Here is a 144,179-nt window from a genome sequence, read left to right as displayed (position 1 = left end):
GCAAAGTATGCACCTGGTGAGGAATAACTCCATGTACCAGCACAGACCAGCTGGAAAGCAGCTTTCCAAAGGAAGCCCAGGGGGTCATGGTGGACACCAAGTTGACCATGAGCCAGCAATGTGCCCTTCCCACAAAGAAGTCCAACAGTGTCTGGGACTCCATTAGGAGTGTTGCCAGCAGATTGAGGGGTGTGACCCTTTCCCTCTACTCAGCACTGGTGAGGCCACATCTGGAACGCTGGGTCCAGTGCTGGGTTGCCCAGGACAAGAGAGCCATGGACATACCGGAGTGGGTCCAGTGAAGGGTCAAAATAAGGTGAAGGGACTGAAGCATCTGCCATACAAGGACAGGCTGAGACTGCTGGGACTGTTTAGCCTGGAGAAGACTCAGGGGGATCTTATGTATATGTATAATACCTGTTGGGGCAACTGAAGAAGATGAGACAGACTTCTCAGTTGTGCTCAGTGGCAGGATGAGAAGCAATGGGTACAAAATGAAATGCAGTAAATACTGTTTAAACATAAGAAAAAAACTTTTTTTTTTTTTAATTGCAATGGCAGTCAAACACTGGAACAGAACCCAGAGAGGCTGTGGAGCCTCCATCCTTGGAGATAATCAAACTCAACTGGAAATGTCCATGGGCAACCTGCTGTAGCTGACATTGGTCTAGGCAGATGTTGGGCAGGGCAATCTCAAGAGGTGCTGGCCAGCCTCAGCCACACTGGGCTTCTGTGATTGAGACAATTAAATCCAATGAAAAATAAGCTTTCTTTATGTTTCTAATAAATAAAAGAAAATGGAGCTGAAGAGGTGGGGTACCTGTGTGAAAAAAAATAAGTTATGCCAGAGATGGCATTATTTTTCCATTTTGGAAGTTGTTCCTGTACAGGTTAATTTCAGTGAGATGGGGCAGTGAGTAAATTGTAAGATAAAGTCCAAATGTTGATAGCTCCTTATTGCATTTGTGAAAAATGTTTCATTCCATGGACAGTACTTCTTAAGGCTTTGAAGTTCTTCATTTGAGACCAAAAGATAAGATACTGCATGCAAAAGAGAAGAGATATTGTATGTCTTTTTAGTGACTCTTCCCAAAACGTTCATTGCACATGTTTAAAAACTAGGTTACATGATTCTGGTAGATTACACCTGGGTTAATGCCAGCAAGTTACACACTCCAAGAAAGGTGAAAATCTCCCCAAACTACAGTGAAATTAATGCTGCCAAAACTGGGTTGAATACTTTCCAAAAGTATTTCCAAATAAAACTCCTCCATTACTCACTTGGGTGCCAATAAACAGGTCAACTTTAAACCTCGGAACTTTAAATGCAGTGAAAGCCAAAAGCTCATTTGCTACATTTTCATGACAAGCAGGATTATTTTTTTTTTCTTGAGCTATAAGAGGACACTTTCTATACTAAGAAGCAAGTTGCTTATCCTGGCTTTACTTAAGTTATCAACCTTTCTGTGATCTTACATAGAACAAAAGAGCTGCAAAAAAAGTTCTAGGATTAATTCCCTTCTCAGTTATATTGGTGAAAATAAAGGATCACAGTTTTGATCTGTACCATTGCAACCTAGGAAATAATACATTTTTCATTTGGAAATTTATTGTGAGTGCTTAGCAGTCTAGCTATCCTTCCACGCATTTTGGTCTAATGATTAAATGTTAGTAAAGTAACTCATGATACTGCCTGTATTGAATCCAGCTTGCCAGACTCTTGCGTGCATAGCTATGTAATTGGAACATCCTACTGAGTAAGTGCAAAAATAAAAATATGATAGTATAAATACAAATTAAATAATTAGAAAAAAGTATCCAGTTATGCATGTAACTATTTGTCATTTTTAACATTCATTATACTTTATAAATTTAGATTTTAATCTGTCTTTGATCTCTACCAGAACACTCTGTGCCAGACCTTGCTTTTCTATTACTGCAGTGACTGTTGTACAGCTACATCAGTGATATATTTGGTCCCCTATCGGACCCCTTTAGGGGTGGGGAAGGCAGTTGACTTTATACAATCATGCACATTTAGCTGTGAAATTTCCAGGTATGCAACATTATGTCACATTATACAATGTGAGTTACATATGTATATGGTACCTATGGGTGTTTATGATATCTGCTGCAGACCAACAGGCTTCTTATTAAGAGTTTTGTACACTGGGATTGAATTTAACTTTCCATTTCAGTCTGTGTATACATACTGTTTTCAATAAATAATCTCTAGAAAGGCATTTTAATGTTAAAAACTGTGAGATTTTGAAGACAAAAAAGTGGAAGGCAGAAGTGGAGACACTGAAATAATTTGGTTTCAAAAATTAAATTGAAATGGGGAAAAGGCCTTCACAGAAAAAGCCAATTCTGTAAAATCTCAAAACTCTTTGGAGAAAAGGCTGATGAAAGACTGAGAAGAAAAATGATTCACCACTAGTTAGGAGGGGAAAAAGAATAGGATCAGAAAAACAGATATTTGGAACAGAAAAGTAGGATGAAGGCAAATGTCCTTAATAAAACTAATTGTAAACACAAATTGAATAAAAATTTCAGAGAAATAGCTACAGGAGAGACAAGAAAAAAAATTCAAGGATTAAGCTTGTTACAACAAACATACATAGTCTGCTATTGATTTACAAAATTACCACAGAGAAAAAACTCTGTTCTTTGGGTTCTACCAGTGCAGTGAACCTGCTAGAGAGATCTGAGGTCTACATCTGATGTATGATCTTAAATACAGTAAGCTTTCATAAAATGTTCCTTCTACCTATTGTATTCTTATTAGGTGTTATAGATGAACTGGGATTTAAAATATACCAGTACAAAGGGGAAAAAAAATCCCAGAGGGTCCCTGCTCTTTCTTGCCCCTTACCCCTAGAAAGTGCTGGTATAGCTTTCTGGAAGGCTGAGACGATATCTTGCAAGGAAGTTTACTGACTCACTTTTTTGCCACAAAAGAAAACTCTGTTTTAAAGAAGGAGGGGAAAAAGGGTAAGGAGGCAAGACTGTGAAGAAACCTACTTCCTGCAGTGCCGTGCTGAAGTATCTTTCAGAGTCTCAGGCAGCATCAGCAGAGGGTATTCCCCAACCACAGCAACACCCCTACATGGAGACACTGATGCACTCTGCTGCTGCCCGTCTCTGCGCCCATGCCTGGTCTCCTTTCACCCATGACTGCTCTCTTTTCTGCTACTCAGGCTCTGACCCAGAAATCCTGATCCTGATAGAAGAAAAGGATCAATCCTTTCAGCTCCTGGCCTAGCTCCCACTGCTTGCCCTCTCCAAAACTCATGTGAAAGCCTGCTCCTTGCAGCCCAACTAGGCATTATCAAAAGGACATCAAGGTCCCACTCTGCGGTAAGAAATCTGATGCCGGCAACACTCTAAAGTATTCATGAAAGCATCTGGAGGGCAAAGGAGCATGGGTGTAAGAGGAAGTAACGGGAGTGGGGTCAGGAGGAGAGTGCACGTGGGGCACACAGGCAGGCAGGGTGTGGGAGATGTGGTCAGCCATGGGAGGAGGGCCAGGGAGAGGAATTTTGTATGCTCACAGTACCTTACTTTTGTAAGTGCAGCGCTGCCATTTGGCACAAATATCTTCATATCTGTTTTGTTTTGTTTCAGGATTCTTTTTTTGCAAGGTCTTAAAAGTCTTCTCCAAATAATTGAGCCTGGTATTTCATAATATACCAGTGGACTGATTCACTCTTCACACAAATATTTTTCTGATTTTCCTTCCAATGGTATTGTCCCTGTTGGCTATGTCCAAATGGTTGCCTCTGTCAATGTTGTGTTGTATACAGTGTTGTGCTTATGGAAGTCTTTGGGATGTGGAAGTTACTTCTCAGCTCTTTCTTTATCACCCACTCTGTCTTTTGAATTTTTCTTTCCAGTCCCAGGCGAAGAGAGAAAAAAAAAAAGTGTTTGCTCCCTGCATTGCTCACAGAAAAAACTGAAGTGAAGCAATTAATCAAAAATGAAATTATTTTTATTATTAATGCTCTCACAGACAAGTTCTAACTATAGTTTACTATGCTGTAAATTTCCACATACAGACAAGCACTGAAAACAGAAAACCAAGATATAAAAAGAAGAGCTATCCTTGCAAACCCTTTGTGTTGCTCTAGCATCTGTCCTAGGCATACCAGCCAGCAGAGACCTCTAGAGGCTGCTCATGGCTTCATCCTCCTGCGCATTGGCATCCATCATACAGGAGATGCATCTAAATACTCCACCATCTGTGGGACAGCCATTTGCTCCCATGGTGCATACATGAAAGTCCCACAGCTTTCCCATTTCTGGACCATATGCTGCTCTCATTTATATCCCATGGTTTTGGAACTGAGGCATAATGTAAATGGGAAAGCCTAGTTATCGGGATCTGCTGTTTAATTTATGCAAAACTGTGCCACTGTCATTCTGCAAATCATATGGTACACATTTTAGGAATCCATCATTTACATAAAGATGGGGGTGTCCTGAAAGTAGTATGTGTATGAAGGCACACATCTGAATCACAGAATTCACACCCAGATTTCTATTACTACCTCACCTCCAGACTCTGTGATATTCATTTCTCACTTTTAGGTTAGATCATTGCAGACACAAAGACAAAATTTGCATCTGGCCTAGGTTTCCAAATGCCTTCAATATTTAGTTGCGTCTGTGGTTTTCAGTCAGCCACTCTCTATTTAACAAAACTCCTTTTCCTCAAAATTCTAGGAAGACTCTTCTGTCTTTTAAAAAAATACATTTTTGACCAGTTTAATCTGTGAATAATTTGGTCTCCTGTAAATGATATACTTTTTTTATTCTTTTGTGAATTAGAATATTGAGCTGGCTTTACTGTGGACATGAACTCTGTGTTTCAAGTCAGATGATGTGGATTTTTTAATTTTTTATTTTAATTTGCCTTATGGGTCTTTAAGCATCAGTAGTCAAACTCACCTTATTGCTTCCATCAATGCACACTCATAGGTGATTCTATTACTTTCATGACCCATACTTTTAGTATGTTGGATACCAAGTATTTAGAAGTGAGCTTTTTGTTGATGCCAAGCTGTTGGGGCAATGGCAGTGCCATCCTGAGGGCACCACTAAGTTATGTGACAGCAAATTGAACTTTGACTAAGCTAACCTCGCCCACTCTTCTGTGTGCCAATCTTGATTAGCTGGGCACCTGGTACTGTCTAGAGAAAAGAGTTGGGGAGGCTGCAACTGTGCAGACTCCTCATTGCATTTGCTACTAATTTGCACGCCCTTGTGCTTTTCTCAGATGACATGTTTTGTTCTGTTGCCCTGACTGAAGGCAAGGTGTATAATTCTCTAAACAGTTGTGGACTAGGAGTTGGGTGCCTAAATCCTTTGTGGATTTGAACTTCAGTGCCTTCCTCCTGGCACCGTAAGGGCATTGCCTCTGCCATAAGCCACTGTACCACAGAGGCAAACCATAGAAAAACCACTGGTTTTATTTTTCTCTGTTGCTATGAAGTGTTTTATTAGGGCAGGCTGCTTTTCATGTCCCATTTGTGGGTCTCTCTCATAACTCTCACTATTGAAGATCCCCTTCTGTAAAAGGAGTGGTCTAGCAGTCTTCCAAAGGGAGAAAAAAAAGGAGTGAAGAACTGTTGCCTTCCTTATGCTAGTCATTTCGCCCTTCCTTTACTTTTTTCAACACTACCATGCAATATGGAGGGTAGGGAAACACATGGCTGCCCATTCCAACAGCCTTTCAGTAGTTCTTCATATCCCATCAAGTTATATCAAGTATTCCTTGCAAATTTATAGAAATTGTAGCATCTTTCTATCTCATGGCAGCACAGAACTAGTATGTTGGGGCACAACTGGTACTTGCTAAGTTCCTGGAAAGAAGTAAGTAGGATGAGGCAGGGTTTGGCCAAGTTTCATATGTTGTTAAGTGATGCCACCATCTGGTGAGGTATCATCTTTCACAGCCCATTGCCATGACACCCTCCACCAGCTGAGCAGTCACTTCAAAGGCTATGGTTTTTTCTCAGCTCACCTGTGTCTGGACAGATGTCACTCTAGGGACCAGGGTCAGGACAGCTGTCTTAGGGTCAGCCAGGAGGTGTGAAGGAAAGCAGGCACTTCAGCAGTGAGCAGAGGAGATGTGTGACACTGAGATCCTATCCGGGTATGCTCCGCACTTCTCCTGGACTTTATGATTTCCTTACTGGGGTGGATTTTGTGACCTAGTGGTGAGGCCAAAGCCACCTAAAGGTTATTAAAGCACTTGCACATGCAATAGCATGAAGATCTTACTCGTATGCTGAAGGCATGACAAAATGAACACTCAGCCAGGAAATACTAGCAAGGTCTGAACGATTATGCAGCCTGGCAATATAAGACAGGCAATCTCCTATCACGTTTTAAAGTTATTTTTAAGTAAAATGCAATAGCGCTTAATTAAATACACCCCTCTCTCCCAGAAAGTCCTTACTTGCTATGTTATATTGTGTGAAATTTATCTTCTGATGGTTATAAAATTTCATCTCTCTTTTCAACTTTAGTTACTGAGGGGTCCAACTTTTCCCTTGCTTTTTGTCAAAATATCAATGACTAATTTTAGATGTTTGGCTCTTCACAAAGCAACAAGTGGCAAGTTTTTTTCTCTTTCACAGAGACAAGCCCTTCTCATGTAGTACGTATTGCTGTGTGATTGATAGAAGTACTGCAGAAATGGGTGAAAAGCTCTGTGGTGTTACATGTTACTTTCCATTTGCTTTCAGGGGTGTGTTGATTTTAAGAGGCTAGTCCATCCCTTAACACAGAATGTCTATTCTTCTCTGTCTTTGATCCTAACCACATTTCCCAGGCTGTATATTAACTACAGTCTCCTGAGTGCCTGATTTCATCTTTCTTTCTTGTTCACATATCTGGTCAGAGAACTTAGTGTCACTGAGGCATATTCATCCCAAGCTCTGTAACCATCCTCCTGTACTGGATATTATGTTCTGTATACATCTTAATGCCAGCTGTCTGGTACTGATCAGCAATGTGGGACTGATTACTGACTTTCAGGAGAACTGTGGAGATTGTAAATAATACAGTCTGTTAGGTTTGACGAAGAGATGTTAAACTTTCCGTGATTCATGAAGCCAAGAAGGATATTAGTCAAGAACAGACCTGTTGCTGATTACCCTGGCGTCTTTGGAGAACAATGTGCATTTCTCAAATCATTCATTAAATTTTCCACCTCATTGTAGAAAACTGATGTTTGTGTGCAGTCAAGACACAGATAACAGGAGTCAGAGGGAGGAGACAGGAGCGTGTGCCTTGGTGAAATTCCTCCATTTCAATGCACTCTGATCTGCATTCCACCTTGAGGGTTCCCATATGAGTTCCTAAAACCCAGAGGAAGTACAGCAATTTGCCCATAATGACTTTGTTTAACTTGATAGTAGTATGTCCGAGTTACTTTAAAAAAGGTCTTATAATAGACATTTTTTTCTTCTCTCGGCTTCTCCTTCCTTGGTTTCAGGTAAACTTCTCAACAGATTTCATTCTGCATGATGGCCACGGACTTTGGCTTTTGGAGTGAGTTTTGTGTTTCTCTGTCAATAGTTAATGGCATTACAAACACCTAAATCATCTTGGAGAATCTTGTATTCTGCTTTAGGTGTCTGGACTATAATCAGCTATTACAGGAAAAAATAAAGAAGCACAGTCTTGGCATACAGAAACCTAAAATAAGGAAGAACAGCACTACCAGCTATTTTACTTTTTATTGTAATAATTCAATGTATATTCTATATGTATATATGTATATTGTATAATGTATATTCAATGTATATTCTAATAATTCAATGTATCTGGTCCCACCAACTTAACTGCCTATATAAGCCACCATACACATGGCATATCTGTGAGGAAAAGAAAAAAAAAAGGTATGTATAGGAGTATAAAAAGAATGTGAAATATGTGCATGGGGTTCAAACTAAAGGAAATTCTTTCTGTTTAGCTTGGATATCATCATTTGCATGAACAAAACTTCTTTGCAAATTCCTCTGTGAGACAAAACAAGGCTTAACCATGCCTCTTGTAGCATGTGTTGTTTTTACCTCCAGTTTGTAAAACATTTTGCTATCCCCAGGTGACAAAGTAGCAGGAGGGCAGATAGCTGTCAGAGCAATTCAAATCCAGTGACAGAAGCCAGGCCTTTGTATTTCCAGTCTTATGTCCTGTGGATCAGTTTGTCATCTATGCAAGGATAGCTGAAGAGTCAGGAAAGGTGTATCCACTGCACATGGAGGAACAGAGCAAGAGACTGGTCACAAGTTTTCTTTTCAACAATTGACCCAAGGTGTCCCAAAGGAAACAGTCATGTAAATGATACAGAAGTCCCACAGCAGGACAGTTAAAAGCATATACATTAAAAATAGCCAAACTGGCACAAGAATGAGAAGTCCATTACAACACTGCTCAATTAACATTCATAGTAGGGACGAAAGCACTAGCATGGAAATGAGATCCCACGCTACCTCCCTGTTTCTCTTGTCTTTCAGGGTTCATGCCCTGATTCTGCCCCAGGTATTGCAGAGACCCAGGCATCTACCATGCTCTCCCCCACCTCCCCACATCTTTCCTCCCCTATCTCCAGCGCACGGGAATGTCAGCATGCTCACACGAAAGTAACCACAGCAAGGAACATGCAGGTGCCTGGAAGTCAGCTTAGCCATGACTTTCATTTCCTTGGACTTTCTTCATCACATCTGTGGAGGGGAGTGAGGATAAGCATGTCAAATGTAATAGGAAAATGTAAGAGGCAGGAAAGTAAGACAGAATTTAACATTGTGTGAATTAACATCTACTGTTTCTGACCACGAATCAGTTTGTCTAGGTGGTATTTGAAGGCCTTGGAAAAGGATCATCTGTTTGTAGCCGCTAAAGCAGGTGACTGAGAAGGTACATCTAATTTTTGGTTATTTATGTTGATTAATACTACTGGCCTGTTTTGGTCCGAGGTAAGCAAAACCAAGTTGTGTTAAGGATCCAGTGATCAGCATATTGGGACTTGATAATGTTTGTATCCAGGATCCAATGTGTTTTAAAGAGCAGGGTCATGTACCATTGAATGTGTGTGCATTGTAGACCTAAGAAAAGACGCTTCTGTGTGCAGTATGCTGTTGAAGTATTAGACTCTCAGAATTGGTGGGGTGAGTATGGTATATTGCCTCAAATAACAGATTTTTTGTTATTCTGGTACTACTGATGGTGTTAATTCTGTAGCTTTTTGGGACTCCTCGAGGATAGTGATTAGTCAGGATTTCAATCCAAGGAACAAGGCATTAAAAAAGGAATGAGAGGAGGTGAAACAGTATGACAATACTGTGGGAAAACAATCTTTCCAGACCAGAGCTGATAAATGGGAGCTTGCCATGGCCCTGTGCACAGACATTATATAGAAACAGTCTAGTTCTGCACTTGTTAAGGCTACTATCATGCCATTCCTACCTCCTCTTTACTTCAAGGGTTAACCAATTCCAGGGTCTCTTCCTACTGGCTACCTCAAACTTTATTCAGACTTCCCCATCCCCTTAAATGGTAGAGGAAAATTTTGTAATATAGGCTTAACGGAACATGAGCTGTAGTCCTCTCAGCTCTGGACTTGTCCTGGAAATGTCACAGAAAACAACAGTTATCTTTGATAAGTTGTAGCCATGCCTTTGGATGGATTTCTAATCCCACATTCTGGTTAGAAAAAGCCAAGTCCCTAGACCCATTTCTGTAAATACTATGAATTCATTAACGTACAAATGAATTGTTTTGGAAATAAAATGGAAAACTAGAGTTGCTGTTCAGCAAGTAAAGAAGCTGGCTAGAAAATATGTTTGCAACCTTTAGCACTGAAAATCTCTTCAAGCTCTTGTTGCTATAAATTAATCCATTTAAAAAGTACAGACTCAATCTTTTCCATAACTGGCAGACTAACAGTTTCAGAGATATGGTGTGAATTTTGGGGTTGTCCTGTGCAGGGACAGGAGTTGGACTCAATGATTCTTGTGGGTCCCTTCCAACACAGGACATTCTATGATTCTGTGATATACTAACTTTCACCAGTATACTTTCATTTGTCTGCAGCAGTGAATACGAAGAACATACTCTGCTATATTGTAGTTGAGTTCAATGACTGTACTGACATCTACTGGTATAATAATATCTTTAACTACTATGTGTGATATTTGAGATAAAAAATTACAAGCTTGTTAGCTGTGGTTTAAGAAAACATCACTTCTGGCAAGTACTTATTTTACTCTTCCTTTTTTGCATTAAAACAACAAACTGTTGTATTGTGCTCACATCTTGCTAATAAGAGAACACATTTTCAGGAACTGTACTTTCACTGTAATGAAATATAACATCACTAGGGTTGCAATTTGAGCATTTTGGTTGGTATTTTTGTTGGTTGGTATCATCAATCAATTTGGTTGATTTTTTAGCACTCCCTAGTCATGCATTGCAAGAGACTGGAGATGCTACGGTTAATTCCATACTAAACAAGAGTCGTTGCAATGACATAAAAGGAATAGTACACAAATTTAATGGCAGGTACAGGTTTTCTGAGAGTTTAAATAGCCCTGCTATTACATCAGAACTGCTGTATTATCACTCTGACAGTACAGATGTCCTGCCACACAGCTTCTGCATAAGGACAGAGAGAGACCCGACTGTCTCCTTGAATCACCTCTGACTGAAGTTATTTTGACACTTCTTGGAGGACTTTTTAATTTATTGCTGGCCAAGCACATCAGGAAATGGAATGGAATCCCATTAGAAATGAACATGCTACAAAGCTGACGGGCAGGGAGCAGTATACATGAATTATTGCTCTTCACAGATCATGTCTTTAAAACAAAAAAAAAGACAAACAAACAAGAACTTTTAAACGTAATAAAATCTCCAATGGAATGCGTCCTCAGACGTTTAACACATGAAGGAAGTTAAGTCAGTCTTTTTCCAAACATCAGTCTGTAACATCCTAATAGATAAATTTTGCTATATTTTAGATGTTTTTCCTCAAAATTTGAGGGAGAAAAAGGTATGCTAAGGCACCACCTTTTAGCTGGTTTCATAGTAATAATATTTCATGACTAGATTTCAAGTCACATATCACAAAAAGTCCAATGTTGGGAATGTTTTCTCTAATTCTGGTTGATTCCCCTGATCGCAGAGCAACATTTTTATCTTGACCAGAGGAGGTAGACACAATGGGTACTGTGCCAGTTCAGGAATGGTAAAAAAAGACTAGGAAATGAGGTCCTCTGAGATTTAACAAGGAATTTGTATGCTTTGCCTTTCAAAGGATCTTTTAAATGGTCTGTGGAATAGCCCATTTCATAATGAAAGTTCCAGGGAATGTATAGCAGCTGTTGCTAGATTTCTGTCTATGTTCATCATTAAATCTACTTCATCAACAACATGCACAAAACACCAACATAACACATCATAGGACTATGCTAGGTTGAACAGAGCAATCCTTGAAATGGTTGATTTATGTTTTACACACTTCTTAAATGTCATTGTATTTTTTTTTTGTCTCAGGCAGTGGACTTTATCAAAACAGTAAAAAATTACGAAGTTTGAGATAGAACAGTAGTCTTCATTTGGGATGTGAAAATACTGACAGATGTCTTGATTACCAGTAGCTTTGGACATGAGGTTATTTTGTACTTGTGAGGATCTTGTATTCTTTGTAAATGAAACATCACAATTACATTAGATAAATCCTTTTATACTTCAGTCATTATAACGATACATGACACTATAGCTTGCTCAGAGAAACTGCTGACCAAAAACCATGTTAAATGTTTTCCCTTTATTGATGCGCAGCTTTCTATAACTACAACAAATCACAAGCAATCTAGCCCAGTCTAACCATCCTGACACAACGTGTTCTCAGTGTGACACTGGAGCAAGACATTAGGAATATAAACTAATTATAATAAGTGGTTATTTTTAAAATATTTAAAAGAGAATTTGAAAAGGTATTTAAAAGACTAATTTATTATTACTATGAAAAGCAGCTTTTAGGTGGAGCCCTCCAACTGAGTATTACACAAGTATTTATTAAAAAACAGCTCTTTTGCACTGTTAATTTGTGAGAATTACATTCTTTTTATATTTTTTGATACAAAATAATCCTTGCATATCATTCAATAATCCCTAAGGCTGTAGTAATGGAAAATCTAAACGGATATTCAGTGCGTCAAATAGTGATTTTATTTAAGGTATTATGGAAATACTGCTGTAACTAGAAAACCTGAATATTTGAAAATGAGACTTTAATACTCCTAAACAGGCTTAGCACTTACCTTTTTTTTTTTCTTCCCCCAACTGTGAGATACTGTGATAGAGCTTGCTCTTCGCAAAAGTAGACAAAAGTGAGGATACCAATCAGTTGTTCAGCCCGGAGAAGAGAGGGCTTTTATTGCGGCCTTCCAGTACTAAAAGTGGGGTTTATAAGAAAGATGGAGAGAGACTTTTTACCAGGGCCTGTGTTGACAGGAAAAGGGGCAACAGTTTTAAACTGAAGGAAGCCAAGTTTAGCTTGAACATAAGGAAGAAATTATTTACAATAGGATGATGAGACATTGGAACAGAGAAGTTGTGAATGCCTCATCATTGGAAATGTTTAGAGTCAGGCTGTATGGGGCTTCGAGCAACCTGACCTAGTGAAAAACATCCCTGCCCAAGGCAGGGGGGTTGGACTAGATGATCCTCAAAGGTTCCTTCCAAACCAAACCATTCTGAGATTCTATGATTTTACATAGTGTCTTCTTTTGCAAAGATTATTGCTATCTATTTTAATAGAATATACTTTCTAGTTAGCTGCTGCCCTTCTTCCAGTAAGGCATCCAGGCACTATCTGAGTGTTTCTAATGTTGACTATGAGAAAATTATGATCACAAATGTAAGGAACATTTTCTCTCTGTCTCATTGTTTTCCGTGTCTTTGTATTTAAGTCTCTAATCGGTTTCCTTTCATATTTTTTTTCTAAACTTATAATGATCCCATGTAAACTTCTGTCCTGTGGCAAGGAGCTCCACATGTTGCACAAAGAATTATTGCCTTCCATTTTAATTAGGAACTTTTAGTTTAACTTGAGGTCTTCTAGTACTTGCAGTGGAACATATTGTGAAGTTTTTTTTCCCTTTTTCCCTCTTTGTCCCACTTTCTGCTTTACAGTGTCCCTCAACCAGTGTTGTCTTCCTGTAAGCAAAAACTGCAGCAGCTATTACAGCACCTGTTGGAGGAAAATGTTTGATGTTGCACCAGTCAACTAATTTGTACCTCTTCAATTTCAATCATTTTCACCTAAAACATTGCCTGTATTTTATTGTATTTTGAAACAGTGATGGTATGTTAATAATTTGCATGCATTGTGGATTGTTCATTCCCTGTAGTGTATATTTGATAATTACATGTGTCTATGTGATGCAACCACATGGGTACCAGGAGCAGGATGATTATATTAGCAGTGTCCACCTGGGCTAAAATGCCCTGTTGCCCAGAACAAATTAGCTGCGTCAAGGTATTGCACTAATGTGGATCCAGTGTTCCTAAGCCACCTCTGAACTCCTGAAGCAAGGATGCCTATCTCTGCACAGCAGTGCATCATGCCAAGTAGGCATATCTGAAATGCTAGGTAGCAACAACAAGTCAGGACTAGTCCCAGTGGCAGCTTGAACCACCCTGGGGACCAGCTCTGCAGAGAAACTACAAGGGACTTGACACCTTTCCTGCTTTATGAGCTTGTAATAGGTTCAGCAAGTTGCAGTGATGGATACTCAATTACACTATATGCCTCCCTTCATCTGACACTTGGTAAATGTAGTCCTTAAATTTCTCTTACTTACTCTTGGGTGTTCAACTGATATATTTACGATTTTGAAGAGAAATTAAGAAACCCTTTTTCGAGCCATCTCCCAAATTAATTTGAAGTATAAATCTCTTCTGTTGATTCTCTCCAAGCTTCTATGCTGAAAGTCTATCAGATTTATTATTTCACTCATTGGAGAAATGGTTATTGGTATTTAACAGATGTTCAAATTCCCTAATTTCTAGAGTTTGCAATTCACCCCTGGTCTTAACGACTGTCTTCAGTACCTCTGGGTTACAAGGCTTTTATGTTCCCACAGAAAATTTGATTTCTCAAATCTCCCATCAAGGTTTAAAAATCACTTATCCCCTGCCACACTTGTGAGGAAAACACCCTTGGAAGCAATACATGACTGTCACTGCCATACCAGGTACACACTCCCCTATCAGACTGCTGATCTGTATGGCTTAATGAAAGCTTGAGGCAGCTGAAAGTCAGAAGGCAAAACTGGTATACCTATTCTTTTATTTCAAAACTGTTTATAATTGGGTATAAACATACTGTTCCTGAATAAAATTGCAGAGGCAAAGTAAGTCTTATTAGAGTATTCAGAAATTTGCCTATTCAAAGTATTTCAAGCATTTCCTTTACAATTCATACAAAAGGATTCAAATGAAGATGCTCCCAAAGTAGAGAGCATTATATGAAGTAAGAGACCTCTTTGGATGTTTTCCTGAGACACAAAGTAGAAAGTATCGAATCTGGACATGTATCAAAAGAAAATGTGATTAGTCCACCTTGGTATATGTTTGCAAATACATTAGATTCCTCCTCCTTGCTATGGCTTTCAGGGCCTTGATGGAAGTACGGAGAATCAGACAGACAGCATTTGTTGTCTTATGAAATGATGCTGGGCCAAAAGCTGCCTTACCAAGGAAGAACATTGACAAGGGTATTCAAATCTTTCTCCCTCCTTGGACCAAGGCATTGTCTATCATGTGAGGTTTATGGATCATGGCCTTCTCTGGCTAGTTGATATCTGAAACAAAAGCTTGCTCCTTTTCATGCAGAGTAGAGATGCCCACATATACACAGAATAGTTCAGTGGGTAGACTCTCCACCCTGAGTGTAGCAGACCCTGATTCAATTTTCCTTCCTCCCTTTGTTTGGACTGAGGGGTGTCTTAATCAAGGACACTACTATGACACTCCTGGAGTGAGCTACGTTAAAAAATTCTGGTTTTGAATGTCCATAATACCATGTATGAGGACTGCAAGATGGAACAGTCTCCATGTCAAATGCAGGGACCGTGCCCAACTCAGCATACCATTAGCTAGGATAGTCTAGGTTATTTTTGCCAGAAATGTGAGTTTAAATCCCCTCCAAGAGGGATCTCAATTAATTTGTCTGAGTACCATATTCTTCCTTAAAAACAGCGAAGAAGCAAGACACCCTTTGGTCATTGTAGTACCTGGGCAGGAAGGCATCTTCTAACAGAGAAGTCTGGATATAGTCCTTAAAATTAGATAGAAAAATGGCTGGTTTATGAATTCTACCAGGGCTTACCTGAGGGTAGACCAAAAGTATATCAGGAAACATAGAGTCATCTAGGTAAATTCAATGTCACAAATGTAATGCTTATGGATCTCAAGGTGTGAAGAGCTGGGCAGCAGACTTGGATGGGGCTGAGTGTTGGGTGTAACAATGCTGGTAGCCTTCTCTAGGTACTTAGATCTGGAGGAAGGCTTTTTGATCTCTCCAGCTTGAGTAAATTCTGTAAGAACTGCCTCTAACTTTTCTGAGGATAGTTTCAATACCCAGGTCCAACACTACAGAGGAATGTAAGTGGCATTATTAGAAAAAGCTTCTGCAGAAGACATCTGCAGTGAGGGTAACCTTGCAGGCACAGATGCCTGAAGACACCAGCAATGTTCCTGCAGTGAAGTTCATGCGAGCTGTCATGCATTACGTCCCAGAAAAGGAGAACACACACAGTAACCTGGAAGAGGGAAGGAGAAAGGTTGTTTGTAGCCACATGAGCAGGATGATGGGCTCTGCGCTGCGGGACGTGGGGGTCATGCAAACTAATGGTCTAAGTTTGCATACAGCTACTTCCAGCTAGTTTATGCAAAGAGCAGTCCTAAAAGCTACAAGTTTTTTTTTTCTCTTGCTGCCGGCTTCCCTCTTGTCTTTCTGGTCAAGTCCTTCCTATTGAAAAACACTCAAGGAGGAGGAGGAGGTGTAGAAACATCTCTCTTGCTGTCTGCAGCAGCTCCTTTCTGCTGTTAGAGTAGCATTTTAGAAACCAGATATGTATTTTTGACCTTCTTCGTGTTCGAGAATGTCTGTGTATGATAAGGTAATACAGGGTTATGAGACACAATAGACTCAATATTTTTGTGCCCTTTACCTTCCCATGTTTCTGTAGTTGCCTGGGCGTTTGGAGTTCTGTTTTTCAAAGCTCAAGTTCTCAGGTGATACGGACATGAGAGAGAAGAGCACAGGAGGGAAAGGTGATTTTTATTTAGTTGTGTTTTGTTTATTTTCTGAAATGACATTACTATTCTTCATTCCTCCTGCATACAAATTAGATTCAGAGTTCAAATGCTATTAACAGCAGCTTTAAAATTCATCACTTTGCAGTTGTTAAATCCATTTCCTCTTGGTTTGTCCCCTTGGCAACAAAAATTAAAAGGCAACCATATGATGAACAAAAAATTGCAGCTCATCTGAGCCTGTCTTTGCATAACACATTTTGAGATTCTGACTGTCTGCAGACTTGATATTGGCTCAAGCCAGAAAACTGGAAGGAGTTTATGACCGCCTTGAGATCTTGTCGTATGCTCTGCACACTGTATGAATACTTAAAAGGTTGGAGAAAAAAATTGAGACTTAGCTAATGACAGTAGCAACACCATCCAGCTAGAATCTGAACTGTTTTCTGCAAAGTTGTGAGTACAAATGGGCAACCATTTTACTGCTGAATGTGAGGGGTTCAGCTTAGTACAGTTATGTGTTTTTATATGGAATATTAATTCTTATTTTTACTTGTGATGGAAGTTTCTGGCACTTACTGAACACCTAAGAGCAAATTTTCACATTTCTTATCAACTCATGGCAATACCACTGTGAGAAGAGCATAAGAAAAGCAGCTGACCTAAACCAAAGTGAACTTTAACAGAAAAAAAGGGATGTACTGAATCAGCTTCCTACTCTAATACAGCTTTTTAAATGTTGGTGAGAGTACAGTTGAACTATATTTATATAATTTCATTTGCTAAAGCGATTTTCACTTAGTACTAAATTCCTATTTAAGGATATGTCAGTTGTAAGAAACTTGTATAAATGGTCTTATTCCAGAAACACCAACCTTTTTAAGTCTTTTAGTCAGTTCAAACCTCTTTCCTCACTGTGTTTTTTCAGTTTTTCTTAGTACTTTCTTGGTGACATGTAGGAATGGTGAACTCCTTTGCAGGATGTGCAGAGGAAGGCAAGTCCGGCACCAATCAAAGCAAATGATAAGGATTTTTACATCAGTGAACCTGCCCGAGACCTTAAAAACTCGGCCAGTTACAGACGTGCTTATTCACACCTGGGCCAACAGCCTGTAGCACAAAGCACCAGAAGTTTCCTCCTTTCATCCAGCTCACTGAACAGGAGATATTGTCAATACAGGAAAGGTTCCCCCTACTCTTCTGTTTTTACAGGTGCTGATCCTGCTAGACCAAATAGCACGGGTATAGGATGACAGGCATAATGGCTAATAAAGCCATTTTTCTGGGCAGCCTCTTCAAGAGATCAGAGCTATTTCCTTCAGAGATGTCACCTGCCTTCCGCAAATGACTGGGCTGATGCGAAAAAGCAGTATATAGTTTTCAAGTTCCTAGGCAGAGGGATATGTACTTGGCATGTTTAGATTTTAGACTCAAAATCTCCATACCAACACCAATATTGTGTTGGTAATTCCTAGTCTGTAATAATCAGGTATTAACTCAAGTACGTATTAATGGTATTAACTGCAGTTAATAATTCTAGTAATACTAATTGTTTTAGTCCTAAACCAAAGTGCAGCTACATCATAAATAAGGTGAAAAAAAGGACACAGATGTATATTTCAGCCTCTTCTTTACATATAACTTAAAATTGAGAGAGATCACGCAGAGCCATGTAGAAACAGCCCCTTTGGAAAAGCACCTGTGGAAGGTCATGGAGCAGGCTTGTTTGGAAGGTCTCTCTGTACACAGAATGACTTGGCAAAGTGATCTGTAAATCTTCATCACCTCTCAGACCACAGCTCTGATTCTGGTCCTTGTCTGGGACTAGGAGATACCACTTTGATGGTCCAACAGGTAGGGAACTGTTTATCCAAAATAGGTAATACCATGACTATTTCTGGGAACAAAAGGCTTGAGACTGCAAATGAAGAGTTGTATTTTTCCTGAGCTTTTAACTCTGAAAACCTTTGAAACAGAAACACCTCTCCAATTTCACAGTTTGAATCAGAAGCAAAGAATTGATGATGACGTGTTCTCTTAAAGCTAATCTGTTGTACACTTTATGGGGCAGGATCTCAGACATGCTGATTAGCTAAACAGTGCATACAGAAGAAAACACAAGCTATTTGGACAGTGATAAACTGCAGAGCCATATGATAAATCGATCCATACATACTGCTCTGCTTTACTTTAGTTTTACCAATTCATCTTCAAGAGGATTTATTGTGAAAATAAATCAACCTGCTAGAGAAATATTTCCTTTTCTTCCTATGAAAATGGCTTCCTCCCATCTAATGTACTGTAGTTTACCCGGCTGTAAAACTGGTTAATTACATGGCATTTTTTCAGATAAATTTATATCACTGTTCTGATGTCCCAACAGTTAGGGAAGAGGTGCTATAATTTTTAGTACATAACATCAAGACGATCAGCTGCATATAAACTCCTGAATTAGACAGGTCAGTTCCTCCTGCTCTGAATTTCTTAAAACTCAAGGAAATCTCATGTAGGACCTACCAGTTTTCCTAACACAAAATTTATTCATGAGATATTGTCTTGTCTTTTCACATACTGGAACAACTGTTGCATTGATAAGTACTCCAGATCACATGTTGCTCTGGACTGTGTCCCTTGAGACACTGCTGAAAAAAGTCTTTTAAATTAGATTTTCTGAGAGTGGGGTCTTTCAAATATGTGGCCACCTTTGGCAAAACACATTTGGAAAAAAATGAAAAAAAGCTTTAATCTGACAAAAACAGACTCTCCTTGTAGGTATTCTGTGTCTGAGAAATCTATGATAAGGTTAGTATACTTTGTCACTTATTTGGCTTCACTTCTCTGCTATGGGCAAGGCCTGTGGTTTTAAACAATCCGGTTTGTGTGTAAATAAATGCCTTTTTAATTTGCCATAATTTCAAGTATTTTGTTTTGTAGTTATAAATAATTAACATACCTTTTATGATTTTTTTCGTCTGTTTTACCTTATGGGGCATACTTTCTCCTCTATGCATATGTGTAACCTCCAATAGCAATAATAATAGGTATGAAGTATGTCCCCGGGGAGACAATTTCCCTAAAAACCTTTAAAATGTAAATCTATGCACCATTCCTGCCAACATGTATGCTCCAGTAAGTGAAACTAATATTCTGCACTTGCCAGCATAATAATCCAAAACTTGACTAAATTCCAAGCACGAAAGTTAAAAGAAAGTTCCTGATTTTAACTCTGAATAACAACATGCATGGTGTTACCCCCAACTGCATAGTTCCTTCTTGCTATCTGCCTTTTGAAGCATAACTTTTATGTTGAGGTGATGGAGGAGAAGAGTGCTATATTTAATTTGACTGTATGTTTCTGCTAGTATAACTTCTGGAAAATGTAGTACGAAAGTATTGTATTCTAAAGAACTCCATGAAAAAGAAGAAGAAAGCTGGTGACCCAGCCTTTTTTTGATAGATAAGGATATAATGCATAACCACATACTTAATATATTTAGATTAGCAGCTATACCAATTAGGATCATAGTTACCTTTGATCTCAGATTGGTTTTCTACAGTTTAATTGCACTTAATGCAATGGATTATTCTTGGTTTACACATATGGGAATAAAATTTGATCTATAGTATTTATTATAATTTTCTAACAAGGAAGATTATTAGTTGAGTTTAACTTAAAATTTGAGTAAATGCTCTGCTGAAAAATGTAATACTGTGTCTACGTATGCATAAATACACAAGTATACATTACCAAAATGATGCTGTAGTACTGAAGAGTAAGGTTATAAAAGCAGAAACGTATTCAATTTTTAATTAAGGCCGTACTTATCAAAAGGGTTTATTGGTCTCTTTTTATGTTTTATTCTAAGTTCAGAGGTGGAAATTTTCAAGCATAAATATAAAATATATCAATATTTTGGAGTAATTTCTCTCAGAATTCTTTTAGGTCCCTAAAATACATATTCTACCCATTCCGCAGTGGGGCACCTAACACCAATGCTCATACCAAAATATAATACCCAGAGTGATGAAACTAAACAATTACTCTTGTGAATGCATCATTTTTGTTAGGTAATAAATTGTCTTGTGCCATAAATTTTGACAAATTTGTTTCGTAGGCAATATCCTTCTCACAGTGAAGTCTATGTTTGTGACTCACAGCAGGACCAGACTCTCATTTCATTTGCTAGATGCTGTTCCCACTACTATTTTAAAAGACTGCATCCCTTACAGTGGTCTGATAAATCATTTAATGGACACATAGCCTTGTTTTTGGTGCCTGTTATTTTAGTAAAGCGGGGTGCTTTTTTTAGTTTACTTCTCTGCCGTGTTTTCTAAGAAATCTAAGCAGTACAACATTAATACTATTTGCTGCTATTTTACCAGTAAATCAGGAAGGGAGAGATCTCATCCAATATTGATACTTCCACCAAATTATAAATTGGACTGAGAAGTGAAATATTACTGGAGATTAATACTTAATAAGGTAAATTTTTTTTCCCTTCATCTTCTCCTTAAGAGTCCTTTCTGACAGAATATTACGTTATGGGTTTTGTGGTCATAATGATAATTTGAAAATAAAGCTTATGTTCTAAAAAGCTGCTCACAGTTTTTATTTAAAATCACATGGGTATGTGTATCTAGATATATAAATTATTTTTTTAGCTTCTAAGCAGATTTAAACTTGAAATACAAAGTAGGTTCTTTTTGCTCACATTTTAAGGACATTTTAAGGACAGTTTAAGGGCAGTATCTCTCAAAATTACATGTTAATGGCCACAGTACTTACACTAATGACACCATGACATAATTTAAACATTTTGTGTCACTGTACATCACCTAACACAGCCTGGGGAATCATTAACACTTCGAGATCCTCCCTCTTTTTCTGGGAAGGGGCTGCAGAGATAACAGGGTTTCCTTATTGCAGAATCAGTGAAATTAGTATCTTTTTGACCTACTTTATCACACTTCTGGCAAAAAGAAGAAATGAATAAATACTAATTGCTGATGTATTTCTAGTTATCTTTTCAAACCTTTAGCAGGTATATCCACAGGACCACTAGTGTACTCCAACCCTTAATAGTTTGTTTTGCTATTTGCTAGAACTGTGTCTGCATGACTCTTGATTAGAGTCACCATCTATGCACACGGGAGCTCATTATGATACTGTGATGCAAATTCATGTTACAGATTTGTTGTATGTTTACTGAGATGGCTAGGTTTGTGGGTACAGCTATGCTAGCATAATTACACCCATGTAAATATTTTTAATACAGGCAAGGCCTAAGGTAGCACAATGTTTTGAACTTCAGTAGGTATAATCTACTTAATACATACTTCAAGGGACTTGACAAAATCTGAATATAATTGAAAATGCAATTCTACTTGAGACTAGCAGTTTGCATGTTAAAAAATTACCTGAAAGGTATATCCCATACAAACACAGACTGCACTAGGAAGAACAGCTGATGTTGTTATACATCTGGAGTGAAGTACCATTGCACCTAATTTTGACCTGGTTTTAGCTCCAAATAAGCTTACTGGAATCACTATATTTTACTTCAGTGGGATGCCATGGTTAAAGCCTGAGCGACAGAAAAAAATAACAGCTGATTTTGCACCTATCTAATCTCCTGTGGCTTATTTATTGAACAATGATATATGCAAACGAATTGTACCTTGTTTTTAAGATTTCATTCTGGGTTCAGTAAAGGCTCATGTAACACAGAAAGCCAGGGGGACAGTTTATAGCACATCCAATGTCCTAGTATAGCAAACAGAGCCTCTGCATTTTATTTAAAAAAGCAATATACTCACCAGCACACGCTGGACAATATAACCTGTGAATAAAATCCTGAAAATATTTTTTTCTTAGTTAAGAAGTGGAAGAATGATTGTTAAACTGGTGTAATTATGTGCGTATTTTAATACACAGCAGAGGAAAAGGCAGCTAATCGTTGAAGTTCTTCAATCTGCCAACTGTAATAAGCAAGAGAAATATTGTTTGGAGGGTCAGTTTTTTTCAGAAGTTAATCTTCCAAATTAAGAAAAAAAAATTCATGCAATGTACAAAGAGCTGTGTTTCTTGAAGTTTACATGATAAATGTTCTGCTTGTGGAGACGTTTGCACAGGGATTGCATTTATTGATCCTCTCTCAAATAAACAGGGCAGCATTCCATTTTATCTCCAAAACAATAACTTGCTTTAAATTGTTTGTGGGACAAAAAACACCACCCCAAACAACTATCACTTTACTATGATGATGCTTACAGCTAAAATCCATTTGGAAAAAGCACCAAACCGGAAGGCAAGCGGATGAAGACCTTACCCCGGTCCGGCGTAGCCAGCCGAACAGCTCGGCTTCCCGTCCCTGTGCAGAATGTTACCTCAACGCAGCTGCCTCAGCGCATCTACAACGAAGATTTTTCTCCTGGCAAGGAAAAGGGGAGACCGCGATCCCGATAACATTTGTTAGGTGAAGCAAAGTTAACAAACAGCACAGTACTTCCACTTTCTGCAGAACGTCTGGGCAATTGCAAACACTGCTGCATTGTGTGCTTTATTCTTACAATGTATGTACGTGCGTGGGAGGTACACAGCGCCTTTCCTTTTAGTTAAGATACCAACCAGCTGTTGCTTGGAGGAAAAATCATCCTTTCATTAGCGCTATGACCTTATTCAACATTTTGTCTAACTCATGGGTTATGGGTTTGGTTTTTTTTTGTTAGTTTTTTTTTTTTTTTAACGTTTCCTAACGTTTCCCATTTTTCCCAGCTCTAGCCCAGGCTTATCTTGTTGAAGGGGCAGGGGTAAAGCCGATGGCTGGCGGGGCGGCAGGGGGCAGCCTCCCCGGCCCACCGCGGGGCCAGGCCTGGCTAGAGGTGGCTCGGCACCCCGACAGCAAGCGGCGCCAGCGGCTCGGTCAGCCGGGGAGGCAAAACCAGGGCAGCCCAGCTCCGGGCGTCAGCGCCGGCGAGGCGAACGCTCCGCCGCTCGGCCCCCTCCGCCGCCTCGCCCGCGGCCGGCGGAAAGCAGCGGTGCCGGAGGGGCTGCGGCGCCAGAGGCCGGGGCGGGAGCGGGCCGGCGAGCCCTCAGACGCGCCCCCCTGCCCCCGCCGCCCCCCGCTGCCGGGACGCGCCGCAGTCCCGCTCCGCGCTGCGATCTGGCGGCCGAGCCAGCCCCGAGGGGCGCCGCGCCCGGAGACCCGCCGGTGGAGGTGCGGGGGACACGGGACCCCGGGGCCAGGGGGCGGCGGGGCAGGATTAGGTTTCAGGCCGCCGGGGCGTGCCCGAGCGCGCTGCCCCCGCGGCTCGGCTGGGCTTGGCTGGGCTCGGTGCGGCGCCGTTACTTGGGGGCGGGAAGGCCGAAGGCGGGGAGCGGGACCGGGCCGCGGGGCGCGCCGAGCCGCCAGGGTAAGCGGGGCGCCGGGGAGCGGGGCGAGCCCACCCGGGTCGACCTGCGGGGCGGCGGGGAGGGGCTCCACGCGTCGCCGGAGTTTTGAGCAGCTTTTTGAAACGCGAACTTGTATTTATTATTGTTGTGTTGATCCGCCGGGCTTTGCCGGGGAGGGGGGGAAGCGGCTGGAGGAGGAGAGAGGCCGTGGAGCCGCGGCGGGGCCGAGCCTGTTGCTCCCCACACCCCCCATCCCGCCCGGGGCCGGGCCGCGTTGTCCGGGGAGACGGGGAGCGGTGGTGGGGTGGGGGCGGGCCGCTGCTCCGGCCTGCGGCGGGCGGGCGGTCCGCGGACTCGGGCGGCCTGGCGGGGAGTCGGTCGCCCGCACGTAAACAAAAGCCGAGCTCGCCGCGGCCGAGAGTCGTGCTCGCCCCCTCTTTTAACCCCGGCGGCACCGTGCCATGCTGTCTCCTCTCCTCACTGCTCCCGCTGCTGCAGACCCCTGAGGGCGGCTGCGGCCCGGGCTGGGCTTCCTGGCCGGGTGGTTCCGGGCGCAACGGCCCTCGTGCAGCCGGCGGCGCCGGGGCTCGCTGGGAGCCGCAGCCGGCCCTGGTTGTCCCTGCGGCGGCCGCCGGTGCCCCGGCCCGGTACCTGTTGCTGTGCTGGTGTCGGTTCCTGCATCCCCCGGCTCCGCGCTCAAACGCGACCGTTCTGGCAGCGTAGAAGCGGAATGGCGGGGCGCGAGCCTCGTGCTCTTCGGAGGGTCTGGTTGTGCGAGGGGAAGGGTCGGCTTTTGGGGATGCTTTGTTCCTCGTGCAGTGACCACCACCCCCGGCCCCCCCCCCCCCCCCCCCCCCCTTACCGCCAGTACCTCCCTATGCTACTGGAAAGAGTAACAGAGAGAAAGAGAGAAAGAAAGAAGTCAAACTCTCACTAAGACGACCGTTTAAATTCCGTATACCACACTGAATAGATTTGTCTTGCCATTTGGCTGAACAGTGTTGTATTTTTTTTTCGTTTTCCTTTTCTTTGGCTTTTATAAACACTGCCTCATCCCTTTATATTTTTGCTTCTTAGCACATGCAGAAGATTTTGTCAGTACAAGCTGTTGAAGAGAAAGATGTCCTTACTGGCTTCGGTGCCACAAAGGGTAGCAACAGTCTCTTGCAGGAGCAGAACAGTGGTTTACCATAACCAAGCTGAAGGGACTGAAATCTGCTGCTGCGGAAGTCTATTGTGTAATGCCTTGTGGTTTACATATCACTACTGCGGTTTTCCAAGATACAGCAACTCGCTGGGAGGGAGCAGTCTGAGCTGGAAAAGGGGAAAGTGGTAAAATATTTTTGGGAAACGTTGTTTTATGCTCCCGTGGAATTGGAAAGTAATATAACATTAGAAGGAAAGAATGCAGAATGAAGATATCTCAGGACATACCCACCTTAACTAGAAACATTTTTTATGCCAGAGGACATAACTTTAGTTTTTTTATTTTCAAAATTGTTATCCATTTTTAGTATACATACTTTTTACTCTATACTTTTTACTCTCCTTATCTTGTTAACAGTAACATGTACGTAACATTTACTGATCAGTACTGGTGTTTCTAATGGCTTCCTTTGTGCTTTCAAGAAGCTTTGTCATAAGGCACTGGTTACATTCTCCCCTCTCTCAGCACAAAAGTACGCTAGGAAAGTTAATATCAGCACCAGGCAGAAGAGAACTGCACTACTTACTAATGGATGATATTTGTATTCCATCTGGCTCTGTGTCTGTGAATTGTTCAGAGAGGAATGCCATACAACTTCTCTGTCACGCAGATTGCTGTAAATTCATTTGTTTTAATAGATAATACTTTAATCAGTGTACTGAGAATGATTATGAAGACCTTTTAATTATCTGCTCCATGTTTCGTGTAAGAAAATTTAAGATTTTTTGGAGCGTATCCCGTGAATTTTCTAATTGGCTTTATATTTGAGCACCCTGCTGAAGCAGTTTAAGCCGATGCAGTGCCATGGTGGCAGTATACTGTATCATCATTGGTAAGGACAGTTTTGTTTCACTGTTGGCATTACCAACAAAGTCAGTATATAAATACGCCATTTTTACCTAGACAGTATTGGAGTATTTCTTTCATAGGCTTTTCAGACCCTGTCCTTGCATCTGAGACACCTTGCATGGTAGTCTTCTTACACGCTGTAATGGTTTTCTGCATTATTCGCCCATTGTTGTCACAGTATACAATGAGAAGTTTGTGTTTTGAGTTTGTAAGGAAAATGGCAATGCTTTGTTGAAGCTTACTGGCAATGGTTCAGTGGGCTTCTTATGTATTCATTTGTGTATGCTGTTGTCACCTCAGTGAAGAATCCAGTATACCTTACGAGGTGCAACTGCTGTAGAAACTATGTTTCATCAAGTTTAACTGAGTTTAATGAATATGGTAATCAATTGCCTATGCTTAAAACATAAAGAGGCAATACCAACCACACCTAGGTTTCATATATAAATTGGGTATATGTAGTGCTGCATATATTCTGCATATACTAAAAAGTTGCTTTTCAGTTTCTGAAGCTAATCCTGTAAAAGTGATAAGTGATTCCAGTTAATCTCAATTCAAAATATTTCTGAAAGGTATTTTTTTTTGTAAACAGATGATCTGTTAGTTTCCTTAACCAAAGAAAACCCCACCAGAAGAATTTCCCCTACTATGTTGTTTCTGCAATACCCTTTACAAATTACTTTTGAATACACTGTATCACACATTTATCAGTAGGTGAAAGCATTAAGTATACTTTAGGCCCATTTCCCAGTTGCAGTTGTAACTTGCACATCAGCTAACATGGATATTATGCTTATGTAGTGCTCGTTACAGTGTTACAGAACATTGTTAATTAAACACAGAAAATAGACTGCTTGTTCATACAAAAGCATTGTAAATTTCCTTAATACATTACTGTGATGAGTACAGAAGGGTAAAAACAGTTGGATGTTCAAAATTCTATTTTCATAGTTGCTTCAAAATACGTAATGCTGCTCAGCTCTATCACAATAACATACAGAGCCACTACTGTCGTCTCTTTGCATCTTTTTCATGTGTTGTGCTAAATTTCAAGAGGCTAGTAACCTCACTTTTCAAGCAAAATTGGTTATAGTTTTAATACAGGCTGTGCATTAGTTTCTGAACTGCCTTTTTACTTTCTTTTTACTGCCTTTATTTTTTACTTTCTGCTTTGAATGTTTCCCAACAGTTTTCATTAGCATAGCTTTTCAATGTAAATTTCAGGCTTCTTGTGCTTGCCTGTTACAGTCCAGGTAGTCAGTGGAAATCTACTTTGTTCCCTGTGGAGCACTGCACATTAATTTTGATTGTATTAAATCCTTAATTTGAATCAATTCCCTCTTCTGTCATCCTGAAGGGTGCAGTCAAGGGCCTCTTGGCTGATGAAACCAAGCGGTTGATGTTAATTTGGCGAGCTTGTGTCCTGTCAGTAAACAGTAGGCTAGCCTTTTTCCCCCTTCTTTTGTCCTTTCCACTTCTTGTTTTTGCTTATCTTCCTTTCCCTGTTGGTCACTGCTGTCCCATGTTTACTTCCACACCCTTTTGCTTTGTGCTCAAAGATGTCATTACGAGTAGCGAAGGCTGTACCAGTTGGGCTACAGTTGTGAAGTCCTTGTAATATTGCTCGTAATCCTAGAAAGTGCTGTATGCAACAGCAAAATTGCCTTTGTGACAGTGGAAGAGTACATAGAAAGGTGTGAGATCTTTCAATTTACTGTGAATGGTTTCCCTTGCCTGTCTATTGACAAGACCCCCCTCAAGGAGTCTGGGGATCACCTTAACCTGGGGATGGTAGCCAGTGTGCCAGTGGTAACTGGGTGAAACAGAAGAGCTCCTGGACATTGCAGGCAAAGCAGAAGATTTAGCAGTAATTATCTTCCACTTCCTGTGTGGTTTGATTTCCATTCCTGTGCCAGGCAGTGCTAACACAATATGCCTGTTTGAGTGATAGCCAGAAAGCAGGGGAGGGAAATGACACAGGATAAAAATCAAGTATAAAAGGATATTGCTAGCCCAGCCAAATCCAGGCCCAGGCATTGAAATTTAGAGTAGAAGTTTTGAAATATTCTTTTTAGCAGCTATAAAATGCATGTTGTGATTACGATGCTGCTTAATTGATACAGATTTAATTTTCATCTCAAAGCAACTCCTAGCCAAAGTTTGGGCCTAGGGATCACTCTTAAGATAGGCATTTCCTCTGTATCCTCAGAGCACTTGAAATAATGCAGAAGCTACAGGGCAAAGCCTATTACTGTGTTTTCTATCTTTGGCACTGCGTGTTTGCTAGTACAGTGGTGTAAGCATTAGTCTCCAGGGTATTATCTGAAATAGCTTTGTGAAATAGTAGATGGAGTATCTGTCAACGAAACAGAGTAAGTTTCCTTCTAGGAAACTCTAGGATCCCTGTAGGATCAGGTGTGAAAGAGTAATCACTGAAAGTGGGTTATCTTTCCCTTTTCATTGGTCTTTTGGCTGTTTAGCTAAGTGGCTTGTGTGGTTGCAGTGGAAAGGAGGTGATCAACATAAATTTCATGTCTCTTTTTTAAAATTCTGACACCTGTAGTTTTTAGTGTTTTAGGAGTGGGCACAAAGAAGTCAGAGCTGCAGCATGCCAACGGTTTTCTGGCAATTGACCTTGAAGAAGAAAGGCAGCATAAAGAGTGCAGAAGTGTGTATAAAACACGTTTTTATTTTTTAGCATGGGAAGAATCAGATTTCAGAAGTGCAAGTTTGAAAGGGACCATCTTTAACTTTTGTGTATATTTAGTAGAAGGTGGCATGTTTCCCACCATGTATCTGTCTAAAGTTACTTGTGTTTTCTAGTTTCCTGTTATAAAACAGGAGGAAAAAGAGAAGGTGCCTTTTTTTTTTTTAAAGCCATATCTTTCAGGTATCTATGGTTTTAATACTCAAAAGTTAATTTAACTTGCTGTTCATTTAACAGTATTTCTTCAAGTTGCCGATAAGTCTAACTCAGTCTGTGTTCTTATTACAGTGAAGAGTTTAATGAACTTTAGCACTGAAATACAAAAATAGTTAAATCTACTTTGAGCTAAGCTAGTAAGCTCTTTGAGGCGTGAACAGTATTTGTATCATGTATAGAAGGGCTGGTTTTGGCTCAGACTCCTGTGATACAGACTGCCAGGAGTAAGCAAAATGGGAGAATCAGAATTAAACTTCCCATTTGTGTATCTAGAAGTCTGTGATGGCATCATAGAAATATTCACTATAGCAAACGATAGACTTAAGCCTTTCGAGAAATAATCATGGATGCTTCCGTACGTCTCCCCCAGTATGTTACTGTGAAAATACCTAGAAGCAAACTGTTTTAGAGGCCAGGAGTTGCAGCTGTGTGGTGTTATGGGAATGTCTCTGTGGTGCGTTTTGGAAAGATGCATGCTTGCTTCCGTTGTACTTCGGCTATGTTAATGTGCCACTAAGCTGATGCTGACAGATCCCACTTATTAGCATGGTTGTGGCACAGCAAGAGCACAGTCACGTGGCTTTTCGCCATTTCGGAGTGTGGGCAGAATGAACAGGAGTTATCTTGGACTGCGACTTGTAGAAATGCTGGTGTGCCTTTTGCATTCCTTCTGCATCAGAGGAAGCGTCCTGAAGGAAAACTTCCTGATAGTTTCAGTCTTGCTCTCACTTAGTGCTGCAATTGACAAAAGCATTAAGCTTGTCATCTGGGGAGGGATTCCCTGCTAACATAAAGACAAAATAAGGACAGTTAAACTGAGAGTTAAGAATGGATTTGCTGAAGGTAAGATAGCTCTGGAGCAGTGTTCCTACCTCTAAAGCATGCGGTAAATAGAAAGTATATAATGAGTCCCTTTGCAGAGCTAAGGACTTCTTTTCATTGCAAATTAGATAGGATCATCTCCCTCTGTAGGGTATGTTTGGGACTTGTGTCTGCTTTTAGAAAGCTTCCATTATAAATCATCAGAGTTTGTACCTCTGGGATTGCATGAACACAGTGCTTACCTTGTCTGTTCTGTTACTTGTAAAACATGCCTTTCACAGCACACTTAAGAATGAGGTTTTAGGCAGGTTGAATTATTATATAAAGCAATATCCAGCTGCTCCAAAAGACATGGACTTTTTACAGCTGCATCTCTTGTTGAGGTTCTCAGGGAACTAAAACAGGACAGTAACCCTGTATTTTTCCTGATTAGATTCCTCAGAAATTGAGAGTTGAACGTATGATGCTATGTGCTTGTGTGTATAGTACTGTGATAGACAGGATCGTGGCACTTAAATGACTGAGAAATACTTGACATCTTCTATTTTGCACAGTTCTCTGGTTGCATCCACAGCACATCCCCAAGAGCAACACTAGAGAAAGAACTGGAACGGTGAAAGAGGAGAGAACTGCTTTGGTGTGCATTGCCACTGAGAACACCTGTGAACATGACATAAACGCCTCTGTTTGTAAATAGGGGCTCTGAATTGAAGATGTGATAGTAGTTTGTTAATCTAAAAGGAAAAGCTATGAGTGGTTAAGGTTTGGGAAGCCAGCTTCCTTCATAATATTTAAAGAATCTCATCTAGCCCTTCCCATGTAAAACAGATTTTTTTGTTGTCTTGTTTTTGTAGAGTGACAAGGTGAAAACACAAGGTACTTGGTCTGGTTTTCAGGTCTAGTAATCGTGTGCTGGGATTTGCCTTGCCAAGTGAGGAAATAACGAAGTCTTGGTTTTATTTATTACTGATATGCATAATTTGGATCATGGAGTAACATTACTTTGACAAAGTCAGATTTAAAGGATTTGATGTCTGTCCCTAGGTGGTACATTGTGCTAAAAAGGATGATCAGTGATTCTATACCAATGTATTGGCAAATTCAAATGCAATAAAATGAACTGATATGAAGCCTCAGGCGTATCGAAGCTATGGAAGTCTTGGCGATGGAACTTGAAAACATTTTAAACCCACTTAATTTGGGTTTTCTGCACAAACTGCACATAATATAGGCTTGTCAAAATGTTCATCGTGGCTTGTGTTCCTTCTAAGTGAATCTATGTTAACAGCTGTTTTCTTGGTTTTATTGTGAAGATTGATTCATGCTTGTCTTGCTCAGGTTCTATAGCTAATGGTCCTGTTGGATTTTAGTTAGGCTGTCTTACCCAGAGACCTGTCAACACCATTCTTTTCCCTGTTTTTCTTCAAAGTTTCAAGAAAACCTCATTATTCCTGAGTGCTTAGAGATCACAACCCCCTGCATATTGTTGAGGTCACCAGATTCAAGCTGGGGAGCTCTGCTGAAGTGCGTTCCTGGTATCAAGAAAGCCAAGGCACCATTGTGAAAGATAAGATGATAAAATACATAGCTTGGTTCATATACCTGCAATGATATTTGAACTCCTCAGCTATCCATCTCCATTAAAACTGTTCCGTCACTATGAATTTCTGAGCAATTGCGGGGACACTGTTGAAAAAAAAAAACCCAAATCCCCAAAAGCAACAAAAAAGAATATAGAAAGCAATTTCAGAGTTTCTTCCTTGCAGTGTAGAATTTCCTGCCTGAAAACCCAGCTGTCGTCTAGGTCTGAGTCTCAATTCCAATAGGCATTAATAGTGGAGGTTGTACTGTGAGAGTCCTGCAAGCCTGTGTAGCATGAAGACTTTGTGACTTACGTGACTTTTCTTTTTAAAAAATGACTTTAAAAAGTGTGCTATGGCTTATGCACCTGAAATTGTCAACATAGAGCTTGAAAACTGATCCCTTAGGGAATATTTTTTCTGAATCACTGAAAGGGAAAGCAATGAAACTGTGTAAAGTATCAGTGACAGCTATGATTCATAGCTTCTGATTAAAGCAATGCAGGACATGTTGTGTAACAGTATGCAGAAAGCAGCTTTGATATGGAAATGCAAAAACATTACAAAGTATATTCCTAAAAGCTATTTTTAGGCAGGTTTTAAGCTCCAAAGTGACTTGGAATATGGTCACCTCTGAGGTTAGTTTAATTATCCAGGAGAATATGGTTTTTGGGGATTGTTATTTTGTGGGGCTGTTTCTTGTTTCCAGAAGTCAAATTTTTTTCTTCTCCTTCAGAGCTTCGTGCTTCTATAAATGTGACCCTTTTCCCTTTCTGTTATTTTTCAGGGAAATACTGTACCATTATTGGAATAGAAGCTGAGAAACAGAAAACATGTTGGAAACAATTGGTAATCTTTTTTATTATTATTTGTATGACGATGTTTTTGTGGCCAAGTGAGGTGTGCATAATAGACTTAGGAAATTTTTATACGCTGCTGAGGTTCTGTAAAAAATATCTACTGTGCTTAAAAATATGTGATGTATTTGGGTTTTTGTATTTTGTATTTGAAAACAAAAGGTGTACCGTCTTTCGTTTAGTGTATTTAATTTTTAGCCTGTTGTCTTGATTTCATTTTAATCTTTATTAGAATTAAAAAAGTTCTTATGAAAAAGGCAAATGTTTTCTATTATGGCAATTTTTGTCACTACTTATTTACAGTGGTCTGTAGCCACAGTTCCTGTAACTGAATTTTAATGAAGGCTCTTTTAATTTTGTAACCTAGTTCTTGATGGACAAAAATGTAATTTTCCTTGGTTTCTGTCGTGTGCTCTGCCATTGACTTCCTGATTCATTAGACATGTTTGGGCTGGGATTTTAGTTTAGAACTGAACCATTCAAGTCATCTGTAGTTTGAATAGTAGAGAGGATACATTTAAACCTGCTACCTGCTTGTATGTGGCTGTTTCTAAACCACTGCTGACTAGGAATGATTATCGCTACAGATACACATCGGGCCCTCCAGGCCATGGAGCGCTTACAGGCAAAACTTCGGGATCGAGGTGACATTGCAAACGAGGAGAAACTGAGCTTATTAAAATCAGTGCTGCAGAGTCCTCTCTTTAACCAAATTCTCAGCCTTCAGACTTCTGTTCAACAACTGAGAGATCAGGTAGGAAAAGCACCCTCCCAGGTGCAAGAGAAAAATTGCTAAGAAGCTGCAAAAACGTTTGTGTCTCTGTATGTTGAATAATGAAATCAAATAGCCTAAATTAAACATCTGGTCCAAAGCTTCCGGGAACAGAGGGGGACATACCATTCGACTTTCCTGGGCTTTGTTGAGGCCCATAAGTTTGTGCTTGTGTTTTTTATGTATATGCTTGTTACTTACCGTGAGCATGGTAGGGAAATGGTGGTACTGGGTGGGGAGTTAACATGAGCCTTTCTGTTGCTGTCCTTCAATAGGAACATGTTTTGTGTGAGGTGTTAGAATTTTTTTCCTAGGAGCCTTTTATTGCTCTCTTGTGTCTTATCCTGCTAAAATGAGGATATATAAGGGAAGCTGTGGAATGTTGACTTCAGAAGGACGCGAAGATCTATTTTTTTTGTATAGGAAAAAAAAGATCAAAGAAGCAAGAGCTCCTACTACCTTTTTTCTTGCTCAGGGTTTTAAGTAAAAGCATTAGTCTTCTGCATGTCTTCCGTGAGGATGAGAAAAGGGGCAGCAACTTGCTGTATTGACTTGATTATTTAATACTATACTTTAATTTCCTTGTCAGCAGAGTAAGAACTTGAAGAATATAAAGACTAGTTCAGTAACTGAATTAGGACTAAACCATGTATCTAGCTTTGCAAATAGTTGTTCCTGTTGACTTCTGCAAGATGGGCAGCTTGGTGGCAGGTATGCAGAAATGCCAAAGCGGGAGGATGCAGCTCTGGCACACTGAGCTCATGGTCATCGTGGACCTACATCTGGTCTCTGATCGGGCCACGGCTGGTGAGGAGGTCTCAGCATCTTGACGGTACTTCCACTGTGTGGCAGAAGAGCACAATCTGGCTCTTTATTGCTTCTTGTGGATCATCTTGATGCTCTTTTGCACAGACAAGAAATAAGTTAGAATGTTGTCTACAGTATTATACGTGACCTCGTTTTTCAGAGTTTGCATGTTTGTTATGTAGAGACTTGATGACATTGGAGTAATTAAAAAAAATCTAGGTAAATGGCTTTTCTGAGGGTTTATTTGCTCTGCTATTTGAAAGGGAGAATTTAACAGTGACAGTTAGAAATTATGTGACTTATGTGGTGATGACTCTGGGAACTTGTAGTGAGAAATGAAAGTATTCCTGAAACATTAATGGGAATTTGATGAAGAGGCAAATTAAACTTTTACTTCCAGACATGAGCTGTGAAGCTAAAGGATCCTTCTCTTTTTAAATAGTCACCTAAATGAGTAAAATGATGCAGCTGATACTACAGATGGGTAATTTCAGATATGTATTTTTTTAAAAAGCAAATAATTTTACCTTCTACCCTAACCCTGCGAGTCTATCTGTGCAGTAACTTCAGTGGCCTCTACATGTTGCATGGTACATACCCAGCCTAGCTGACACAGGATCTAACTGGATGTGAATTCCTGTCTGGATATGTGTTGATATGAACATTTGCACATGCAAATGTGTGTTTCTGGCCATTCTTAGATTTGGGTCAGCTCTTTAGAAAATATCCTGTATTTTCACTATAGAATCACTGGTTCCCTGCAATATAACCTGAGATTGTCTCTGCTTTACTTAAATGTTTATGAAGCTTATTGGAACAGGACAAAGAATGAAATAATGAAATAGGCAGTTATGTTAAAATTATATTTCTTGGTATTTTCAAAGGCTCAGTTTTGTCCAAGGACACCTTTTAGTTTTCTTTTTATGGCTGGGAAGGTGCTGTTCTCTTGGAACTCATAAACTACAGGTTGGTGAAACTGCAAGGCATGTGAACAGTGACCAGGCTTTTTGGCCAAGCATTGCCAGGCTGACGAAGGAGACAAGTTGTTTCCCAGGCACTTGCAGTCAGAACTGTGTTTGAGACAGGATGACAAGTGGTGCTGAGCTGTATAGTGGCTAGGTGTTGCAGTTTCTATCCTCTCGAGACTAAGATAACTTAATTTTTCTGATGTTTCATAATGAGCTGCACTGGAAGTTGAATGGGGGTCTGTTCTCAAGGTGAAGTGTAAGTGACTGTTAAACTCTTACTGTATTTTTCATTAGCTTAGGAGTTTTTAAAAAGCTGCAAGACTATTGAAAAATTACCAGAAGGACATCTTTTAGGAAAGTATAGGTTGAAAGAGAGGATGGGAGCAGAGAAGCAATAATGGCAGTTTATATTCTAGGTCAAACTGATTCCTTACAAGCACCCCAGCAGAAATAGGTGACTAAGTGAGGCCTACTTGTGGGGCTGTAGTGGCCTCAATAAATTCGAGGGTAGAACATATTCCTGTCCTGAGGCACTGTATCCGGAAGGCATGGAGATGATAACGAGAGCCCCATCTTCTGTTTGTGCAGTGAGTCTGGAAAATGAGCTGGCAAGTCTTGTAAACATATGTCATGTTTTCCTAGCAAAAAATAGGATGCAAATACACAATTTTAGCTGACAAATATCCCTTGCATTCCAGTGAGAGTTGCTACCATTTTTATTGCCTAAAATAGTAGACTTCCTTTTCTTTTTTTTTTTTTTTTTCTTACAGATAAGTGATCTTTTAAGCACCAAAACAGGACCTGGAAAACTCTGTATTTCTGCATGCATGGAGGTGTTTCAGATTTGCTGTCCTGTTTCCTTCAGGCTTGTGTGTGTTAATTGGAAATAGACCCCCTTCATTGTTGGTGTGTGCTTAAAAAGAGCCGTTTGAGTTTGCATTTGTGTTGTATGCAGTGGTGTGGACTGAGTGATGTTTTGCTTCATCTGTTGGTAATGCATGATGCTCAAGTCAGCAGATCTGGTGCTTGGTGCTTATCGGTTGGTGCTTTAAAGTATTTTTTTTTTACTTAAACGAGGAAGCAGGATTTTTTTGCACTGCAAATCTGTCATTGTGAAGTTAAGAACCTGAGGTGGAAAAGTCTAGGGACAGGAAAGGGGTGTTTTTCTGAGAATTACTGTCCTGACTTCACTAGTCACTTGAGTTGAGAAGCACTTTTTCTGCCTTTCCGTATTCTTATTCTTTGGTGAATGCTTGTTTTCTCATGCTGAACAGCAGTCTTGTTTGAAAGATAATGGAGTGACAGAAAAGAAAATTAGATTGTGATGTTTTGAACTTTTCAGTACTACTTTCTTTTCTTTATAAAATATTCAAAGAAAATACTCAGACCGTACTGGCAGTCCTCTGCCACTTCCCTTGTTTTCTTTTTTGTCTCTCCCTTGTCCACCCCCTTGTCTCCTCCCCTCCTCCTCCTGCCTCCACTCAGGGCTCTGCTGGAACAAAACAACCCTTCCCTTGGCTGGGCTGCATTCCTCAGATTTTTTTGCTTGTGCATTTGACCATAGTTTTTCCTTCACAGTTCAGTACTGGGGAAGAGTCCCCCCACAGCATAGCACATACTGGGTTGCATGGGATAGCTAGGTGTCAGCGCTAGAGCAGATTTAGGGAAGAAGTGGAGAAACTGTGTCTTTTCATATTGCCTGTGAACACTTGCTTAACTCTGGATTGTACGACTACAAGAGACCTTTAGTTCCCATCCTGAACCCCTTTCTGCAACAAAGCTGTTTGCTCTGTGCTCTGTGTTTTGAAGCGAATAAGAAGCTTATAAGAAATGCGAATTTGGGATCTGCTTCACCTGCCCCAAGGACTGGGAGGAGAAGGAGCGCCAGCAGGGTGGTGCTGGGGCCGGTGCCAGTGCAAGTCCCCGGGGAGTGTGGGGGCTCTCGCTGTGGTGCGTGACTGCAGGGCTGCCATGGCGGCTGGCTTGCCCTTTGTTGCTTCCAGTCCGTTTGCTGCTACTCAGCAGACTTGCAGTGAGCTGAAGTTCTGCCCTGTGCTTCTTGGGGTCTCCAAGGTCTGGGGCTCAATGGCTAGAGTGCAGGAACACTGAAAATTTTTTCTTGTCCAAGTTGAGACCTAGCGATGCTGATTACATTGCGTTAAATGGTACGCTGCAGACATAGCTTAGGTAGCTCCTATTTTGTTAAAAAAAAATTTCAGCAAGTGCATGTAACCATTATTTGATTGCATCTAGTGTCTTATCTGTGCGACTGAAATATAAGTTTTATGATACTTGGTGGTATTTGTGAATTTTTCTTTTTGTCTTATGCCAAATTATGTCCACATTGCAGATATTAAATACAGTAAGGAGAAAGCCAATCAAGGAAAATTAACATAAGCCAAATTATAAAACAAAGCAATACATTTTCATACAGTACTTACACAATCACAGTGCTATAAAGCTATATCTTGATGGAATTATGGTGATTTTATTACTGCAAAGTAGTGCAAAAATATTTCATGCAACCACCAGAGCATCATCTTACTAAGATTTCCACTTGTGGCTTATTGCTCCCCCTGGAATGACCTATACTTCTGTGGCTACTAGTTCTTCTCAAATTTTACATGCTAAAAGCCTGTATTTTGGGGGGAAGAGGGAAGAGAGTGGTTGTCACATTTCTGCTTGTAATTTGTCTGGGGATTCTGAACTCCTATCTTTAGGGTCATTGTAAGTGTCGTTAAAAACATTTCTGTTTTATAAAGTGTAAGTGTATGTGTTTATTTCAGGAGAGGAGGCATTCTGAAATCTTATTTTTTTTGCATGCGCACACTTCCACAAAACTATTCTGTTCACAGTTTGACATTTTTTCTTAGTGTTTTGCTTTTTTTATGGAGTTCCACAAGTTAGGAGCCATTTCATGTGAGGTAGGCTTCTTGTGTTAAGCACATCCTCCACTGAATGTATAGCTGTGTTTGTTTAAAAAAGGTGTGTTGAAAATTAGGTGTTGCTTTCAGTTGCTATTGAAGAGGTGGTGTTTGGTACTGCATTGTAGCTGTTCTGTAGTCGCAGTTGTACTGAAGATTTGAGGTGAAGCTTTTTAAAGTTCTAATTAAACTGGTGTGGATAGGAGGGTTATTTTTGCCTTTGCCTGCTGTATATAGTATGCAGCACTTTTTGGGGGTGTTTCAACCATCGTGCTGATGTGCGAAAGCAGACTCCACAATCTGTAAGATTGTAGAGTAGGTATGTTTATTCAGCGTTGGGCAGTATGGGGGGTAGTCCCACCAAAGTCGTGCGTGCCTGTGTGATAGTTTGTCTTGGATTTATACAGTAAAGCATTACATATGCATAAGATGCCTATACATATGCATGACCTTTCCACTCTTCGTATTAAAATTAGCCAAAAAAGTTGTTCCCATAAATCTTTCCCACCTGAGCTTGCCCAATGCCTCCTCGTGGTGGTCATCAGGGGTCATAAAGATGAAGGCTGCTGGCTCCTCTTCGTCACCGCTAGTAACCTTTTGGTTTTGTGCAGACTCAGTTATCTCTTGATACTTGTCCAAACTGCAAAGTTGGTTTTAGCTGGTTCTTGAGACAATTTTCTATCCTTATCAGGAATTTGTCCTTCGCAGGTGGATTCCAGGCCTCCTTGCTAATTATTTTACACAGCGGCTAGATAAGTGTTCTGCAACAATTAACTTTCAGCTGGATAAGCATTCAGCAATAGAACAGTTAACTTTTGTTTTTGCATCTTAAAAGCCCCTTCCCCCTTTCAGTCCCCCCTTTTCTACAGAGTTAGTAAATTCTTTTACTACACCCCATTCTAATACAGTGTTTCTTTATCTAATGCTCTTATTCTAATATTCTAATACAATGTTTCTTTATCTAACATTCTCAAAGTATTTGCCAGATTCCAGTCTTCATCGCAGTTGGTTCTTTTTCCATTCATTGTAGGAATCTCCTGTACCCCGGAAACACAACAAGGCACCTCCTACTGCTATGCAGAGGACCATGGATAAGACTATAATGATATTACAGTAACAAGTAACTGTTTTAGCCCTGTTAAATTTGGGAACCAAGAAGTTAGTTTTTCCCATAGCTCAAAAAACCCCCAGGACGTGTCATCTTGAGTTACTCTATGTAGGAATTTTGATTGTTCTCTGATGCACTGTATGTCAGCAGCGATTCACTCACTTTGGTCTACATACGTGCAACAGCTGGCATTGACTACTGTGCATACCCCTCCCTGTAAGGCTAATAATAAGTTTAGGGCCATACAATTTTGTAATACTACTTTAGATAAACCAGTAGTTTCTTCTTGGAGTGCCCTAATGACATCTACAATTTTATTCTTGATTATCTCTATTACAGCCAAGATGTTTACTATGGCCTTCTCCAACTCGCTATCCCCCAAGGATGGAATTAGCCACCACACAAAGCTATGGTAGCCCGTTGGCCTTTCTATTAAGGGGTTATTTGTTCTTTGGTTTCTGATTAAAGTGGCTTTCTGTCCTCTTCTTGAGGGATTCTGTGTTGTTTTATCAATAATAGTGATGTTGGGGATCACGGCTCCTGAAGTACATGCTCCCCGCCACCCCAGAGGCAAAGTCTTCCAAGCTGCTGTACCACAGAACCAATACCACCCTGTCCCTAGAGGAACTGGGAGGCCAGTATAATTAAGTGACTGGAATGCTGGGTCAATATTTGTCATGTTCAATGAGATGGATTCATTGCAATTTGAATATTCTCCAGCAAACATGCCATTTCTTGAGCTTACCAGGCAGCGGTCTCCTGAGGTATTGGCTCTTATTGTTTTCATTCCCAACCCCTGGCCCCGCTTGGTTTGGGGATCTTTCCTGAGAGTGGTATTTTGCCAGAAAGTATAATCTGTCAAAGAGATATTTAGTGGCAATGGGAATGCCCTATAAGGCCATTCCATGACCAGAGTGCCTTGGCATTTTAGTATAAACCCAACAATCGACCTTGTTTATAATGTGAGTAATATTCTGTGTCAATTGTACATACGAATTTTCTTGCCAGGTAGCTACGCTAATTGCCTGTAGATCTATAAGGATTAAGCAAATCTTAATCTGCATTCTACCTCTGCAGTTTGAGCTTCAAGAGTCCCTGGACTTCAGAAGTCCAAACCTTTTGTGGCGCTTTCTTCACCCTAGTGTGATGTATCCAGGCACTCTGCTCTTTGATCTTGATTGCTGTAAAGGAGGTGAGAAGTACCTGGAATGGTCCTTTCCACTGTGGTTCCAGAGTTTTTTCTGCAAGATACTTTATATACACATAATCTCCAGGCTGGATATTATGCACAGGTCCATCTAAACCCCTACCTCGAGCCCCAACTACATGCTTTCTGATTTTATTGAGCTGTTTGCCCAATGCCACCATATAGGAAGTTATGATTTCATCCCCAGCTTGTATGGATATTCCTCCCTGTATCCCATAGGGTCTTCCATAGAAGATTTCAAAGGGGCTCAGTCCTTCTTTCGCCCTTGATCTTGTTCGTATGCGCAAAAGGGCTAAAGGGAGAGACTGAGGCCAGGTCAAATTTGCCTCTTGTCCCAGTTTCACAATTTGCTGTTTGATTAAGTGGTTCATTTTTTCCACTTGGCCACTTGATTGAGGGCAACATGGGGTAAGAAGCTGCCAATCTATACCCAAATGGTGGCTAATTTGTTGTACCACTTTTGAGGTAAAATGTGGTCCTCTGTCAGAGGATATGGTAGCTGGAATCCCAAAGCATGGGATTATCTCTTGCACTAATATTTTAGTTACCTCCTGAGCATTGGCTGTTCTGGTCGGAAACGCTTCTGGCCAACCTGAAAAGGTATCAGTTAATACCAGTAAATATCGATACCCCCGCTTTTCTTGGGAGTTCTGTAAAATCAGTCTGCCATTGTTGTCCAGGCCCATTGCCTTTCCCAATTTGGCCCATTTCTGGCCTGGGGTTATTCTTAGGATTAGTCTGGAGGCAAAGATCGCACTGCTGAGTCACCTGTCTTACTGTACTGTATAAATTTCTGGCCACAGTTTCTCTAATTAAATATTTATATAGAGCTTCTGTCCCCCAATGCCTTTTACTATGTTCCTCTCTTACTAAATGCCATATTAAACAGGAGGGAATGATAAATTTTCCCTGCGGGATGTGGGCCCACCCTTCTTTGTTATATGACCCTTCCAAATCTGTGATAAGCTTCTGATCCTCCTTGGTATATTTTGGTTTACCTTCTAGAGAAATTTGTCCATCAGGGACCAGAGCTCCTTCCATTGTTACCTCTGTTTTGGCTATTTGTTTTGCATCTCTATCCGCTAGCTCATTTCCTTTTTCCAATTCTGAGCTCACGTTCTGGTGTGCCTTAATGTGCATGATTGCCACTTTCTCAGGAAGTTGGACTGCCTCCAACAGCCTCAAGATTTCTTCTGCATGCTTGATATTTTTTCCTTGAGAGTTTAATAGTCCCCTTTCCTTCCAAATTGCTCCATGTGCATGCACAACCCTGAAGGCGTATTTCGCGTCTGTATATATGTTCACAGCTTTGCCTTGGGCCAATTCCAAGGCACGAGTCAGAGCAATTATTTCTGCCTTCTGTGCAGAGGTATTCATGGGCAAAGGCTCTGACTCTATTACTTCTTGGCTGGTGGTAATAGCATACCCCGCATGTGTCTTACCGCTCAGGACATAGTTGCTTCCATCTGTGAACGAGTTTTCCCTGTTTTCCATAGGGCTGTCTCTCAAATCTGGACGGTTTGCATATGTTCAGTGGTCTCCAAGCAGTCATGATGTACTGGTTCTCCTGTGTTTCTACTGAGGAAAGAAGCTGGGTTGATAATGTTAGTAACTACGATCTCTACATCATTCTGTTCTACCAGTATAGCCTGATATCTCAGGAATCTTTGCGGCGAAAGCCGGTGTCCACCTTTTGCTTCCAACACTGTGGATACTGTATGGGACACTAGAACAGTCATTTTCTGACTCAGGGTAAATTTTCAGGCTTCTTGTATGTTCAATATTACAGGTGCAACTGCTCATAGGCATCCAGGCCAGCCCTTTGCAGTTGCGTCTAGTTGTTTGGAGACGTAGGCAACTGCTCGTCGATATGGACCCAGATCCTGTGCCAGTATTCCCAGGGCAATTCCTTGCTTCTCGTGGGAGAAAAGGAAAAACGGTTTACTTACATCTGGGAGTTCTTAAGGCTGGGGCTGACATTAAGGCCTTTTTAGCAGTTCAAAGGCCTGTATGGTTTCTCTATCCCATTTGAGGTGTTCCTGTTCAGTGGCTGTTAAGGCATATGGTGGTTTAACGAGCAGTCCATAATTATAAATCCACAGTCGGCACCACCCCGTCATCCCCAGAAAGGTCCGTAGTTCTTTCACTGTTTGTGGTCTCTGGGTTTGGCATATTGCCTCTTTGCGGGCCTGTCCCAAAGTCCTTTGTCCAGCACTAATTTTACAGCCTAAATAAGTCACTTTGCGCTGCATTACTTGGGCTTTTTTCTTAGATACCCAATACCCTTGGAGCCCAAGAAATTCAATAGAGTCACCGTCCAGGTCATACAATCGTCTTCTGTTCTGGTGGCGATCAGGATGTCATCTATGTATTGTAACAGTTTCCCTTCTTCAGAGGAGATTTCCCAAGATTCCAGGTCTTTTGTGAGCTGATTGCCAAAGATGGTAGGGCTGTTCTTAAATCCTTGTGGCAACACCATCCAAGTGACCTGAGTCTTACGACCGCTTTTGGGGTTCTCCCATTCGAATGCAAATAATTTTTGGCTGGCTTCATGGAGAGGGAGGCAAAAGAAAGCATCTTCCAAGTCTAGAACAGTGAACCAAGTTAGTTCAGGTGTTAATACAGTCAACAGAGTGTATGGATTTGCTACTACAGGGTGCAAGTCTTTGGTTACCTTATTTACAGCCCGTAGATCCTGGACCACACTGTACGACCCGTCAGGATTACGAACAGGTAAGATAGGAATGTTAAAGTCAGACTCACACTCTTTCAACAATCCTAATTGCAAAAATTTTTCAATCACTGGCCAAATTCACTGTCTTCTTTCTTTAGGGGGTATTGCCTAATTCTTACCAGTTGCTGACCTTCTTTGAGCCTGACTTCAACAGGTGGTGCATTCTTTGCCCTCCTGGGTATATCGGTGGCCCATACCCTGGGATATACCTGGTTTAGAATCTTTCACTATTTTTTTTCTTCTGTGAGAGGACTAATTAAGGATAGACTCAGGAGTTGGGTGTACTGTTGGTCTTTTACTTCCAGAGTAATTTCTCCTTTTTCAAATGTAATTTTCGCACCCAATTGTTCTAAAAAATCTCTCCCAAAAGTGCTTTTGGGGAATTGGGCATATACAAAAATTGGTGGATGTCCCATTGTTTACCTAATTTATACTCCAGTGGCTTACAAAAATATGCCTTTTCACTTTGGCCAGTTGGCCCTTTTACCAAGGTATATTCATCCTCTAGGGGCATCAAGGCTTGATTTAAGACTGAATATGTGTGCTGGTTCTGGCTGAGAAGAGGTTAATTCTCCTCATTGTGGGGGTCGGCTATCTTTCCAGCTTCCCGGGCTCTGCTGGGGGCTGGGAGGGGTGGGGCCATGGTGGGGGTGGCTGACCCCGACTGGCCAGTGGCATGTTCATTCCATACCATGTGACACCATGACCAGTATATTGAGGGGGGCAGGTTGTGGCTTGGGAGCGGCGCGGCGTCGGGTCGGCGGGCAGCGAGCGGCTGCGGTGCATGCAGTTTGTTTCGGTGGTTCGTTCCCCTTCTCCCCTCCCTTCCCCCTCCCCTGGGGCTTTGCGCCTCTTGTTGTTCTCCTTTACATTGCATTTCTGTTGTTGTTTCTTTTAATTTTAATTATTAAACTGTTCTTATCCCAACCCACGAGCGTTACCCTTCTGATTCTCTCCCCCATCTACCGGTGGGGGAGTGAGCGAGCGACTGTGTGGGGCTGAGCTGCCGGCTAAACCACGACAATATGTTGCCGCTGTATCAACAAAAAATTCTACTTCTTGTTGCCTTTTCCCTAGCTTCATTATAACCAGTGGATTTGCTAGGGTAGATTCCCCAGGTCCCTGTCAATCTCCTTTCACATGAGCTACCATTCTTCCTGTCTGGTGACTTTGTCCCTTTTCTTTATTTCTTGGAAATTTCTTTTTCCAATGACCAAATCTCTTATACAAAGCACATTGATCCTTCCCCAATTGGGACTGTTCTCGTCTAGGCCTTTCTTCCCCTTCTCTAATAACTGCCACTACTCTCCCATGCCCTTGTCTATACATTTCCTCTTTATTACTAAATACTCTCCATGCTTCGTCCAGTAAGACTTCCAGATTTCTACTTTCTGTAGTGTGCAGCTTCTGGAGGTTGCGCCTGATATCCCCATGGACTGACCCAAGAACAGGGAGACTAGTTGTACTCCTACCTCTGACCCAGGATCCATCGGTGTGCTGCGGTGCATTACATCCCTCAAGGAATCCAGGAATTCAGATGGGGATTCGGAAGGACCCTGTTTAACTGCATTATTCCCCCATCTGGCCCTACTGCCTCCCAAAGAGGGGCTTGTAATGCTGTAGAGGCAGTCTCAGAGCAGTTTTCTTCCTTGTGCGGGAAGATATGGGACTGTCTGGGGGAGTGGTTCCGTCCGAGTCTGCATCCTTTTCCTGTGGTTGAGGGGGAGGCTTAAACAAATCAGTTAGATCTTGTTCTGGTGCCTGATGAATTTTATCTACTTTAGTGCACCTTTGTCCAGTGCTACATGCCGAACACCACCGCCTTAATTTACCTTTAAGTCCCTTGTTATTTTCAGCAAAAACCCCAAATACCAGATAAACCTGAAAATGAGTGTTTGCATAACAAATCTTATAGGCAAAACGTTACTAATTACAACAGAACACAGCAGACTAAACAAACCAACACCAATCTTTAACACCAACTGCAAAAAGGACAAGATGGTGCTGTGACCAGCAGCTGTTATATTATCTCCTACCCTTGAGCCCCACGTTGGGCGCCAAAAAGACTGTCGTGGTTTAGCGGCAGCTCAGCCCCACACAGTCGCTCGCTCACGCCCGCACCGGTGGGATGGGGGAGAGAATCAGAAGGGTAATGCTTGTGGGTTGAAATAAGAACAGTTTAATAATTAAAATTTTCTATCTATTTTCTATCCTTATCAGGAATTTGTCTTTCACAGGTGGATTCCATGCCTCCTTGCTAATTATTTTACACAGCGGCTAGATAAACGTTCCACAACAATTAACTTTCAGCTGGATAAGCATTCAGCAATAGAACAGTTAACTTTTGTTTTTGCATCTTAAAAGCCCCTTCCCCCTTTCAGTGCAAATAAAAACCATCCAGTGTCTTCAGAATAATGGAGTTAATAATTAGTTATGGAGAATGTCTTAGAAAACATGAACAACTTCCATCTTCTCGTTTGGAAGGCAGAAGGAATGAGAGAGGTCAGTCAACTCCTGCCAGTTTGCAGGGATGTCCCAGTTGATACCAGTATGCAGAAGGGAAGAAATGTCAGACTGAGAAGGTGGGCACTTAGGACAGGATTTGATCTATGAAAACATACAATGTAAAACTAAAATATGAATTGGCCTTGTGCTACTTCTATTTTAGCATGGCAATGTGTGAGTTTTCTACCAGACAGAAAAACATAAATCCCTAAGGAGGCTGTCATATCTTAATTGAAGAACTCCTTCAAACTTACCTAGAGAAGAGAATGGTGATACTGGGCACATATTCAGGTGGAAGTTAATGTGCCTGCCATGGCTAGCCTGCTCTTCGAACATTACAAACTGTTAAATGAGCTGCCTAAAGAAATTCTCTGTTAAGTGATACTAACAAAACATACGTAGAACATAGTACAGGATGGGCATGGAGCTCTTCTGCATACTGAAGGTTATGCTATATGGGATATTGAGTGCTACAAGAAGTAAAAAGTATTTTAGATTCAGGGAAGACGTACAATATTATTCATCGTAAGGGCGATGTGTCTAACTCAATAACCTTCCATTTTTTTTCTTTGCTGTTTGTGCATGCAGGAAAGTTTATTTTATATTAGAGAAAAACAGTATGATGATGTAAACACCATTTGTATCATTCATACTATTCTAAAAATGTCATATCTTAGTATTACTGTGGCTTGCTTGATGTACTTCTTGTGCATTGCATGATTTTTCCAATGTTGCAAATTGCACCCTACATATTTGTCTGTAAAGGAGTGCTCTGAATAGAGGAAAGACATTGACTTTTTATCCAGAGAGAGGTTTCACAGGATGCGATTGTCTCTATCTAGGCAGCCTGCCTACCGTGTGGTAACAATGAAAAAACTTAAAGTCAAATTCCTGAAGGAAGATGGAAGGGAAATAGACAGTGGGGTGGGTATAGCAGCGGTTCCTCAGCAACAATCAGTTTCCGTGTCTTAAAATTCTGTTTCTGCCCTTTTTTGCTTGCATGGTTCTGTCTTTGTAAAGCAGAAGGGATTCTAGCTTTCTGTATATAATCTCCAATTTTGTCCTTAGCATTATTATAGGATTTTCCTTCTTTTACCTTTTTTGGCCTTAGAACATGACTGCACACTCCATTAAAAGCAGGGAATTCACACACAGTTGGGTTTTATAGGTCTGTCAGTAATATCAGTGATGCTTCCCCTTCTGCCATACTGAAGGATGAAACCTCAGGAAGTTCCTATGACGTTAATAGGATCAGAAGACACAGCAACGCTGTGCTTAGAACAGTGCGAAGTAAGATTGAAGGCATGTAATGTATTTTTCTCTACGTTTAATTGTATTGACTGGAATCATTACCATTCTCAGCTGCTGAGCCTTGCCTACTGAGTTTCAGGCTACCACTCCAAAGGCTGCACTGAAGAGGTGTGAGGTCTCACTAACCTACATTGGGCAAAATCAGTAGGTTTTGCTCATACTATGCTGTTTCTTGTTCAGGCTAACCTTGCTGGCTTTACCTGAGCAGATGATGAGTTCTCTAGTGACAACTTTGACCAAGCAAGCTCTGAGTATGGTAACCTTAAGCCGGATGGGCAGTTCAGTGCTATTTTCTACACGCACTGCAATTTAGAAAATCATCGTATATCCGTGACTTACTAACGTTTGTGATATGACACCCGTATATTATGGCGTTTGAGCACACATGAGAAGTAGTTTGGGTTTGCACAGCATATACTTTCAGGCTTCTTTATCCTTCTGCAGAAATGTAAAAATGTTTTTAAATAAAAGCAGTGCAAGACTGGCTAATTACAGTGGAGTTAGATACTCTTACCAATAATAATTTGACCCATGACAAGTTTTTTATGGGAAGGAACATGACAGCAGGATGTATAAGAAGATTTGAAGGTGGAATAGAACAAGAAATAAAGCACAATTAATCGACCAAGTTCAGTGATACACTTTTACACATTGAAATGGATGACATTGGGAAGGTGGAAGTGAATTATGATATATATATCATGCAGATAAGAAACGCATTATGGCATACACTTTATTAGTTTCAAATCCATGCATATAATGTGAGGGGAAATCTTGCATTCATGGAAGAGCAGAATTTGATTATGTCTCTGTGTGTTGTTACATGTAATGAACTGTGAAACAAGGCTTATCTACCTGTGCCTTACAGGCTTGCTAAAATGACTGCATGTGATTAAAGAAAGTGCTTGTGTGCACATTTTGGGCATTATGATTTGTTTGAAACATAACCCAAGTGATTCCTCACAAATATGGACAGAAAGTAATCACTGTGTGATGGAAATCAGTGAGTTCCAAACATCGTGATGTTCCTCTTTCCAGTTTTTTATGGCAGAGCACATTAAGTGCTGTTGAGTACTTTTCTTTCCAGTGCTGTCTTATATTTTTTCTGTAACTGGAGGGTCTTCCCAGGCACATAAGGTGTTCAACAAATGATGTTTGTTCTATTATTTTTTCCTGAAGCACCGAGACGAAAAGGGATTGTGTGATGGAGAACAACACAGGCCTTTTAATGACCAGACAGTTGGGAGAATGATATGATAAACCAAATGGAAGTAGCATGCTTAAACAGTTGAGACTGGTGCAGTGGACATTTTAGAATACACTTATAGTTTTGAAGTTTTGTGTTGATATTTGATGTTTGAAAATAAGGCTTCAAAGGAAGAAGAATCCCAGTCTTTTGTATTGTGGTGCAGAATGCTAGAAAATCTGTATTGTAAAACTATGAAAAGAATTTGAGGCTGTAATATTGTGGTTCTCAGTGATGGATAGTGTGTGAGGCAAGTATGAAACAAATCAATGTGGAGTGAAGCAGTGCCTGTTGACAGTCAACAGGCAAGTGGGACAGCAGTCAAATGAGGGCTTCTGCTTCACCTGAGCTTTATACCACCACCAGCCATTCATTAGATCGGTTGGCAGAGACCTGCTTGAAAATTGTTCCTTAATATGGCTTGGCAAAGTGGAGAATTTTCTTTTCTGCTCTAAGAGAAGTTTATTGTCAAGACTGACTGTGTAAGGGCACAACTGTGGTTTTCAGATCAGCATGGTGATTTTAGACTTTTTCAGTAATTCTGTATTTAATTCTGGCTGATGTAGAGGATCACGTTGGCAGCTGTAGCGCATAGTGATGCAGAAACCCTGACCAGTGAAATCTATTCCTTATGTAACTGGTGAAGTTTCTTTCTTCATCAAAACACGCATACTTTTTTCTTTTCAAAAATGCTGCTACTGTAGAAAAATCTAGTTCGTACTTGTCTACCTCTGTCATTGTGTTGGAGTACTCCAAGCTGCTATACTGGTATGAACAAAAGAATTCTGGGCAGAGTATGGAAAATAATTTTAGATTATTTTAATCAATTTCTTTCATGTTTTCTGCTCATAACTGACAACTTTACATTGATTATAAATATTAAAGATAACTTAATTATTTTTTTTTTTTATTTCAGGTTGGGATTTCAGACATTTTTAATGAGCAATTGATCTATCATGATGCTCTCGTATAAAAAGGAAGTTTCTGCTGTGTCTGTAAATTTGTGTTGCCATCAATCTTTTACAGGTAAATATTATGCCTTCCATACATTCCACTGGTGAATTCCCCCAGCTTCTCCATCATGGTGTGAACGTGGGGTCCTTGCCGCATAATGAGTCATCTTTGTTGGCTCAGCAGAATGGCAGCCCAGCTAATGTGCTAGAAGTATCGATGAGATCTATTACTCCTCAGCTTAATGGGAAGACCTCTACTGAAGACTTTGAGCAGCTGATCAGAAATATGTCCCAGGTAAGCATGTCATCTAGTAACCACGAAATGTGGATCACTGATTACCTGGGTTTAGTGGTGGACTTGGCAACGTTAGGTTAATGGTTGGACTTGATGATCTTAGAGGTCTTTTCCAACATACGTGATTCTTTGAATATTAAAATACATGTATGTTTATTTAAAACCAATTGAGTTGTTAACCAAACCGGAGCTCGCTTGCTGTGTAGGACAAAAATAACCTTTTAATTTGAGGAACAATGGGTAAATGAGAAAACAGTTGGAAAAGTAGCCTTGACATTGTCACTGTTGAGTTACTGACCTTAGCTGAGCAGTGTGCTTCTCACAGATCAGCATGCCATTATCTTTCCGTGCTCATTGTAGGACTGCTGCTCTGTGCATGGGGGAGATGCTTTGTCAGAGCATGCTCTTGTATGCGTAACTAATGAAATCTAGTTCTGTGACTTGCTTGGAAATAAAATGGAAAATTCCTTTTTAGCCTTGCTACGCATTGTTCTGTAATCTTACTGCTTTCCTGTGGTAGGCAAAAATGGTGTACAAGTCCTTTTAGTGGCTGGCGCTGGGAATGGCCAGGCATATATTCTCAAATTTTCTACTTAACCCGTCATGGAGTCAGATAGGGAAAGTCTTCTGCTGTTCTTCTGGAGAGCCTTTTGCACAGTCCTACTTTTTGCATCTTTCTGAAATTTGTCCTCTTTTTCTAGTTCTTTTTGAGAGTTGGCCTGTACCTTCTAAAATTTTATGGACACGTGTATCCTAATTTCGTCACTACTAAGCCTAAACTCTGTTTAGCTGCTGTTTCCTGATTTTCCTCTTCTGGGCTTTAAGAATCTTTATTTCTCAAACCTTTCATAATTGTCACTTTTCTGTATGATACTGAGAAATAGTAACTGAACAAATCCTTCAATTATTAGCTAGTGTAGTCTTGCCCTCCTGTAGTGTCGGATTAGAAACTAATTTCCAAGTTGTTTACCACATTCATTAATGCTGCTTTTCAACATTTTTAGCATTTGGACCCTTTTTTTATCTTCTGCTAAACAGGGTCGCCTTGTTGAGACCATTGAGCTTATTAAGCCTTTAAGTGGTGGTCTGGGCTTCAGTGTCGTGGGACTCAAGAGTGAAAACAGGGGAGAACTAGGAATATTTGTGCAAGAAATCCAAGAGGGAAGCGTGGCACATAGGTAAGATTACTACTGGAATATTTTGCTGTTTACTGTACCAAATTTTAACATGACACTGCAATTTAGTGGTGTTATTGCTGTTGTTTTTGTGGTACAAGGGCATGTTTCTGGTATTCTAAGCCATAGATCATAGCAGATTTAAAATTACATATCACTACAATGTATTTTACATTGGAACAGGGCAGTGTATGATCTGTTAGGGATTTTTAGAAACTACAGATGTAGTTTCTCTGTGGCTTGTTTGTAATATCTCCAGGGAAAACAGGGAGGTTACTGTTCTGTGTCACAGCTTCTAAAGCTGAAATACAGATTTTGCCATCCATGAATGGACTGAAAAACAAATTTGGCACAAAAGAATCAGTTGTAACTAGCATGGTAGTGTGTTAGGTAGGGTCCCACTAGGCAGCCATGAAACCAGCTTTCAAGTCAAGCGAGGCTTTACCTAAGGCTGTTGAACTCCTAAAAAGAGATACTCAGCTGATGTTACCAGAAATTCAGCAATAATAATGGCTTGCTGAAAGTATGCTTTAGATTTTAATCCTGATTCCACAAGTAGAGTTGAGAGAAATGGATTTCTGCTGTAAGAACAGGTTGAAGGAGCAAACAAACTCAGTGGTGAATGGCACCAGCACTGATTCACTGCAGACTGGTGTGGTGTATCACTGTGTGTGCATTTGCTGATCAGGATCCCGGTCAGAGCTGCTGCTTCATGGTGTACTCGGTATGTTGTATGAGGTGGCTGAGTCACCTTGGTGCTATTTCTCACTGTCTGTAGGGAGAGATTTTCTGATTATTTGTGGTCTGAGCACAGTGCTTTTAACAGAGGGCAGAGCATGGCCTACAGAGTTAATTCAGTTACGAGAAGTGGCATGGTCTATGTCATTACAATATTTTTTCATCTGCCTAAATTCCCTTTCCCTTTCCCTTTCCCCTCCTTCCTTTCCCTTTCCCCTCCTTCCTTTCCCTTTCCCCTCCTTCCTTTCCCTTTCCCCTCCTTCCTTTCCCTTTCCCCTCCTTCCTTTCCCTTTCCCCTCCTTCCTTTCCCTTTCCCCTCCTTCCTTTCCCTTTCCCCTCCTTCCTTTCCCTTTCCCCTCCTTCCTTTCCCTTTCCCCTCCTTCCTTTCCCTTTCCCCTCCTTCCTTTCCCTTTCCCCTCCTTCCTTTCCCTTTCCCCTCCTTCCTTTCCCTTTCCCCTCCTTCCTTTCCCTTTCCCCTCCTTCCTTTCCCTTTCCCCTCCTTCCTTTCCCTTTCCCCTCCTTCCTTTCCCTTTCCCCTCCTTCCTTTCCCTTTCCCCTCCTTCCTTTCCCTTTCCCCTCCTTCCTTTCCCTTTCCCTTTCCCTTTCCCTTTCCCTTTCCCTTTCCCTTTCCCTTTCCCTTTCCCTTTCCCTTTCCCTTTCCCTTTCCCTTTCCCTTTCCCTTTCCCTTTCCCTTTCCCTTTCCCTTTCCCTTTCCCTTTCCCTTTCCCTTTCCCTTTCCCTTTCCCTTTCCCTTTCCCTTTCCCTTTCCCCTTCCCTTTCCCCTTCCCCTTCCCCTTCCCCTTCCCCTTCCCCTTCCCCTTCCCCTTCCCCTTCCCCTTCCCCTTCCCCTTCCCCTTCCCCCTCCTTCCTTTCCCTTTCCCTTTCCCTTCCCCCTCCTTCCTTTCCCTTTCCCTTTCCCTTCCCCCTCCTTCCTTTCCCTTTCCCTTTCCCTTCCCCCTCCTTCCTTCCTCTTCAAGAGGTCTTTGCTTTTACTTCTCTTATTCCGTGGAGTAGAGACATTTCTTTACTGAATCAGTCTCTTCTTGATTCACTGTCAAGAAGAGAAATATTCAACAACTGTTACAGGGCTCATAAATTAGAAAGGCCCTGGCAGTAATAAGTCTTTGAGAGCACTCTGGAAGACAGCTCAGATTCACAGGTGAAATATTATGGGTTGAAGCTAAATAGTGTTTTTCCTGAACGCTGTTGAGTACCATGGCTTCTACACTGTAGGGGCTCACAAAAGCTGGTGTAATAGGGACCCTTGTTTTTGTTGCTGCCCTTTGTTTTCAAAGTGTTGCTACTTTGGAATGTTGAAGACAAGACTCCAGACTTTTTTGCTGGTTTGCTGGAGAAGCAGTAGAAGTGGTGGAGGACAGAGGATAACTCATCTGTGTAGGCTTCATACAATTCTTTTGAAGTAAAGTAGGTCTGGGGAAGGGCTCAGTATGTAATTTTACAGTAGTGCTTCCTTTGTCAGAAAGTGAGGAGTTATTTTTTAATTTGTTCAGGGCTTTTCTTTGCCTCATTTAAAAGGGATCTGTTTTATCGTGTTCTTTCTGTTTATCTCTCTGCCTCCCCTTCTTTTTTTTTCTTGGTTTTGTGCAAAACAAAATTTGTTTCCACAGCATCTTGATGAAAGTGTGTTCCACTCCATGGTTTGATGAATATTCAGAATGGGTGCACTGAACAAAGTGGAGCACTTGGTCTATTAAGCAAAAGGCTCAAAGTCAAGAATAAACATAAGTTCTCAGGCTATGGTTGGGAGCAACTGAGATCTAATATGCTTAGTCTCGCATGGGGGTACAGGGAAGAGGAAGCTAGCTAGGGGGTAGTAGCCAGGGGAGAGTGGCAGTGGGATTAGCTTCAAAGGAAGCGATCACCAGGGTGCTGCATCAGCTCCTTTCAGCAAAACTGCAGGGGGGGATTAAAAAGTGGGGGGAATAGAGAACAGGTTATTAAAAATACTGGAAAATTGTCAAAATATTGTAATATCTGCGGCAACACTTCTTTGGTTTTCCTTGTTTGTTTATTTTGTCATCTCCCTCCCCTGTTTACACATACGTGACAGAGATGGAAAGCTGAAGGAAGCAGATCAAATCCTTGCTATTAATGGACAAGCCCTTGATCAGACAATTACACATCAACAGGCTATCAGCATCCTACAGAAAGCAAAAGACAATGTCCAGCTAGTTGTGGCCAGGGGCACTTTGCCCCAGCTCATCAGTCCAGTAGTTTCCCGGTCTCCATCTGCTGCTAGCACAGTTTCAGCTCATTCCAACCCGGTGAGTATACCCCAAATGTGTATGTATTCAGTTTGGGCATGTATGCGCTTACTGCATCTAGTATTTTGAGGCTTTTAGTTTTTTTAACTTCTATGTACATTTCCTTCACAGTTCTTGAGGTTTTTCTTCTATTTATCTTTGTTGTACCTCTTCCCATGTACCATAGAAAATACTGAGGCTTCCTGGGAGTAGATTTTGATGTCGGACGTATGTCTTCTTCCCATCTGCCAAATTCTCTGCATCTAACAATGCAAATACAGCATGTTGACCATACTTATGAAGCTCTGTTTTGAGGTCACAGTAAGCAGGTTCTTTTTTCTTTGCCTTCTGCTTGGGCAAACGGAAATTTTTGAGGCATCACAATCTGATCTGCACCACCAGCCAATGGGTGCTTCTTTGTTTGTTCTCTACTGATTGTTAGTGGTGGGGCTAAGTAAAGCAGCAAGAGAGACCTGTCAAAATGCCACATGTAGGGACACACTTTAGGACTCCCCAAAAACATCTCTGCTACATTTCATTTCTTTTCAAAACTTTTGCACATCTGGGTTTAGAGAACATAGCTCGGAAACATGGTGATATTAACTGCACTTTCTCTTCCTTGTATCTTACTCATGAAATGGCTTCTCCTGGGATGAAATGGCCTATCTTTGGTTTCTGTAGGTTTTGCTGTTCAGTCATCTGTGGTTTTTCTTTAAGGGAGATGGTAATCAGAAGTATATGGAGCAATCCATCTGCAAAAAGCAGCTATTTTAGTGTTTATTTTAATCATTTGCATAAAGCTTTAGTGAAAAAAAAAGTAAGAATTATTATTTTCTTCTGTGTGCAGGAGTAAAGCTGATTGGCCTAACTTTTCCTGTCAGTACAAAGGAGAGGCCTGCTCCCTCCCAGTGTTCCTGTGACACACTTCTTTCTCTATGTGATTGCCTCTGAATTCTCTGAACAGCTTCCCTTGCTTGAAAAAATGTTCCTTTCAAACCCTGCACAGCTCCCTCTGATTTTTTTGTGCATGCCTTTCCCAGTCCTTGTGTTCCATTGGCTTTCAAATGCTGGGGGAAGGCAGTTTATCTGGAGCTATTCTTTCTCGTTCAGACTTTGCTTGATCATTGTTCATTTTTGTTAAGACTGTGCATTCCCAAAGTGGTACTACAGGGCTTTGCATTTGCAGTAGCTTGACTATTTCAAAATAACTGCTTATTTTCAAGATCCTACCTTGTGCCACCCCAGCTGTGGTTTTAAATTTCAGATGAGTTTACGGTGTGGTTTGTTTTTCAGGAGAAGCAATATGTGGAGCCTCCAGTCATCTCTTCTCTACTGCTCCAACCAAGCAAGCTAGCATTTGTCTCTTTCAGAGCAGTTTCATTCCTGTCAGAACATGAAGCCTGCCATCAGAGCTGCTTCATTCCAGTGCTGTTGACATCAGACGACCCAGAAATCTTTGTTTGTTACACAGGGGGCAATTCTGCTAATGCCTACCTTGTAATACCTGGTGCTGCTTCCAGCTTTAACCTATGAACTGGGTTTATCCTTCCTCCTGTGCTTTTGTTGTAATGGCCTATGTGAACATGCACTTATCTAAAGAGTTTAATTTCCAGTCCTGTGAAATTTCCTAGAAACAGTGTTTTTCTTACTGACTGCAATGGGGCATTGAGGTATACAGTCCTAGGTTGCTGTTTAAATTAATCCAGCAGGTTCTTGAAAGGCCTGACCCATGACCCAGCTCTGGTTTGTACCAGAGAAATTCCAACTGCTATGGAATGAGCAATTTATTGCTTAAATGCTTAAATGCTATGTAATCTTATATCTAATAGTAACTGTTAGAAAGGTCCCGTATTTCCTCCCACCTTCCTTTATTAAAAAACATATCAAAGAAATAAGAGAAAATAGTTTGCAAGTTTTAATACATATGTCCTTATTTTAATCATTTGCAAGCTTATATTTATTCCTTTTAGGTTCACTGGCAGCACGTGGAGACCATTGAACTGGTGAACGATGGCTCAGGTCTGGGATTTGGTATAGTGGGAGGAAAGTCAACTGGAGTGATAGTTAAAACCATCCTCCCAGGAGGGGTGGCTGATCAGGTAAATTCAACCTACTCTTCTGTTTACTGTTCAGTAAGGTGTGAAGTTACTCTTTACTTTATAATCATGCTAAGTAGTAGTAGCTTTTTTCCTCATAAGTGTGAAGAAGAGAAAATTATGATATTTATCCTCAGTAAAAGTGTGTTTAGTTCAGGGGATCTGTGTGTTCAAATGTAAAAGCTGAATTCGGCTCTAAATCACAGTTTCAAACCTGTTACATGTTTAGTGTGTATGTATTCAGACTCCTAATTCTTTTGTGAATATACTGGCTGTAATCCAGGGGTGGGGGGGATGCCAAACACTTACTTGCTCTACCCAGACAGGTAAGAAGAGCATCTGCTTCTCTCCGCTGGGCTTACTGAAGCTTGGAGCAGCCATGTCTGCTTCAGGACACGGGCTCTGCTTCTGCTGGAAGGGCTCATGAGGGTTGAATTTGGTGATCACAGCCCATTTGAGGCTTGTCCATTGGACAAGTATCTAGGACTATGTTAATGATGGTCAAGGATTGTATAGGCGCAGAGACTGGTCAGTCTTACAGCCACAGAAGTGGTCGCTTGAATGGACAGAATTTAATGTGCACTCCTTCCTTGAGCAGGTAGATGGGTTCCTTTTACAGACCTGTCTTTCCAATACTTTTCATATGGGCTAAATTCATGTGAAGCTTTTTTATTGGGTAAAGGTAAATCATTAGGAGAGTAAACCAGTGTAAAGCAATATAAGCAACTGGATCACAGTAAGGGAGAAGTGTATTTTATCTGAAGTTACAGTTATTCCTGAGGACCAGTTTTAAATAGTAGTGTAAAGCTGAATATACATTTGTGTGCTGTCTTCTGGAAGTGTGTTTGGAAATAAAACCTGAAGTTCTCTAATCTACATGCAGTTGTTAAATTCCAGGAGGTAGTACCAATAACTATAAGCATTTTTTTTTAATGCTCCAGTGACTGCTTGAAAAAGGATATCCTGGGTATGCCTGGGGAAATTTCTAGTAAAGTTAGTGTGACATTAGGCAACCTACTTTTCTTCTCCGTGTTATCAGGATATTTACTTCACACCCAAAAAAAGTCACCTGGCTCATATGTCTTAAAAGTGACTGAAGCTATGTGGTCTTTTTCAGATTGTATGGTATGTGGGGGAAATGTCAGGATGTTAATAGATTTTTTTTCATCGTTATTCTTCCTCCAGCATGGGAGATTGTGTAGTGGAGACCACATCTTGAAAATTGGGGATACAGACCTGGCTGGAATGAGCAGTGAGCAGGTGGCACAAGTTCTGAGACAGTGTGGAAATCGAGTGAAACTGGTAATTGCAAGAGGTCCTGTTGAGGAGCCACCTCCACCAGCAGTCCCTCCTGGTACACCAGTACCCATCTCCACACCAGAGAAACAGGTAAGCAACAGTGAATATACTTAACGCGCGGCAAACTTCTACTTCAAACTTCCTTTTCTTTTAATTGCTTTTTGAATGTCTTTCATGCTTACGTTCTCAAAAGCGAGGATTTTCTTTCCCAGTAGCAGTGTTCTCAGCTGACGGTCTCTGAGAATTTAAATGTCCACAATGCAAGGAGCTATATGCTTGAAGGCTTTTTGGATCAAGGCTTAGGACTTCCATAAGTATGATTTGAATAACTTCTGGTTCTGGGTTGCTTGTGGTTGTGTAGTAATACATTGGGAACAACTGAAGCCATGTGGTCTTTTCTTCAGACAGAGCAAGCTGGCTCTGTAGCGTTTCTCTGTCTGCCTGTCCTTTGCCTCTCTTGGAACATTACTTATTTCCATATCATTGCAGCCATCCGTCAGCCAGTTCCTCCCTGTGCCAGCCAGCATGCAGATGCTGCTTCTTTCGTACATCATCTGGCATTGTTCATTTGCTAGACAACTCCCAAAAAAAGTCAGCCAGCTGCTACCCTTATTCTCCTGCTGGTGATTGTACTCTCTGTGCTGTTACTCCTCTACAACTGTTAGCCACTTAAAAAATGCTGTAAATACTATCATGTGCTGTCAGCTCAAAACCTCTACAAAATAAGTCATTTGCATGTTTGCAGCAAAGCCTGGTTTCATGGGAGCCAGGAACAATAGTATTTTGTCACATATAGTTATGACCAGATACATTTAAATGTGAATACATGGAGTATCGTGAATGAGAGAAGAAAAAGGTCGTTGCTTTTGAGCCTACAACTGTATAGATTTATGCCTTACAAAGAATTTTCTGTTTTACTTTTTCCTGTTGTTTTTGTGGACATTTTATTTCCAGTTACAAATTATGTTTCAGGTAGATCACTTTGGAAGAAAAAAAAACCTTAACAATTTTTGCATGATTATCATTATTTTGCCTCTATCCATTATAGTTGTATATGTGGAAAACAAACATACATTCATTCCCTCTTTTGTGGCTATACGGCAAAGAAAGTTAATCTTAACATGGAGTCTTCTTAGCATCTAAGAGGAGAAGCAGACTGGTACTTTTGTGTCTCTACAGCACTCAGAGGAATGAAAACCTGGCTGTATTTTAGATACAGGGATCAATATTTGGCCTGAATGTTACTTATCTGAAAAGCAGCAGTCTCAAAAGAGAGCTGAATTTGATAATTTCATTTGTGTATATTTCTTCAGTATTTGCCTTTTTGAGGTAATATGATGCAATGTTGAAGGCTCTATCTGCAGCTGCAAGGTGTGTAGGATTTCTAGTACCAAGGAAAAAGCTCAAAGCCACCAGGTGGCAAAACCTGACTTTTTTGCCACCTTCGTCTCCATTTCCATCCTTTTCAGTACCTTGTTCCTGATACATCTCTCCTGGCAGGAGGCAGGCTATTTTTAAACTGCTCTTGCCTGCACAAAGTCTAGTTCTTGGAGGGAGCACCCAGTTAATGGTGCTGCAAGCCTCATTAATTTCAGGCCTGGAGAGAAGATGATGATGGAAACAGCTTGGTTTGTCTGTTTCTTCCTGGCATATACAGGGTGGATAAGGACTTTATGATACTCTTAAAGCTATTAGTGAGAGCAGCATGGCTTTCCAAAATGGGCACTTCTCATCATGTCCCCCGTGGGTGTCTATCCTGTAAAATTTCATGAGGTTATGGAAGCTGGAGCACTTTTTTAGTGGCATTACCTGTGGCCAAATTAATCCTGTATTATCAAGCAGAGAGGTAGTTAAAGCAGTAGAAATTTATTTTTCTTGTGTTTGATTGTGGTTTTGGGTGGAGTTGTTCAGATAAAGAATGAAAGTCAGATTCTCTTTTAGCAAGTACCGTCATAGCTCTCCGACATCTTTTTTTTTGATGCATACTCATGTAGTCAAACTGGGTTTAGTTAGCATCTGCCTGGTTGCCCTATTGCCACTTTAAAAAATATTACCTGCTATTTGTCATGCAGAAGAGACAGAATAAAAGACGAGTATGGCATGATCTTGATAATCTATTTTTATTACATTTATGAATTCCTATTTTAAATGTGTGCATAGATATTGGTGCCCATATAAATACAACAAAATTGAAGCCTTGTATATGTAGTCATATACTGATATATATCAGCTATGGAAATGGCTAGTATGTTTTAGGCAGCTGAAAGGTGAAAATTTTTTTAAAAAACTTTATAAAAAATGGAAATTAAGTTTATAGGTTGATTTTTTTTTTTCTTCTATGTATGAAAACAAAATTGTTGAAATTGGATTTTAATATGTATTATACTTTCATTAACAATAAATAAATTATTTCATTACCCCAAAAATTCTTTATTACTGAAATTCAGAGGGCTATAGTAGGTGTTGGTGGAGATTGTCATTATTTAACTAGCTGGAAGTATAATCGCTACTTTCTGAAATAAAATTTTTAAGTCTTTCAAAAACAAGAAGCATAATTGCCTCAAAATAGCTTTTATTATGTTTTAAGCTTAGCATGCATAGGAAAGAAATAGCTGCAGTTATTGAACAGGAATTTAAACAAATAGAATACAAAATAAAATTTGATCTTTTTTCTTCTTTTAAATAACACAGCAATCTACAGCTGGTTCTGAGAAGGTCCCAGAGGGGCAGCAAGCTACATACTCTTAACATTTAAGCATGGTTTGGGTAACTTACTGTATGAGAGGTTTATTTTCAATTTGTACAAATTTCACCAGTCATTTTAGTCATCAAATAAAGATTTTATAGGTTAAAGTGTAATATCCCAGGGCAGTGGGGTGGGGAGGTCACAACCGGCATTGCTTTACTGTGGGGAATGTTACATATGTCTAGTTTCTCTGATGAATACCGAATTAGAGCAGAAGCAAAGTTGGTACTTTCTTTTTACATTTGTGTCTGATTTTGCATGCTAATGATATCAAAGAATGTGGTGGACCTTTAAATTAAAAACCCCTTCCTTTCTAATCACACGTTTCTTATTAGGCAAATGCTTCTGTTGATAGCTCTGAAGATGGGGAGAAATTTAATGTTGAACTCACTAAAAACAACCAGGGATTAGGAATAACTATTGCTGGTTACATTGGAGACAAAACTTCAGGTAATGATCAATTCCTGCAGTTTACTATATACTCTGCTGCGTACTATGGTATGTGTGCATCAAAGACTTCATTTTATTTTTGGTATAGCATCTCTAAGAAAAACCATGACAATATAAAATCTTTTTAAAGTTTGTAAAGAAAAAGGGATTGTTTTCCTTTTGTGAGAAGGACACTGAGATTGGAAGCAATCAGTTCAATTATAAAATCCCACCACAGCATTTTTTAATCAATTTTTATATTCACTCTTGGCTAAAGCTTGTGCTTATATGCTTTTGCCAAACAATTCCAAAATATATTGTGCCATTTCTGTTAGAATGGGCTGGGCTTTCTAAATTACATTTTCATTTTTAAAAGGCTCTTACAAGGTAATACATTAGTATTCTGAGTAGTTTTAGGAGGTATTGTTACTGTTTTTTAAACAATGTGTGTATTACTTCTGGCAGATCAAGAATTTCTTAGTGACTTCTGGAGAAAGTAAATGTTTGTTGATCTCTGGGCTGTTGCAGCCAATAAATAAATTCCTTTAAATAAATAAATGCAACAGTGTTCATGTACAGTTGTGTATTTTTACTTTTTAATTTCCACTACATTTTTCAGCAAAATGATCTCTTAGGCCTCTCTAGGGGTGATTTGGCAAACACAGTACTGCGGGGGAGGGACAGTTGTTGAATGTGTTGTAAAACTTCTCTGAAAGCTGTTGGCTTGACTTTCACCCATGTATATATTGTTAGAAAAAATGTATAGATAGATATATCCCACATTATTGGATGTTTATAGACATAATTTTTTGGCTTTGAGAAGCTGGACTAAATTTTATCAATCTGTTTCATAGGACAGGATGGTCACAGTTTGTGACCGTCTACTCTTTAGCAGCTTCCAGTTGAACCTTTGAAAAGCAAATTGAATTGTGGAGTATGTGATAGATCTGACTGAATATTTTAACTGATTTAGTGTTGGAGTACCACCAATCCTCAATTTTAAATTATTGTGCTGCATGTAACTGCATTAGAAAATGTTCTGCCTTAGGAGCTAATTGGACATCTCAATTTTGGGAGTTAATGCGTAGTTAAAGAACAACTTTGCTGTCAGAAAAGCAACAGTAAAACTACTGGACAGCAAGATCTGTGGCTGAATCTTTCACGAACGACGAGTAGCAACTTGTCATGTTACTGTACAGCAGTTGCAGGATATAAAAACCCTTGGAACTTAGTAAGACCAGCCATTTACTTATTCACAAAACCTGGTTTGCTGATTTTGGCTGGGATAGAGTTAATTTTCTTCATAGCAGCTAGGATGGGGCTATGTTTTGGATTTGTGATGAAAACATTGTTGATAACACGGATGTTTTTGTTACTGGTGAGCAGCGCTTACACAGCGTCAAGGCCATTTCTGCTTCCCACACCATTCCACCAGCAAGGGCACTGGGAGTGCACAAGGAGTTGGGAGGGGACACAGCTGGGACACCTGACACCAACTGACCAAAGGGATATGCCATAACATATGACGTTGTGCTCAGCATATAAAGCTGGGGGGAAGGAGCGGGGGGTGGAACTGCTGCTTGAGGACTGGCTAAGCATCGGTTGGTTGGTGGTGAGAAATTGTCTTCATCTGCATCACTTGTCTTTCTTGGGCTTTATTTCTGTCTCTTTGTTACTTTCCTTTTCATTATTATTACTATTATATTTCAGTGATTAAACTGTTCTTACGGCAACCCACGAATTTTCTCGCTTTTACCCTTCCAATTCTGTTGCTGTGGGGGAGGAGTGACGAGTGGCTGTGTAGTGCTTAGTTGCTGCCTGGGGTTAAATCATGACACCCCGGAAAATATCAAATTAACAAAAAACATTAAAGAATGGTAACTGTCGTGACTTATATTTGTGGTCTTATTCTTCCTAAGCTGAATATAGTCATTAGAGCAAAACATAGGTTTAGCCCTCCTTCTTGCTAACTTTTGTCACATTTTGTCACAGTAAAAGACGAGTTTCAGGGCTGCAAAGGCATTCGGGTGTCTTGACAGCTGTTAAAGTGTAGTAGTGGACTATCTATGCTGTGTAGTGGATTATCTTCCCATCAAATGTATCCATTTAACAGAGTTTAACATTTGTTGAGAGAAAGTAGATTCTGTTAAGATTTCTGATACCAATGTTACAGACCTGTGACCTTCAGACCTGATTTTGTGCCAGTTCATGCTAGTATTTTCTCAATTTTGTGTATACTATTAAAAATGTGCATGTAGGAACTCCATAGTTTTCCACTTTACTGAGCTGTTGAAGTTGTTTTAAATTCCAGTGTGTTTTTCCTGAAATGGATGTGTTTTTGTAAAATATCCTTCTGTAGGTGTTTTAGATATATAAGGCTTTTCCACCTGCTTCAAAATCGGTAACTGGCTAAAATGGTTCTGGTTTGGGGTTTGGATATTTTTTTTCCTGACTTTTTTTTTTTTAATTGGATCAACTACTGACTTACAGTTGTAGTTAAAAGCTAGTTCAAACATAAGTTGTAGTCCTGCTTGCTTGAAATTTTCTGCATTTGGTTATCAAACCATGCACTTTCTTAAGCAGTTATTAAGTACATAGTAAATACAGAATTTACTAGGTTAGTGTACTCAAAACTGAATTTTCTGTCCTGCAGTTTTAAATGACCAGGAGTCTGACATAGGTTTTTAGTCAATGTGGTTTCAACATTTAGGTTGAAATAATTCAGAATATTTATTCTTTTGCAGTTAGAATTGGTAATTTGACATTGTAAGATAATGAATGAAATATGGTCTAATGGAAGCTGACATTAATCAGGGTTATCCTTTATGAAAATAATAATACATATTTTTTACTTAAAGCATATACTTTCCTGATGATTCGTTCCTTATCTTACCTGGCGATTGTATTTTCTTTCTTTTTTTCCCTTTGGCTGGTGGCATTATTTGGAGATTGCTGCATTATTTGAATTTCTTAATAAATTAGTTAATTTAATTTTCTCTGTTTCTTAATCCGAGAACCTTCTGGTATCTTTGTGAAAAGCATTACAAAAGGCAGTGCTGTTGAACATGATGGCAGAATCCATGTGGGAGATCAAATTATAGTTGTAAGTAAACACAGAAGGAAATGAGATGGCTTGTTTGCAAAACTCAGCTTCTTTAAGTTGTAAAGAAATACATAGTATATGTATAAAAACATTTAGGATTGGTGTTGAAATAGTAAGTCATATTTTTGACTGAGTATTCGATTGCATTATTTTTCTGATTATGCTATCTGTGTGTAACGTGTTTCTTAAAAAAAATCTGTGCTATGTGTGTATCTTATCAGTAGGAGCTTTGAGACTGCTTAGTAAAGGCAAAGTTTTGGAGCTTGACTGAAATTAATTAACTGTTTTCAAAATTATTTTTAAAAGTGTTTCATTAAAGTTCTAGATGCTCAGAGAAAGAAAGTATTTTAATGCATAAAATGTTACTTGTGTGTGGAAAAATCAGGTCACAAATGCAGGAACTGCGTTTTTGTGTCTGTCATAGATCTGGCCTTGTATTTGTGTGAAAGCAGCACTAAGAACAAGTTATGGTTTCTCTTGAAGTACAAATATGCCTGAATTTTTGTATGTGGAAGTAGATATGGTTTTAATAGTGATTTAAATGCTGAGTACAAATGGCTAAAATTGATTATTCCAGAGTTTGATTTCTTCTTCTACTGCAGAGGCAGAAGGAGAAAAAGATTTGAATTGCCTCAGCCAAAAGAATAATAAATATTTTTAAATAGGGTTTGCTTAAGTGCGGAGGAAAAACCAAATAACCCCAGCTCATTTTTAATCACTTTGTATTTAGAGGAGCACCAGAGTTGGAAGAAGTTCAAAGAAGGGCAGCAAAATGATTAAGGGTCCGGGGGAGTCATTCTTCATGCAAGGGGCATTTAAAATAATGGAATATATGTATTGTATAGGTAGACTGAAACAATTACAGGAGTCAGGGAATGTAGTATTGTTAGAAGTATTTCAGAAATTAAAGGTGCTGAGGGGTGAGGTGGAAAAAGAATAGCATAATACGGAGTTTGCAGGGAGAAAGAGAACAAAAAGTGGAGTATACTAGGGATAATGGGATGAAATTAAGCCATGCCCAAGTCTTGAGTTTCAGAAAAAAAACTGACTTAGTGAGGTAATGGGGTAGTTTCAAACAGAAGAGGACAAAATCATATTCTTTAGAATATTACAGGGTTGGACCAAAGATAACATCTGGCTGGCTGGGGCAGTCTTTGATTGGTAAATTGGACTTCACAGTGTTCAGTAGTAGACTTCACTGTGTCTGCGGTTACTTGGCCTAAAAATGGCCACGCTTTGTAGTTTTTTCTACCACAGTGGATGGATGTGTCTATCTCTACCCTCTCCTCCCCAGCTCTCCTGGCCATGGCTGTGTTGGTTTATTCACCCAGTATTTTCTCGTCAGAGGTGGAGGTGGCTGAAACAGTTGAGCAGGGAGGCTGCAGGATATGCCCACACAGCATGTGCTGTGTCCTCTCCCACTTTCGTGGGCATCCAAAGCACTTCTCCCTGCTTTGCAGTGGTACTGGTTGTTATCCGCCTGTGGGGCACTCCAGTGAAAGTTCTTAGTGTATCTAATGTTGTTAAATCATCCAGGTGTTTGTTCTTGTCCCTTTGCTTGCTTTGTGCTCAGGCTAACAGATGCTGAGAACTCACCATATTATTTTACCATGGACATTTTATTTTTTTTTCTGGGTGGTGTCTTGTGGACTGAAAAGCTGCTTAATCCTGCAGGTGGATGGAACAAATCTTCAGGGTTTCACTAACCAGCAAGCAGTTGACGTTTTGCGGCACACAGGACAAACGGTTCGGCTCACTTTGATCAGAAGAGGGCTTAAGCAGGAAAATCATATTCAGCCCCCGGAGGATTTCAGTGCTGCTGTTGAAAAGGACTTACTGTTCCAAACAATGGATAGTAGTACAGCCAAAGGTATTTAAAACTGGCTTTGCTTTAAAGCTGAAATATTTTTCTTCTCAGTAGCAAACTGGAAATAAAATGGACTAGATTCATTCTAGGTAGCTATTACTGGTGGCAGAGCTGCTGTACATGAGGGGAGAATTTGGTCTACTATGGTTTGATTAATCTGTTAGACACAGTGGTATTATTTGCTACATTTTCAAAGTGAGTGTTGAAAGCTCTGCACTGCATTGCACTCCTGACTGAATTGCTTCAAGATTTTGATCCTGCAAATCTTCAAATGGTAAGGAGGCAGTAAATGTTTTATTTGTGCTCAAGGGTGAGAGCTGCATTCAAGAGCAAGCAAAGAGATACCCTCCACAATGAGAAAAAACAAGTCTCAGTTCTGTTCACGTTTGTGTGTCAGTGTCACAAGCTTGAGGTATGAGAGAAGTGGCCTATATCTACAGGTCATTAATAATGTGATAGGTCATTGACTATATGTGTGTACAAAGTTCAGAAGCCAATGGCCAATATTAATTTGGCTGCTGATGAAATAAGATTAGTGAAGCTTAATCTTATACTGTGCACATTGTGAATTACATGTGCCGGATGTTGGAAGTTAGTGTTTGAACAGAATATTTGCACAGAAACTGGATGCACAAACAGATTTTTTTCAGCTACTTGTGTTACAGGTTGGTGCCAGCATAAGTATATCACAACTCATAGACTGAGGTATAATCCCCACCTCGCACAAGATTTTGAAAGACCCAGCAGTATGTTACCTGTATGGCATCCTGTTATTCTCTCCTTCAGCAAAAAATTACAGAGGAAATGCTCAGAAAGTGCTCTTTCTCCGGCCTAGAGGGGTTCGAGACAGCTGACAGCCAGCAGCATACCTAAGAAAACTCTCCGGTAGGAGAGTCTTTCTACAAGTAAAGAGTCTGTCAGGTATTCAGGCCTCTGAGACTGTAGGATTTTCATTTTTTGATGTCAGCTTCCTGAATTGCACAAAGGAGAAAAGAAGAAAAAGGTAATACAAGGGTGCTAAAGAATGCTACATTTATATGTTTTGCAGTAACTTTCCTTTCAATTACAGAGATACAGCTACTGATAGTTGTGCTTTTTTTTTTCCTTCTTTCATTGAAAAGTTCACTAGAGAAGGCAAAACATGAACAGAAGACAAAATGTCTTTAAAATATGGCATTTTTTGGGGGCCCCTCATGCCAGATTCCATTTGCCAGATATGAATACTCTGAAGACCAGTAGAAGAGTGAGTCAGTGCCCTGAGGCATGCCTGTGAGCTTGATGAATATTGCAATGCATAAGAGCTGAAAAGGCTGCTTCTTTTTCCAGGTAACAGTGAAACAGAACAGGGATCCCCATCACCGCCATGCAGTGCCAGTGTGGTAAATATTGGAGAAGACATGACGCAACAGGAAACAGGTTCGCAATGTTTAATATTTTATTCTGTGAAAATGCACTTGGCTGTGCTTACACAAAGATCAAGTGTTTTGTGTGCCTTTCAATCTCCTGTGTGCTGTGTAGCTGAGGTACAGCTAGGAAGTGAAAGTAATTATACATGTAAGCCTGTATTCGAGTGCTGTAAGATCACTGACTACTGTATGTCCCTGAAAATAATGTCAAATATTTCACATGAAGCAGTCTGTTTTTGCTACATGCTTAGCCCTCTTTTTAGTCTAGTTTTGTATTTCTTCTTGTGTTTAGTCTAGTTGTGTGTTAAACCTTTTCCCTCCTCATTCCCCAGTGTGACTTTCTAGCTGACTGTAGCTGTGCAGCTGCAGTTACAGGACTTCTGCCTTTTCTGATAAACTTGCTTTTCACAAATTCCTGAGCTTGCATTCTTTTCAGTCTGTGAATCTCTGATAATACTTGAAATTCAGTCAGTTCTGGTGGACTGATCTGCTCTGACTTTCCCATGCTCTTTGTGGAAATTCTTATTTTCTAATAGGTATTTTACTTTTTGTCTTGAGCTGTTAGGATACTGCGCTGCATTTCAGAAGCCCTATGAGACTATATGTTTTCCAGATAGAGACAGCAGTGGATGTGTTTTCTAACATTTTCCTGCTTCCAGAGCTTAGAGGGGAACTGGAAAGCATCACCTTTATGAGTTCTGTAATATGTATCTTTTCGTAACTCCATGCTTTCCATTTTCCTGGATAGCTGAAGAATTTTTTAAATACCTTCTCTTCAGATAGTGCAAGATACCTGTTTTGGGGGAAATATGGTCGTATCTGAATGCCACACAATGCCTGGCTTTATTTTTAGTAATGTTTCTGAGCAATGACTAGATTTAAAACACAGTCTGAGGCTGTTAGTCACTTTAAATTCTTACTGAAAGTCAGTGGGAGTTGGGAACTTAATCCTGTAATGAAGATTCTAGTCTTCACCTGTGGTGAACATTCAGATCTGAAGAGTTAATTTTTATATTTTCTTTAGGCACAGCACAGACCATGGACTTTGAATATGTAGGGTACTGTTAAATCTGCTGTGTTTGATGACTATTGCATCTAACTACTGCTTTTTATTGTTTCCTGCCCTAGAATCTAAACAGTGTGCATGAGGGGAAAATGAGCAGGCAGAAAGCATTTCTCTGTTTTTTCAACCTTCAGATAAACTTTCAGTCGAGTTGCTGCAGTTTACTGCCTAGCCCGCCACTGTTTTTCAAAGCATCTTTACTTTTCTCCCCTCCTTCCTTTCCAATTTCATTTCTGCCTTTTAGCTGTGAGAATTATTTCTTGTTGTATGCGTGCATGTATGTGAATGTAACAATAAAAAAAAAAAAAAAAAAAAAAAGCCAGGACTTGAGTTCTCTTGCTGCCCTCTAGGGCCTACAGTTTCAAAAAATCTTTTACAGTTGTGCTCATTGTTTTGAAAGTACAAAACCTCCAGATTTTGTTTGAAAGCTTCCTTTAGACACTCTGTAAAATGCAGGGTCTGTCAAAAAGGATCAGTATGCAGTACCACATATGTAAGTATTTTGGCCCATTAATCAATCTGATCAGCCCACATACAGTCTGGTTTGACAATGCCTGGGGCATGCATGTAACTTTTTCATTTGCTTTGTGCCTGTTATCTTGTAAAGTTCTGTTAAGTTAAATTCACTCAACACTAAGGCTAGTTTAAATATGTGTCCTTTCCACTCAGCCGTTCACACCAAACTTTTTGACTGACTTCTGGTTTTTTGACTGAACTTCATGTCTTTCATGACATGTTAGTTTTGCCGGGGTAGGATCTAATACTGTTTTGCAAGTTTTTCTTCTGGTAAACTGAAGCCTGGTAAGACAAAACATGTCAAGTTTTTGGTCATATTTGTGAGAGTTGTAGCATCATGGGAATGATTGTGTACTCGTGCATGGTCCATATACCTTACCAGTTATAGGAATAGACAGAACGTTCTACTTTTTGTCACAGTAATCTCAGACATCTCTTTTAGACTTCCAGCTAACTACTACAGAAGAAGCAGTTACAAAGGCAAAGTGGCAGAGGATTATGGGTTCAAATTATGAAATAGTGGTAGGTAAACTTTGATTACTATTATTAAATGCCCTTTGATCTGTCTACATATTATGTTGCTAACATACAGATACATATACGTTTGTATTGAATTTGTTCCTTTATTTATAGGAATTGTACATATGGTCCTTCATCTGCTGAGATTATTTTATTTTGATTATAAATTTTGAATATAGATATATATTTTTCTGTATTGATTTTAGCAAAATCATCACAGGCTTCTTAGGTTACTGTGCTTATGAGTATTGTTTCACAGACTTCCTAGCTTAAAGAGGGTAAATGTGTATTAGAGGAAAAATAATATTTAAGGTAAACCACAAAGCTCCCTTCATTAGCCGGAATTTGAAGCTAGTGCTTGGAACATCATACCCATTCTGCATGCTAAATGAATTGTTTGATGAAAAATCCATAGGACGTTTACTGTAGATACAGTTGAAAAGCAGTATCTGAGTTTAGGACTTTATTTCAAAATTACATGCCAGAGCTGTAGTCTCTGCAAAAGTATGTATTATTAGATATATTGCTGTCATACGCAGTTCCCACTTGTGTATGCTGAAGTGGTGTGTGATCAAAGTTTCAGTTTTTACCTGCCTGTCCCCTGATCCAAGCATTTGTCACATTTTTACACAAATGTGTTGCAGAGCCTCTTCTCCATCTGGAATAGATCTTATTGGATTGGTATGTGTTTCAGTTTGTGTGTGTAAGGGGCTCTTCTTGTTCTTGCATAGGAGTCTGAAGTACCACATAAAGTTAGGTAAAAGAGAGGGTCTGTGATGCTGATTTTCTGTCCACATGCATGGGGCAACGTAGTCGTATTACTCCAGTCAAGGTGTTTTGGTCTGTTGTGGTTCCTGGATAACACGGTGAATCCATAACAGTGGTTTCCTTTCAAGAATAGTGTACTATTTTGTGATTGTATAACTTTCACTAAACTTAGCCTGCAGGTTTTAGTTTTTAATCTGGTATTTGTTTTTCCCCTCTCAGTGCTTTTCATCTTATTAGGAAGTTAAAGTTGGATTCTTCCTTTGAAGCTGCAGTTATTTCCCTCAGTGTTTTTGAAGAACCTAAGCTAGTAACTTTGGATGCTTTTGCAGGCTAGCAGACTGCATTACACATGACAATATTTCTGGTTTCTCACTTCTGGAATATTCACCTCATTGTATGTAAATTGAAATGTGAAGTAACAGGAACAGCTGTAAATATGTCAAAAGTAACCATTTCTTAATCTTATTTTAGGTGGCTGTCGTTAACAAATTCAGCGAAAGCAGTGGCTTAGGGATAAGCCTTGAAGCTACAGTGGGACATCATTTCATCAGATCTATCTTACCAGAAGGGCCAGTTGGACGAAGCGGCAAGCTGTTCAGTGGAGATGAGCTGCTGGAAGTAATCAAAAATACTACTTTATCTTAGCCTGCATTTAGTAAGATTTTGAGCAGTGACTTGCTGCTCACAAGTTATGACTTCGGGAACGTGGCGTATCTAACTGCACCCTAGCTGTAACCAGAAGTGCTTGAGCAGTCACTTGATGCGTATTTCCGTGTGTTTATGTGAATGCACATACTTACATGCATTTCTCAGCTGATAGCTGTTTTTTCAGGTACGATCCAAGGTCATCAAAAAAGAATACCTAGCAGAAGCATTAAGATTTACTAGGAATATCCCTAAACAGTGAAGAGACTAAACACCTCTTTATTTTTCTAAATAATTTTCTTAGAATTAAAATGTGAATTTGGTTCACATGAATGCAAGAAACATGAAATGACAGAGTATGTAGTGTTGGTAGGGTGGCATCACACATGAGAGTATTCATTCAGTTCAAAACTCATCTTGATGCTGATTCTGAGCACCAAATTGAGTAGAAATTAAGGGTTGACTATGTCCATTAGTGTGTTTTTGTTTGTGTTTTTTTTTTAAATAAGCTGAATAGAGGGTTAAGCTTTTTTTAATTTTATCCGTCTTAGTTCATTGTACTTCTAAACACTGTGTTTTCTTTATTTATTGAGGTGAATGAGATCTCTTTGCTTGGAGAGAACCACAAGGATGTGGTCAATATATTGAAAGAACTGCCTATTAAGGTGACAATGGTGTGCTGTCGTCGGGTAGCTCCCCCCATCGCTCACCCAGAAGTACTGGAGAGTCTAAGTCTATCTGAGGTTCAGCTCACAGAAAAGGTATTTCGTCTTAAAAAAATCTATGAAAAAAAATTACCATTTTCTTGAGAAAAAAGTTATTGTACAAGATTAGAAAATATGTTTTAATATTTTAGGACTTGGAACAACATAAATAGAAAAAGGCAAATTATGTTCATCAACCATACTTTAAGCCAACCAGAAGGTGTCAATCCTCCTAGGTTATGGGCAGAATATTCTGGGACACAGGTTTATCTACCCAAGTACTTAATTTCTGTTCTGCGGGTGGGCTGTGGGGGTATGGCAAACTGAACTGTGTGGTCTTTAGAATATGAATATATTTAATCTGGTTTTGACCTTTGCTTTCTGGGTTTGTGTTTTGCAGAACTGAGTGTGCTTTCACTGGCAGACACACTTCTGTCACTCATAAGTGCAAAGCTCTGGGCAGCCTGATACACTAAACATGTAGGAACAGGCTGCTGTATAGTATACAAAGGCATAGCATTTGTGTGAAAAGAGACACAGTTAAATCTGAGTTCTGGGCAAGGCACCAAATTCAGCTTATTGTTGCTAAACTTTTCTATGAAACCAAAGGAAGAGAAAAACATATATGCATATGTGTAATTCTTGTTTACTTTTTTTAAACGTTCTGACTCCTGACAATTCTACTATGTTTAGATCAAGACATATTTTTAGATATACCATTTAATAACAGATATTTCCTGTATAGTTGAATACATATACTAATGAAGTTTTCTGAAGTTTTTAGTTTGACAGAAATTCCATTTTGTAAATATTTTTTTCCAGTGAGTACTTTTTTATACTTCCGGCATAGCTATTTTGTGTCAAGGATATGTGAATTCTGTGCTAGCTTTATCAGACTTGTTTGTTAACTCTACTGAGTGCTTGCAGTTTCTGTGTTTAGAGAAATATCACTTAGTTTTCATCTTGTTCTTGGTGAACAGAGTTTTGTCTCTGGAGTTTCACATACATTTACATTTTATTGGTGAACATTCACTGTTTTTCTCAGGATCACATAGAACTTGGATTCACTGGCTCTTCAGACACAGAGGGAACAGCTTTGGAAATAGCTGACGAGGGTCAGAGTATGGAAGAGGTGCAAAGCTCGTCTTTGGCTATGTGGGAAACAGAAGTACAGCACATTGAGCTGGAGAAAGGGAATATGGGACTTGGATTTAGCATATTGGACTACCAGGTAACTTCTGTACTCCATTCTTTGAGTAGAGGACAAAATACTTTGTATTGTTTGAATCTTGCAATATGATCTAAATATGTATTTTAACAGTAAATGTTAATGGAAACCAAGCAATACAGTAAAGCTAAATGGATGTCACATCCCACTAGCTACTTTACTACTTCTTCTTCTTACTGTGTTAAGACTGCACGTTCTGATGATAACGGTAATACTGGTCCAGAAAAATAGATTATCCATAATACACCAGAGTCTTCAGAAAGCTCAGCTGCTAGTTCCCCAGGGGCAATGAATGATGTAGTCAGAACATTTAGGCATTTGGCCATGTATTTTGCACCTGCAGTAAGGTGCTTAGGGCAAGATCCAATAAAGGACTTAGGTGCTTAAAGCAGGATTTACTAAAATCCATAACTGCAATTCTGAAATCCCTTGCTTAGCTGCTGTCTATCCAGAACGTGCCTAAACACCCCCATTCATTTTGTGTTTTAATTCAAAGTTCCTGGTATCTCAAGCTGTGATTCTTGCTGTGCCCCAATGAACAGCGCAGTGCCTGTCTCCTCCCTGCATTTGGTCAGGATCCCAGAACAAATGTTCCTCCTGTTCCCAGTTGTCACAGTGTATAATTTTTAATCTGTTTAAAGTCAAGTAATATCTCCCTGCGGTCAGTGTAGGCTTTTCCCCAGTTGTTTGGTGGTGCTGCAGGACCTGGTCTCTTCCCAGGTCTCTGCTGGATCTTGTCCCTAAAAGTATATGCATTTGCATGTGGAGGTAATTTCCAGGTGGAAATTATGCCCACAAGGCACTGCTTAGTATTAATCTATGCCTTAGCAGTATTTTGCATTTGCATGCTGATAAAGGTGAAGAGCGGCGTAGCTTAATATTCTGAAGGATAAAGGCATAGTCAAGTATCTGTTCTATGAAACAGTGATTACTCTTTAACGTGTTACTCATGATGCTCTGCACTGAGACACCATAGCTGAGCCTCAGTATTTGGAGTCCATGTCAGCACAAAATAAAGCTAATTTTCGCTTCAGCCTCCTCTGAAGTGTTGACACAAATGGTGTTTGCCTTTGTGGTTAGTTACTGAATTTTGTTTATGGATGGTAATACTGAAGGGCTGTGGGAAGTACCTTAAATTGTTTTATATATTTTGGAAATATGAGTTTGATTATATCCTACAGCTGTAGTCACATTTCTGAAACTTGCCTTCTTTTTGATGTTATATTTGTGATTTGTTCTCTCCTTCAAGATGTGGTTAAAACATTTCGTCACTGAAGTTTCTGCTTTCGTCTAAGACTGTGAACCATGTTTACAGTGAGATTTATCTTCATATTTTGCTGTTTCCATCGAATTTTCAATTCATTTTCAGTGAACAGTGACTAAAGTTAAGGACAGTTACGTTCATACTAATAGATTCCTCATGTTTTATGCAATGGCAGGCCTGTAGGAAAGTCTACGTGATTTGTTAACTCAGGGAAGACTATCACATACACTAGAGAGGTGATTTTTTTCAAAAGGTGCTTCATGGAACGTAATCTTAAAGTGACAGTGTGAATACTTGTTTTTAAATCAGTGAGGAAGATGTCGGTGTTCAGGCTTAAGCACTATCTCCGGCAATGCTAGCTGTATTTCTGCTTGCAAAGTGTTTTATTGCTTCGTGGCGTTCTTACTGCATTCACTGCCATGAAATGTTCAGGGTCTTCTTGGTCTCCTTCCCTCCCTCTCTCAATGTCTCTCTCTCACCAGCTTTCATCAGTCTCCAAGACCTGTGATTTTGGGTGCTGCCTTGATGGAGTACATCCTTTCAGATGTAGTTCTTGGCATGGAAACCTGTTAGCTTTGCAAGCCTGTTTGTAGATGTTTACTTTTCCTTTTGCTATCAGTAAAGCTGGTACATTATTACATTTCTCTTATTTTTCTGTGCATGCACTCAGGTGAATTGCCATGTGTTGGAAATATTAACATGTAATGATGTTCCTTGTGAACGTAATTCTATAAGAATCATGAAAATGTGTGCACCTGTGATTACTGTTATAACAGAATCATGCGTTCATGTTCTTCATATTTGATGCTAGCGTTTTTATAAAAATCAGTGCATTGAAGGATGGGGACTTCAAAGCCGTTTTCATTATTAAAAGCAAACACCACTTTGTTTTGTCTTGATTAGAGTCCTCTATTTGTATGTTCCTGTCTCCCATAAAGTGCTTAATTAGGCATGCACAAGGGCTTGCCTCTTAAAAAGTGCTTTCTCAGCTGAGCAAGACCTGGTGCCATGAAGTATAAGAGAGTTATTGAAAATAAGTGCTTTGTTCCATCAGAGTGCCTATGTTAACTTTGCCCCAGGCCGCACTGCCCAGCTATGTTCCCAAACCACTGAGTGTAAGGGATAATGAAGTCTGCAATGCTGTCATTGCAGTAGGAAGTATTTGAATTTCTTGTGTGTAATTACTCATTACAGTATGAACAGCACTCTGCAGTTTAGCAGGTTTTTATGCTGGAATATATGATGGGACATCACCTAGAATGGAGAAATAATTTTCACATCTGATAATTAAAAATAGGTGGAAGTCTAAATATATGGACAGTATGGACAGGAGGCTACGTTCCTGCTGAGGGTTTGTCTGGAACAGAGCTCAAACTTCTTTAATAACCCAACTCTGCATAAAAATTAGCCTTTCAAGACATAAAAGAGTAAATAAAATGAATTTTTTTTCTTCCTTTTATTTAATTAGGATCCTGTTGATCCAGCAAACACTGTAATTGTGATTCGCTCATTAGTTCCTGGGGGTGTGGCCGAGCAAGATGGCAGACTTCTTCCTGGAGATCGGCTTATGTTTGTCAATGATATCAACCTGGAAAACAGCAGCCTGGAGGAAGCGGTACAAGCACTGAAAGGAGCCCCAGCAGGAACAGTTAAAATAGGAGTTGCGAAACCACTGCCTGTAAGGATTTGGGAATTCAGTGGGTACTTTTCATGTCATTTAAGCTGGTACATGATGATCCCAGCTTCTGCATATGCTTTGTGTGCTTTGGGGTACAGCTGGGTGGCTCAAAACATCTGGAAACTATCTTTAATAGATTTCTGTATCTCTCAGCATTTAGGAGTGGCCTGTGTAGTGTGTGACTGGTTTAGTGATTGCAGGACCTAGCACACCTGTCTTGCAGCTGAGAAAACAGTGAAGCATCTTGCAATGAGTACATTCTTTCAGGGCTGCAAGTTGCCAGGCATAATTTTGTACCCTTTGCAAGGTTCTCTGAATGTGTGAGATGGTGATATAAGGTCAATTTTTAGTGTTTTCACTGGCATTTGCCTATTCCTTGACTTTGCAAGGCATAGTTCATATGCAGTCTTTATATTTAGACTGCACGCTTTTGTCTAAAGAATGGTGAGTAGTCTTCAGTTCATATACCTCAAACTGGTTATTTTAGCGTAGCCATAAATGTTACAGACTACTTTCTAAAATCTAGCCTGAAATTAATGAGATGAATGAGGTTGAGAGAGAGCTAGGGTTACTGAGATAGTGTGTCAGTAAGGATGCTAGTGGACGAAGTGTCCCTGATGTGTCAAACTGAAATCAGTAGAATGGCATCGGGTTTTCTTTACAAGGAAGATACCTGTCACTATATTTGAAAGATGGAAGTGCAGTCTTTGGGGTTCATTTTTGCTTTTCTTGAAATTACAATCTTGTAATCCTTGTGGATGCATATACCAGATTTTCATTCTTAGTGGATCTGTGTGGAGACAGTGGGAGGGAATGGCTAATGTTTAAGTTAGTAGAAACATTGCTTTTCATAGAAAGAGGATACTTTTTTAACTTGCTGTGTTAAATGCATTTTTGTAGTAGAGACTGAGTTACACACTAAAGTGTCTTGCAAATCAACATTTTCATACTTAAGAAGATGGCATTCTAAAAGAGAAAATGCGTGGAGGTTTTGTTTCTGTTCCCAGCATTTTGTAAACATTCAGCATGTGCACTTTAATATTTCACGTATTATGCTTGCCAATTAAGTAAGCACTGTGAGTAATCACTGGCTTCTTTGCAGTACTAAATGAATGCACCTAGCATCAAATTATGTTGGAAAAAGCTACTGGATAATAGAATTATGTTTTGTCCTCTTGAGGCTGTTCCTGTATCCCCGGGAAATACAATTTTAAACACAGACAGTGGATGCAGTCTTCCTGCCTGCTAACAAGATTACCCTCTGGCTAGCAACATTGTAAAGGCCTCTGCTGTTAGGCCCTTTCCCTGGTGGCAGCTCTGATGAAAGTTTTCGTATATGTGTAATAAGAGCAGAAATAGAAAATCAGTTTAGGATCAGCTTGTGGGCTCTGTGGTATAGCTGGATAGGCCTTTTTCATTACTTTGGGATGTAAAATGAGATGTGAAGCTGAATCAGTTCAGGTAAATTTGAAAAAAAAAATTGTCTATCTACCCAACACTGTGATTGAAATGAACATTTTGCTGCATTTGGAATTCATTTGGCTCTCCAAACCCCGACACATAACACACTCCGCACACCCTGTGTCCTGGCCAGTCATCCGACTCAGAGCTTCATTCTTCCTGCAGCTTTCACCAGAGGAGGGCTATGTCTCTGCTAAGGAAGATTGCTTTTTCTACACTGCCCAGGCACTTGAGGAGGAGGGGCCAGCTGATGCAGCCCTCTTCCATGCTGAGCTGGCTCTGGTTAGTGGCCCAACTTACCAAAGATTTTTTAAGGCTTTGCAATTTGTAATGAAAGGGATTGCTTTGTCACTGTTCATGCTTATTTTTTAGTGTTTACTGTTACTATGTTACTCACCCACCATAGTTGGGATGGATCCCCACATGGTAGAAACTTGCATTTGGAGATTTTGGCTGTTTGCATGAGTTGTGAATCTGGCCTATGATATATTAGTTGCTGGAAAAAAACCAAAGTACTTTGCTAAGATTCTCAAAAAGTGTGTGGCTACCACTTCTTGCATGCACTGAGTATCCCTTTGAAAATCTCACCTTGTGTAGAGAAATATGCATGTGCTTATTTTGTAAATAAGTCTCATTGCCTATATGTCATAATACTTCACTTCTCTACCTTGAAAAGTTTTTGGAACTCTCTTTTTGCATGTAAGCCAGCCTTAAAAGGAACACTGTCTTCAAAAGCTGCCAATCCTTCCTTCTAACGGTATTCTATAGTCTTTAGAATTAATCAGTGATTATGAGATTTGCAAGGTCAAAAGGTGTTCACTTGCACAAACAATGTGGCTTACCTGAGCATTCAGTGCCTTACATAGCCCAGAATTTACCAATAGGAACTCTAGAGAAAAATGAGAAAGGAAATAGGACTCTATAAAAAACTAAAAAAACTCAGAAAAAAAAACCCCATGCCAGTGTATAAATATATTTTGAGTGTGTCTTCTGATGGGTGTTTGTACTGATCTGGGCCTGATATTGAAGTTATTTGGCCCTCGTTTTCTGGGGGCATGAGTAGGGAAGCAGTTTCTGCTGAACTCCAGAACTTAATTCATTAGGAAAAACAAAACCAAAACAAAAACATGAAATGGATCTTCCAAAGCAAAAAATCTCTGAATTACTGATTCCAGTGTTTGCTACTTTTTCACATTTGCAAGTGACAAGCTGGTTGTAATGACTTGATTTTAAACAAGACTGCCTGTTTTCCCTTATGCAGTTTGTTATCTTGGTACAGTAGTTAGATAATAGGATTTGCCTTACTCTATTCATTGAGAAGACGTATGAAGAACCCAGGTTATATAATGTAAATACCCTTTAATTAAAGATGTGTTGAGAAGATCAGATCAAAACTTAATTATTGAAAAAATTTACTTCTGTGTGTGATTCATACAAAAAAACCCCCATTTTTTAAAGTTAAAGAAAAATTAAAATATATGGTAGATAAAAATATGGTTAAATTGTCAACTGTCTAATTAAATGGGCAAAATATGAAATTGAATGTGCAGTCACCCAGTTGAAGATGTGTTTTCATAATGCACTCATGAGATACTGTCATTTGTAGATGAATCTCCTCATATTCTACATCTATCCCTATTTTTCACAATCGTTTTTTAGGGCATAGCTTTGGTAATACTAGTCTATTTTGCAGAAGATGGTTTGAGAGTAAGTTACACCAAAGGAGCCATTTGAACTAGCTCTTAAATCTTCAGGGTTGAAACAATAAAAAAATGGATCATTTGAATCTCAAAAAGGAATCGGTATATTGAATCACTGCAGATTTTTGCTATTGCTGTTGTGAATCTGACATAATGAATTCATAGTATGATTAACCACAGAGGCTGAAAAACAACACTTAGGTCCCATATCTGCAGATGGGTGCACTTCACTGCTTCGTACAAGTTTACGGTATGGTCATGACTCTGAACTTGCTGATCATTTTTGTTAACATACACAGTGCTTTCTTGAGCCCTGCCAGGGGAGAAGAAATTGTAATCAAAGTGTAGTATGTGAAGCACCATAAGTTAAGTCTTTCAGAACTTAATTTTATTCTAGTGCTTGAAAGTCTGAGTCTTTAAAAAAATTATATTTCATTTAAGAAAAAAAGAAAAAGGGCAAAAAATACTCTGCATGTCTATGTCTGGAACTATTTCTAAAATTTTATTTCTCATGTAAAACAGGAGAATTGTCCATATTAATGTTGTTGTCAAATGTAAAATATTTTGGAAATCATAAAAGATAATGTCATAAATATTTCTTATAAATGTATCAGAAAGCATTGCAGTTTCCAGAAGATTATTTTTCACATCCTTTTAAAAGCAAACAAACCTGTGAAGTTGGGTGGAGGGATCATTCCTGACAGGTGGCACTAAGTGAAGCTCATTATATTTTTCAGTGCTAATTCTTGTAAAAGAAAATTAAGAAGAAAAAGAAAAAATCCCTAAGCAAATGAAAATTTTATGGGAGAGAGTAGAGCAGAATTTTCCCAACACTTCTATTAACAGGCATCAGCCTACCTCAGCCCTGCAACTCATTCCAGTTGAGACTCTCGCTTTTCTTGAAATATTCTTTACGACATTTGAAGATGTAGTAATGTGAGTTGTGACTGGAAGCAGAAATTTTTCCTACTGTGCTGTGCAAATATAGCTTCAGTGTAAAGTGTGGGGGGCGAAAAAAGGAAGGGGAGTGTCAGTCAGTATGTAGCAGCTGAGGTGCGTGTGTTCGGGGCTTATGTGGTGTGAATGTAACAAACACATAGCCTGGCTGATTGAATTGCTTTTGTTGTTAGGTGGACTCTCGTGAAGCAGATCTAGTGGATGAGTCCACCTTTGAATCGCAGTATTCGCTGGAGAGTGACGTCTTCCAGGCTTCAATGATAGCTCTGCATGGCAGTGCCTGTAGCGGTGATCTGAACTCCTCGTTCTGCTTTTCATTTTCAACTCCCAAGGTAAAAAGGAGGATGGTTTTATTGATGACAAACTTTGATTATAAGTGTGAAAAGGCTGTATTATTAGATATAAATGTTTTATGTCACTCTGGTTCCAACTGTACTATTTGGTACCAGTTTAAAGCGCAGCTCTGTTTATGGTAGTGCTGGTATCTTTCAGACATCTGTGTTGAAGATAGTGGCAGGTAGAAGACTGAAAGCTTGGATTTGTGTTTTGTATAGCCAGATGAAGTATGGTGAGATGTTTGTACTGTTAAAGCTGTGGTGAGCAGTCTGCTATGGAAACGTAATTGTTATTACCTCAGAGCATAGTAAAAAGTGGTAATACCAAATAACTGCATTATTTGTAGTATTTTAAGTATGAAAAGCAAGAGTAAGTTTTCATCTTAAGCTTTGCTTTTATGCTTCATAGTATGTTTGCTAATTCACTTACTGTGTTCTAGAATGAAATGTTCATAATGATATTGTAATTGACACCAAATCTGTATATATCAAATCTCTGATTACTAATAATTTCTATTTAAAGTTAGTAAATGAAGATAAGTTCTTTATGGTTAATACAAAGAGCAGTATCTTTTCTTGCTGGTCACATACCCATAATGACTTGATTGCTTGTATCAGAGTTGGTGTTTTGTTTCTTTCCATGATTTTTCATGCTCCTTTTTCTTGGCAATCTGTAGATTTATTTTGCTAATCGAGAGTCTTCCAAGTAATTTCTCTTAGCAGTTGTCTTTGAAAACAACACTGTAGGGATTTATTCCAGGATTTGCAGTCTGGTATAGAGTAGCTGCTTTTTCTTCCGCACCTGAGCTGCAGTAACTCCCTGGAATATGTTCAGCCCTTACAAGGCACTGGCTGGAAAGCTAAATTTGTCTTCTAATGGTTTCTCCTAATCCACAGAAGAACACATCTCTGCTGTGCAAGTGGGACAGATTGCATTGTTTAACACTGTACTTGTTACTTAAACGGATTATGCATTTTGCATGCTGAGAAGCATTTTATGAGGTGGAGGCTGGATTTACATTATATATCACGTTGAGGCTCTAGAACATCTTAAGTTATTTTCAGCATTGACTTAAAGATGGCTTCAGTTTAGATTTTTTTTTTTAAAGATGATGGTCCTGACTTTTCAGTGTTCCTTTCTGTGCACCAGCATGAAGTGAGCATTAAGTTCTCATCAAGTAATATTTTATACTCTGAAATTATGAATGACTTCACGAAGTGAACATAGTGAGAAAAGGTTCATAAAAGAAGATATTTGAGGCAAGTGCAATGCAGTAAAAAAGAAAAAAATTGCTGTTAGATGCTATGAGGAATGCAGAGGTATTTCAGCTATTTCTGACTGCAGGGCAGTTGACAGATTCTGAATTCCTTTGGTGTCACTTTTAAAATAGATGATGAAAAAACCTACTTGAAGTCAAAGTAATGCAAGTGCTCTAATGAGGCCACATGTTGCTGTAGTTACAAATTCCAGAAATCCTGTTTGTCTACAAAAATTACAGCAATGGCTTTTGTTTAAGTTAAGAAAAAAAAAATAAAAATGGGCATATGCTGCAACTCTGTGTGTATATGGCATGTGGAATAAATGTTGAGTATGATCTGGGTCTTGTTTTCACTGATTTGGAAATGGATAGAAAACAGACTTAAAAGTAGATGTCCCAGCTTCCTTTGAAATGTAATGAAATAATTTAAATAGATTATAGTTCTGGTGGTCTGTTCTCCACAAGGTAAGAAATTATTTCATTGGTTACATCATGCAGATTAGTTGTATTTAGGCTTTGCTCAATTATCTTCTTAGATGTTACTTAAACCAATTATTTACAGGTGAACCTTTTTTGATGATTGTCTGGGGACAGAGCAAGCATGTGTGCACTTCATGAAAGATAAGAAGAACTAATTCTAAGGCCCTTGACACAAAATGTTAAAAAATAACCCAAAATCCTGGGAAACATGTTTTCCCCACTTTTTCGAAAAGGAGTAGAAGAATTAATAGGACCAGTGGATAACAACTAAGACAGATAGTTGTAGATGTTCTTGTGACTACATTTACTACATGTCAGAGAAAAATCCCTAATATTGACAAAGAGCCTCTAAATCCAACCTCTAAGTCCGTGATATATCTTTCTAATATCTAATGGCCTACCTGTTTTTAAAATTACTTATTCTGAAAGCTGAGCTAAAGAATATTTGAAGTTTTTCTTTTTTCAGAAGGTTGTGATTATTGAAATCCCTTCAAATATTTGAAATGCAGGATCTTGGGATCTTGAAAGTCTGAACAAATTTTGTGTTGAGAACTTAATCCTAATACTGCAGCCATAATTGATACACTTGCAATAAGTACTAACTACTAAGCTTCTGTAACTGCCATCATTGTATTTCATTTTTGTCACAGTTCAAAAGCTCCATGTTCATTTTTTGCTGAGATTTGACTGAGTTTCTACTTTTTCTTCTTGATGTGGAAGGGTTATCTAAATATGCTTCTGCTCAGTTAAATGGATTATTAGTTTGCATGCTTATTGTCTGAGCTGCTTGAAATTGCTCTTTGCTTGCTAAGTGTTTTAAAAGTAAAGACCTTGATCTTTCAAAGTTCTTCTACCTGAGAAAGCCAATTAGATGCTTTAATTTTAATAACTTGCTGGAATTATGTCTAGTTTGACGATGCATGAATGGATGTTACTTTCCTGAAGTTGGTGGAGATTTATTGATGAGCACCAAATTAGAATTTAGCCTTCAACAGTAACTTTATTTTCATTGATTAGTGGTTTTGTAAAACAGAAGAAATTGAGGAATCAAGTAAATTTAATAGTAAAATGCCTGTAGGGATCTACTGAAGACACTGATGTTACAACAAATATGTTTAAATTCTGTGAGATTAGTTTCTGTTTAAGAATTTAGCATGAAATGTGCTTTTTAATTATACTATGCAAAAATGTTGATTGTTCATTTTCTCACGTGTTTAACAGTCTGTTGGAGAGGAATGTTCAGACACTACAGCTGATTTCTGTGTGTCTGACCAGAACCTGTACAACATGGATATGAATCAGAGTGTGACAGAGCAAAAGTCTGCAGTGGGCGATAACCTGGAAACTGCAACTGGTTTTACTAAAAAGGATCTTCTGCCTCTGGATGTTTCGGATATCAGTCAAAAGGAAAGTGAAAACACAGCAACATGGACTGGATCTCAGACAACAACAGAAATTGCACAAAGTACAAACCTTGCTACTACCATGCAGCTCGATCCCACTGAAAAAGTAAAGGTTTTTGGTTTTTTTTTTTTACATAATTATTAAAAAAACCTGCAGAAAGGCAATACTAAACCATAGAATCTCCTACAGAGGATGACACTGGCCAACAGCCATGTGTGGTTGTTCAATTATAAATGCCCGTCGGATGTGGTAGCTCACATGAAAACTTAAGGATTTAGACCCGTCTAACAGGAGATAATTTGTAGCGTCACAATAGTTATGTCCCAGAGACTGGCAATACAGGGGTATATAAAAGTCAGCACATAGCTCACAGTGGCGGACACTGCTGGACCACAGTGTACCTGTTGAGAATGCCAGGGGGGCTTTTCTTATCCCCTGTTAACCTCTGCACAGGCATGGGCTCAAAGTGGAGGTGCACAGCTGGAAACCAGACCTGGGAAGCCAAGGGGGAGTGGTGTGAAAAACTTGTATCCTGGTGTTTGTGCAAGCCTGCACAGTTCACCTCACAAACTGGCCTGTGATGCCATGATATGCAAGCATAATATTCCTTTATATGGCAATCACTGTGACATGTTTCTTTTTATTTCTGTTCAGTGATTTATTAAGAAATTCTTAAGAGTTGCAATTTCTTACAAGATTTGTTATTTCAGCAGTGGCAGATTGTCAGACATGTGGTGTGGTGAGCGAACCTGAGAGTTCTCGAATTCATCCCACTAATTTTAAGACTGTAACTGATGTCCCTAAATTAAAAGCATACTTTGTGGTAGATCTGCTGTATTACCTGAATGAAAACATAAGCTTCATGTATGTCAGTTTGATCTTTGATGGATATATAAGAATCTATATTAATTATGTGCCTAGCTTTTGTGTAAGGTAAGATGAGTTGAGGTCAGTATGGCCAACTGTATTTTTACCTCGGTATTCTGAACTGATGTTATTTTCCATTGTGTTAGGGTCAAGTGCATTTAATGGAAAAGAGATGCCCAGTGTCTTTGGAGGGAAGTTCCATAACCCCAAATTCAGTCAAAAACATGTATGAGAAGACTATCACTATTGCAAAAGGCAATTCAAGTCTAGGTAAGGTAGCTAACATTTTTTGTAATGTGTTCAGGAACATGGCTATCTGATTTTCTCATATGTTTCCTGTTTTATTAGTAAAGACTAAACATTTTCCTTTTATTGGGGAAAGCATAATAGGATATTCATTCTTTGCTGCTCTTGCTGTGTTTGGCTATGATGATGGCAGTGGATCCATTTGCTGTCACGTGAACACAAAAGTAAAGTGTCCAGTCTCACTGAGAATTTTTTTTTCTCATAAGGGAGTTTAGTCATTCCTAAATGTTAACAGAACAATTTTAATACATTGGTTTTTAATTTCTATGCATTTATATAATATAGTGGAAAAACAACGTAGAGCCAAAGCATGCTGTAGGAGCACACTTTGGCCAAAGAGCTGTAGACTGGACTTTCAAATGCATGTAAATACAAAATGATCTTGCTTTCTGAGGATCATCAAAATGGTCTAAAGAAGCTGTTTGCTGCCTTGCTATGCATTTGTACTTGTATTTAAGTGCCTCAGTATTACTGAAAATGAGATCATTGATATGTTTAGTAGGTATTGTTTTTAACTCAATGATATTATCATTTTGTAGAGAATTTCAGAGTTTTGAATGCCTGCATTCTGCAACTTCCTGAGCATACTGACTAGAGCACATTTGCACATTTTGGAGCAAACAGGCACAACAGACAGAAACATTTCCTGGTCTCTGCTGTGGCCCTGAACTGTGTGAGGGGGAGCACAGGGACAGCATCCTCCCAAGCCAGTTCCAAGAGCCAGTATGGGAGAGGCTTTTTGGTGGGAGGCAGTGGGTGCTCCCCTCCTGTTTGTGGTTGGTGTGTTCATTTGTGTTAGTTTAGGTTCCGGCTGCCATTTCTTCCGGCCAACTGGATGTACTTGAAGACTGGTGTTGGTAGGGCGGGAGTTTCTGGGGGCGCTGGCTGTTTGCGGTTAATGCACAAATGCTTGAGGCTGGGTTGCCCACAGAAAGCACCCTGAAAGCCACCCATGGGCCCTTTGTTCGTTTGTTCAGGACTCCCTTGCTGTGCAGAGGGGTGGGGACCTGTGATACTGTGGATGCTTCCGCCTGGAATAAACTGCCCTCTGATGGCTGGATGTGCAGTCTGGCTCATATCACCTTCTCCTTCGTGATACAGCCAGCCTCCAAACTGGATAAGGAACTGATCTGGTTTAAAATCAGCCTCCCCAAAATATAAAGCTGTAGGCAAGGCTGACGTGAATACGTTTTGACCTTCATTGATACAAGGTGCTTGGGTATCTTAACTGCCTTTATAGGCCTCGTTGCCAGGCTGTACAAAGTGCAGGTCATAGTGTAGTTCCAGGCATTTGGATTTTGTTAAAGAAGTTTTGTTTGCAGTAACCTCTTAACTAAGTGAGGCAGTGTTTTTCATGTATGTGCAGTGAATGTACAAAGCAAATTTCATATCAAGTGTAATACAGCATAAAAATACAAATGTGGGGCAGGGTGCACATTGGCAGACATTACATGCATGAAGAAAAAGTAAGACTGGCCATGTAGTATGAATGTGAATAATGCTTTCTCCTGACTTTTGACTGTAGTCTTTTACTTCCAGTCTGTTTGTGCTCTGGCCTGGGAAGCTGCCTGGGCACAGTGACCAGTTTACACATGTAGCTGCACTGCTTTTGACTTTCATTTTTACAAAAGGAGCTAAATCAAGAGCTGTGAATGATGTTGAAAGCTGCAGCTGCATCAGTTATTTCAGTTCAGAACTGCCACTTCTTTTTTCCTTTAAAATGGTGTTGCCCATAGCTTGCAACAACTCTGCAAATCTGGCCACAGCTGGAGCTCTAACCTTTTGATTGCGATTTTTAAAAGGTAAGAGGATGGAGCACCCACATGCAAGAAGAGCTGAAATGCCATTGTCCTGTGTGATTAATTTGGCAACCTGACAGTGGTATTTGCATTTTTAACCTGAAAATGTAGCTGTCCAAAGTGCAACATCAGTCTTGCAGATCTGTTGTAATGAGGATGTCAGCGTAGAAACCATGGGTGATGTTCTTCTAAAGTGCTATTACCTGGCCTCAGTGATACTTTTTGTAATTGGCTTAACCAAGCAGCAAAGTTAGGCTCAGAATTTCAAACTACATTTCGACTGCTTCCTTGGCACTTTGCTTTTCTGTGCACACTGCCTATATTCTGGTGGAGACCACTCTGGTGCACAGTCGTGTTGATGTTAAAATCTGACTGAGTAACCTGTGTGAGCATATCTGTCAAGATGTAGCTGCTGGAAGGAGTATGTGAGTGTAAACGCTGGGGCATCCATCCCAGGATGGCACCTGTAAATGCCATCTCTCATGTGCTCAACATTGTAACATTACTAATCTGAGGGGTATGTGACAGGCAGTTTACCTCTACATTTTCTAATAGCAAGGCAATGAATCAGAAGCATTGTGTGTCTGTATCACAAGTCTGATGCACCCATGCTTAAATGATGCCTGACCAGAGCTGAGATCATTACCTGACAAATCATAAATATAGATCTACAGTCAATGGTAACACCATATTCTTTCATCAGTTTAATATAAAGTGCCATCATGAAGATGGGTTTTGCAGTTTTTCCAAAAGATAAAATTTAGCTTCTGCATACCAAAGTAAAGATGTACATGTATTCCTGTGTCTAAGAAGCTCATTGAGCAGTTCCTTGCTAGTCAGGGCCACCTCATACTTTAGACAGCTATGTTGATCTGAACTACAAGTACGTATGAGAAGCCAACACTATTAAGAGATTTTTATTTACGGGAAGGAGTCCTAAGAAGCAGAAATGAATATTGAGATTAGTGTTGTTCTTTAAATGGTTACAGTATTTTAGTTTTCCTCTGAGACAGATATACAGGTAGATGTTTCTGTGGTTGGCTGAGCCTGGATAGCCTGGGGCTTATAGCTGCCTTCTAAACTCTGTTCAGCCAGTCTGTCCTCCAAGGTCTGAGGTCACAGACTAGAGTGTTCAGTGTCTGTCTTCTGTAGCCATGTTTGTATATAAATGGTTAGAATTTTTTCATAGTCGGTATTATTGGAGGTCTTGCTCTGGGTAGCTGTCATCTTCCTTCTACTCGCAGTCTAGACAATAAGGTAAGGGCTTGCAGATGCACAACTGCACTCCCCAGTGCTTGCTAGCCTGATGTTTATGTGCAACACCAGGAGAATACATAGTGTGGTAGTCACTGCCTCCTTCTCCAATAGATATTCCTCTATAAGGCACTCTTACTTTGGTGTTTCAGCATGTTAGCGCACAAAAAAGAATAAAACTAAGTTTGACAATACTAGAATTGTGGAAGTCCACCTGGTGCTGGCCGTTCAGCTGCCTTTCTGTTGCCTTAGTGTAAAACAGTTTTTCCTGGAAATGTCATCAGGGTTGATTTCATGAGCATCAACTGCCCTGAAAATAATAGTGACAAGTCATGCATGTAAGAACAGTCACAAAGACAGGTGAAGCCTGGCATGACAAGTAAGTCCCCTTGGGGAGGGGGGGGAAGAGCATCTCTGTCTCATTTCCCGTTAGTGAAAAGAAAGTTGAGATAAATCGTATGTATAAACATGGAAAAGTAGTGTCCTGCTGTGCCACATGTGGAATTGTGGTATAACTCAAGTAGTAGGCTGTGTCCATGAATAGTGTGCAGGCTCTCACAGAAGTCAGGATGCTCTTCTGGGCCTAAGCAATGGTCCACCTTTGAGAGTAGGAAGGCAGCCACTCTCTGATTCAGTTTTTCTGTTGAAAATAAGTACGTGTGGTTGTATTGGCTCTGTGCTCCTAATTAACTGTTTAATCATTTCACCTCATTTCCAAAGAGAACCATCATAAATGTGGCGTCTAAACTCAGTAAACCATCCAGAAGAGTGGTAAATTTGACTGTTCTAGAAGCAATTTCATTACCTTTTTTGCTTATTTTCTGCTTAAGTTTTCCAGTGCTGCTGTTTTTCTTATATTGAGCCTTATATGTGAAACAACACAAAGCAAGGTAAAGATACTGTGATTGTGATTTGTAACTGCTGTCTCCTGTTGGAAAGAACGAAATGCAAGGGAGGATAAGAGCAACATTTGTAGGCTTGCTGACACTGGCAGGTCAGCTGGCTGGCTTTTACCTTCCCTGCCCCAGGTTATTTTTTTTTCTTTTCTTGGCTGTCAGAGCTGGGGCTTAAAGATGTTGCTAACTGTTTCATGCATTTTTCACTGTAGGGATGACAGTAAGTTCCAATAAAGATGGCTCAGGAATGATAGTCCGCAGCGTCATCCATGGAGGCTCAATAAGTCGTGATGGACGGATTGGTGTTGGGGACTGCATCCTGTCGATTAATGAAGAGTCAACCACTAACTTAACCAATGCACAAGCCCGGGCTATGCTTAGGAGGCATTCGCTCATTGGACCAGATATAAAGTAGGTAAAGCTAGATGGTGGATGAATAGTGGTAGGAAAGAGGCTAATAATCAAAATTTGGTTATTTATGCAAGTATTTGAAATGAAAATTTTGTTTGTTTTTACAACATGAATTTACCTTTAAGTTACAGCTTCAGATGGATAGTTCACCTTCAGATTACAGGTTCATGGGTTTGAAAGATGTTCTTAGGAAAGTTATTACTGTCATCAGTAATCATCATTACTGCCTTGCCTGGTTTTATCAAATGAATGGGATTAGTTGGAGTTTTGCATTCATAGTATGACTCTTCTAAAGGAAGGAAGGATTTCCTCAAGATATTTCTGTTTCTTAGTCTCAAATGAACTGTCCTGGCCATTTGCACAAGTGATTTCATTTGATGGAGATCTTCGTAATGGATATTGGTTTTGACTGCCAGACAGAAAGTATGACACATGATGTTAATGCAGAAGAGTAATACTTAAAATATTTTCAGTACATCTGTGACAAACAGTAGAAACAATCTGTCTTGTGAAGTCAGTTCCAAGTTCTTACTAGTAGGTATTTAGGAGATGTTGCTCCTGAACCTGGGAGTACTGCTTTAAACTTGCAGTAGTTAATACAAGTTTAAAAAAATCCAATTGCTTAACAAGAAAGTTTTCTCAAGTTCACTCAATTTACAGAATTCTAACTTTCCCTTGAAGTACAGTTCTTTCTAGCTGTCGTGGTTGTGGCGTTAACTTTGCCCACATGCACCACCTAGAAATGAGGTTGTTCCTAAGCTTGTGGATGGTACTGTAGAAACACCAGTGCTCGATTTACAGCTCCAGAAATCTAGTAGCTAATTCTCTCAAACCCATGGTAGCATGGATTGGGTCAGATCTGCAAGTGGGATTAATGAAGCTGTTGGTAATAGAAGCCTCTACTTATTTAAGAGGGTGGCCTTGAAAGAGATCAGTTCAGTCCCAGTGTGGTTGTAGGTAACTGTAGTTTCTGTCAGTTCAAAACTGACTGCAGGGCCTTCCATTCTTCCCGAGAAGTATTCTAGCTGTGAAGAGACCTGGCATTTTGGGAACAGGTAGGCAAAGTATCTTCACTGTGGGTGGTAGGTTTAACTGTCTGCCCCGTAGCTGTCATGCATTTGGGATTATAATTTAATGCAAGCTTTTTTAAATAATGGGATATGCTCACTTAATGAATTACATCATCGTCAATGCTGTCATGAATATGAGCGAGACAGTGTTGATAAAATGTGACATTGATTATTATTGTAGTCTTTCAAAGTGTATTATAATTCCGACTGCCACAACTGAACTCGGTTGGTATGCGTGCATGCATGTATGTGTATGTCTGCTTAGATACACAAATGCTACAGCACCATTATTCTGTGAGGAGTTTTATTAGTGCCGTAGTTAGGTGATCAAACACATGTGTGTTCATTGTTTGTGCTTATCCTTTTATAGCTGCTGCATTTTACACTGTGTGACTGTAAGTTTTGTTTTGTAGTCTTAGTCTTTTGCAGATATGTCAGAAATAACAAAATCTTGTCTTAGATGTGAATATTCAGATTTAACATAGAAAAGGGCACCCCCTTTCTGAAAGATCTTACAGGAAAGGGGGCAGTGCTATTCATATTCTTACTTCAAATATTTGTCTTTCATTTTATATTTATGTTCTTTGGGTTTAAAGTGAATCTGGCTTCTGCACTTCAAAGAACTGAAAAGACAAATCCTTTAACAGCTTGTAATGGAGTCTTGCAAGAATAAGGACAATATTTTTGGGTCTACATAGATGTGGTGCAGAACTATTCAGCATAATTAAACTTTTCTATAATTTGAACCTTCAGGAGCAGTACAGGATCCCAGAGAAATATTATGATACAAAATGTGGGTTAGGTCCCAAATCAGAAATTTGGACATCTGGAGCATTAACTCACGATAGTTCTTCCTGTTTGCTGAGAGGGATACACAGTTATAAGAATGTCATTTCAACTGCTGAGCTAATGTGGTGCACCACCATGCAGGATTTGTGATTTAAGGGTGAGCATTTCAAATAAGCAAGTTTGATGTCTTCCTCAGGAAACAAGGGTGCACAAGCACTCAGGTGTGGCCGTCTTGATATCATTCCCCTTCATCCATACACGGCTGCAAAGTTAGCACCTTAACTTTTAGACTGAGGTTTTTTTGGGTAGCAGGGTATCCCCGAAAAGTGATTAAGCACAAGTATTTTGATTTCAAAGCTGTGTTTCTGTGGCAAACATTATTTCCTGAGAAAACATAAAGCTGTTCTTACTTGTCTCATAAAGGCTTTTGTTTTATTAAAGGAAATTTGATTTTGAATAGTTCAAGAACCAGCAATCTGAGTTTCAGACTTAGGTATTTAATTTTTTTCCCCTTTGAGAGTGAAAAATCAGATGTGTGGCCTTACCAAAATGCATTCTGTTTCACTTCTCACTCCGCCTTGCCCAGAGCTCTTATATTTCTGTAATAATAGCCAGGGTTTTGTGCTCAGCAGCAGCTGCTTGTAACATCTGTCAGATAATTACAGAGCTGAATCAGACTTCACCTACCTACAGTATGGGGATGAATTCCTGATCAAGAAATAAAAGATAAACTGCAGTTCCATTTTTCCATCCTTGTTAATAATCACAGCTATAGACAATGATAAAGAGCAGATGCTTTCTGGGGGAGGTGTAAATGAAGCAGAGGTGGAATGGGAAAAAAAGAAAAGAAAAAAAAAGAGGAAGAAAAAAAAGTAGCTCACACTTAACTACATAAGTATGCCTCTTGCATTCAGCATGAGACTTGATATTTGTTAACATCATTGTAAAAAGATGCTGCATCATATGCTTCACATTCTAGATCTTCTCCAGCACCTGCTGATGATCAGGCCCTCTTTTATGTGTGAGTATTGGTGATTCAGAAACTCATTATGGCTCTATGTTGCAACTTGTCTCTAAAATCATTCCATGCTTTTATGACATCCATAGTAATGTCAGGGATATATCCAGATATAGGTACATATTCTCTGTGCGTGTGTGTGCATGCATATGTGGCTGTACATGTGGATGTATATATATGTGTATTTTTAAAAGTATGAGTGTGTGAGAGTGTGTGTGTATATATATGGCTTTAAACTTGAAGATTGGAGCATATTTCATATGACTGGAATGGAAACACCTGTATTCTAAAAAACTTATTGCTAATATTTTTAAATTTCAACTGTGACAGCCACCCTAGACGTGCTCAGAGCACGTGTGTGCATGTGTGTGTGTGTACAAGGTTCCCTGCTAGAATTGGCATGAGTACGATGTACTGATATCTGGATTAATCTCAGTGTCATATTTTCTGTGGCACTTATGTTTTACTTCCTTCATGTATAAAAAGGTTCAAATTAGACTGTAAGTGTTAATGACAGTAATCCTTCCTGAACATTTTTTCCATACTTTGTTATTTGGTTTGTTGGTGTTTCAAGGTTTTGTGTGGTTGTTCAGTCAAGCATGTAATAAATGTTCCTTTGTACTGCATGCGGTGTTATGTTTACAAGATACTTTCATATGTACACCTTTTGGTGTTTTCATTGTCACTGCTTTCATTGCTAGTACATACCTTTGGGGGGAGGCGGGCGGTTGTAGCTCTCAAGAAAGGAAACTAGAACACTTTCTCCTTCAAGCTGTAAAACTCTGAAAGAGAGAAAATTATTAAACCCTGCATAATAACTTTCCTTAAAATTTAACTTCTCTTGCAGATAAGAAATGCAACACAATAGTAGAGCAGTCCTTTACTTGTTTTCTATGTCTTCATCCCTATTTCCTGGACCTTGTTTCTCTTACTCTCTTCCCTGTGACCGTATTAAGGCAATTATCAGTCCATTTTGCAGATCAACCATTCAGGTGCCTGGATGGATTTTTATTTCCACTTTACAGTACAAGGGTCAACAGAGTTGACCAAAGGAGCAAAACACCTTTCTTGTTCTGGGCCCCTTGTCACCCCAGTCACTCACTGAGCTGTTCAGGACGATGCTGGTTGTCTTCAGACCTTACTATGACCTCGAAGAGTGCGTTACGGTAGTCATCCAGCAAGTGGTGAATTTGATGACTGTGGGCTGTCTGCCCATGAAGTACTAAATAGGGAAAAATTCTTGGCAGGTATAAATCCAAGGTCTTCAGTACAATCTGACCTTGCTGTGTGTCACAGAAGGCAGGAGCAGGACAGAGAGCCAATCAGCAAACACAACTTCCTGGTATACATATTTCCTGAAGCTCTAATTTTCAGCAGAGCTAGGTTTTTTCTATAACTTTTCATTTCAACAATAACATGCAAAGGAGAGAGGGGAGGAGGACAGTCACATTAGCAGTTCAGCTTAGCTAATAGGAGCAGCTAGGGAAACCTTTGCAGTTAGCTGAATTTTGGAAATTATGAGCAAGAAACAAAGGTGAACTCCTACATAAAATTTGATCCATGTAATTTAGGTTTTTTTTCTATGTATTTTTTGCACAATGCAAGTAATTGTTCTGGTTTGTATTTATGAAGTAGCTGAAGCATTATTGAAGTTTAGTTGTAGATAAGAATGAACAGTTAAAAACATATTGAATGTTCCTTTGAGTGCTTAAAATTAGGCAATTAGAACTGTAGTTAAGCACTAGAATAGGAATAATGTCATTTTCCAAAGAGCGAAAATGTAACAGCTCCTAGTGATACTATCTAAATTTTACTCCATCTGTGGAAATCAATTAGGTAATTCAGTTGCTCAATTTTAGATGCTTTTTTAAAAATGGTGAACTTCTTTTCTTCTCAGTTTCTGTGCTATACACAGAAAGGGAAGCTTACCTAACTAAGAGAGCTTTTGGTTTTTAAAGTAAGTTTACTTTAAAGTTTGTAAGTATCATAGAAGGGTGTTTAAGACCATCCTTTGAGCCATACCCTTTCAATGTCCTAGCACGTCAGTTAGTTATTCATGTAATGAAAAACGATGGGGTCTCCCAGAAGTTGGACAGTGTATGGTTTGCCTCCCCCTTAGCTGATCTCTAAAGGTGATGTTGTACAGAAGTAGGTGGTAAAGACTACTGCTACCCTCAGACCTTGGGACCCTGCATAATTGTTTGCCATGTGCTCCTTGCACAAAAGGACTGGGCAAGAGTTGAAAGATGTTGGACGCTCTACTGTGAGTGATCACACTCTACTGCCTACATCCAGGCTGAATCTGGACATATCTGGTTCAGTTTTAGGAGCCTGCTGTTCACCTTTCCATACTTTGAACAATAATTTCTAGCTGCAGTTGAGCATAAAGGAGATTGTCCACGGCTCTAGCAAGCAGAAACGTTGCTTGCAGTTCTGGTTTCCTTACTGCAGCTGTCTTTCAAGGGAAAATATGTTCTTCCCTACTTACTTTTATAGGATGAAAATTGATGAATTTTATTGGGATGAAATGGATAAATGTAACTGAATGAATGATACATTTTCTTTCTTTGAAATGCAGCTTGCACAACCACATCTTGTAGCTTTTGTAGAGGCACGATATTCTTAAGGGCTTACTGAGTGGTGCTTCTGCAGCAGCATTTGCCCTGTGAGAGATTAGTGACCATAATACTAGCACTTTGCTGTAGCTGAACGGATTTGGAGTTGAAGACGGCTGAGAAGTAGTAGTGATTATTTTCAAAAACTCTTCTCCCCCTTGCTTCTGTATGTTTCACTGCTAGGCCTTTGCAGAATAACTGCTGTGTGTCTTGTGCGTTCCCCAGTGCTGGAACGCCCTCAGGAAAGGCAGGTAGGAGTCAGTAACTTCTGCTCAGTGTTTGTTGCCTAGTGTATGTTAACTCCCCAGCCCTTCAGAATGAAAACGCTTTGGGTCAAGCACGAAACACCTGTGTGTTTGAAAAAAGGCCAAAGCAGAAGAGGGAGGAGATTTAAGGAAAAGAAGCTGGTGAGAATGTGGATGATTTAGAAATTTCTGTTAAAAGAACTGGAGAGTTCCTCCTGTTCAGCACCCATGGCACCTCCTTAGTGACCGTCTTCTGCAGTTTTCCAGATGTGGTACATGTGAGAGGAGGTAGGGAACATGCTTGAGCACAGGCAAAGAAGGCAAATAAAGGTACTCCTTGTGATAGTTTGGGTAGGCTGTTTTGGCCAGACAGCATTAGTCACGGAAGAGTTTATTTGCTCTGCCTTCTGCTGCTTACTGTATTCAGCAAAAAAACAGTGAGAGGGAGAATCAGTGGCAGTCAGGGAGTGACAGACAGGAGAGGGCTCCAAGCTGGGAGCTGAAGGAGTCTCTCCTCAGCAGCTTACACATCCTTGAGAAGTGGTCAAGATTTTTTTTTCCCCCACTGTTCTGTGGAGAGATGTATATATCTTTTAACCATGTGATGGATGGGAGGACAGCCATATTTTTTTTGTGTTCTTTTACCATCAGCCTTATTTCTTGGCAGACTTGGATCTGATAGCTAAGCTGCTTATCAGGTGACTACAGGTTTTGAAGAAGACAAAGTGTCATTAAAGAAGGGCCATCTAAGTAGCCCTGTTTAGATCATGGTGTCCTTTTGCCTGTAGAGGGAAGTTTTTTAAGAAGTATTCTTCATGTCTTGATCTTTTTTTTCTTCCCTTTGTTTCTCCCTCCCCAGTCTATTGGGCTATTTCTATTTCTGGCATTCAGACATGTTTGGGTTACACCAGGGCTTCAGATATCTGCATGTCATTTGGCTGGTGGAACATGACTGTCTGACTGTCCCAACTTGGCTGAAAGTGCATGAAAGGATGGAGGAAGGGCTTGAGCAGGGGATTGCTCTCTGCGGCATAGGTGGTGTGCTGTAACAATGCAGTATTTTTCACCAAAAGCATAGAAGACTAAAATAGATATAAAATAGATTAAAAAAATAGATACAAAACCACCCAGGAAAGCACAAAACCTCCTGCAAGCTAACTTCTAGAAGCATTTTCAGCCAGTATTTAGGATGGTTATGGTGCTTCACACCTCACAGGTCCTTCAGTGTTTTTCTTTGCACGAGGAATCTCTGTTTTGACTGAAGCTGGATTGTCTCTATTACACTCTTGTTGCTATTCAAGCACCATTTACTTAAAATGGAGTGGCCAGCCCTCAGAAAATTATGTGCTGTTCAGCTACCTAATTTGACCATAAAGGCATATTTGTTGCAAAGTCACAAAGGATTCATATAACTCCTCATTCCCAACATATCAGCACTGTGGCTTTGAAGTCAATGACTATATAAAGTAGTCTTGAGTGGCTTCCTCATATCCATTCCTCATACCCATCAAAGGTAGGACCAGCAGTCCTCATGCTACTTTAATCATGTCCCATTTTATTGCAGTATTACATATGTGCCAGCAGAAAATTTAGACGAGTACAGGGCCAGTTTGGGACAACAGACAGAAGGAGCTGTGCCAATTGAACTTTTTCCTTCCCATACTGCCAGGTGAGTCAAAAGACTTACTGTTTTCTGCCATGAGGCTCTCAAATATAACTCTTTCTATACACTTTGCACATTTCAGGAAGATAAGTTTTATTTTAGAAGAGTTGAAAGATGGATGATTTTTTTCTGACCAGCATCCAATACAATAAAATGCTGTTCCGAATACAACTTTTGCATTGGCTAGCAAATTTTTCTGACATTTTTACAAGGCTGTTTTATGGGTATTTGATTTACTCAGAAAGGAGATTGAATAATGCCTCATCCTAAACTTCTCTTAAATACCGTGCAATTTGATTTATGTACTGCCAGAAACACTCAGTGCTTCCAACATGAGCATTTGACATTGATGGTCTTTCCAGAATGTATATTGGAAAGAATGAATGATGCTGTCTTTTTCCTTGAATTCCAAAAATTCATTACAGTTATAGGCCAAAGTACTCAAAATGAATAGTGAGTTTTGTTTTCCTGAAAAAAATCTCCAAAAGTAGTAACTGTTTTCAATGCTACTGTTGTAATTTCTTCCATTTTTGAAACAATAAGTAATTACATTCAGCTTTGGTTCTAGTTCCAAAATGCAGTATTTTATTCTGTGGCTGTCAAATGGTAGCAACTTAATTGTGGAGACAAGTGGACAGGGAATCCCCAAACACAATATGTAGTCTAACAGACATCTGAAAAAGAAGTTCCTTACATAAATCCTGTGTACAAATTCTAATGCTGGCAGGGTGATCCAGTACATGAAATTTTGCAGTGACATCTAGGGATTATGTAGGTTGTTTAAAAATGAATTGCATATTCCTGTTCAACAGCAGGGAACTCCCAGAGCTTCCAGAACGTGAAGAGGGGGAGGGAGAAGAAAGTGAACTTCAAAATGCAGCTTTCAGTAACTGGAACCAGCCCAGAAAGTAAGTGAAGATCTAGTTGCTCAGTATAAAACCTCATCTGAAGTTCAAAAGTTTTGAAACCTGTAATATATTTTAAGAGGAATAAGAAAGAAACAGAATTGCTGCACTTACATGTATTGTGCATTGCCGGAGTAATTCACTGTTGGTTTTTACTGCCATTGGGCTAAATCCCTGCAATCTAGCAGTTTCTTGATTGCTTTAGTAATTTAGCTTTATAGGCTGACTCCCTGGGAGCTAGTAAGGAGAGATGAAGAGAAGGATTCAAAGTTTTGATTAGAATCCAAAATAAAGTTAACAACAGTAGTCACAATTATAGACTTTCTGAACAATTCAGTAGATAACTCCCACTGCAAGAGAAGACTTTCCAAGGAGAAGTTCTGAATGTTTTTACACCATTGTGCAAATCTAGGTATCTTCAGTGCACAGCATTTTCGTAATCACAACAGATTTTCTGGGTTTTTTTTGGTCCATGTTTTATCACAACAGGGTTGAACTCTGGAGAGAGCCTAGCAAGTCACTGGGGATCAGCATTGTTGGAGGACGAGGGATGGGGAGCCGTCTGAGTAATGGAGAAATGATGAGAGGGATCTTTATCAAGCACATCCTGGAAGACAGCCCAGCTGGCAAAAATGGAACGCTGAAAACCGGAGATCGGATTGTGGAGGTATCAGCCAAGTGCCTTTTGCTTGCAATACCCCCCAGCATCTCAGCCACCAAGATGGATGTGTGGTCCTGGGCTGCCGGCTGTGTAATTGCTCCAGCTGGCACAACTTGAGCCATACAAAGTGTAGTACCATTTGCTGATGTTTGTGTGCAGGCAGCTTTAAGTTGAATACACAATCTAAAGCATAGATGGCTGGCTGTGTGAGCAGGGGTCTATGAAGCCAGTAGTTCTACCTGCCTGTTTTAAAGCCAGCAGGTGTAGCAAAAAGCTTAAGTTAGGTGAAGCTAAAGGTTTTTACCTTTGTGTATTGGATAGCCACAGAAATGGCCAGTAAATAGCAAATCATGCAAATAAATGCCAAGCTTATTTCCCTCTTAAATCTTAATCAGATCACATCATTCTTGTGCGGGAATTAAGGGAGACACAAAGTTTTTTCCTGCTGACGTGAAGAAAGATGGATTTGATACAGGGGAATTTACGAGCATTGTGCTCATGCCTGAGTATAGGGTATCCAGTGGTGTTGCAGGGAGGAATTTATATAGATTTCTCTTCTGCTTAGCCAGTTGTGTCCTCCTGCAGCCACTTCTGCTTTCTCACTTAAAGATATTGAAGAATGAACATACTAAAAGGAATGTTTATTTCCTGTGATGATTACCAATAAGTCAGACTTTACCCCATCTCCATTGTCAGGCCATCACTCTTCACCTTGCTGGATGTCCTTAGCTGACTGTCGTAAGAGTATAACAAGCAGAGTGATGGAGATGGTGGTGCTTTCAGTGGATCAGACTGGGCTTGCTTTACGTGGTGGTACTTAAGCTGCAGTTTAGCATCTGCTACAAGATCCATATAAAGGATCTTGAATTAATACCTTAATATAGGTAGCACTTTCTATAGCAGGATGGAAGAGTTTCCAGTGTATAACAAGTTGGGAGGTGGAATTTTGCTTAATGGCCACAAAGTTGAAAAATATTAATGATATCTGAATACCTGGATTTTTATGAATGCAGTGATTGTCTCTGACAATGGTGCTTGCAGAAGTTGAAGAGGGTGCGTGAAATTAAGTAACTAATGTTGTGTTAATGTGACTGTTTCTGAATGGATCATTTCAGTTTCCAAGTTATGGCATATGTAGGCTTTTCTCTCTACTAGTGCATACAGTATTTCAGATACGGGGAGTTCAAGAGCCTTAGTGTTACTGTTCAGTTCCTCATAGATTCAGAATTTTCTCAGATTGTTTTTTTTTCTCTTTTTATTTACATTGGATGATTAAGTTTAAGGTACAGTTAGACAATTTAGAAGGTAAGTGTAATCCTCATTATGTAACTTCATGTGCAAGGATTGCCACTAACAAATAACCTTTCTGTGGTAGCTTCTAGCTTTATTGTGGTCATTGTGAGAATGCTTCTCTGATGCTAACCTCACCATGTCATGGTTCTTACGTGGATTGCAAGATGAACTCTTTTACACACCAACACATGGAAAGGCAGGAAGAAAAGCAATGAGGCAAAAACATGTCCTTAGCCATTCTTTGTAAATTCTTTCTTCTATAAGACAGAAAGCTTTTCAGCTCTGACCTGAAAACTTAACTTCTGGGAAAGTGTCTAGTAGCTAAAATTGGTCTTATCTTGCCTTTAAAAAAAAAAGAGAATGAAAAGAAAGGAACAAAAGAAAGAAGTACACTGTACTTACATAATATCCCATAATGAAAGACCCTCCAGCACCTAACAAGTTTCAGTTTGTAAATCTCATAAAGTCTTGGGAGGTAGGTTATTCCGAGATAGGATTTACAGGAAGCCATAGTTGGCAAACACTACCAACTCTTCAGATTACCTTATCTCTTTTTATTATCCAATCTTTTTTATTACGTTGCCTGTAGGAAAACGCGTAGAGCCTGAAACAAGAATGTCAAAAACCCTGTTTTTAAAACCATGGAGAATATTTATTTTATGTCCTTTCAGTGCTCTTGGAAATCTCAAACCTGTGTGTGAGGGATCTCAGGCCAACTCAGTAGTATCGGTAATGGAGGCTTGGGCTTAAGTTTTAGCCAAAGTTCCCTAACCAAAACCCAAAGCTGACTCATAATTGTTGTAGCTTCATGCAATGTTAAGATGAGGCCTTCCAATTTCAGGTGGATGGAATTGACCTCAGAGATGCCAGCCATGAACAAGCTGTGGAAGCCATACGGAAGGCAGGCAACCCTGTGGTCTTTATGGTACAGAGCATTATAAGCAGACAAAGGGTAAGCATAAAGAATATGAAAAGAGATGTAATACTTAGTAACAGGTGAAACAAATGTTCAAGGTGGTGGTGTTTGGGAATGGGATATTTAATCCTGAAAACTCCATCTCAGCTATTTTAGGAACAAAGATTTGATCTGAGTATTATTTCCATTTAGAATGAAATCGATTTGGATTTGGAATTACCCTCCAGCACGCCGTTCTCAAACTATTTTGAAAAGCCTCAAGAAAGATAATTTGTTGGGGGGCAGAGTAGGAGTCTTAACTAAAAACAACTCTTAGAGATTGACAGCATGTCTGAGGAGCGCATGCAGAAATACAGCACTGGTTAAAAAATTCATTGGACGTTAATGAAAGGACCTAGAAGTACACAGTTTTCCGTCACTAAGCTGCATGGACATTGCAGACAAAAGCTACTGAGCTTTAATATAAGTTGCTTGCATCACTAGAAACTAAACTCCCTCATTGTAGAGTCTGTGTAAGCTGCATGTTTATTTACTAGTTGTCTCATAACTCTTGTTCCCCAGCCAGAGTCTCTTTATAGCCCTTCTTCAGCTTCTGCTCCCTGTGGGCAGAAAACTACTAACCCATTTCATCTTCAGTCATCTAAGGTAAAGTTGCATGAAAAAGCTCTATTGAATGTTGGTTATTGATATTCAAGCTACTATCTTAAGGCTTTTGCATTTGCTGTGATGTAAACAAAATTGCCACTGTTGAATGTTTCGGCCAGTTTGGGACAGGAGTGATGCCATTACTTTATCACAACTGACTTTTATTTAGAGAATGCTCTTTTGCTATTTTTAATTGTAGTTCTTTGTTCTCATTATTTTCCAATTATTAAGCTTGTTGGTTGTTTCTTGACTGTTTATTCACAAACCCTTCTTTCTCTGTAAGCAGAAACGTTGCAAATGCTCTTACTGTACATATGCTTTCTGTTGTGGTCTTTGTATTTATTGTCTTCATCTTTTGAAACCTGCATCTGTACTTTATAATAAGATCTTATAAGTAATTTCCTGCCTTCATTCATGTGCAGTCACCCAGACAGATGCCTACACTCAGTAGCTGTATTTAATATGGTACCCCTGTGGCTGTGTATTTAGCAAGGCAGTTTCAAGTGATATGTTGCTAATGAGTTGGTTTCTTCCCCTTTGTTTTCTTCATTTGGGCTGCTGCAGTACTTAAAGAGATCATAAATGTACTCCAGAATAGCTCAAATAATGCAAATGGGCTGTGAAAAGCTAGGTGATAGTTTTGCTAGCAAGCAGTTATCTGTCAAATCTGTGTTTATTACTGGTACTACTCTGGGTATTTCTGAGTGTCTATTTGAGTATTAATCTATCACCATAGTTATGGTCCCAGATAACTTGTAGGGTTACAGCATTATGCTATATGAAATACTAGCTAGTTTCTGATACCTTAGCATCCTGGTCATGTTAATAAAAAGCTGAACACAAGCTAGTTGAAAAACTTAAAAAAAAGGTAAAACAAATCCTGGTTTTTCTGGTATTTGTTTTGCAAAAAAACAGTAAAAGGACAAATACCATTTATTTTGGCATTTGCTTTTCTTGTCCTAGACTGTGCAAGAAAACATGCTTCGTGCACACTGTTTAAAACCCAACTGTTTAGGCCAGCTCAGATGCTCCGTATTTTATCACAGTAGGAGGTCCATGTTAATACAGCGCCATTGGCATGGATTAGAATTTGAGCTAGCAGTAGTATTTTAGGTGCTATGCCATCATGACAAAGCACAAAAGGCAAGATCTTTAATTACTGTGGCTGATGTTCTGTTTTCTTTTTTACTAGGATTTCACTGTTTATATACAAAATGTTTGTGATGTTTATTTTAGTTGCTTAAAAATTCATGAAGATACAATTTAAAATTCTATGCAGATGACAAATGTAATGGTTAAAGTGCAACAGAATCATTACACTGGCAAATTACTTTTCCCAAACTTCTCTTTATAAAAGACAAAATCAAATGTGAATCACATGTGGAAACAGAAAATCTTATACTGTAGGGAAGCTGCCTTTTGACTTTGAGTGACTTGCTGGTGAAGAAACCTTGTTCATGCACAGCTCTGCTTGCTCATAGCTGAAGATAGTGGAGAACCAAGACATATTTGTCTTACCAAATTACATTACTCTTTGTTTTGCAAAATTATATTTGAGAACAAACGTTTAGGGATGCATTTTCTATTTTCAGGAGCATTTGAAAACCCAAAATACTTCAAGAAAAATGTTTAACAGCAGCACATATCTGGATTAAATTACCATGATATAAATGTATCAGTTGATGCTACAAGCCTTTCACATTCCTTTCCGCTTATTATGCTTTTTATTTTCCAGCAGTGTTAAACTTACAGCCCTAAGACATGTAGACAATTGCCAGATGGATACACCTAGTGTAGAAATCACTTTTAAGTGTACATTGAACAGCAAAATCAGAGCTCTCCCCTGTTTAATAAACAGTACCAAAACTGCATAAGGGATACAAATGGTCAAATTACATCCTTTGTCTAAATAATAAAACTCTTTTTGTGTTAAATAATAATAAAGTACCACCTTGTATTAAGGAGAAGACCAGAGAATTTAGTTTCATTAAAATATAAAATCAGAAAATTATAGATGCATGCACACACAGTGATCTGCAAAAGTTATTATTAGATATGAAGTCTGTTTAGAGATGCCTAATATTACTAAACCTCTCTTTTGCAAAATATACAGTGAGTGTGTTACCACAAATCAAATAAAATTATGAGAATCTGTGGTTTTCAAGGTAAAACTAAACCTAGTACATTATTACAAAGAACTGTGTTTATTCTAATCCAGAAATCCACAGTTTTGTAATTACCTAAAATGTAAAACTATCCCGTATACTGAGATGACTGGACAAAATTGTACCAATAGCACAGCAAGTGAATTTTCTGTTGTTTATGCTGCTGAATTCTGCACTTCATGCACTTTGTGGGCTAGAACAGGTATGAGAAGCTTTTCCTCTGTGCTCTCCTAAACATAACTGATACAAACACAGGACAAGTACAGTTTTGCTTACTTTCACATGTCTATATCATTGCTATTTGCTATAGCAAAGTGCAGGAAGCGGCCTTTGTTTGGTTAGCACAAAGTGCTAAATAAATATGTTTCTTTTCATGAGTCACAAAGGGTTTATTTTAAAATGTTTTTGCTTAGTTTCTATTATGTTTTCCTTTTAGAACCCTTCCCTGCTTTTCCTGCAGAACAGTCTTTTCTGTAGGCCAGCTGTCTTCAGCAGCACTAATCCATTTGCTGATTCTTCTCAGTTCAACACTAACAAGGTCGGATGATGACACACTGTCTGCTTTTGACTCACCAAACATTATATGTGTGCTTCTTTGCCATTAGTGTCTCTCTGCATTTAAATTCTTTTATACTGATTTGGGTAAAATATTGTGCTGAGCATGGAAATTCTGTGCCATGAATAAAAAAAATACAGACGCGTTTGCGCATAGAAAAGTTTTGAAGAAGTTAAAAAGTGCCAGCTCCATTAATCATAACCACTAAATCTGATCTAATCAGAGCTACCAAAGGAGTAGGTTCTTAATTACAAACTCAGTTCCTGTGGTATATGTTAAAATATCCAAGTGTAACTCATCAGCGTGAGGTATTTTGCTGCAGTGTCCATTTTTTTTTTTGTGGTTAGGCCTTTCCAGCTTTGATATCTCTTTTTTCTTTTTGCATGAACAAACACATTGGCAGCTTTCATTTTATGATGCTGAAAATGTTTGCCCTCTGCTTCTTGAAAATTCTCTTAATGCACCATGAACAGGATGCTGACATCTTTAGAAATAGGAAAAAAAGTTAGATTCTGTTTTTTGTGGTTAGTGCTTACTGCATGTTATTCATACTAGGAACAGAGTTAACCTCTAACATGATAATAAATAAAGGCTTAATTATTATGTGCATGCATTTCTGATTTAATAAAATAGTTTCTAGCTGGTTATGCATCTTGGGAGTGATTGTGCCCATTGTCAGTTTTCCCATGTTGTCAAATATATCAAATTGTACAATGAATGTTTATGATATGACGTGGTGTGTAATTAAATGTGTTTTTGAAATCTGTCTTTGTGTTTGTTACAGTTCTGACGAAGGTGAATTGAAGCGTAACTTAAACGATGGCTTGTATTTTCTATATTTTCAAAAGTATTTCTGAAAAAATCTGCATATATTTTTAGACAAAACCTAATGGTTTTGCAGTTTCTGCATAACTCCTTTTTTAACATTAAGATAAGAATGGCCTCTTGTCACCTCTGTCCGCTGCTGCTGAACTAAGATTCATGTACAGGAAGAAGCTTTGCTGAATTGGGGTCCTTAATAACCCCTTAAATACTTTTGTCCATTTATAAATGGAGTTAATGAAGTTGCTGTGGTTAGTAAAACGAATCCGTAATAGAAAATGAGTTATTCATTAATAATGCTGTGTATTGCCAAAGGTGCTGTAACATGTGGATTGCTGTTTTCTGTTACTGTAGGAGGTATCGAATCCAATTAAGATTACCTTCCGTTGTTCCCCAACTAACCCTTTTGCTCCCACACCATTCAAGGTTTGTCTTGATTCCAGTGAGTGAGTCCTACCGTATGTGTGCTGTACATTCGTACATGGCCTGTGACACCTTCTGGAGTACTGCTTCTTCCTCCGCGTGTGCCTCCTTTGTTGAAAGTGATACTGCTCCAAACTTGCTGCCATTTTTAGTATTTGCTTGGCTGTGATCAAAGTGACCCTGGTAGCCAAATGGGTTCATGCACTGTCTGATGCTTTGCATTTTAAATGAAATACTGTGCCGCGGAACACTAAGTATTTCATGAGTTAAAGCATTTTAGGTTTTTTGTGTGTGGCCCGATTCAGGGAGCAAAAGTCTTATGTGTGTGTAAACTGCAGGAGCCAGCTTCTGCTGCTCGTGATGCATGCATGGCAGGGTGAGCTGTCTGGGAAGGACATGGTCCCCTCCGCTCAAATGGCACTGTAACACCCTTTTTTTCCCTTCTTACAAAGGAGCCTTGCTTTTACTTTTGTTTCAGCATTTCCTTAAACATCAGACATGTTTAGATTTATGTGGACATACACAGAGGTATAGAAAGAAGCATTTTTTTGTTAATTAGACTATGGTGGCGGCAGTTTGTAAGAGCTAATCTGTCTATAAGTGCTCATCAGTGCTAAAATGGATGTAGCCATACATCCACACCTTATAGATCTTCCAGAGGTCCTTGAAAGCAATTTTTTGTTCTTTTTTTTTTTTTATGTTTTCTTTAATTTTGCAAAGTTCTTGGACACTGTCATTTACCAAGAGTACCATTAAAGTGATATGCTAATTTTGGTTTTAAAACACAGACTACTATAAGGTCTGCTAATGTGATCTGCTTTAACACTGTATTTCCTCATTGTTTCAGTATGTTCTGTAGCTTTCAAGTTAAAACTCTAGGAAACACTCTGAAAAACTAGTGTTTCTAGAACTACTCTCCCCTTCACCCCTGCTTGAGGTAGTTCTGTCACCAGCTTTTCTCCATGGTGGATACATGAATTTTGAATTATGAAAAATCACTTTGAACGTTATTAAGCAGTGTTTCCACCCTACTCTGATTCTGATGGATAACAATGTCTTTGCCTGTTCGCTGCTTCAGTTGAGGTTTGTGTCTGCCCTGTAACTATTAGCATGTTTTAGAGTGTAATTTGCATAAACTGTAAATAATTCCTACAAGAAGTTTAGTGATGCAAGGTATCATCTCAGCACGATGACATTGGTCTGTGCTTCAAATCTAAGACAATGTGACTGATAAAATGATACAAAAAATCATGGCATTTATATTGCATTTTTAAAATAAATGATTGGCTTGTGTACCGTATTAAAATTTCCCACACTTTTGACATTTAATGACTTCTTAGTTAAGCTCCTAGAGCAAGATCCTGAATGAAAGGAAAATCTTTTTCAAGCAGAAGCAGAATAAGGGAACTGAAATAGGGCATTTGTGTTTTCTTTAAATCTTTGGAGTATACAGAGAAAGAAGGTAACTCATTTTCCCTGAGAGATGGAACCTTCCTTAAATCTTAGTATGACTAAATTGGTAACTTTCTAGTTTTTTCAACACCTTCAGTATAAAGAGGATTGAAGTCTGCCAAGGTGTGTGTTGTTATCCATTTCACTGTTGCCGCTGATGAAGAAACTGCCTCAGTGCCTTTGGCATCCACAGACACCAACTGAGATAACTGTGTTCAATTGCTAATGGAGGTAAAGGGCTATGAAGCTAGGGCAACACCTGAAAATCCTAGTGTTGGAAAAATACTCAGTTTTCATCAGGTTTTCATCTGAGGTTTTTGTTGTTTATATCAACAGCTGATCTGCCAGGTATCAAAGTCTCTTGGGGTTGCGTAAGCGTCAGAATGATGATATTCAGACACGGTTTCTCACCTACATGTTTACTTTGAGCAAGACAAAATGATACAAATTACACTTAGCCAAATCCCTGATCAGCGACTGTATTCTTCAGGGAAACTAACTTCAGTGGAGGCTTGCCAGATTGTGGATTTGGGTGTTTAACTATTAAGCGTTAGTCATGTGCTTATACTTTTAGCTTTCTGTGAAAGTGAATGGACCACATACATCAAGACCAAAAATATTTTTCTCATTTGTGATTTAATTTGTATCCTCCTTTTATTGATCTCCCCTGTGCAGCTTATAGGAGACCAGTAAATAAGACTGAAAAACTCCAGCTATGGTGGTTTTCTTCAGTTGTCGTCTGGTTTATTTTGTTTGTACGTTGTCCTTTCAGTTAATATTCCAGTTGTTATCTTTTTTCTGGAGGCATTTTTGAAAGCACCAGGTGCTTTGTTTCCTTTCCCTTTCCTCCTATTTGACTTCCAAAGCATATCCTAGAAGGAAATTGTATGCGGTGGCTTAAAAAAAATAAAATTAAATAGAAGTCTTTTACAAATACGGCATTAAAAAAAAAATTATGTTTTCGTCAGAGACTTTTTCTGAAATGTAAAGTGGCACATAAAACTTTACTGAATTGGGCTTTTACTGTGAGTTCTGTTTGCTTCTGAATACATTTTGGAGTGATGTTATCTCTTACCTTGCCTGGTGTTTGTTTCTGTCTTTGATCTCTTCCAGCCTTTCTGTGCTGTGTTATTCATCTAGAATTCCAGCTGCTTGGTATTTAAACTTCAAAGCCATAGTTATTGCCATTTCGACATTTTTGTGTACTAGTTTGCCCTACACAGAATCTGCATCTGCTTAGCCACTGCATTTTTCTTATTCTCCACAGGCATTCAGTCACTCCGATTTAGAGCCAGAAAAGAATTCGCTTTGTAACTTGCCTCTGCCCCCTCCTTCAGCATTTTCAGGAATGAGCTGTGATGTTGCACAGTCATCTTCTAGCAGAGTCCCAGAGGATGTGGAGAAGGAGGATGAGTTTGGTTACAGCTGGAGTAAGTTTCTTCTCTGTGATAATGTTTGAAATACTCAGTGTTGAAATAGCACTGTGGCAGAAGATAGGGGGGGTCCTGTTTGAACTACTTTGTTGTTGTGTACTTTGTGGTCTGGGTGTTAAGTGTTGCTGTCAGCTTTCAGTTGTGCTTGGTCAGATCCACATGGTGAAATATAAAACTAATTTATTCTTCTTCATTGCACTCCAATCTCTTGTTTTCCTCTGTGGTCCAGATCTACTGTTCCACATGTAGGACTACTTGAAGAATTTCAGTGTACTCTAGGTAACTGATGGCAATGATTGATGTGATAGCTTCTGTTACCTGAAGGTGTTACTGGAGGGAAGATTATTGCTTTTATGTGTGAATTTTCTTTTTTTTTTTAAGAGAAGTTTTAATGTTTTCCAAAGTTAGAAGGAAAACAAGGAACTAGAAATATTATTATAGATCACCTAAGGCTTAGCTTAAAAGAAAGTGTGGTGAACACTTAAAATTTTCTCATCCAGTTTGGGATTCTCCTGTTAGATACTGCCCACTGAACACTGATCTTGACTCTCTAGGCAACTTATGAAACTTTCTAATGTAAATCCAACCTCTGTTGCCCACGCTTTTACATTTAGAAAAGATTGTGCAGCGCTATGGAAATCTACCGGGGGAGCTACACATGATTGAGCTGGAAAAAGGAAGGACAGGTCTGGGACTTAGTCTTGCTGGTAACAAAGACCGATCCAGGATGAGTGTCTTTATAGTGGGAATTGATCCAAATGGAGCAGCTGGCAAAGATGGCAGGTTACAGATTGCAGATGAGTTACTAGAGGTGAGTTTTTGCAATTTATACTGAAACCCAAACAAACTGACTTAAAATGCTCTACAATATTAGATTCTTGCTGCAGTATAGATGTTATGCAAGTTGACATCACTGTGCTACCAGATTTTCATTCCCGTGTATGCCAAATAGTTGCAGCTGGGATTTTTTTTTTCCTGGTTATAGTCGTACTAAGTAAAGGGGTGTGGGTGTGCGTGTGTGTATTTAAAATGGATAAAAATGGGGCTAACAGCAGTTTCTGGGTTATGAAGATGTATGGAAGGGCAGTGCATTGCAGACCATGGAAATACTAAGTCCGTTAGTCCATCCATCTGTGGAGTGCTCCATACTTTCTAGTTACATCTCTGTCTACTGGAAGTGTGATAATATCAGAATAATTTTATGTTGTGTAACATACAAAATGGATATTAAACTGGGGAAACAGGAACAGATCCATTTGTATTATATCTTTTATCACATTTGGGCTGTTCTCTGGTGGCGTTATGGAGGGACCCAGCTGCTGAATGTGCAGCTAACATTCCCAAAATGTATGTGAGCATAAGCTATGTTTGTATATTACCACAGTTCAGTGATGATACTTGCAGGTGTATTCTCCGCTATAGCTGTTTCCATTCTTTCTGATAGCAGTAGGTGACATCACACTCAGAAGTGCTTTTGTAACTTCAAAACTGTGTGTAGAGGTGTCTGAGGATGCACTGGGGATCATGGTACAGGGAGGGAATGGTGAGATTGAACAAAGCTTGAGGGAGACACTGAGAGAGTAAACGGTGTCGGCTGGCAGTTGCAGGCTAGGAGAGAATCTGAGGGATTTGTGGTACTGTGAACCTAGTGTCATGGAGGGATCTGTTAGCTGCAGAGGCCAGTGTTATCTGCTGGATAGTTCCCTTGAATGAGTTAAACATCTGTTTTTAAAAGCTTGATGTTGCAGATCCTGAGCATCCTCAGAACACATTGAAACACATCTGGCTGAATCTGGTCTCATGTGATTCCATGCTTACTGTCCATGCTGTAAACCTGCAACCTGATGCTAAGAGGTTGTCTCCACCTCTTCTGAGAGGAGACATCTGAGCTTTGTCGTTATTATTCCCAAATAGCTGTCCATCAGCTGTGGCAGGCCATGCCCTGCCCTCCAGCTGACAGCCTGACCATGGTTCTTCACAAGCCCCTGGCAAACACTGGAAACAGTGCTGCATGGGGATTGTCACCTCCAGTGTAAATGACAGGGCCCAGAATCTGTGTGACCGCACCTGGTGGACACAGCTGACGTGGGAGCTGAGAGGCTGCTGGTACACTCACCCTTGGTTCAGTGTCTTGCATCTGTTGCTCACTGCTGCTTCTCTGCTTCTGTTAGCGCTGCCTTGGGGTGTGTTGCATTATTTTCTCTTTGTGTAGGTCTAAGCTGTCCTTTTCTAATCATTTCCCATTTCTTAGAGTAGACTTCTGCACTGCAGTTTTCCATTTCTAAGAACAAATGCAACTAATAAAATGTGAGCAAATAATGGCCTTATTCTGCAAATTCACACTGATACCTCCAATCCTACCTGAATCATAGGAACTTCAAGCGGTTTCAACCCCTTTCACTCTGCCACATGAAGATGATGGCCCTGCTTTATCACATGTCATGAGCTGATCAATGGCAAGTGGAAATAGATGATGTGCCAAGTCAACCCAGTGTAACTCAGAGAATGACGTTTTTAGTAGTGTGACAGTATTAGTCTGAAATCAAACTATAAGGAATTCCTACTGCAAGAAGGGAATGAAAGAGGACACAACATACTCTGTTATTTTAATACACTTTCTGCTTTAGCCAGTGGTGTGGGCTAATGGATTTTTAAAGGCTTAAAAATTTGTTTAAGTACAAGAGAATTAAAATATTTTGAGAAATAATTTCTACCTTCCTTTGTATAGATAAATGGGCAAATACTCTATGGAAGGACTCATCAGAATGCCTCCTCAATAATCAAATGTGCACCCTCTAAAGTAAAAATAATTTTTATCAGGTAAGTTCTGGTTAAAAGTTTGGCTAAGACGGTTTATTTTTAATATACTCAAGTTTTGCATAGAATGTTTTTGTTTGGTTTTTTTTTTTTTAAATTTTGGTAATGTAGGTGTGCTTTTGAACCCCGTTCTCAGTTGTTAAATGTGTCTTGAGTTTTCTGTTTTGGTATTTGCATTTGAATGGCAGAAATAAAGTAGAAGAAAGAGCTAGACTTCAGCGTCTTCTAAGAAATATGGTGCTATATTACTACATTCTTACTACATTCTTTAACTGAATCTATTGTAGAAATAAAGATGCAGTAAATCAGATGGCTGTTTGCCCTGCAAAGTCAGTAGAGGCTTCACAGTGTACTTCAGGGACACTTCAACATCAAGAGGTAAAGTAAATTTTTGTTTTTCTCATTTGACTGAGATACTGACATTGTTCTAGATGGAGGATTTCCCAGTCTGCTTAGCAAATAATACAAAAGAAAAAGAAATCCAAGGGAAAAAGCAAATGAGATTTTAAGAAAGCTGCTAAATTTAGTACAGCTTTGCTTAGTTCAGTTTCACTGATTAAGTTCACTTGTTTATAAATATGTTTCTATTTGTACATGTTTGTACATTTAAATATGTTTGTACTTGTACATGTACAAATGTATAAATAGAAATGTTGGTAAATATTTGTATTGTAAACAAGGATGTAATATGTTGTTACATACAGAGTAATCTAAATTTAGATTATTCATCTAAAATATGAAGTAAATCTAACATTCCTGTGAATAGGGAATAGCAGTTAAAATTAATCAAAAAAATTATCAGACCCACTTTAAATGTTTGTGTGATACTTTATTTTGATGCAAAATGTTGAATATAGTTGCTCATTTTCTATTAGATTGATATCAGTGCTGCAAACTCCAGTGCCTGTTCTGACTTCGGTTCATGTAAAAACATTCAGTATGTGGAACTCCCTAAGGTATGTGCTGAAAATTAAATTTACATCAGCCACATTTGTATTCACTAGCTTGCTTTTTTGTAATGGACTCCCTCTTATGGCAAAAAAACTTTGTCCCTATTGACTGGAAGTCAGAACAGAGATTTCTAGAGGTCTTCTCTTCCAATTTGTGATTGGAACCCAAAGTTTTCCTGACATAATGACTGTCTTTGGCAACCTCATTAGCCTCTTTAACTTTACATAAATTTGCCAATTGCTTTGTGTCTCTGGAAGAAGTCACCTCTTGTTCTATTTGCAAAACTTTTAGTACCCAGCTGCTGTGGTGCCTCAGGTAAAATCATTGACTTAGTTGTTCAAAGTAAATCAATTAGCAGATTATAACCACCAGATCCCCCAAACAACATGTATATTTAGTGGAAATTGAGCAGCTGGAAGGAAATGGCTAAGTGTTCTGTAACTATGAAGCTGCCAAAGGAGGGTGGAAAAATTACTGCTTCTGCTTATTGACATGGAGAAGACAGTCATACTCAGTGGACATAAGGATAGAGACTTGCAGACTGTTGGTAAGTTTTTCTCCTTGGAAGGCATCTAGCTTTCCATTATTAACCAGGAGAATATGTTACAGATGATGGTATCCAGATTATTTAATTCTCGGTGGAGGAATTAGGGAGATTTCACTCTGCCAGAAACATTTACTTATTTCACTGGAAGAGCATAGATTTTTACATCCTTTGTATTTTCTGCACCTGTGTGTATTCTTTCTGTGATTTCAGATAATTAATTCAAATAATGAAATTTTATTTAGCTCAGCTCATAGTTTCCAAATATTTTATGTTTCTTACTCCTATTAATGAATTTAACAACTGAATCACAATTGACCTTGTAAATTTCAATGGAGTGGTTCTGAATTTAGAAGTGTTTCAGATTTATCTTGGTAGCCAATATACTGTCTGTATGTTGGCAAAATCTATTTCAGAAATAGATCAGTTTAAAAAAAAATATTGATGCATTGTGAAAACCCAGACTTCGGTTATGTATGCAGACTTCATTAGTCTTTAGTGAATGTATTCTAACATTTTGATAAACACGGTACCTAACCATTTGCATTTTTTTGTTTGCCCCAGGATCAAGGAGGCTTGGGAATTGCCATTAGTGAAGAAGACACAATTAATGGAGTAGTTATTAAGAGCTTAACAGATCATGGTGCAGCAGCAAAGGTTTGAAAACACCTAAAATCCAAATAGGAAATGAAAAAAGTTTTTTGGACTCACATCCAGAGCTCATATTTTTTATTCTGTGTCATTTCCAGGATGGACGAATCAAAGTTGGAGATCAGATCCTGGCAGTGGATGATGAAATTGTTGTGGGATATCCAATAGAAAAGGTGCTTTTGAGGTGTCAGGAATGTTGCAGAAAGCACACCACTTAATGTAGGAGGTGATCGTGTCTTAAACCAGTGAGGTTTTTGTGACTATACTCTGACTTCATTTTCAAAGCTGGCTAAAGAATCAAAGATCCACAGGCATTGTCTGGATAAGGAAACTACTGCAGAATAAGCTAAAGCCTGAATTTAAAGCTCAGCTGCTATTTTGCATTAATGCACTACATGAATTTTTATCTCTGTGCTACAAATGTGATCTTTTTTTTCTCTGTGGTCCAGATCTGATGACTAAGAGGCTCTTAGCTGTGGGATAAAAGCCATGAACTATCACTCAGTAATGACTTTTCATAGCTACTCCACTTTAAAAGTATTAGAAGCAGTAAAATTAATAGTGTAAATTTACGTGGGTGAGTTGCATCAGTGGTAAATCAGGTCATGAACTGTGCGTATACATGGGGAATGTCTGTAATAACAGCCTCATTATATTCCAAGCCTGGTATTTCAACCCTTTGGAGAAAACTATCTCTATTCATAAATAACAAGATTATTTGTAACTTCTAGCTCTGCAAACTCAGTTTGGATTCTGTAATGAATCAAGTAGTGTTTTTTTCTAGCACCTGCCTTGCTACCAAGAAAAGTGATTCTTCAGGCATGAGAAAATCACTTTCTGTTTGTTAAAGGGCAATTAGGAGAGCATCCATCTTACTGTATGTTGCACTGCTCTCTCTGAAGCAGGAAATGAGTAAGAGGTAGTGAGGTAGTACATAAGTTTTGGAATAAGAGACAGAATGATTGAGAAAGTAATTTCTGAAAATACTTCTAATTCTACTGAAATGTGAAGTCTTGGGAGGATTTGGTGTCTTTTCTGTGAGAAGGCAATTAATTTTGAAGTTTTTTCAGTATCCCCTTAAACTAGATTTTGTGTTACACCCTAGTGTCTTCTGTCCCTCCCATAGTTCAGCTAATATTTTCAGGTTTTCCTTCCAGCTATGATCTGATTAAGGAGCTAGGATGGCAGTAGCATATTTAAATCAATAGATGTTTTGGTATTGACTTCTGTGGGATCAGAATTGGGCTCCACCCAAGCATTAAAAGACAATACTAGTTTCTGATTTTTCAGATAATTGCTATAAACATAGTATCTTGTCTGGAGAAGCCATTGAAAGACTGCCACATTCTTGTCTGGTATAATTTGGCAAAGTTTCATGGAAGCTAATTGATTAACATCAGCCGGGTCTGGCCAAAAGTTAAATCTATTGCTTTTTCTTATAAAAAAAATAAATCAATGAATATCCTTGATAATTACCAAGAAAACCTGCAGGATTGTGACTTGTAGCTCTAGTTTGCAGAACAGTTCTTCTGCTTTGTTTTTTGTTTTACAACTGAACAGTCCAGTTATACTCTTCACCAGCTTTTCTCTTTATTGTTCAGTTTATTAGTCTCCTGAAGACATCCAAAACTACGGTGAGACTTACTATCAACTCAGCAGAGACAGATAGCCTGGCTGCAGCACCAGTCCCTTCCAACACTGCCCAAACAGAGAGGAAGAATATGCAGCTGCCAGCAGCTGTCCCCTCTTCCAGCTCACCAGAACCAGAAGCAGTCAAAAGTAAGGTTCTCCTTGTGTGTCTGTCTGTCTTCACTGGAGTTGTGACCCAGACTGTAAACAAGTTTCTCTGTTTGTACGCACTCAGCTGTCTTCTGAGTTGCACTGTCTAGTACTTGTGGATTACAGTTCCATCTAAATAAAGCAGTGAGGCTCCACACCAAAGACCTATTTCTTGCCTTCCCACTGTCCTGTTGTAGAGGTGGGAGTGGGGAAGGATTTCCTTCTCCCTCTGAAAGGCTGTGCAGTAGGTGCCTCTGTCATGCTTGTCTAGAGCTAAGCAGGAGGTATTCCTTTAAATTAGGGAGAAAAGTCGTCATGTTTCCTAGAACAGAGGAATGGTTGAGACTGTCTTGCCATTTATGACTAGCCATGTTTGACTCTCCCCCTTCAGAGTGGAGAGTCGAGATGCGACTGATTGATGATGATTATTGGTTAAGAAACACACAACTAAGAAGCTAGTAATAACTTAATTGAGTAATGCACATATCAGAATCAATTTCTATGTACATCGCTGCAAGTATTACTGAGTCACATTTCTATTGCTTATTACTAGCAGTTTCATTGATAAACAACAATACTACTATAAAGACATATTAAGAAACGCATGGGAGACCTACTAGGTAATAAGTCTATTGTCTTCCCTTCTGCATTCAGTTTTAGGTTAAAGTCTGTTGCTTTCTCCAAGTCTATCCCTTCCATCTGCCACACCAAGTCTTAGGGATAAACGCCTGAGAGGTTTCATCCTGGGGATTTGTGATTGCAGCTTAGCTTCACTACCACTTACAGGCATCCACAAAACAGCTGGAAGATCTCCCTTGCCTTGGTTCTCCATCTGATTTTATTATTTATTGCCTGCTTTCTTTTACCAAACCCACCTTTTTGCTGGCCCTGCACCTTGCCTTCTCTGCATAGACTCCTTCCAAATAAACAACCCATCCCTAAGTACTTTTTCCCTATTGGTCTGTTTTCTGCTACGTCTCTACCCACCTTTGGTGTTTCCAGCAATACTATGTAGGCAATTTTTGGCACAATACTGATGCAGCTGTCTAGATGAGGTCAACCTTGGATGCCAAGACTTCCTTCCAGTTCTTGAGTTCTTGTATTTCATGTACATTTATGCCTTCTGGACAGAGTTATTATACTTAAGCCTTGACTCCCCTACTTAGCTTGAACCAAGTATGAGCAGTTGCTCATCATACACACAAAGAACTGAAATAACGTAACCTGTTCTATGCTCACACAGCAGCTTTACCCTTAAAAAATCTTAAGTGCCCCTCTGGTTCCCTTCAGAGGCTAAGCCTCTTAGTTTGGAGGCTTACTGCTCCTGCAGGACCTACTGCTCACACTATACCTAAGTATTTGTCTGTCATAAGTGAATATTTCTGAATAGTGAAGTTCTCTGTTAGTTTCAGTGAAACTTCTTTTAATCAAGCCTTTTTAAAGTGCCTCAAAAGCATCAGATGCCTGTTTTTACCTTTTGGAAAAAAATGTAATTTTGGTGTTTCTTTAAAGCATGGAGGACATCAGTGATAGAGATAATCTGAATATCCCAGACATTTCGATTGCTGATTATTTTCTTTAGTTGCTACACAATATCCCCTCCTAGTATTTTTAGCATTTTTTCTTTGAAGGATACGAAACTGACTAAAATACTGAAGCAAAGGTCCGTTTGTTACATACCGGAGGTACTGAATTTACAGATAAATTGCTACATAAGGATGCCATATATGTTTGCACTGTGAGAACATATTTTTGCACCATAAACTTACTGCTTCCAGAAGTTGTATCAGTGGCCAGTTAAAAGTTGGAATGCTGTAAAAAAGTTCTTTTTGAGGGCCACTAAATATAATGATGTGAATAAAACCTTTGACATGACCATGGATTTCTGGAATTGTGGAATACCACTATATTTGATTCATACTTAACATTCTTTCTCATGGTACAGATCTGAGTCTGGGATGGAATATTTGCTTAGATGGACCTTGACTTGACCCATTGCAAAAGTGCAGGGCTGACAACCTTGAATCGATGTATCTAATATATATTATGTACTTCAGTTATCTCTGACCTACATAGTTACATAGTTGCTGATATAGAAGTTTAAATTAAATTCTACTCTAAATACAATCTGTTGTGTACAATAGCTTCTTTGGCTACCCAGACTGTAAGAGTGGATTTGATAGTACGAATGCAGCACATTGTGTGTGCTATTTCATCAGTTAACTCAAAACTGTGATCCAGGTACTCAATGGTACAAAACCAGGACAGCTGCATTTTATAACTACAGGTAGTACTTGTCTGAGGGAGAGTTGGCAGCATCATTCTCTGTAGGTCAGCTGTCCAGCTGTTGCTATAGAGCTATCAATGAACTCTCAGAATGTTGTTTTAAAGTCACTTTTCTAATATCAGGCTCTGTTACTGTAACCAGGATGTTTAATTGTTGTTTTAGATACAAGCAGATCTTCGACTCCAGCCACATTAGCCTCTGACCCAGCTACTTGTCCCATAATTCCAGGATGTGAAACAACCATTGATATCTCCAAAGGCCGGACTGGTCTTGGTCTGAGCATTGTTGGAGGAGCAGACACTTTGCTGGTTGGTTGCAAAAATTATGTGTGTCACTCAAATGAAATAAAAATAATGAAATTAAGTTGTCTGATAGAAAAGACTTTTTAATTTGTTCCTGTAGCATTTATAGAAAGATACAGGTTTGGGTGTGGAGGGAGGGAAAGGAGGGGGAAAAAGGCAAAAAAGGACAAGCATAAATAAACTTCTTAAATAAATTGGTACTTTGTTCATCATACATCTGACTGCTTCATTTATCACTGATGAATTATAGTAGGAATTTTCAGTTGCTCTTGGTTCAAAGGAGGGGCATGTTCTTTCAACATGCAATTTATTTTTGTTCTATTTATTCACAGGGAGCAATCATCATCCATGAAGTATATGAAGAAGGAGCAGCATCTAAAGATGGGAGACTGTGGGCTGGGGATCAGATATTAGAGGTGTGGTGGTTTCTTTGGTCACTTTTATTGTCATTTGCTAGCTAGGTATGTTCTATTTTTCTGATAGAAAGTTGTCTGTACTTTATCATTGTGTGCTTTCTTTACAGGTGAATGGGATTGACCTCAGGAATGCCACACATGATGAAGCAATAAATGTGCTCCGACAGACTCCCCAAAAAGTTCGTCTGACTGTGTACAGAGATGAGGCCCAGTACAAGGAGGAAGACATGTATGATGTACTCAATATAGAGCTCCAAAAGAAGCCTGGCAAAGGCCTTGGGCTGAGTATTGTTGGGAAAAGGTGTGAATGTACCTGGAAAGTCAATGTCTGGGACTTGCTGGGCATGCTCATGTTTCTGTTGGGGTCTAGTGCTTAGATCCTGTGGGCTTGAAGGCTGTACGTATAATTTTTGTACCTAAGCTAGCTGGCCATTCCTAGAGGAACTAGCCCAACATTACTCAACAGAAAAATGAGACATTGTTCATTGTGTTCCCAACAGCAAGCCATAAAAATGGCCCTCAAACAATACTGTAATGCAAAATCTGTGTGTGTATTTGCAGAAATGATACGGGAGTGTTTGTGTCCGACATTGTCAAAGGAGGAATAGCAGATACAGATGGGAGATTGATGCAAGGAGACCAGATCTTGACAGTGAATGGAGAAGATGTTCGAAATGCTAACCAGGAGGCTGTTGCAGCTTTGCTAAAGGTATTGGGAAAAGAGAAGGTAGATATTAGCTAAAAATTGAGATCCAGGTATTTTGAAAGCTTTAGTTTTATTCATACTGAGTGCAGACTGTTATTGAGATGTCAGTGAGATTGAGCTGTGGATCCAAATTTAAGCTTCCTGAAGCCTAGAGCATTCAGATTTTGATACTTTGCTGGATGAAAATGGGAGTAGTAGTGGTGCAGAGTGCTATATGTTTAGAGGACAACAGAAGACCATTACCTAGGACACCCTAAAACATAATATTGTATTTTCCTCAGCATACTGATAACTGGTTAACTCTCACATTTTCAGAAAGATATGCAGAACTGACTTTAAATGATGGAGAATTCATCAGCATAGTTGTGCCAAAAATGATTACTTTCACAGTTGATAATGTTCATCTTTCTTCTTTCCTGTCTATGTCTAGTGTCACCTTGCATCTATTAAATATTATAATGTATTTTCCAGTGACCAAGATATCTAGTATAAAACATTGCTTTCTCACAAAGATAACTGAAGTAAACTCCTATATGCAGCTCTTGGAACCAGAATTTCTGTTCTCAATAAATTTTGTGCTTCTGATGTCATCTACCTATTTCCAAGTCAGAATGAGGTCAGATATACAACATTTCTTGTGGTCTGGCAGGAAGTCCAGCTGGTCAGCCAGCTTGTCTGTTTTCCATCCAGGGTTTTGAGACATTCCTGCTGGTATGGTAAGGATTCCATAAAGTCAGCATTTTCCAATGGAAATCCATTCTAGTGGAAAAAATTTGATAGCCACTACTCATAGCTGACTCTTGGATACATAGACACACTATAATGTTTCTTTCACTCACATTCGAAGGTATATTTTTCCACATCTTGAACAGTTCCTCAAGCTTTTTTTTTTTTTTTTCTTCCTTTTTTGGGGGGCAGGAGAGCACACGTTTAAAGGGCGGATAGAAGCACTTTTTCTGTATTTTTCAGCATGTGCCCTTAAGTAAGAATGCCAGTTTGTGTTCTGGCAGTGAACTACTTAATATGCTCTTAATAGTAATAGTACTTTTCCATTCTTACCTGATATTTTATCTAACAACAGTGTGTTTCTTCCTCATATGCTGCACTTGTACATCTCTAAATTAAAATACCATTTTACGTGGAAAGTTTCTTTCATTTTGGCAAGTATTTTTGAGGATCTAATTGTAAAATCTTATCTCCCGCTTATCATTCGTATATTCATGTTTTAAGTACTTCGTCCCACTCAGTAGTACTTGTAATTAATTGTCCTAGCCCTGAGAAATGAGGTTTTAAAAATATCTCAGCTATATCATTGTTAACAATTCTGTTTTGTTCATGCAATATAAATGGAGTAAAGCACAATGACTCACATGTAGGCTGTCACCATTTTTAGTTCAGGTATTAGTTCAGGTTTTCATTTACGAGGGTAAGAACTAGGAGTGAATTGTCTTGAATTGCCTGAAATGTATTTTGCTAGAAAATTATTTATAATCTTTGGAATATCCCAACGTATTTTAAGTAATATGAGATCACTAAAATGTGTTGTCAGACTGAGAACTCTGCCTCTTCTTGCAGTGTTTCTTTTTAAGTGTCCCTAAAACATGTGAAAAGCTGATCATTTTTTCCCCTCATTTGACTTATGGATTTATCAAATGGGAATTTTCAGGAAGCGAGAGAAAGCTGTAATGAAACTAAATGTGAATTGATTTATTCACAAGTTCATTTGGAAAGTATTACCTCCCATTTTCACACATTATAACTTCTAAATGTCATTCGTGGGTTTGAATTTTATGTAAGAATGTGGAAATTTTAGTTACACAGATTACTTCCTTGATTTTCCATTTTGGATAAGAGTTGTCTGTGTGGTTTAATATGAGTCAATTCATACAAGTAGCAAAGAATGGTTTTGCCTGAGCCCTGATTAAGTCTTTCTCAGGACATAGAGAAGTCAATATTATTTAAAAAATAAAAAGCAATTTAGTAATAAATCACTTTGAGTGTCACCCTAACAGAGTAGCAACAGGATATGAGGTATGGAAACCCTATTTGCACGGGTATGTCCTGTTGTTAGTTTTGATATGTTGGTCTATTTCTTACTTTGATTTTTCTGGGAAATACATGAACCCCTTTCAGGGTAGTACAGCTAAAGCATGATAAATAAAGGCAAACTTATGTAGTATTAAGTTCTTCGGATACAGGAGTTCACACTAACAACTTCCCAGAGGAAGAAAGAAGGAAAAGCAAAATAGAAACAAAACTTTGAAATTTCTGTGTTTAAATATGTTGCAGAGAGGTGGTCATCTTTTGACACCACTGTATTATTTCAGAAGTCCAGTTTTCTAAATGTTGTTGGTAATAATAACTTTTTCCAAAATCAGCCTAATGTCTTTGTTTCCAAATATTTGATTGCAGGGTGAATTTTCTCCTGAGGCATGCATTTTATGCAGATGTGTAGATACTTAATAGTATAACTAAAAGCTTAAAGACTAGTGGAAGGATTCTCCAATATGCGAACACTCCATATAATCCAGCTTCCTGCTGCGATTCAAATGCAGAAGTATCACTTAAACTGCAGATAGATGTTCAGAAAACCTCCTGCCCAGAATTTCTTTAATTATGTTGGTATTGATCCAGAGTAACACATAATTTCAAGAGCGGAGAGAGATGGCTAACTGCCAGTTTAAATACCATGTTCTCAGTCATGATTAATACTTCGAGGTGTTGTACTGATTTTAGTGTTCATTGTGAAAATAGTCAATTTCACTATTCCTTGAAAAATGCCATCTTGAAAATACATGTTGAGATTACAGTTGAGAAGCCAAAACTACACCCTGTTAAGTGAAAAGTAAAAAACTTAGTCTTTTTGTGTAATTTTCACATCTGTATTGTAATACCGAAAGTACCCTGCTCAGTGTACTTAGTTTGTGTGGCTCTGATCCTGCCATGAGCTCTGTCTGCTTGGAGCTCATCTCAGGGTTGTTAGCCCATTATTTTCCCCTCTGCCCATAGTTTTTTTTGTCTTCCACCATCTAATAAGTGACTTAAATATTGTCATAGGCTTTAATGTTGTAGACAGAAGAGATGTGTTATAAATTACTGGTTCTTTAGTGTTCATTAGGTACGGTAAGACTAGAGGTCGGAAGAATAAAAGCTGGTCCATTCCACTCCGAGAGGAGAGTATCCCAGAGCAGCCAGGTGTGTAACTGTAAAACTGTTTAGTTTGGAAGAAATGAAATGTGGTTAAATAATGAAAGCAAATGAAAAGAATGGGTTTGATGATGATGATGATTTTCCACATACCTGATCCATGATGAAGAATCTAGGAGGTTTTATGTACTTTGGAGCTTTTTGGTAACAATTTTATGTGTTCACTTTAGCGTATTGGATCTGTTAAAGACATGGTCCAGCCAAAAATGTATTCCAGAAGTGGCTTTGCTGTGTTGCCTAGTCTGGTTTTTATGGCTCTAGCCTGTGAAGTAGAGAGAGCTCTGATTCTCATCTATACCAGAAGAAGTTGGAGTGGACTTTAAACCTCTTTGTTACTTTAGGAGTGCTTGGCATGCAATGGAGTATTGTTTCAGTAAACGTAGTGAATTTCTCCTTGCATATTCTTACTGTAATCTTGGTCATCAGAAGCAGGAAACCTGCACCCTTCTCATCAGGCTCCTCTCAGGCTTATTTAGTTCATCATTGGCCTAATGCTGGAGTGTACAAACTTCACGTACTTGCTGCTGACTTACAAACATCAGTTTCAGCATTTGAGTGCATCCTTCATGTGGTAGCAGCTCACACCGTGATTCTCTTTAGTAGGAGTAATATTTCTAAGAGCTCACAAGGTACCTTAGAACCTTCTGTGGTTATAGACTGGGTACGCAGATCATCAAGTACTGAAGATAAATAGTTTAAAGACAAATCATGATTAAATAGTTTCGAGTGGGCAGGTTAAGACAGGATAAGACTGAAATGTTAGGCTCTCTTCAAAACAGCACATGTCAAATAAAATGAAAACATGCAGGCTCCAGATGGTCTTCATCTAAGTAAGAAGCAGCTCACAATGTTGAATGTTATGAAGAGTCTGAAACAGTCAGCGAACTAGTCTCACTGGGAGCCACGTTGTTCCTTTACATTGCCCTGCAGATATAGTGAAAATCTTTCTGGAAATTGTGCAGGTGAAGCCTGTGAGTGGAGAGCCTAATCTTAGTTTTAGCTGATGGAGTGGGTGAACCTGAGAGTACACATGAGGATGTTTAAAGATCTGTCTTTTGTATTCTATCCCTACCTTGATAATCGTGGCTAACTTCTGCACCAGAAGATCTTTCTGAGGTGATAGGAAGTGCAAATGTAAGGGCACAGCCTGGCCCTCAGAAGCAGCACTTCAAAAGCACACAGTCTCTGTTGGTCTAATGATGCTTCAAATAAGGAGCCCTCTAGAGTGACTTAAGAAATACGTGCAGGTTCACTGTGTCAGCTTTAAATGGGCACAGAAAAAACTAAAATACAGCAAAATCCACTGAATACAGTGGGTTACAGTTCTGCTTTTATCAGTTGGGTGTCTGAAGCTGCTCTCTAATGCCAGTCTAACACTGTATTTAGGTCAGTGAAGGAAGTGGCAGTCTCTCATCATTCAGTTTCCCGGTTTCTGGGTCCAGCGCACCTGAGGTCTTTGAAAGTGGTCTGAAGAAGAACACCAGTAAGGTTTCTTTGGTGCTTTCAGTGTTTTATACATGTGAACTGGTAGCTGAGCTCTTTTATGTTATCTGAAATGTTGTCATTATGTACTGTAGGCCTGAAAGTGATTCCTTAGTTATTAAAACACTGCAGGGGTGGTTATTGTACAGTACATCATATATATCTTTGAATAGCTTTTTATAAAATAAACTAGTAGCTTCTTATACCAGCAGTTTAGATGTTGAGAATCTGAAGTTGAGCCATAATTTTCTGTTTAAGCTAAATACATCTTCAGTCAAGCTGTCTCATTCATAGAAATTCAGATACTGTATAGTTAAATTAGGATAGATGTGAAATAGCTGTCTTGTGCTCAAATTTAGAACAGTTACTTCTGACAAAAGTGTTGCTGGCAAATAAGTTTTTTCTATTCTGCTTGAGCATGCTTAGCAGTCTTATTCTAAAAGTTATTTGAATAGAGGGAATGAATGACTTTTTCACCCATTCTAGAAGTATTTCAATCCTATTAATTCAGTGACAACCGCTTTCAAAATCTGCTTAAAACATATGTCCTAGTAAGCCAGTAGAAAGTTAATATCATTGTAGTGGTTTGGATAACTGTAATGGAAAAGTTTCCTAAAAATGCAAGTTTAACTTTTTTTTTAAATTCCTTTGACAGCAGCTTCTGAAATACAGGGACTAAGAACAGTTGAAATAAAAAAGGTAAGTTACAGCATGAAGTGTTATGTATCAGGAACAGGTTTTGAAGAGGTAGTCAAAAGGTGTGTTTAGAGAAAGGAAGAAGTCTGGCCTAGTTAATCATTTTAAGAGAGGAATTGATGTGAGAATAACTAATTGATTTGCCCCTCTTTTCAGGTCAAGACTGTATGATTTCCACTGCTTACACTGTTACGTAAAATGAGTGCAATTCGTGCTGTCACCCTTTGTGACCTGTTTAGAAAGCAATAGGAAGAAGGATTAGTAAAAGATACTGTGACCTAGTTTTACTGTTATCAGATTGAGTTAAATCCAGACTCTGCTTTAGTGAAGTCAAGGGAACTGTACTAAACTTGCAAGCCCATTGTTTTGTGTTTCATGTTTTCCTTCACACATGTTTTTAATGGGTAGGCTCTTACATGACAGCTCCCAGCTTTTCAACGGTGAAATTCAGTTCACTTCCTTCTTTACAGGAGAATGAGATCTGAGTCACAGACTGCTTCTGATTGTCCGAAGTATTTATATTTATTTAACTTTGCCTGGGATCTAGTTCTCTTGATGACATGGATTGTATTTAGCCATTCTCTTTTTACAGTAGAGTCTGCAAATACTAGTTTTTGTAGCAGTTTTTGCAGTTATGTGGTAAGGTGTTGTACGGTAGCAAACAGTTTTGTTCTTCAACAGTAGGACACTAGGGGGAGCATAAAGATTAATTCTAGTCTTCGGGAAGTTCATAATAAGAGATTGATATAGACAATATTAAGGACAAGCAATCCTATCTGTCCAGTTTTCCTTGCCCAGACTTTCTATGCTGACATTAAGGGTCTGATGCTGAATTCTGTAAGTATTTAGTTTGGTTAAGATAAAACATACAACTAAGTCAGCATGTTGTCACCTACTGCTGATAGAAAGAGACATATACTGTGCTCTCTGTGCTTTCTTGAAATGATGGAAAATGTATTAGCTTAAAAAATGGCTTGAGAGGTAGGAATTCTGATTTTCGTAAGATAAGGGTTTTAATACTTTTTTGAGATAAGCCTTCAAATCTCTGAGTGTGTTTTTCTTTCCAGAAAAATCTAATCTAGTTTCATTACAATAACAGGGCCCTGCAGATTCACTAGGAGTGAGCATTGCTGGAGGTGTAGGAAGTCCTCTTGGAGATGTTCCTATATTTATTGCCATGATGCATCCAAATGGAGTTGCAGCTCAGACTCAGAAACTCAGAGTAAGTGAATTGTTAAGAAGGTTGCAAAGATTGCATGAGTAATGCACAGTAATTACTCTAGCCAGGCAATAAATTATCAGCTTAATGACACAGTCATAAGTGCTTCTGGCTGTAACAAGAATTTTTGCTGTTTGGATTGACGAAGCAGTAACTCAAATTGGTAGCATGGTGAAAGATACTGCTGAAAGGAACTAACTTTGGGAAGGAAGTCCTAAAGCAATCTTGGATCATAGAGGTAGACAGCTTGTGAAAATTAAAAGCAAAGAGAGTGGTTCAGAATTATGGATTCTGTAAGTGAGCTCCACTGATGAGCATGGTGGTCATTCCTGCAACTGTATGTATGCAGCCTGTTTTATCTCTCATATTTTTTATGCTTATCCGTCTTAGGATAGAGATAGTACTTTTTAGGTTCTGACTTAAAGCAGGAAATCTTACCTGATGCAGACCTACTTGCCTACTGTATGCAATCTGTACCAAAGGTGGTTGATTTGACTTGTGCTTCCTGGAAAATGGACAGTGTTGTTTCAGGATGAGTTCAAAAATGTAATCTCTGATGATAATTTACTACTTCAGTCTGTCTATCTTCAGGTGATATACAAAATGCACCTCTTTTTTTTGCATGCCGTATATTTCTAGAGTTTTTCAATCAGTTCTGTAAAGCATCATTACTTCTTTACACTGACTTCGCTAAACCAGTGTAATTTACTAATTGTGATGTTGAATTTTCTACCTTTGTATTGGGTCATTGTGAGGTTCAGATATGATTTGCCTTTGAAAGAAAACGTACCATGAACAGTTGCTAATTTCTTTCTTCCTGCCCTATATCACTCATAAAATCTGGCTAAATGCAAATACACAGATCTGCTATTGTTGAAAGAAAGTGACAAATAAATATATGTAACTAAACTTATTGTTAGTTAGATTTTCTACATTTTCTTCTACAGGTGGGGGACAGGATTGTTAGCATCTGTGGAACATCTACTGAGGGCATGACTCATTCCCAAGCTGTTAGTCTTTTAAAAAATGCTTCAGGCACTGTTGAGTTGCAGGTAAAAAATGTTCAGTGACATTTGGACTATTCTCTGAATACTGCTTTGCCAGCTGTTACAATGAATTATTTTACTGTAAGCATTCTCATTTTACTGGTTTACGAACTCTGTTCCTAGGTGGTAGCTGGAGGAGAAGTAAGTGTCATAACTGGTCAGCAGCAGGATCCACCTACGTCCAGTCTTTCATTTGCGGGACTAACTTCAACCAGCATTTTTCAGGATGATTTAGGGTCAGTAACTATAGAATACACAACCTTTGTAGCCTGTTACTTTAGGTGGAACTCAACCTAAAAAGCTAAAACTTCTAGCAAATAATGGATGAATTGCTTGACTTAATCATGACTTAGACATTTGGTATACATGGGACCCATAGGCCATAGGTCCTCTTATGCATTTTTCATTAGGTGATTTACTGTGCTGCTTTATTTTGCCCCTCTGTGGAGTTACGATGTGATTTGATTTCTTCTCTGTAAATACAGCCTCCTTTGTTTCATTGAGACTTGGTAGCTGAGATTAATTGACACAAACAAAATGTTTGTCTCAGACTTAAATAGCAAGGCCCTTTCCACAGTGGTGCCTGGGTTTCAGTAATGTGCTTTCTAGGGCTGGGCTATCAGGAGCATTGAACTTTTCTGGCATACAAGATATACTGCATCTGGTATACTGCAAGGTACAGCTATGTAAACAAGTTTTGCCTCTAACATAAATCTGAGGCATTTTTCTTCTAGGAACAGGGAAAGAGGAAATAGGGTTCTTTATCCACACAGACCTGAAAGATAGAACTTCAAGATGTGACACTTCAGGGCATGGTTTAGGAGACATGGTAGTGTTGGGCTGATGATTGGACTTGATGATCCTAGAGGTCTTTTCCAACCTTAATGATTGAATGAATCTGTGATTCAAAATTTCTTCTAGTCAAAGTTTGTGTGGGAAAATGTACCTATAAATGGTCTGTATAAATGCATACATACAAATACACAGACATATATTAGAGGAGGAGAGAAGCAAGTAAACCTTACAACATAAACTATTGAGGTTAATTTTAGACATTTTTAGGAGGTGTAATGGGTTACCAGATTTTTAAAGTAGATTTTTGTTATGGAGTTTTGAGGTACTAGTATTGCATCTTTACTTCACTAGTCAGCACTGTTAGTGGGATGTTGCAGCCACAACTATGCCCTGAGCTGGGTGGAAGAGGTGCTTGAAATAGCTACCTTTAAGTAATAACAAGGGCATTAGACAGAGTGTTTTACATAAGCTAAAATAGCCAGTTCATTATAATAAAAGCATTTGTAGTTAGAATGGAAAGGAAGTGTATTGCTTAGCTTGAAAGAAAAAATACATTTTGTTGAGTGTTCTACATGCTAAATCATAAGGTCAGGCAACATCACAACACACTTTTTCCCTTTCTTAGACCTCCTCAGTACAAGACCATTACTCTGGATAGAGGACCAGATGGCCTAGGCTTTAGTATTGTGGGTGGTTATGGCAGTCCCCATGGAGACTTACCCATTTATGTGAAGACAGTGTTTGCAAAGGTAAGTGCAAATTTGTTCAGTCAATCTATTTATTAGTTCGCAGCAGTACTATCTTAAATCATGGCCTGAGTTTGAAGCCAAAGGATTGTTGAAGTTTCTCACAGTTTTTCTACCTTAGTGCAAGCGCTGGTCAAAATGTGCTTGTAGCATTTCAAGGCTATAGTCTTAGGAAGATCCAGAATTTCCAAATGCATGTGACTGCGTGTGGTAGAATCTTCTTCAAGTCTCAAAACTGGAATTGTGAACATACTTAGAAAAAGAGCTCCCTTGGCTTATGTTTGGAGTGTATTTTCTGCAGGTAGTGTTAGGGACTGTTCTATTTATTTTGACTGGGAGTCTCTGAAAAGAAGACCAAAAATAATTTAACTCAGTCTGGACCTCTGGAGAAGTTCAGGTACTCACCTGGATTTGAGAGTCTGGACTGCCCTAGGAAACAGCCCTGAGTCAGAAAGACTGGACTCAAGAATCCCAAACTTTGGTGGTAAATCAAAGTACAGAGCTGGGTTTTGATTACTGAATTTCTTATATCAGTTGCTGAAAACTTCTTCAGGTCTTGAAAATCTTACTTCTATGATGGCAGAGTTTAAATGCTATACTAGCTGGAAGAACAGGGTTAAGGGAATACAAAAATCCCGTAGACCCAATTTCGAGATGTTGTGAAACTTAGAGCAGGGCATACTGCAGCACTAGCCAGTTGTACTACAATTGACTGGAGTTGAATCATTGAAAATTAAAAAAGTTTTAAGAGGTTTTGTGTTCTGAGACTATCTTATTCATAGCACAAGGAGAGTTGGTGGAGAGAAAAAGAAATGCATGAGTCTGCAGTTACATGTTGTATCGTTTCAGGGTGCAGCAGCAGAAGATGGACGACTGAAGAGAGGGGATCAAATCATTGCTGTGAACGGGCAGAGTTTAGAAGGGGTGACCCACGAGGAAGCAGTTGCTATTCTGAAAAGGACGAAAGGAACAGTCACTTTGACTGTTTTGTCATGAACTAGCTGCCCAAAAGGGTAGGGTCAATAAGACTATTTTATTGGCATTCCGCATAGCAAAGAGAATGGAAATGCTTATATAGCCTTTTTGCTCTTCCAGCTTCACAGGACTGTGTTACAACACTAAATATTTAACTGTATTTTTGTATCCAGTAGAAGTATTTCTCTCACTGTCAAACCACTGGAATGGAGTTATGTCAACTGTGGAAAGACATTGATATTTTCTTGTTAGTATTATAATGAAAGCTCGTAAGCCAGCAAAGGAGAAGAAGGAATGTTTGCATTAATAACCACACAACAACACTGGAATGTTCTGCTGAGAGGCTTTGGATGTTTGAAATATGTTGGAAAAATGATGAAGTTACCAAGTCAACAGGGGGATGGCATGGGCAGCAGCAGTCAGAAAACAGAAATAAGGTTATTGTTAATAGTTCTTTGTTCAAAATACGGAATTTGGACGGAAAGAAAAGGAAAAATACGTAATCTGGAGGCAGATGATTAAGGGACGTAGACGCTTATTTGTAGTATTTCACAGTGCCCAAGTAGAAGGAGCTGGGAGGGTGACTTGGATGGGTTCTTTTTTCCTTGTCTGTTTGTGTGTTTAAATTTCCTAAGTCTTGGGTATCCAAAAAAAAATAAAACTGTGCTTCAATTTGGCTTACGTTTGAGAGTGTTTGGTTTTGGTTTTGGTTTTGGTTTGTTTGTTTCAGGGTTGGTTTGTTTTTTTTGTTTTGGGTTTTGTGGTTTGGTTTGGTTGTTTTGTTTTTAACAGGGCAGGTGTTTGTTTATAAAGGAGAGGATATGTACTCAGGGCTGAAAAATCTGAAAACTTGCTAGTGGAAGCTACTGGTGAATGAGAGTGCCCAGCAACTGCAGTATGAGAAGAACTAGACTTTTCTTTGACAATAGTAGTGTCTTCTAGCCTATATGGGTGTGACAGAAACCTTCCTAATATGAAATGTGCGTAAGTGAAGGTTCTTCTCTTCCAAAATGCAAGATTAACTACAAGCTCAGTGTGGACGTTTTTGTGAGCTGCTTGAATCAAAGCCACGAACAAACTGGTCAGGGCAGGTTTACTTAGTTGCAGACAGAGACTTGTGGATATTGGTTAAGCCAAAGTGGAAGAAGCTGATGTTACAGTGTTGCTGCCATTATCAGTAGCCCCAAAGTTAGAGTCCTCCTTGGTCCAGGGAGGCCTAAAACCAGCAGTTAAGGGTGGGTGAAAGGCTGAAAATCCCGCCCAGTGGAAGTGAGTAGTAAGACAGCAGTACAGGTCTTTCTGCATCAGTGTTAAGCAGAAGAGGTCTGAGGGCCACAAATATTGTTTTGGGGTTATTAATTTTAGAAGCACAAATACAAGACAGTGTCTATTAAGTACGATGCAACCATGGAGCTGTTCTTTGGGCAGCAGCGTAGTCAGTAAACTTACCAACATCCTCAGCTTCCTAACTGGGGATCCCCACTAAAGCTTTATACAGAAACTGTGCTCACTGAAATCCTTAGGTGATTGTAGCCATCCTTTGCCTCTGCTCCTTCAAACTGGATCTTAGGAATCTGGCAGATAAAGGACACTTTGCCCATGATTTAGCTTCCTGCAGAAAAACTTCAAGTCTTTTGGGGGAGAAAGATACCTAGCTAATTAGCAGCAAGACCTTTTGTGTTAATTAGCAAAAAAAAATAGTAGAAAGAAGGCCACCATGTCAATTGTTATTTAAGAGAAACCTGAACTGAAAATTGCAGGCAACGATCAGGGCATTATTAGGGGAAGATACAAAAGACTAGCATTTGTTTTAGTAGGACACAAAAACAGTATTAGGAATGTCTGTGAAATATTATTCACAAGTTGATAGCTAGGTCTGAGTGAATTCACTAAAAAAACCACTCTGTCTCTGTTCTAGAAGCTACACTGTGATAGGCTAAGATGAAAGAAAACAGATGGTACCGTTACTGGATGCTGTTATTATTGAACTGGTCTTCTATACTTATTCCTTGGTTAGAGTGAGAAATGCCTACATTAGAGTATGTGAAGTCACTTCAGATATTATCTATATTTGTAACAGAAGTAGTGTACAGATATTTTGAGACTGCTGTTGTGTCTAAGTGGAGGATTTAAGTCAATAAATTCCAAACTGTCATGATGAAGAAATAAAGTTGCAGGAATGTTTCTGGGGGCTTTACAATGGCATGTTTGCGTTGTTCATTTTGTTCTGAAAGATTAATTAAAAAAAACTTCTTAAAAAATGGCGTTACTCTTTATATGAACCTTAAAGCATCTGCAAAAAATTGCTTTATTTGGATTTTAAGATTTTATCTTCACTTGCAAACTCTTAGCAAATCCATGAGACCAGATACTAAAACTATCCAGGAATTTATATGAAGCTGCCTTGTTTTTTTGAAACAGACAGCATTAATCATTGTTCAGTCTGTTTAGAAAGCATTCCTTCAGGCATGGGACTTGCCACGAGGGATCAAAACAGTGAGCCGTGGAGCCTCGGACTTTGATTTTAGCTGTGGCCCACACTGCTGCTTCAGAGCACAGGGTCTCCCCTGAGCCCCATGCTGGGAAAGCTGTTGCATGACCACTGCTTAGTGCCTGCCATGCACTGGATCGTGAGGTGTAATAAACTAAGCAGGCTTAGGATGTTTGGTTTTCTTTACCTTTTGGTATTCAACGCAACTTTCATATCACAGGCATTAGTCCTGTAAGGTGCTACGTACCTATGGCCCTAGTTCTACCAAGTCTTCCATTTTTTATTACATATTTTCCATTTTACTTTATTAACTATGGGACTTGACAGGGTTGGAGCTGAAGGCCCTATCATCCTAAAGGCTCCAGCCCATTGTCTGTTTGGATACCTGGTCCTTCCTTTTAACTCTGCTTACCTCTCACCTATTCAATGTTAATAATCTTAGACTGGTATTAATGAGACTGTCACTTTTTGTAAGCATGGGTCTGGACAAAGGACACCTGGCTCATGGGAACGTGCATATTCCGTTCCTTGGCAGTGAGCAGGTATCATTGTCATGGCTGCCTTCCTGTTCATTCCTCTGCTGGATTTTATTTCTGGGTTAGCTTTATGGAAGCAATGGTATTAGTAATTCTTAGTTGGGAGAGCGGGTGGAATTTAGTAGGCATTGAGAAACCCCTTCCCTTCACCCAATCTGGCCTCTTTTTGAAAGAAAAAAAGAAGCTGTCTATTCTGTAGACCTAGACATGGACTTGACTGAAAAACAAAAACTAACCCAGACCTTAAAAGAAGAAGAAAAGCTGTCTTTGTTTTTAAATGGCAAAAAGATGTTTTGTTTTAGTGATAGAGACTTGCAAGTAATGTGGAGGAACTTAGTACTTCAGTAGTGTTTTGCAAAGAAAGCCCCATCACAGAGTAGGAATGACACTAGAAGGAGGCCGGTAGTGGTTTCCACAAACACATCTTTTTCTTGCTTTTTAAAAATAAATTCTTTGCAGCATTTAAAATATTCATGTGTAGGCAGCACTTCTGTCTTAGGCACCACTTGAAACTACTAAGAACAGGTAAAAAGTTTACTTCCTTTACAAATGCTTTCAGATATTATTGTTATTTAGACACCAGGTCTTACGAGGAGGGGTTGAGGGAACTGGGGTTGTTCAGCCTGGAGAAGAGGAGGCTGAGGGAGACCTTATCGCTCTCTACAACTACCTGGAAGGAGGTTCGTAATGAGGTGGGTGTTGGTCTCTTCTCCTAAGTTACTAGTGATAGAATGAGAGAGAGCAGCTTCAAGCTGCATCAGGGGAGGTTTAGATTGGGTATTAGGAAAAATTTCTTCACTGAGAGAGTGGTCAGTCATTGGAACAGGCTGCCCAGAGAGGTGGTGGAGTTACCATCCCTGGAGGTATTTAAAAGATGTGTAGACGCGGCACGTCAGGGCATGGTTTAGGAGACATGGTGGTGCTGGGCTGATGGTTGGACTTGATGATCCTAGAGGTCTTTTCCAACCTTAATAATTCTATGATTCTAAAACACGAACACTGTTGTCTTGAGCACATTCAACACCTGCAGTGTATACACAAGATGTTTTTCTTTCTGTCTTTCTGAATTGGAGATTGTGCATCTCCCTCAACAGCTGTGTAGATCTTGATTTTAACACATTTTAGTTCAGCCACTGTTGCAGGGTTACGTGTTAGCTTGTGAAGTTGTGCCACTGATATTCAGGAAAACGCTGACAGTGTCAGGTTAGACTGATCGATTTCAAACACTTCAGAACAGTATACCTACTACCGGAAGATGATTTCTAAGTAGATCGAGGTACAAACTTCTTGCCATACGTTTTCACTCTCCTGTGGTAAAATCTTCCACGATATTATTGAACTTTATACTCCCAGTGAAAATGGTCATGTGAAATGGGCAGAAGAAAATAGGTGTCGCTTCTTGTGTTTCAGTAAGAGAAGAGAATAATTTCTGATTAAACTACTAATCCTGAAAGCTGCATATAGCTCAGTTGAAGATAACAGAATTATGCAAACTGGATTTTTAACTCAAGATTTTTTTGTTAAGTTGCAGCAGCAAATTATTTTTAGAAAGTGAAACAAGCAGGCTTTCACTTAGTCTTTCTCATCAAAATACTTTCTGATCAGTCAGGTTTTTTGATCTATAGATAGATAGTTTAAATACATAACTTTTTTATTATTACATAAAAGGAGTGTTTGAATCACATCCGATAAATCTTATCTGTGTTCTTAACTGAGAGTGCTATGCTGGATATTTTAAGTGCTTGCAGTTATATGTCCAGTTTACCCATAGATAGGCAAATTAAAGCTTTTTGTCTAAGATGGGAGGCTTCAAAGTTGTCACTACCTGTTAATGTGTTCTGGTATTTCAGCCTTTGGGAGTTTATTAGTTAAGATTACACTTTGTTAAGTGTAGTTCAGTTTAGTTAAGAGTACACTTTGACTGAGCAAGGTACGCATCATAGCTAAAAGGGAGAGAATGTTCTTCATTATTTTTTCTGTGGGATAGCTTTTTGAGACTTTCAGCACTGGTCCAGGACAGTGTCACAGTTTGGTGTGGTTTTGTAGCATTTATTTATGTTCCTCACTGTTCATAGCCACAGAAGAGTGCACGGTACGAGGACTGGGAAGACTGAGACCCCAGGGTGCATTTTCAGGATTCTTTATCAGGTTTCTGCTACTGCAGATAAGATGAAGATAAGGGAGCCTGAGTTTCTTGTTGGGCACCTGACACAAGCACTTGGGCTGAGGCACATTAAAGACCTTTGCAGGTTGTAACTTTCAAGTACCTTTTTGTCACAGGGATGCCATAGCCACCATGACCAAACACTTCAGAGTTTCACGTTACTGGGGATTTTACAAAAAGCAATGGGAGCAACACCTTGGGTAGTTAATAAGAAATTAGTTAGTCTCTGTTTCGGGAGAATCTTTGACTGAAACTGTCAAAGACTGCATATTTTGGTTTGGCTTTAAAAAATGTATTCATTACTCTGTTAAATGTGAATACATCTTATGGGAGTAGAAAGGTCATTGTTGCAGATGAGTTATGTAAGTATCAATATAATCCTAATGGTTAAAGCGTCAAATGCTCACTGGAAAGTTCTAATGTGACAGGAAACACTGAGGACAGATGATAATAAAATTGTCCTATGGGGAAATCATTAACCTTTGCTACTGTCACCAAGATCAGAAGATGGTTAGAAGTGATAGTGTTCATATTTTTTTCATGCTTTTTTGTAAGTCCACACCAACTCTTTTTCCCAGGTTTTATATTTTTTCCCAAGTGTAAACTGCCTGCAAAGAGCTAATAAGGTATTATCCTTCTGATATTCTTGGAATTAAAAAAATCACTCATTTTTTCAGATATGTAATTTTTCTTGGTAGTGAAGAATGTTGCTCTTAATGTTAGAATTCTTTTGGGGAATCCAAGCAATTCCAAACCTAGTGTCTGGGCCGGAGACTTCAGTTTTTGTTGTTGGGGATTTAAATAGGACAAGTGACACATTTAATGTAGCAAATTAGTGTTGTTTCATGGTGATCTTAAACACGGATAATACCAGCTGCATCTGCAGCAGCTGCTGCTTATTTGCCTACACCTAGATTGTTCATTGATGCATACCCGTGTCCTGGACAATTTCCTGTAAAGAGAAGGCTTAGGCTCCACCATGGCTTCCAAGTCACGCTTTAATGGAAAATGAGGTCCAGCAGTGTTTTGAATAACTGTGGGTTTCTGTCTGTATGAGTTTTAGGGCCCAGGGAGACTAAGGCCCTGATGCTGTTTCTGATGGACTTGCTCTGTCAGAGGTGTGGTGGTTAGAAACCCACTCCGGGGCGTAGCAGGTGCCAGGGCACTCACTGATGGGATTGATGTGTACTCTGCCCTTCTCAGTCAGCATGAAGGTGTGTACCTCAAATCTGACAAACTTCACTTGCAGGCCTAGAAGTCAGGAGTTTTTTTGTTGGCTTGCTGTGGTTTTTAATTTAAAGATTGTGCAGAGGACGTGCATTTGTTCTACATTTGTCTCCAGTTCTGTCATATACTTCCCTTTTTAAGCGTATACATAAGGAGAAGTAATCCACTCAATTTTCTTGTTAATGTGGAGTCAGAGATTGTTCTAATCAAATATGTGTGTTAATTGCTTCACAAACATGTTTGTGGGCACAGTCTCCTGGTGAAGGTTTTACAGCCCCTTTCACAATACTAAATGACAGCAGTGATTGCCTTGGTGTTAAATTGCATGGCTAATAAAGCCTGTTCAATAAATATAAATCTGTCCTGGCCAGGAAAGTGAATTCCCTGAGACAAGATGGGAACCTCTTGGACTGAGCTGAGCTTCCTATTATGACTAAGCAATCTCTCTTTTCAGTCCGTGCCTTATCTCCCTAGGAACAACTTGGCTTTTGTGTCAAACAGCAGCTGACCATCAGTATTTCGTGTATATAGTGTCTTGCCCTCTGGAAAAAGGCCTTTACTTTTTCTATTACAGTCACTAGAGCTGGAAGAAAAAGTATAACTTTAATCTTTTTCTTCAAGTGCAGATTTATGGAATATTAGCATTTAGTAGAAATAACTCATTACAGTTTACTGTTTGCTATCATGTGGCATACTCTTCTTTGCACCCTAAAAAGTCAGAGATGTTTCAAAGCTATTTATTTTGCCAGCAGCCAAAACAATTCCAGTCTGCATTTCCCCTGCTCCCATTTCTTCTGTTTTTTGTGTGTGTTGAGAGAGGGTGTGGTATGAGTGAGGGGAGGATGTCAAAGGCTTTGTGGGTGTTTATGTCTGTGAGTTCACGCACGTGTGTATATACATATATGTATTGGTAGTTTGGGGAACAGTACTGTGTAAGTGCTAATTATTAGCCTGCAGATATTTCCTTCCAGGCATGATTTTTTGTTCGTGGAAGAAAATATATTAATATAATTACTATAAATAACCCTTTTTTATCCATAGGTCTCAAAGGATTTTAAAAAAGGGAGTAAACATTTGATATATTTTAATGTCAGGAAAAACTACAGCTGAGGGATTATCTGTTCTTAGATTGTGATTATCGTGATTCCCGATGAACCTTTCTCTAATGTGAGTGTACATCTTTTCTATTAGCCTGGTACATTTAAGAATGGGGTACATTCCGGTTTGTGCTTCCAGGGCAATGAAATCCTATTGGAAGTTAAGAAGTGTTTGGGTCTGACATACTGAGGCTAAGAGGGCCTCATGATTATGAATACACTCCAGACTTCCTCACTGCTAAAAGCTTTTTATTTAGGCCCATGTTAAAGATCTCACATTCGTAGGAGCATTCCTTTTATGTATAGGATCGGTACTCAATTTTACTCAGTTAGTAGTTTAAACTCATGTACCTGTGTATATTATTGACACTCAGACTTGAGCTTAAACCTTAAATCTGTTGGCCAAGCTAGCAAACCTCTTTGACCAAGCCCAAGTGACAACCCTGAATAAGATAGGTTTCCTTCTCAATGTCAAGGAGAAGACGAACCAAGAAAAAGTCTCAGGCAACGAGCAGCAAGGAGACAAATGTATTTGCTGGTGTCTGGCAGCCTGTTTGCTTTTCTCTGTAGTGAAAGATGGCTGGAACTGCCCTAGTCTGAACTTCCAGTTCAAAAGTGAATGGGAACAGGAAGGGGGGAGTGCTCACCCATTTAGGTGCAAATAGTCCTGGAGGTGGCCACCAGCAATCAAGCTAACGCTGTGTGAGTGTTTCTTTGGTATTTCAAGACAAGGAAAAAACACTGTTTATGTAGTCAGCTGCTGGTTTCACCTTGCATAATTAGCCTGGGAGCTTAGGGGTACTGAAGCTTTGTGGGGGAGGCTCTTTGTCAATAGTACTCAGTCCCACATGTACCCCGTGAAGTCAGGCTAGCCATGGAAGAGGCACCTGGGTTTGTCCATAGACGCTGACTGTTCTCTAGCTACATTCCTACGCGTTATTCATTTTCAGTACTAGCCACTAGATAGCACTAGAGAATCAAGGTAAGTCTCAAAGAGCGTAGGCTGCAAAGATTTAAATGGACTCCGAACACTCCAAAACTAACGACCACTGGAGTCTGTGGTTGGTGTTCATCTCTGATTGTCAGCCTAATGGAAATTGTTTAATCAGGAGAAAGTTATTTTAACTTCTGCTGTATTTAAAATGTCTGCACTGATGTATTCCCCAGCAAAAAAACACTTAGAAGTAGCGTGAGCCATTACCCTCCTCCAGCCCTCTTTTTAATACTTTTGATCTTTATTAAAGGCCACAAGCTTCAACAAAATGTGCAGTAAATCCAAAATATTTCATATTGGCCATCACAAAATGAATGCTTTAAAATTGAAGTAAAAGTACGCCTCCAAAAATTCATATATCCATAGGGATATATGCTTTCCAAACTGGTCTCCAAAAACATATCCTCAACAGAACTCATTTTCAGAGAAAGTGAAACGTTGTCTGTGCCTGTCACCTTCTGGAATTTTACTCTATCCCTTGCAAAATGATTTGGCATTTTTAGCTTTCAAAAAAAAATTTAAGGTAATGAAGAAATCATTACTCACCATCTCTGTGGGAATCCAAGAACTGATGTTTTTAATCCCTGCTATGAAAAGCAATAAAGGTACAACTTCTGCTTGTGTACCTTTCAAGGAGCCCTATATGAACTTTTTTCTAAGGAATTAAGAAATGCAAAAAGGTCATAAGGGAAAGGCATGTGTTACTGCCTGCTTGCGGTCTGCACTCGTGGGTTGTTTTGCACTCCTTTTGCAAACCAAATACTTAATGCATGTAAGTACTTTTGATCTGCACATTCATAAACAGTTTTTCTGGCAGTCTGAGGAATACACACAGATTTGCATGATGCCATGCAAAGAAACTTGGGAATCTCCTGACGTAGGTTTCAAAATACTGTGTCAGAGATCATGAATTCTTCTGTTATTTATTAGCAATATTTGTACACACAGATGCCACATCCTATTTTGATAACATCTCAAGAGTTTTTGGTAAGGATCTAAAATTTGAAGTTTGAAGGTGTTGAACTCCTCGAGTAATGTCTCCTACATGCTTGTCTTGAAGGACAGCTCAGCACATCTGGCTTTTGTATCTTGCTTCTAAAGTACATTAAACAGACTGATATCAAAATAAGCAACTGTACTGCGGCTTATTTGCTATAGGCATGCTTCACCATAGGTATGGGGGCTTCAAGGATCGCAGTCTTGGCTGTTGCTGAGAGAAGCTCCCAGGAATTCCCAGCGGACTGGGCTGATGCATGTGTGAACTCTTTCAGCCAGTAGGCTGTTTCTTGCAGAAAGGGCGGCCTGTTATCAGAGATGCATGTGCTATCTTTGAGGCTTGCTTACACATGCAGTACATCCAGAATATCATTACCTCACAGCTTTCTATAGAAATTCACCTTTTAACAGCACTGAAGGTTGATCATCTGTTCCTCCACAATTTAAATGAAGGTTTTGCAGCCCTCATTTTCCCTCCCACAACAGTCCCTCAGCCACAGCTTGGAGGGCTGAACATTCTTCGTGGTAAGAGTCAATTACATGAATACAGAGCTGAGTGAGGTTTGTCAATCATGCTTCCAGCCTGCTTCAGGCATCCTTTACTAGTGGACAGCTATTTGCAGTTGGCAGGTTGGCAATGCAGTTACCTACAGGACTGCAGCTAAAGCAAGATGAGTGACTAACATTGTCCCGCAAACCCTTCCAGCCTCTTTTTGGCCTTATTTATTTCTTGCATGTATAAAGCTATACTTAGCATATCCAGACTACCACTATCCTGAAATGCAGCAGACTTTACAGAGTTTGTTCTGTGATTATTTTTTTTTTGCTCCAAATGCCAGTGGCAGGGAAGCTGTTTTTCTAAGTGCTTTGAAAACAAGTTCCAGCAAAACTGATCTTTATCAGATCCCGTTTAAAAGGCTGCACATACTGATTAGTGAACAGGCCAGTTAAATTTTAATCTGAGTTACATAAAAGATTGTTCACAAAGTGGCACATATTGACATTGTTCTCACAGCCATTAACTTGCAGTTGGAAAGTGAAAAGGCCAAGACAGATGTAAAACCTCAATGTGTGTGTGCATGTACGTATGAACAACTTCTAGATAGGTTATGATAGAATCACAGAAACCTTTCTGCAGCATTGTGGCTGGTCAGTGTTTTGTTTTTCTTTCGGGGGGGAGGGGGATGGTGCATTGCAGACTAATATTTAATTAATTCAGTAGGTCTTTTGGAGGAAACATCCTTGTCTTGGGGACCATCTGTCAATGCACTGAAGATCTTTTTCATATAAGTTTAGAGGAGCAGTGAGGCAGTGCCCAGAAATCCACGGGTGGCCTGAGCTGGGAAGATTTCTAAGTAAAGGCAAAGGGATACAACACAAAATTTAGTTGAGTTGCCCACATACAATTCTACCTATTCATTTTTAAAAGGATGTGCTCTTGGATGCTATTCTTTGTGAAGGTCCTGCAGTTACTGCAAGTAAAGACACACGTGCCTAGATAAACCAAACTACCACTCCTGAGATCTGTAGAATTGCACCAGTGCAGCCTAGGAAAAATGCGAAGACAGTCTGGTGCTTTAGTTCTTTTTTTTGGATTACTGATAGTATTTCTTACCTGTAATGAAACCTGAAGCAAGAATTTTTTCAAGTAAGTAACCTCTGATCTTTAACATTCATTTTGAAGTATTTACAATGTTTCTCTTCTAATTATTTTGAAAGGACATGGAGTTTTTGTAGGGAATTAACATTTTTTTCTGTGTTGTAAAGTCAGACTGTAGGATATTTTCAGATACAAGAACAAGTAAGTTCTATAGTGTGCCCAACTCAGAGGTCATTTACATACTTGTGATACCTATTAATCTACATCAGAGACCTTTCATATTTACACTTGTGTACCTCAGATGATGAAATGGTCCAAGGCATTTGGCTCTCCCTCTGGTTTCAAATGCTGTTCCATTAGCATTGGGTATGACTTCACTTACACGCGGGACTGCTTCTTAAATCGCCACGGGGAAATTTGTCCTTGATTCACTTTTGGCCACAGGAATTAGCTATTAATCAAAACCCTAGGCACATTGCTATAGCTAAAAGTTTAGTGAAGCGGCTTGCAATGGCCAGCTGCTGCATGAAGTGGTAAGGCCACATGAAAACGATACATGCACAAGCATCAGAAGAAACAGAATACAAAACAACCTCAAGAGCTGGAGGGCAAAACTTATTTTCCTTAACCTATTTGCTGCTGAGTCTTTGGAAAGTCACACATCCTCCTTGTTAATTGTAATCAGTCCCAAAAGACAGCTAAGGCTGTCTTTCAGGCTGTGTCTTCACTGCAGTGAAGTCTCAAAATGATGGGTAGTGCAGTCTTCATCTGTGAGGAAGGATCAGAGCAGGGAAGACAGGTCAAAAGTAGGGAGATGGCCCTCCATTTTGTCGCAAAAACTGTGCCTTTTATTAAAGCTTGAGCTAGGCTCAAGTGCTGGCTCAGGAAAGCCAACCACACAATAAAACTGTATGGTTTGTTGACCAAAACAATTTGTCAAACCCACACATCACACGTGTTAGTAGTGATGATTAAACCCAACTTCCTCTCCACTGTGGACGTGGTCTTAAACTTTCTTGCACCAAAATTGTGTGGGTAATTGTTTGCTTTTGTGCTCTGCCCAGCATTACTTAATTGGGAAAATTTGCTTGGCAGGAGGGAGATGGAAGCTGGAAAGGACAGAATCCTTGTCAACAATCTTTGTGGTTCCCAAAAATGGGGGGTGAAAGACTGAAAACAGGTGGTTAAACACTGCATAAGTGGTGGTATGTGTGGTTGCTGACAATCCAGAAAGTGAGGATAAGCAAAGGTATCTGACTGAAAACTTTAGGAGCCACATGCTGTGCTGTCCTGTCTCAGGAGAGGTGCAGGAGAGCTTGGCATTGCCTTTCTGGTGCTCTATAATCACTCTTAGTGCTTACAGAGCACCTGAGTAAGGCATGTCTCAGAGAGGTCAAGAAATTTCCTGCCTAGGTATTTCTGCTGACAATAGGTAGTCTGGGAAAATTGTGCTCTATCACTTAAGAATCAGTAGAGAGATCTGCTAAGCAATCTCCTTTCTGTTTCCCTTAAACAGCAAACTTTGTCTTCTACACATCTTACAGAGACACCAGAGTTTCAGATTTGTGTATTTTGATCCCTAAAGCCCAGTTAAGATTAAGCAGGGACACCTCCAAAATAAAACAAAAGGAGGTGTGTTTTGCGAAGTGCAATTACCCCAAGAAACTGTCTTTGGATTATGTTGTGGCACTCAGACCTAAGAGATGAGGCAAGCTGAAAGCAAGCAGCAGTCTGAAAGATGGATAATGTTTAAAGTGAAACTCAGTTCTAGAGAGAAGTAGTGGATGTATTGTATGCTTTATTAATAGGCTCCTAAGCTAGACAATGTGGGAAAATAAATCTGAATTTCAAGTTGAAAGTCTTTCCTCTCCATCCGTATCATTATTGTTTCCTTCCTTGCTTTTTCCAAAGACCTATAATTACTACTTTAGCAGATAAAACCTGTAACTGGAGTTAAGGAAACTAGTAAGCATCTGTCTTTGCATTAGTGATTAAATCAAGCAGGGCAGATCAGAATCAGATTTGTAAAGCATAAATTCACCTTGTAGCCAAATCAGTTAAAAGTAACACACTCCTTACCGTCTGCTCAATAGAAGTTTCCAGCAGTCGTGCTGCAAAAATCCTTTGGAACTACTGTTATGGGCAAATAATTGACCAACAATCCCCGTGCTTTAAGGGATGATCAGTCCAGTGGGTGGCATCAGGGGCCTCTGGCCTTCAAGGAGTCAGAGCAAGTACCCATTTTGCATCCAAATGTATGTTTTTAAGCCAAAATGTAGTTGTGATGCAAATCCTGCTACATGATTCCACCTGTTAAAGGTATAAATTTCTGAACATTATGAAGAAACTTGTTCAAATATCCTGATAGAATATAAAGAAAATCCTTACTAAATACTTTTATTTATCTGGGACAAATAGGATGTAAATTGCCAGAGAAGTCTTACCATATGTTAAGGACTGTCTGCTGTTCCAGACTATGTGATGGAACTCACGACTTTTCTTCACTTTTGGTAGAGGCTTCAGGTATCATCCTGAGGAATTCATAGAGTTAAACACAGGCACAGCTGCCAGTTCAGGTTATTCCAATGCTTGACTTCACTGAGATCTACCTGCAACAATGCTGTTCAGTTATGACTTGATTATTCCAGGAGATTTGGAGAGGTGCTCCAACAGGAGATGCAGGTAAACTGCAGACTGCATTAACACGGTAAATGTTTCCAAAGAAAATCTGTAGGGTGGAACTGTTGTTTCTGAAGACCTGATATCCATTGTATTTATTTTTCAGTGTAGTTACTCTGGACTAATTCTCATGTGGCTCCTTCAGCTGACTGTCCTTGTGGCACAGCTTCAGCTTTAGTGTCCTCCAAAAAGTGTCCACTCTGGGTGATCCACTACACGAGGTGAATTAATATGGTCAGAGATGTACTTTAGGAGTAAACTCCTGATCCAGACTGAAGCACTAATGAAGGGAAATCCAGACAAAAATGACATATACTTGAAATGAAGTTTTGACAATACAAGGTAGTTGTTAGCAATCAAAATTGTTGATAATTTTTAGAAAATGTTTTAACCAACAGATTTGTTGTTATGATATCTGCGCCTTGATAAAGAGAGGTAGTGTTCACTTGAGGTCCAAGTCTAACCTGTTTCAAATGAAGGACATAATCAGTGCGTTTGCTTGTAAGAGGCTGCATGCGAATATGGAGGAACTGGGCTGTGGCTTAGGTCAAGCTTGTGCATTCTTATACAGAACAGCATCTGAGTGATGGGATTTAAGTATGTGTTTTAGTCCTGTCCTCAACATAGATGCTTCCGTGTTTTATGGCCTCAAAACAATGGATCCTTTTGCACATGATTTGGGAAGGAAATACTAGTTGGTGTTCAGGAAATGCCATTGAAATATACACCTCTACAGCATTTAGAGTCTGCCTCTCCAAGTTACTGCTTGGCCACTGCAGTTTCATGAATCAGTCCTCAGCTTAATGCAGTGAGCCAGTATGATGAATCATACACAGCACCTGGGAAGTGGCATTCCAGGCTCTTTGCCAAAGATTAGTCACCATCTCTTTGAATTGGACCTAGGACCTATGCTTACTACCAGTTACACTGAGTCCATCAATAATTGTAGCTTATTTAAGGACTATACAGGGAATGAGGTTCACATGGAAGATTATAATGTACAACTTATTCTGAGAAGGTACACTTGCCTGTCTTCTGTATCCAGGAAAGCTGCAGTGCTAAAGGTAGGAGCAATTGGAAAATCAGCAAAGACCAAATTTTATTTAGAGATTTGTGGGTTGAAATTGATACCGTCTACTCTAGCCAGAAAGTCAGAGGTGGTGAAGGAACAAGCAAGCAGCTTCAGGCAGATGAAGTGCGCAGCACTGTTTCACCCACAGTGGGTAGAAGTAGTGCAGATGTTAATGCTGCCAAAGTCTGAAACTCGGCGTGTTTCTCTGGGAGGGCATGGCGCAGTGCTGCTTTCAGGCGAGAGGACTTTCCAAGCACTGTGCTCCAGCCTGGCCCTGCCAAGTGCAGAGTTTCACATCCTGCTCAGACAATGGGCTTTGCACCCTGATGCAGGGCAGCGCTTCGCAGATCATAACTGCAGATACGTGCAACAAGGGCCAGCAGGTACTATTAGGTTAATCCAAATTTTGGCTTTCCTACCCTTCCCTTCTTTTCTGTGCTTTTCAACAGCTGCTGAACATGGCAGTGATAGTTTTTCAAGAGTTATTAGCTCTGTGTGTCACTTTGCCCTGATTAGCTGTAAAATATTACTGAGACACTGCTGGAGCAGTTCAGGGAAGATCTAGTGAAGTGGAACAATCTTCATTGGATTGCTGCCTTTGTGATCAGTAGCCTCTGATGTTGCACCTTATGCTTCATTTATTTAATGGAGACATTGTAGGAAGAGGAGAGATTTTCTCTTTTTCTGTCTGCTGTGTCTCTGTGAATGGTCACTAAACCACAGGTTACCATTTGTGTTTTCACTTCAGTGTTTCTAAGGTAGTAAGATATGAATCCTGAATTAGGTTTTTGAGTCAGAGGTGTGAGAGATACATGTTTATATATAGTATAAATATATGCTATACTATTATATAGCATATAGTGTATATTTAGTATACATACAGTAAATATACAATATACATATATACGCACTATATAGTATATAGTGTATATTTAGTGTACATATAGTATATATATACATACACTATATAGTATATAGTGTATATTTAATGTACATGTAGTGTATATATATGTACACTAGAGTATACTACAGTGTACGCTATAGCGTAAAAATATGTGTAGAATATATAATAGTATGTATATACACTATATCTATATATAAAAGCATATATAGTGTATAGATATACTATTTTATACGTTTGTGTATATATATATGTGCACACTGTTTTCATTGCATTTAGCCTCATCTGGTTGCTGTTGGAACCAATATTTAGAAACATGGAGCCATATAAAGCAGATTGCAATGTCTTATTACAAACTTTCTTGAGAACAAAACAGGTGAGTTAGCTCTCACTGTGCTTTAAAGTCAAATGGTCCTCACACACCTGTTATAAACCTCCAAATAATATATCCCAAATCCAAGTACCTTCAAAGTGTTTGCTTTCAGGAGTTATCTTAATAATTTCCTTTTCTACTGCCATGGGTACTTATGTACTTGTTATTAACGCTATTCTCCATCTTGTCTTATTATATAATTATTATTTACTGCATAGAAGTGTTGCATTTTAACACACTGTGACAACTCAAAAATTATAATGATAATTTAATACCTAGAATCTATATTATATGTGTGTGTATGTATATCGTTTAGGGGAATTAAAAGGACTTAAAGGAAAGCCTCTGCTTGCCAGGTACGATGCATAGGCCACTTGCTTCTGTTCAAAAGGCATTACATCTCAGATTGGGGAAACGGGACTGGTCTAACCTATAAACTGGCACATGTTTGTTATCAGCAGTACTGTTTTTTGGTGTCAGCAGAGATCCCATCCCGTGGTGCTCCATATCCCATGGCGCAGCAGAGCAAAGGAAGGTCAAATGCCAGAGGGCTGCTGGACTTCGCAGGGCTGGGTCAGGTGCACCAGGACAGGTGAGAAGCAGCACGCACTGTGTATTGGGACTGTGTTCTTCTTGCGGGACACCTCGTCCAGATTGGGACTGAGAGTAGAGGCTTTGGAAGACCTACCATTTGTTGGAAATTTGGAAACCAACCATTTGGAAACCAACCATTTGGAAACCTACCATTTGTTGTGCTTGATGTGCAGGAAGATGGTTGCAGAAGCCTATCCCTTCCACATGGCAGTGACCACTAGACCATACAGATGATAGAATCAGTTCAGCCAAAGTGACCGAAGAAACTCCAAAACTATTTTAGTTGTAGACACTATCACAGTATAGTGTTTTCCTGAGAGATTTCTTGAATCCATTCCTTTTTCTTTTTTTTTTTTTAAAAGTTTTAAAGAGGAATTTTATTCAAAATTACACTTCCTTAACTTAGAAGAGCTCTGGTTCTCAGGAGGCTTAAATATTTTGTTATCTTCACATCCACTGAGATTATCAAATGTCTCTTAAAAGTATGTAGGAAAAATCAAACACCCACAAGTAGATCACTTCCAAACCAGTCTCAGACTAATTAGCCACCTACATTAGTTAACTGAAATACTTTCTTAGATCTTACCCCTCATCTCACCCTTCACCCCATTTAGACTATGAACCTCAGTCCTTCCAGGATCCCAAATCTTAAATATTTTCCTCAGGGTAGTCATGTAATACTTTTCATTCAGGAACATGTTACTTCCCAGCACAGTAAGGAAAAGAGCT

General features: G+C 39.4%; 1 protein-coding gene and 1 long non-coding RNA gene across 27 annotated transcripts; one reads left to right on the top strand and one right to left on the bottom strand.

Moving 5' to 3' along the window:
- The first annotated feature begins 23,255 nt into the window (after positions 1-23,255).
- On the top strand, positions 23,256-127,403 carry MPDZ (multiple PDZ domain crumbs cell polarity complex component). Of its 26 annotated transcripts, none has more exons than XM_064439090.1 (49): positions 23,256-23,555; positions 31,900-31,961; positions 32,557-32,723; positions 48,689-48,799; positions 49,838-49,977; positions 52,784-52,997; positions 54,947-55,075; positions 56,258-56,461; positions 59,453-59,567; positions 62,561-62,649; positions 64,324-64,519; positions 65,843-65,932; positions 67,944-68,023; positions 69,260-69,406; positions 70,027-70,194; positions 71,183-71,368; positions 74,098-74,307; positions 78,599-78,757; positions 81,721-82,014; positions 82,917-83,040; positions 87,238-87,436; positions 90,275-90,316; positions 94,738-94,842; positions 95,649-95,744; positions 96,231-96,408; positions 98,537-98,647; positions 99,173-99,256; positions 101,858-101,959; positions 103,154-103,225; positions 105,942-106,104; positions 106,722-106,918; positions 108,836-108,927; positions 109,212-109,302; positions 109,800-109,880; positions 110,984-111,076; positions 111,169-111,243; positions 112,672-112,849; positions 115,299-115,444; positions 115,771-115,854; positions 115,962-116,155; positions 116,416-116,563; positions 119,669-119,755; positions 121,154-121,250; positions 121,905-121,948; positions 123,045-123,167; positions 124,112-124,216; positions 124,334-124,446; positions 125,631-125,754; positions 126,601-127,403. In XM_064439090.1, exons 2-49 carry the CDS (start codon positions 31,946-31,948, stop codon positions 126,745-126,747), a joined length of 6,210 nt encoding a protein of 2,069 aa, XP_064295160.1. In that variant the 5' UTR covers positions 23,256-23,555; positions 31,900-31,945; the 3' UTR covers positions 126,748-127,403. The 26 variants fall into 26 exon arrangements, with proteins under 26 accessions (XP_064295160.1, XP_064295156.1, XP_064295153.1 ...); XM_064439086.1 differs by having other exon boundaries at positions 48,578-48,799; positions 81,775-82,014; XM_064439083.1 differs by having other exon boundaries at positions 48,578-48,799; positions 81,721-82,008; positions 95,652-95,744.
- On the bottom strand, positions 37,873-44,099 carry LOC135310635 (uncharacterized). The gene is made up of 3 exons (XR_010370711.1): positions 43,962-44,099; positions 42,070-42,302; positions 37,873-41,346 (listed from the first exon to the last, which is right to left on the bottom strand). It is a non-coding gene; the product is annotated as an uncharacterized LOC135310635 (long non-coding RNA).
- Positions 127,404-144,179: the final 16,776 nt, after the last annotated feature.

The sequence above is a fragment of the Phalacrocorax carbo genome, chromosome Z (assembly GCF_963921805.1).
Source record: "Phalacrocorax carbo chromosome Z, bPhaCar2.1, whole genome shotgun sequence".
Classification (NCBI taxonomy): Eukaryota; Metazoa; Chordata; class Aves; order Suliformes; family Phalacrocoracidae; genus Phalacrocorax; species Phalacrocorax carbo.
Note: the sequence above shows the minus strand (reverse complement) of the source record. Positions and strands in the feature narration are given on the sequence as shown.

What these genes read in the sequence shown, in the direction of transcription:
- MPDZ (XM_064439078.1), top strand. An exon ending in GTGGAGATGAGCTGCTGGAA is followed by an intron (nt 69,407 to 70,026) that starts GTAATCAAAAAT and finishes TTATTTATTGAG; the next exon opens with GTGAATGAGATCTCTTTGCT. An exon ending in ATCATGGTGCAGCAGCAAAG is followed by an intron (nt 111,077 to 111,168) that starts GTTTGAAAACAC and finishes TGTCATTTCCAG; the next exon opens with GATGGACGAATCAAAGTTGG.